Raw genomic sequence first — 144179 nt, 5'->3', positions numbered from 1 at the left:
ATTTCATGTATATCCTGCGCATTCAGGTTTCATGTACCCTATATTATCCAACCTGCACACGGCTTAAAGTAAACCTCCGAAGCTTTTGTTTATGCAAGTAACCGACCTGTTTGCAAGACACTGTAACCAAATGTAGCATGGCATTTTCCTACACAGGTGCATTTTAGCATGTTGCAATTTCGATCAGCAATTTAAGCGTTAGGCGTAAACTTTTTGTCGGATCTGTCAGTTAGCAAAAGTGTGGGAGGGAATGTATCAACAAAACTCAATCTTGCATTGACTAAACCAATTCAGGCGTATCTGTCATCTCTCTCCACTGCGTCAAATTTGTTTCCAGAGTGTGTTGTTTTAGCAGAACGAAACACTCCTCTCTCTATATGAGGGGCGGACAGGTTGCCACTAGCTAGCTTATAATTCACTGTTCATTGTTTGAACAGCCAAAAAAAAAACTTTCAATGACACGAATTCCTCCACTTAGCTGAGTCATAGCTCAGGGCTAAAACCAACTAACTTTTTAAGAAAATGAAAACACAAAAACAAAATTAATGCCTTCAACTTTGTGTACACCCTGTTCATATACAGCCCTTTTAAAATATATAAAAGATGTACCTACCAAAGCATTGCTAACAGCCCTTACAATCTGTAAAGGCCAAACACAGCAAGAATCTCCTCTACATTTATGACAGAAGGTGTTTGATTTCCTTTGCGCCAGAAAAGGTTTTATTCCTTTGCATGACTGAAAGACCTACATTTCATTGATTCCAGGTGTAAAATTTTACTGTTGCTATTCTGGGGGGACAGATTATTTTAAATCTAAGATCCTTGACCTGGAAATATTCAAAAGGCACTTTCAGAACTGAGCTGTATGTGATTTACTCAGAATAAGCTGACCACTATGATGAAACAGTGACAGGAGGATTAACCTTTTTCTGTCTGATTCATGAGTGCAGGTGGAACCATGCAACTCTACGTTTGCCAACGCAGATGAGTTTATGCAATTGTAATGATGTTGTAATGTTCACATTACAGAATTTTGTATAGCAAGGAGCTTTTAGATAAGTATGACATTTTCTGTATTATTTAAACATACAATTTAACCACAAAATGTCACAAAATGTTGATATTATATGCATTATCATTTATACGTTTCAAACTTAAAAACTTTAAATTGACATAATTTGCATGTATCTGAAATAGTGTATTCAGTCAGGTTAGTTTTTGAGCCTTTAAAACTATATTTATTACTTTTAATTTGAACATAATTTAAGAAGAGGAAGAATGCCATTATATGTCATATATAGATATACACAAGTACAGTACAATGAAATTATTTTTCTGTATATCCCAGCTTATTTGGAAGCTGGGGTCAGCGCACAGGGTCAGCCATTATCTGGGGCTTCTGGAGCAGACGGGGTTAAGGTCCTTGTTCAGGGGCCCAACAGTGGCTGCAAAGCAGAGCCTGGATTTCAAAGATAAAATAAGATTCCTTTACTGAGGGGATGGTGGTGGGGGGCTAACTGGTCAGTGTATTCTGCTATAAAGCTCTACCAACTAGGCTACTACTGTTCCAGTTTCCCAATTTTCCCAAAATAATTTTACTCCCACTACCACTGGCATCCAGGGTTTGAATGCCCTGTGATGGATTGACATCCTGTCCGGGGTGTGGAATTGTATTGTGCCTAGTAATTCTGGGGAAGCCGGACCCACAGCGACCGTAACCAGGATAAAGTGGTGGTAAATTATACATGAAAAATAATAAAAAATCATATTTGTACATTTCCCTCACACCTAGAAGGAAATTTTAAAATGTTTCAGGATGTACCAGAATAAACATAAATAAACCTGAAAAAACATACTAAACTCCATCATGGAGTAACTACATGTAAGGATCAAACCCAGATCCTTGTAGCTGTACAGCATCAATGTTAAATTCTGCACAAGTTTTTTTGGACAACAGACATTTTCTCACTCACTCTCAGCAAATTCAACTACTTTTCATGTTTTTTACAGCCCATCCAAACATTGGAGGAACATACAGTATAAACTTCTTACATATGGTTATCTACGGTAAAAATCAAACCCTCATGGTTTTAATTAAAATGTCTTTTCACAGCCTATTTGTTTGTTATTTCTGTTCAAAGCTCATTGAGTGCTTAATGAAGGATGCTCTTGTTATCTGCTAGCTGTTACAGGTAGTGTAAGTATTTACTCAGGCCTTAACCCAACACTGTTCCATCAATCTGATGCCTTTCTTATTAGCAACAAGTTGTCACAGGAATCAAACATGAAAAAACGTTACAAACACATCTGGGCTTGGGAGGGTGGGGGTGGGAAAATCCCCTTTTGAATCATTGCTTGCTGAAAAATGAAAACATGAAGGATTTGTTTCTCCAAGTGCCAGATAGAGAGAGAGTGTGGGTTGGCCTGTGATGCAGTGTGTGTACAGAGGAAATTAATTACAGCTTAAGTGAAATATATTTGTGCCCATGGCAGGGTAAAAAAATAAGGGGCTTACACGTACCAGAATGTGAAGGAATAAACCCTCCACTCATACTCTGTAATACAGAATCTGGAATCTTTAAAGATTAACCTTGCTTTGCTGATCACTTATTACAGGGATTAATGGGATGTTATGGCTAAAACAAAGTTAATGTGGGTCTTTGATTTGCATTGCAAGGGTTCAGCAAAACATGCATTTTTCTGTACTTCTCTTATTACAGGGATATACTTGTAGAACTGTAAACATTTTATAAGTTAAAATTGCATTAAAACTGAAACTCAAAAACAGGAATTCAAGATAAGAATTCTAGAGACGTATGATCATTTAAGCATTTGAGGATTTCACAAGACGTCCTGCAAAGACCACACCAAGAGCACACAATGCAAAGCAAAAGGCACTGAAAAATAAACAAGTGGAACTTGATTTAACAGTAATGTATTAACTAAAGTATTAACATTTATAAAACACCACCACAAATATGTCTTTAGTTTAAAACAAAAGCTGTTTTTGGTAAGTAAGCACAAAAACTTTATTTCAGTTGGCATGTTGGAGGGAGCATCATGATTTGGAACTGCTTTGCTGCCACGGTGTCCAGTCAACCACTAAGAATATGAAATGTTTCAGGTCATAATAAAACTATGGCCCATCACCCAAAGCGTAATTAAAGTTGAATGATGTAACAAGAAAATGATTTAAAAACAAGGGCGATCTGGTGGCACAGCATTAAACACACTAGCCCACCAGCGCTGAGATCTTGAGCTCTTGAGGTTGAATCAGGCAGGTGCTCACACAGACACATAATTAGCTATCTGTCTGTAGAGAGAGGAACACTGGCTGAAACAGGGTTCTTTGTCGTTGGGCAATTATGACCTCTGCAGGCATATTCACTGGGCTGGCTGACCACAGATGGCATTGCGAGGCTCTTTGCACGCAATACTGCATTACCCACCTCAGGTGAAAAGAAGTGATGGATGGCTGCACATCACAGGGGGCACATAATAACCTTGGTCCTCCCTGATCAGAGATAAAAATACTCCAATAAGCCATGACTGGATTGGGGGAAAAAGGGAAAAGACAAATAAAAAATAGAATTAATAATAATAATAATAATGATAATAATAATATGAATGCTTATTTTTAGATTGGCCTGATCAGAGTCCCAACCTGACCTTGTTTATGCAAGAAATACTGGAATGGTCCAAAAAGGATTTTACAAATCATTTAAAATATGTGCCAAACTAACCAGTTCATGAGAAGAAAAAAATTATTGGATACATATTTTCATGTTTTTCAGATTATTCACAAATACAGTAGGCATTTTTGTCCATTACTGTGGATGTAAAGGCTTGTTTACATCAAACAGCTAAAATTTCACATATATTAAACACTGCAAAAATATATATTTTACTTATTACAAATACCCAGACTGTGGCCCTGACCAGAATGAAGTGGCTAGTGACTATAAATGGAAATAATGAACTAAATAATTAACAAAGCTTAAAGAAAAGGTTCCTCCATTTATTCATTCACTGTTTATTTTTATCAACAACTTTATGATAATAAAATATGATAATTAAACTGGAACTATTAAAATATATATACAGCTGCAGTCCCAGTTCACTAATATTCTTGTGTCCTTGTCATTGTTGTAAGTTGCAATGATGCGCAAACTTTAGTTTCCTCACAGAAGGCGTGATATTTCCTTCTACCATTTTCTGAACTTGATTAAATCCATCTTACCCTTCACATGCTGCAGGTTTTCAGTGCCAAATTAAGCAAGACAGCCCCACCACATCACAAAGCCACTGCCACATATAAGCTACTTAAGTAGCTTACTTTTATGGTTTTAAACATATTGGAGCCAACTTTTTGTGCTTTTGGCTCAGTAGAGGTGTACGTCTTTAGCATTTGGTGTGCTGCACTTTACTGTGCAAATTGAAACCAGAGTGTCTGCTGCCATCAGATCGTGCAGGTCTTTTGCAGTCACTCGAGGATTCTAGACCACCTGCCTCCTCAGGAATTTGGTGGTAGGTGGTGATAGCTTCCTCCTTCTGCCACGTCCAGGTAGTGCAGCCAATGTTCCTTCAACTTAAAACCTGGTACAGTGGTGTATAAAGTATACAAGTACAAGTATCTTATCAGAGGGAGAATTTACTGTCAAAAGGTAAATGCAATCATGATTTGGCACAAATCATGTTCAGAGGGAAGGAAGAAAATTCCAATATATTTTGTTCTGTAAATTCTGTAAAATGATATTGTAAAGACCTGGTTTTTCCTGTAGGTGTAATGTAGGTTCCATTGTTAAGGTGGTTTACATGCTTAAAAGAACAATCTTGATATTTTTCAAATTCTGACCGCTTGCATTTACTTTTACTTTCAATACTTAAGTACATTTAATATCAGATAGTTCAAGACTTCAACTCAAGTAATATTCTAAGAGGTGACTTTAACTTCTATTGGAGTAAATTTCTGGTAAGATTTTTGTACTTTTATACTTTATACATCGCTATATAAAAGTAAATTTCTAGTAAGATACTTGTACTTTTATAATTTATACACTGCTGTATAAAAGTAAATTTCTAGTAAGATACTTGTACTTTTATAATTTATACACCACTGTATAAAAGTAAATTTCTAGTAAGATACTTGTACTTTTATACTTTATACACCGCTGTATAAAAGTAAATTTCTAGTAAGATACTTGTACTTTTATACTTTATACACCACTGACCTGGCAACTATGTTTCCGACTGTGTCTCTAAAAACACGCAGCGCCTTTGCTATATTTCTGTTTCCTATTCCTTGTTTGTGCAGGGCAATTATCTCTTTTTTAACTTTTACACTCTCTTGACTTATTTCTATTTCTAACATGCAATCAATCATCACAGTCAACAAACCACTTGCTAGTCCAGGTATTTGACGTGTTTTATCTCAAGCACAACAGATGCAACTAATGAAACTCTCGATTAGTTACATGAGTGTGCTTGATTCAACACCTGATTTGCAACACCTGATTTGCAAATGTGTGCTCTTGTGAGAGATTCTATTCAGGCACTTAAATAATTCTGAGACTGCATTTATCATAAAAAGTGGGATTTTGTGTTGAATTTGGAGAAATCACTTGTTATATTAGCTGTGTTGAGCTTTTTAATGGTTCTTGTTTTACTGGTTGAATCATTTTGATTGCAACTGTAGGTATGATATCTTGCCAAGATCAGGAAGAAGAGCTTTGTTTAGATGGTCAGATGTAAACAAAGTACCATGCCATGAATTAGAAGCTGCTAAAACATGGATGATACTGTCCACAGTCAAGTAATTGTTGAATCACCATGGGCTTGAAGATGACTGAAGCCCCTTTTTCAGTCAGTGACAGTGATTTCTTTCTTACTGACAGTTCCTAAGATCATTAAGATGTAAAACGTTTTTACTTTAATTGTATATAAATATATATAAACATAGATTTGGGACATGTCTATATTTCCATGTGTGTGTCTGAGAGTGTGTTTGAGAGATTGCTTCATCTGCTTCACACACAACGTGCACACACACACACACACACACACACACACACACACACACACACACAGGGAGTGAGGCAGTTAAAGACTGATGGTAGAAAGATAAAGTGGCCTTAACAGCTCCCAGATGCTGGTGGCTTCTTGCTGGTGGGCTGGTATTCTGCTGACATCACACCTCACGAAACGCAAGCATTCAGTGTGACAAGTCTGAAACACATTGTGCACCCGAAATGCCAAATGCATCTTGATTTGGGGGCAAAGATCAAAGTTAAAGCCTCCTCCTCTTTTGAAAAGCATTTGTTGGCACATCACTTAATTACAGCCGAGTGCCAAAGTCCCCACCAACACTATTGTTTTTGTCAGCAAAAAGCAAAACCAAAGTCAATTTTACTTTACAATGTATCTAGAATTTTATAAAATAAAACTTGTCAGTTCACTCTGCAACCAGATGAAAAATCAATTGATTGGAACAAATAAGATTCACCAGATATTAGGCCAGCTTTTTTTGCCCTGTGTTGCTTATGTTTATTTTTATTTTTTTTTACTAATAATAAATGCTTAAATAAATGGAAATGCCTTAAAATATTATCAGCAAAATATTAATAGTTCATCTTGTTAGTTATTATATATATATATTTATATATATATATACACACACCGATCAGGCATAACATTATGACCACGTTCCTGATATTGTGTTGGTCCCCCTTTTGCTGCCAAAACCGCCCTGACCTGTCGAGGCATGGACTCCACTAGACCCCTGAAGGTGTGCTGTGGTATCTGGCACCAAGATGTTAGCAGCAGATCCTTTAACTCCTGTAAGTTGCGAGGTGGGGATGGATCAAACTTGTTTTTCCAGCACATCCCACAAATGCTCGATTGGATTGAGATCTGGATGTGGATTTTGAGGCCAATTCAACACCTCAAACTAGTTGTTGTGCTCCTCAAATCATTCCAGAACCATTTTGCTTTGTGGCAGGGTGCATTATCCTGCTGAAAGAGGCCACAGCCATCAGGGAATACCATTTCCATGAAAGAGTGTACATGATCTGCAACAATGCCTAGGTAGGTGGTATGTGTGAGCTGCAGTTTTGGAGATCCTCTGACCCAGTCGTCTAGCCATCGCAATTTGGCTTTTGTCAAACTTGCGCAAACCCTTACGCATCCATCCATCCATCCATCCATCCATCCATCCATCCATCCATCCATCTATCTATCTCTACTATATATATATATACTACTATTTCTTATATTTACTTTGACATTTATTTGATTGCAGACAGGATGAATCTGAGATATTTCATGTTTTATCTCAACTTCATTTCATTTTTAATAAGCATTCATTGCTGCATTTCAGGCCTGCAACACCTTCCAAAAAAAGTTGGGACAGTAAAGCATTTACCACTTTGTAATGTTGCCATTCCTTTTCACCACATTTAAAATATGTTTTGGTACCATGTTTGGCAAAGTGTTTTGGCATAGTGTTTTAGCTTTTATTTTGTCCCATTCTTCCTGCAAACACATCTTAAGATGAGCAACAGTACGGGGTCGTCGTTGTCGCATTTTTCATTTCAAAAATCTCAGCGTCCATTTAAAAACAATACATGGCATGCTGATTCATTTGACCACAATACATGTTTCCATTGTGTGATGGTCCATCCTAGATGCATAAGGCTTCTTATATATATATATATATATATACAGGGGTTGGACAAAATAACTGAAACACCTGGTTTTAGACCACAATAATTTATTAGTATGGTGTAGGGCCTCCTTTTGCGGCCAATACAGCGTCAATTCGTCTTGGAAATGACATATACAAGTCCTGCACAGTGGTCAGAGGGATTTTAAGCCATTCTTCTTGCAGGATAGTGGCCAGGTCACTACGTGATGCTGGTGGAGGAAAACGTTTCCTGACTCGCTTCTCCAAAACACCCCAAAGTGGCTCAATAATATTTAGATCTGGTGACTGTGCAGGCCATGGGAGATGTTCAACTTCACTTTCATGTTCATCAAACCAATCTTTCACCAGTCTTGCTGTGTGTATTGGTGCATTGTCATCCTGATACACGGCACCGCCATTGGATGCACATGGTCCTCCAGAATGGTTCGGTAGTCCTTGGCAGTGACGCGCCCATCTAGCACAAGTATTGGGCCAAGGGAATGCCATGATATGGCAGCCCAAACCATCACTGATCCACCCCCATGCTTCACTCTGGGCATGCAACAGTCTGGGTGGTACGCTTCTTTGGGGCTTCTCCACACCGTAACTCTCCCGGATGTGGGGAAAACAGTAAAGGTGGACTCATCAGAGAACAATACATGTTTCACATTGTCCACAGCCCAAGATTTGCGCTCCTTGCACCATTGAAACCGACGTTTGGCATTGGCACGAGTGACCAAAGGTTTGGCTATAGCAGCCCGGCCGTGTATATTGACCCTGTGGAGCTCCCGACGGACAGTTCTGGTGGAAACAGGAGAGTTGAGGTGCACATTTAATTCTGCCGTGATTTGGGCAGCCGTGGTTTTATGTTTTTTGGATACAATCCGGGTTAGCACCCGAACATCCCTTTCAGACAGCTTCCTCTTGCGTCCACAGTTAATCCTGTTGGATGTGGTTTGTCCTTCTTGGTGGTATGCTGACATTACCCTGGATACCGTGGCTCTTGATACATCACAAAGACTTGCTGTCTTGGTCACAGATGCGCCAGCAAGACGTGCACCAACAATTTGTCCTCTTTTGAACTCTGGTATGTCACCCATAATGTTGTGTGAATTGCAATATTTTGAGCAAAACTGTGCTCTTACCCTGCTAATTGAACCTTCACACTCTGCTCTTACTGGTGCAATGTGCAATTAATGAAGATTGGCCACCAGACTGGTCCAATTTAGCCATGAAACCTCCCACACTAAAATGACAGGTGTTTCAGTTATTTTGTCCAACCCCTGTATATATATATACAGTGTATCACAAAAGTGAGTACACCCCTCACATTTCTGCAGATATTTAAGTATATCTTTTCATGGGACAACACTGACAAAATGACACTTTGACACAATGAAAAGTAGTCTGTGTGCAGCTTATATAACAGTGTAAATTTATTCTTCCCTCAAAATAACTCAATATACAGCCATTAATGTCTAAACCACCGGCAACAAAAGTGAGTACACCCCTAAGAGACTACACCCCTAAATGTCCAAATTGAGCACTGCTTGTCATTTTCCCTCCAAAATGTCATGTGATTTGTTAGTGTTACTAGGTCTCAGGTGTGCATAGGGAGCAGGTGTGTTCAATTTAGTAGTACAGCTCTCACACTCTCTCATACTGGTAACTGAAAGTTCCAACATGGCACCTCATTGCAAATAACTCTCTGAGGATCTTAAAAGACGAATTGTTGCGCTACATGAAGATGGCCAAGACTACAAGAAGATTGCCAACACCCTGAAACTGAGCTGCAGCACAGTGGCCAAGATCATCCAGCGTTTTAAAAGAGCAGGATCCACTCAGAACAGACCTCGCGTTGGTTGTCCAAAGAAGCTGAGTGCACGTGCTCAGCGTCACATCCAACTGCTGTCTTTGAAAGATAGGCGCAGGAGTGCTGTCAGCATTGCTGCAGAGATTGAAAAGGTGGGGGGTCAGCCTGTCAGTGCTCAGACCATACGCCGCACACTACATCAAATTGGTCTGCATGGCTGTCACCCCAGAAGGAAGCCTCTTCTGAAGTCTCTACACAAGAAAGCCCGCAAACAGTTTGCTGAAGACATGTCAACAAAGGACATGGATTACTGGAACCATGTCCTATGGTCTGATGAGACCAAGATTAATTTGTTTGGTTCAGATGGTCTCAAGCATGTGTGGCGGCAATCAGGTGAGGAGTACAAAGATAAGTGTGTCATGCCTACAGTCAAGCATGGTGGTGGGAATGCCATGGTCTGGGGCTGCATGAGTGCAGCAGGTGTTGGGGAGTTACATTTCATTGAGGGACACATGAACTTCAATATGTACTGTGAAATACTGAAGCAGAGCATGATCCCCTCCCTCCGGAAACTGGGTCGCAGGGCAGTGTTCCAGCATGATAATGACCCCAAACACACCTCTAAGACGACCACTGCTTTATTGAAGAGGCTGAGGGTAAAGGTGATGGACTGGCCAAGCATATCTCCAGACCTAAACCCAATAGAACATCTTTGGGGCATCCTCAAGCGGAAGGTGGAGGAGCGCAAAGTCTCGAATATCCGCCAGCTCCGTGATGTCGTCATGGAGGAGTGGAAAAGCATTCCAGTGGCAACCTGTGAAGCTCTGGTAAACTCCATGCCCAGGAGAGTTAAGGCAGTTCTGGGAAATAATGGTGGCCACACAAAATATTGACACTTCAGGAACTTTCAATAAGGGGTGTACTCACTTTTGTTACCAGTGGTTTAGACATTAATGGCTGTATATTGAGTTATTTTGAGGGAAGAATAAATTTACACTGTTATATAAGCTGCACACAGACTACTTTTCATTGTGTCAAAGTGTCATTTTGTCAGTGTTGTCCCATGAAAAGATATACTTAAATATCTGCAGAAATGTGAGGGGTGTACTCACTTCTGTGATACACTGTATATACAGTATATACTGCAGATAGATAGATAGATAGATAGATAGATAGATAGATAGATAGATAGATAGATAGATAGATAGATAGACAGAGAGAGAAATTAATATTTACACATACATACATACAAACATACATACACATATACATTTTATTAGAGGTTATCAAGGCAGATTGAAGAAAAGAAAAGAAATACTCGAAACCATTCCTAATTTGCCATTGTGTATGACACAATTATTAAATATCAAGATGAACTGTTAATCTTTTCCTGATAATTCTGTCATATTGTCTAATATATTAATAGATTTCATTTATTGAAAACATTATTAAGAAAAAAAAAATAATAATAATTAAAAAAAAAAAATATATATATATATATATATATACAGTATATATACTGTATATATATAATATAGGATGAACTGATAATGTTTTGTTTCATGACATGCTATTGTAGATATATTGTAAAGTAAAATTGAGTTATATATATATATATATATATATATATTGTAAAATAGACTTTATACACATATTATAAGTCTTGCTTTTCTTTAATCTCTCCATTGCTATATTTTCAATTTGAAACTAAGTTAACATACCTGGATAAGCTATGATTTTTACGGTGATTTTAACCAGTGTTAAAGACACAAAGAATCCTCCAGGACTCCATGACATTCTTTTGGCCAGCAGATGTCGAGCACGTTTGGTGGGATTGTTGAGTGGACAAGCAGAATACAGAGGGATAATAATGACTGGCAGAGCACCTGCAACAAAGCAACTACAAAGAACTCTTCACCGACGGTGCTTCCTTCCTCCCCCCACCCTTTCACCCCTGTCATGACCCTCGTGGAATTCTGAGCCATCTTGCAAAAAGATTTGCTCTCCAGCAGACATGTACCTTTAGACTCTGTTTAAAAACACATCCTTTAGCAAATTGGGCACCCGGAGTGGTAAAGTAATTGGGTCAGGCCATAGAGGGTGTCCTGCACCTGCCCATAAATCCATCCAGTTCCGCTTTCATGAGGATGACTTAAAGGGCTAAAATAAATTGTACGCACTAACTTAGAAAGGCAAAGATGAAAAGGGTGCGAGTGCAGTTGATTGGCCACGGGGGAATGTTTAGGAGACCTCTAAGCAAGGTGAACACTGGGAGGGATGCCAAAGTACACATTGACAAGTGACTTCTTGCCCTTGATTACTTCATTTCCCTAAAAGGAGACATACATTACTTGTTTAATGAGTTTATAAAATATATGAATTATTTACACCCCCTCCCCAAGACCCCACCAGCCACCTTTTCTTTTTAACAGCAACAAAAGCCCTGTTTGTGAGGTGAACTGTACGTTCTGCTAGGCTATTGAGTCGTGTAATCTAATTTACACATCACCTGTTATTTCAATATTTTATACAGGCCTGATATTTTTTTACCCATTGTTTTGCAATCCATCATCGATAATTAGAGGTAAAATGTCAGGTCCATTCGTACAAAGTTATTTTCCATTTCTGTGTGTGTCGACATCTTCATTTAAATGTGAAAGGGCTTATTAAGGTAAGCAATCCACCTGGCACACAACAGCAACCGCGCCAGTGGTGTAAAACAAACAAGGCCCTTTGACAGACGTCGCATGTAAAACTATATATAACGTGCCTTTTGTTGGCTCACACCTGGAATAGGCTGGCTATTAGTCAAAGTATGGAAGCCACGGGAATCTGTATTAAATAAAGCCATGGCCGCTGAGCAAACACACACCTTGTGAATTAGCACCAGCACTGTTGTTCCTGATGGGCTGTGCTGCATTTTTATTAAACTTGCACTAAAAGGCATGTGCAAGATTGTAGGGTTCATAAGCAGGTGCGGTCATACTCTAGTTTCATCAAAGTTTTGTTCTTACAGGAAAACAAGTGTAAAATAATAAAATTAGTTTTTCATTCCATCAGAGTGAGTGCAATGCATAATGTTGGGTTTATTTATGTATGAGAATGTAGAATGAAGTGGTGGTTGTTCTTCATGTATGTATGTTGTCTAGTTTGTACACCAGGAGTTCTTAACCTGAAGCATGTGGGCTATTTGAAGCCTGTAACACCTGTGTATGCTGCCTGCAATTCTGAACTTTATGCCTATTATTATTATTATTATTATTGTTAGCATCATAAAGTTCAGCAAAATAAGCCTTAGAGAATGTTGACAAAGCTATTATTAATTTTTATTAATGTCACTGATCGGCTCACGTTACTTTTTATCCAGATTTGAATTAAAGTCTGACAAAGTTAATCTTGTATGTGTCTGGTGAATAAAATAATGCTAATGGTGGTGCTTGGGTGGGGCAGTAGTAGATTATGCTAGCCCACTGTTGCTGCGATTCATGGTCTAAACCCCCAATGGTGCTATCAGCCAGCTGGGTGTCTACATACAAACATGACTGACTGTGTCTGAGAGCGGTGGCTGAGGCCCCCCGATGGATTGGCATTCTGTCTTACAGCATTGCGTCCACTGATTCCAGGGAAACCAGACCTATCGTAACCCAGGCCAGGGCAAAATGGTGGTAAAACATGAAATTCAATAAATAGTGCTAACAATCTGTTTCATTTTTTTGACTATGGTCTGTTATAAAATAGTACAGCCAAAATTACTTAATTAATTAATTAATTAATCACAATAACAAAATTGGCAGTTTTTATAAAATAAAATAAAAACTTGTTTTATTTTTATTGATCATGCACTGTTGCCAATGTAATAAATGTAACATTATTCAGCTGTAAATCTGGAAAGTATTTCATAATTTATCATATTTTATTTTTGAGATTTTTGACTTATTTTGTATATTAAAATTGCTTTTTAACATTTTTATAATTTATTTTTAAACATTTTAGAATTGTATTTATCATTTCTAATTATCCATTTATTAAATATGAATAAATAAATAATAAATGAATCTGTGTGAACTTAAATTGTATTAATATATCAGGCATATTAACTTTTTGGTAGCATTGTATAATAAATCTGAGAGGTTAAAACATTTAACATTGTATTTATTGTTGCCCCAAAACCTGAATTATTGCAAATAAATTATTTAACATTTTAGATTTTTCCATTATTTTCTTTTTCCTAGCAACAACTATTATTCTTATTAGCAGCACTGTATTATTCTTATTAGCAGCACTGTATTATTTTTGTTAGCAGCATTTCATTATTCTTATTAACAACAGTAATAGTAATATATTTAGTAGAAGTTGTATTAGCAGTAAAAATTGATGTATGTATTTTTAATAGTCACAAAGTCTCCAATACTCTCCACTGTAACACTGCTTCTCTTTACTCAATAAGTGATTATTTATACCAGTTGTTCTATTTGGTCTATTGTAACCACTCAGTATATTTGAAAGGTATCTGAATGTCAGAATTTAAATGGTTAGCATTAGTGGCTTTTCAAATCTACCTAATGTCCTTAATTAGGACGTGCGTGTGAGTGGTCTTGGAATAATTTCATGGTGGGAAGCCGGAGAGGCACTGGTTTTAAGGCAAACTTACTCTGCAACCACTGTCATTTTCCCTATCAAATGAACGTTAGAAAGGCCAGTGCATTCAAAGTGGTGGGGAGCAACCACTAAGGTTATTAAGGGGGTTTTATTTGGATGAATTTACATCAGGGTTCAGTGCACACATCCTTTCTAAAAATACTAAGAAAGGACAGGATTGTTAAGGAAAGGAAGCTCAGACAGCTCTGAAACCATGCACTTTGTTTATGTGCCAATAGGCTATTCAAATCCTATCAGTGTATTGAGTTTGCTTTGTGTAAAAGACAAGATACTTTCAGATGCTCATCTTTTTATATTTAACCTTCATCAAGGATGAGATTTAAAGCCATGTGTATTGTTCTGTGCTGTAAATGACCTTTGTGACCACTGTAATGTAATTCAGATGTAAAACCTTGTCATTTTAGTGTAGTATTAACATCTACATGGACTTATGGAAATATACCATAGCTTATTTATTTATGTATTATTATTTAATGAACTCACTTGAGTAAAAGCAATGCAAAATGCTTTTATTTTATTTAGTTATGTCCAGTTCATTATTTCTCAATGCATAATGCTTTATTATACAGGTATGATTTTACTCAGTTATTCTGACTTGTTGCTGTTGGATAAATTATACATTTATTTTTACATACATTATTATACATATTATACTGTACATTTATTGTTTTACAATAAAACTGACATTTTATTTAAAAACACGTGTAAATATCTGAAATGCTGAAAATAATCCGGAATCAATGCTAAAAAAATTATGCTAAATTTTCCAGGATGAAAATAGGACTATGTTAACAATCACAAAAAACAATACAGAATATTTATTTACTCACAAATCCCTACTGTAATCAAGATTTATTTAACACATATTCAGAATTGATTATGCAATTTTCCATGAAAAACTTGTGATGTTTGCATGTGTGTGTGTGTGTGTGTGTGTGTGTGTGTGTGTGTATGTGGGAGGGTGGGTGGTTGTGTAATAATTTATAATACATGATTCTTGTTTTATTTTAAAGGCATAGATTTTGTTGCTTTTCAGTGTTTGTTTATAGTTGTTTTTTTCATTTCCAAGAAAAGTCAGTTATGTTGTCCCTTCAATATACTGAATTCATACACAAATCTGTCCTGTAAAACAAGTGCTATTTTGTAAATCTTTTATTAAAAACGTCAATATTATTATCATTGTAAGTTAAATTTCTTTGAATTGTTTTGCTTTACATAGCAGCTTAACATTTTTATACTGCTGAAAACTAACAAAAAAGTCATATTCAGTGTTTTATTTGGTCACTTTTAATAAACAATTTAGGAAACACTTAGCTGTAAAGGTACTGGACTGGTCACAAACGTGGGGTCATACTCCCCTTCCCCCCTCCATACATATACACACACAAAGAAAATTGAGCGAGCTGAGAAAAAAAAAAAAAAAAAAAAAAAAAAAAAAATATATATATATATATATACAGTATATATATATATATATATATATATATATATAAATAATGGAAACCAATATAAAGACTAATGAGCGTCACAGATACGTAATACAGTAATACAGCATGTCAGTACAATATATATTAAGCAGATGAGAGCTGTTGTGTTCCAAATACCATCCTATATACTAAATAGTGTGCTAAATTCGATTTCGACTAATCGTGAGGCTACTATTTCCAGCACACTATATAGGATTTTGTGTGCAAATTGAGACACAGCTCTCCATCTCGCGGTGTAAGTAGTGTTCTATTTGCTCAGTGTGTATACCCAAATACAGTGAGTTTGGTGTATTATAACTAAATATTTCATATTGATTTATCGCATACATTCTGTAAAACTGTCCTCATTCTTTAAGATTTAGTATTAAACAGCCTATATTTTACTTTCTACATTTCTTAAACATGACTTTTTAATATTCACTATTTTGTATTATTTTTTTATCTTATTTTTATTATTAGCAAGTATTTTTGTATTTATTAATTAAATATAAGGACATGTTGAGGAAGCGTATTATTTAAACAGATTGGCCAAACGGTGGCATCCAGTTAAAATTTGTTTTTTCATTCGCAAGAAAAGTCAGTTATGTTGTCCCTCCAATATCCTGAATTAATACACAAATCTGTCCTGTAAAACAAGTGCCATTTTGTAGATCTTTTATTAAAAATATATCACTATTATCATTGTAAGTTCAATTTCTTTGAATTGTTTTGCTTTACATAGCAGCTTTAAATTTTTATACTGAAAACTAACAAAAAAGTAATATTCAGTGTTTTATTTGGTCACCTTTAATAAACAATTTAGAAAACACTGTGTGCCAGGAGTACAACCTGGACAGCTTAGCTGTGACAAAGGTTGCCAGATTTCTGACAGTATGTTGCATCCATAATCCACACAGTTCATTAAAATGACTTTAATCCAAAATATGTTGTTACAACTGTAATGGAAGTGCACCATAAAAAAATCTGCACAATGTAAATATAACATTTCAATTTGGAAGCTTAATCACAGGAAAGCATCAAAATGCAGGTAGGACATGAGATTACTGATAACACGTAGGGTTCCATTATTCAGCATCTGTAATAGCAGCTTGAACAAAATAATGTGTTCTTCCGGAACACCTATACCTAGATATACATGTATATATATTATATATTATATATATATTAATATAATATTTATATATATATATATATATATATATATATATATATATATATAATATTTATATATGTATTTGGTCATTTCGGTTAAAGCCTCCATTAACTTTTGTAAATGATCACTCACACTTACAGCTAGAAGAAATGTATACTAGTTCATCCACATTTGGCTTGTTTTGGAAGATGAAAATAAAGCAAAGTGTAAATCATTACACAATCTGTATTAAATATTGAACTGCCTCAGATTCAGTCCTGCTTCAGGCTTAAGCATTTGTCATGTAGGCTATCAAAATACCTTTGCAGTGTGACAAGAGTCATTTATTTAAACATGTGGCTTCAGCGGGTCTGCACAAAAAGAAACAAGCATGGGAGTCTAATCTATCATTCCAGCACTGGGCTTACATTTAACAACATGCCTATCTCATCTGATAGCATCAGCCTTAAGCCAGGTGTTCCTTACACACATACACACACACACACACACACACACACACAGAGAGAGAGAGAGAGAGAGAGAGAGAGAGAGAGAGAGAGAGAGAGACACACACACACACACACACACACACACACGCACACACACACAATCTGCAAGGCAAATGATGCTTTGGGAATGTGTATTGGTAAACAGAAAAGTATACTGGGGACAAATCCTGAGTCAGCAGGCAGGTGTGTTGTGGCTTATTAATAGAAAATACAGTAATGTGCAAGCAAAGGAAAAAAAACACAGACACACACACACACGAATTACAAAAACATTAGTATGACATCATGGACATGTTAACACACTTAGGCTTTTCTTTAGCACACATAATTTGTGATTTACTATATAGCATAATTAAAAAAGGTTTATTATTATGAGTGTATGTAAATCATCTGGTGACATGTTCACTGCAAGGTTATGAAATTCTAAAATTGATTTACTTATAACAAAAAAAGTAACAGCAGCAGGAGTATCCATTAAAAGCCCACAAAGGAAGATGCAAAACTTTTTAGACAGTTTATAGAGGTGAGGCTCAAACACTTAGATCTTTATGACCCATGTTGCTGTGTAGCACTCATTTTATCAGCTGTGGCATCATGGTGCACTGTTGTTATGTGATGATGCATATGAACTTTTACAATGGTTTAGATTTTATATTATTTCTGGCGGAAAGGCATCAGAGTAAACATGGCATATACACTGACCAAGCATAACATTATGACCACCGTCCTAATATTGTGTTGGTCTCCCTTTTGCTGCCAAAACAACCCTGACCCATTGAGGCATGGACTCCACTAGACCCCTGAAGGTTTGCTGTGGTATCTGACACCAAGATGTTAGCAGCAGATCCTTTAACTCCTGTAAGTTGTGAGGTGGAGCCTCCATGGATCAAACTTGTTTGTCCAGCACATCCCACAGATGCTCGATTGGATTGAGATCTGGGGAATTTGGAGGTCAAGTCAACACCTCAGACTCATTTTTGTGCTCCTCAAACCATTTCTGAAGCATTTTTGCTGTGTGGCAGGGCGCATTATAACGTGAAAACGTGATTCGTCATAAAGAAAACGTGATTCGTCAGACCAGGCCACCTTCTTCCAATGCTCCATGGTCCAGTTCCGATGCTCATGTGCCCATTGTTGGCTCTTTCGGCAGTGGACAGGTGTCACCATGGGCACCCTGACTGGTCTGCAGCTATGCAGCCCCATACACAACAAACTGTGATGCATTGTGTATTCTGACACCTTTCTATCAGAACCAGCATTAACTTCTTCAGCAGTTTGAGCTACAGTAGCTCGTCTGTTGGATCAGACCACACGGGCCAGCCTTCGCTCCCCACGTGCATCAGTGAGTCTTGGCCACCCATGACCCTGTTGCCGGTTTACCACTGTTCCTTTCTTGGACCACTTTTGATTGATACTGACCACTGCAGATCGGGAACACCCCACAAGAGCTGCAGTTTTGGAGATGCTCTGTCCCAGTCGTCTAGCCATCACAATTTAGCCCTTGTCAAACTCGCTCAAATCCTCACTCTTGCCTATTTTTCCTACCTCTAACACATCAACTTTGAGGATAAAATGTTCACTTGCTGCCTGATATATCCCACCCACTAACAGGTGCCGTGATGAAGAGATCAGTGTTATTCACTTCACCTGTCAGTGGTCATAATGTTACGCCTGGTTGGTGTATTATGCAATATAGCATGAGAAAATACAACCATGTAACAACTAAACAGCCGAAAAGCAATCAGTGTTCCCTGTGACAACCTCAGCTGTGAAGGTTCACATTATCTGCCATTAGCATACAACATTAATTAACATTTTATAAAGCTTAGTAAATATAGCCTCTTCTATACATATAGTTTATATATAGACATATAGACAATTTTAGTCTTATCTCTTTCTTCTTTTTGACCTGTATATAATTAACAAAAGTAAAAGGGAAGATTCAATTTTATTTCATTTTCATGTTTTACCACTGCTTTATCCTGGTCAGGGCTGTGGTGGGCCTGGTTTTCCAGAAATCACTACATGCAATGCAGTAACACGCCCTGGGCAACACAACAATCCATCATAGGGCCTCAGTCATCCCCAGGATATAGCCAATCATGTCTGTATGTAGTCCCCCAACAGCCCAATAGCACAACTGGATATCTGGACAACTCTGGATTCCAGCACAAGTGGGCTAGTGCAATTTACCACTGCATCACCCAGTTGCCTGAAAACACAGTATTTAATGTTTTAACAAATCAATCATAAATATACAAACTTTTAAAATTTAATGACTGTTGGCATGGGGTATATTACCACTGTGCTTCATTTTTTTCCCCCTTTTTAACAACATTCTGGAGTTGTTTGGGAACTGAAAACACCAATTATTGTAGCTGTGAAAGTGAAATTATTTCCCACTCTTGCTTGATTTTACACTTAAGCTGTTTATCAGTCCGGGTTCCCTGTTGTCATATATTGTGCTGAAATTTGCTCCAAAATGTACATGAACCCCTGTAGACTGTAAAATACCAGAATTTCCTTGCAGTCATGCATTGAGAAACATTGATTGTAAACTTTTTCACTATTTGCTCACACAGTTTTTTGCAAGGTGCCAGACCTCGAATGCTTCTGTATTAGTTTAATGTTTCAATGTAATGCCTGTAAGAGACAGTTTCCTATTTTTTTTGCATTTTACCTACTGTCCCAACGTTTTTGGAATTGTGATCATTTTTATGAGGCAAAAATATTGAAAGGAAAAGAGAATAATAAAAATTGTTTTCATTCTTTACATTAAAGTTAAATCAATATATTATAAATATGTATATAACTAAAGCTGAATAAAGTACATTGTTTGATCACATTGTCTTATAATAGATTTAAATAAACATTTAAATGATTAACACTTCAAAGTATTTTATAATTATGTTTAAAATACAATAAACAGAATGAAATCTACTCTGATGTCTGTCAAACACTTACCAGATGAGGAATACACGTTCAGTGTTTTGCAATTTGTATAGTCACCATTGCGATTGTTAAACACTGGCGCCACAGTGTGGTTACAATTTGTTACTGCACATTAAATTGCAATACGCTTACTAGTTTTAATCATCGTGTTTATCAGAAGGCTTGTGTTGGTACAATTTAAATGGTGCTCTTTTATATTCATTGGAAAACTCTTAATGTAAATCAGATCAAATCCCTGACAGCCAGTCAGCACTGAAACAACAATAAATTGTGGTTACATGTGTTGCTTTAGATTGTTAATGAAATATCAACGTTGAATCAATACTGGTTGCTGGTTAAAAGACACATGAGTTGTAAAAGTCAATATAAATGCTTATGTGACAAAAAAAAAGGTTCAGCTTTAAAACCTGCCTCTTATAAAAGCTTACAAAGATTTAAATCGTTTCAAACTAAACCACATGGTGGCTAAAACAACATGTTCCCAGTTGAATATAAGCATTAATAAGCTATTAATTAATAATTAACACGCGTTATGGTAGGTTGAGGTACCTATGGTAAGGAACTCAGAACACATACTTGTTAAATAAATTAATAAATCTATATAGTGCACTACATTTATTGTAAATAACAGACAGACACATCTAGTCATGATGAGTGTTTAATGTTAATATATACAGTGTTATTTACAATGGCCTGTTAACAATTACTTACAACCAATGGTGGCATTATAAGTATTATTAGTATTATTATTGTTGTTGTTATTACTATTAATATTATTGTTAACTATTAAAGTAAGTCTTTAGTTTTTTAGCATTGCTTAAAGCAGAAATCATTTGTAAATATTGAAGTGTTGTAATAAAAATTATGACATGACTTACTGAATTGTTTAATAGCTGTGTACTGGGCTACTGTTGGTAGCAAGCAAGTATTCGCAACAGTACACATAACAATCACCATTACCCAGGCCTGGCTACCTCACATACACAATAACCTCAGAAGCACTTCCCTTAAGCCTGTCAACAACTCCCCTAAATTACCCACAGAGCACCCAGCCACAACAGCCTAAGGGCACCAGTGATTGGCTGAAAGCAGGGTGATTGGTGGATGTCAGTTCCTGATTTGCTCTATATTAACTGTACATGGCGAATAAAAAAACACTACATTAGAAACAGAGTTAACTGTACAAAGGTCATTAGAGTATTTATTTAATTCTTTGTAAAAAAAATATTTTTTAGGTTGCTGTTTATTTAGTTTTGGGAAATATTTAAATTTGCAGGAAATGTGAGGCACCTCTTCAAATTATTACAGGTGTAATAAATCAGTTATATAAAGAAAATTATACGTTTCCAACTTTGCAACAACAATGTTTGCCCCTCTACACAAAGCAAGTTCTATAAACACCAAGAAAAGATGACTTAAGGCAACTCCAGTGGCCTGCACTGAGCCCTGACCTCAGCCCTATTTAACAGCTTTGAAATAAATTGGATCATCAATTGAGGATTTCTTGACCAACATCAATTCACAGCCATACAAATGCTCTTTTGACTGACACAGATTCCCACAGACATACATTAAAGTCTTGTGAGAAGCCTTTTCAGATCAGTAGCTGTTGTTATAGCTGAAAAATCACATAGAGGTCACCGTATTTTAATACCATCTGATTTTGAAATGGGATGTCCAACAAGGTCATGGTCAGGTGTCCAAATACTATAGTTTTTTAAGAAACACTGTACAAACAAACAGCACACTTAGTATAATAATACTAATAATAAAAATTGTTGTTATTATTATTATTATAATTTATTCCCTTGTTATTACAGAACTTATACAGGGTTGCAGAACCACTGGAGAAAAGTCCATGTTTACCAATTCACTCACTGTCACACAAGATGTGTGAGAAGAAGACCGAACAGAACCAGTTCAAGAACCAGAGGTACTTGGTCGAAAATGGGTACTAGAGAAAATCACCACGCCTTATTAACTCGTGGGAACAAGATAATTAAGTCGTGGCCACCACTTAATAAGGCGTGGGAACAAGATAATTAAGTCGTGGCCACCACTTAATAAGGCGTGGGAATGAGATAGTTAAGTTGTGGCCACCACTTAATAAGGTGTGGTAACAAGATCCTTTTATTTTCATAGCTTACACAAATCATACAGAATCGGATATATGGGGAATTCATGTACATGGCCATAGATGATCACACCATATTCAACTGTATAACCTTTTTAAGTCGTGGCCACGATCTCATTCCCACTCCTTACTAAGTCGTGGCCACGACTTAATTATCTCGTTCCCACGAGTTAATAAGGCATGGCCACGCATTTTTTTTTAATTTTTTTAGGGGATGTCACCTTAGGGGCTCCGTAGAATAAAGACCACAACCCACACTATTTAATCTCTGGACACAGGAGTTTTACACTTACCTCCCAAAATATACAGAAGATAAATTGAGGCTCTAAGTTGCCCCCCTTTGTGTGATTGGGTACATAAGAGCGCTTCTTGTGCATAGAAGGGACACAGGACCCACAGCGACTCTGAGCGGAGTAAGGCAGTAAGTGAAAAGGAAGAAATGAGAGGAAAGAATAAGAAAGGGTTACAACTGCTTCTACCGCAATGAATTCCAGCACTTTCTGTGTAGCAGAGTGAAAGTAAGCTCGAAAAGAAAAACGCGCCCCCAACCTCAGAAAGAATGAAATTGATGTTCTGCCGGACCAATCACAGACTTCTAAACCTGCCCCCCCCCCCGTCTCTCCTCTCGACCAATCAGAATTAAAAAACACTGCGTAAACTTGAACTTGTCAGCAGCACAAACAGAAGGGAGCAGTCCTATTTTGAGCCTAAAATAATGCGCTAGTTTCTGTTTTTGTTATTTTTTGACTCTTAAAAGGTAACACAGTTTTATTGTATTTGCTTTAAAAATGTAAAAGTGAAGCTGTGTCATATTGTTTTGCAGTTAGCTAGCCAGCTTGCATGCTACCATAACTGTACAGCTGGAGCTAAGCAGTTCGGGGCTTCGCGTTCTAGCTTTAGCTTGTTGCTACTCGCACTAACGGGGCTGTGTCCAAACCACATACTACTATACTAATTAGTATGTATGAAAATAGGACCGACACCACAGGTCAGGTACTAATTTGACATACTTCATAGTACGGTAGTATGCGTGTTGGTTCGCACACCGTATACTGGATATGTAGCAAGTAAGGTTAGTGCGTAGGTTATAACTTTGATATGAATTAGATTTTGGGCAAATAAATAAATAAATATACAGTAAATTAAAAACTGTTAACTGTTTAATACACATGATTGTTTTGGCGTGAGTTTGAAGTATCATGTATAATATATTACGAGCGTCGTCGTGTCGTAACACGGAAAGTTTCTTATTAGCCTGATTTTATTAGGAACTGTAATGGCGTAAGAGGGCAGAGTGCGGCGGGGCGGAGAAGCCATGATCCAGTCTGTCCCAAATACAGTACTACAACACTTCAGCTTCTATCTATATATCTATTTATCTATATATCTATTTACTATATATATATATATATATATATATATATATATATATATATATATATGCGCAGTATATAAAACAGTGTTTTGCTAAAGTCTAAGACCACCATTACATTTGTTTTAACAATGGTATGATGACCATATATAATTATTATATTAAATATTATAATTATATTAATATTATATTAAATTTTTTCTTTTTTATAATAATTTCTTTTTTTAAATTTGTTAAAAACAAAAAATCTGCTTCTACAGGCTAAAGTGGAAGGCATTACACTTAAACCTAAATAGAATGAAATTCTAATTAATGTCATAGATAACACAAGTATTTGTCCTGCTAGTGTCATATCTGGCATTTTATTCTTCTATTTTATAAAAACAGCAAACACACTGACAGCCTCCATAGATTCCAGACCTAAATATTAAAGAGGCAGTATAGGATCACCTGGACAGAGAAAGAAATAAAAGACAGCCCAAATCTAAAAGAACAACTCAGTGCTGTAAGAAGCCTGGTATAACACACCAGAGGATTCATTCAGAAAACTTCAGGACAGTCTTCCCAAAAGGTTACACTAAATACACTAATTTTTTTTTTTTTGTGAAAGTTTTCTGTATTTTCTGTTTTTATCATAATAAAGAGACAGAAAAATAAATATTGTCATTAAAATTTTGCTAAAACTACAAAGTTAGTGGTGGTCAAAGACTTTTGCACAGTACACACTTGCACACACATACACATATATACACACATACATAGTATATACTCATACATTTATACTATGTATACAGTATTTTATATTAACAGTAGTTAAAAGTATCTTGCCTTAAATTTTTGATGCCATTATTCACAGCGTATTTGGCACTCGTAAGCAAATAGAAGAATAAGCTAAATGATAATTTGTTAATAAGTTTTCCCTAATCAGCACTTCAGTCGTAACTTCAGGGGGTTAGTTACCTATTCAGTGGGGAAAACCCCTGAAAAACATTATTTATATTATATTTATATTATTGTGTTTGTAAATGCATTCAAATGATAAATTTCAGGTTTTTGCCACACTGCAAATTTTCTGTTTGTTTTTACTGTATATTTGCAGAAAAGATTCTATAACAGGTTAAATTCTATTCCTGAAGGGCAACAGAACTGTAGAGTTCTACGTTTCACCTCATTTAACATACTGATTCTTTTTTTTTTTTTTTTTTTTTTTTTTTTTTTTCAGCTAATAAGCAAGGCCTTGTTATGGACTTATTTTAGGGTGTTAGAAGAGGCGAAGAGAAATCTATGTTGTCCTTTTAGGAGATAAGTTTGACAACCCTGTTGTAAAGAATTTGGGGAGGGGATGGGGCACAGGCCAAAAAGAAATAAGAATGAGAGAAAAATGCATAAAACACTTTATGATTTTTTTTCAAACTAACTTTTATGTAATTTTTTAAAATGCATTTTCTCCCCATTTTCCTCCTGATTTAGCACACTCAGTTTTGTCTTCCACTGCTACCAGAGATACCAGATTGCATCCGAGGAGAGCGCGTCGCTGTACACGTCTCTTCCGACATGTGTACAGCCCTCCTCTTCTCGCCCCTGCATTCTGCACAGGCGTCTCTTCTGCCAATCAGGGTCCTTACACAGCGTATGAAAGACCCACCCACCCACACATAGTCCGGCCCCCACCCTGCAGATACGGTGGCCAATTAGTATCTTCTGCAGGCACTGCCAATTATGCCCGGAGGCAACACAGAGTTTCGAACCGGGGAGTTCAGAAGCTCGGTGCTGGTGTGCAAGCGGAATATCCCACTCCACCACCTGGGTGCCTCTTTTATGTAACTTTTATTGAAGTAACACAATATTTAATTTTGTCTTATAATTATACATCTACTGTAATTAATAATACAACTGTACTTTGTCCAGTCAATCCACCATATGTGACTAGCCTATATGAGATATTTATTATTTAGGCTGTTTAGTTTTTATATATATATATATATATATATGTGTGTGTGTGTATTGGTGTTTGTTCTAAAAGCTGCAGATTGCTCAAACAAGCTTTTAGATTATGTCTACATTGAAATGTTTAACATAGAGTCGAGTGATCAGCCTTTGGGTGTCTTTTAGGCATTTGGGCTTGAAGCAATTGTCTGATCTCTGTGTTGTTGCTTTTGTTTGCATAAAAGGTTTAACCTGTGATTTTACGTTATATAAGACTAGTTATTGTTTGCTCATCTGTTACAAATATGAGCGTAAGACGGTGTTTTTGGTCTGCTGTGTCATTAGTTAATCAAAAGAGCTGGAATCAAATGTCAGATCTTTTGCATTCTGATGCAAATACAGGCAAGCTTACTCCATTGATGAGCTACATTTAAAAGACGTTGAATAATCTAAGCACACCCAATGACCTGCTAAAATTTGAAAGTTATAATTAAAGAAAACAAGCAGCACTGTGGACCAGCTTAGAGTGTGGATGCTGCACGGTGACATGGGTAGGAACCTTGGTGCAGTTAGCATTTGTAGGTAGTTTCGCTGTCCCTGTGGGTTTACTGTATGGTGTCCTTAGATCTTCTAAAAACATTCAGTAGGTAAATTAGCTGTTTTGAATTGCTTCTGAGTTGTACGTATGTGTTGACTTGCAATGGATTGGCTCACTGCCTAGAGTGTAATTCCCATCTTGCACCCAATGTTTTTGGTGGCTCTATGGTTACTGAATATAAATAAATAAATGAATGCAAAAAAGAATCAATCAAACAAAGTAATTACTTGTACTTATTAGATTTCACATTTACACATTTGAATAGTTTAAAGCATTTTGGTTTATGTACTGTTAAGGTCAAAATTACCTCTTTAAAGATTTGTGTAAAATTATCTAAATTATTTGGCGTGAAACCTGCCCTTTTTTTTTTTTTATAAATACTTAACATTTTCATTCTCATGATTAGGTCAGTTTAATGTCAGAATCAACCAGGAGTAAGACTTTGTTTCTGCCATAAATATTGTTGACAGTGCCATTTACTGATTTATTATATATTAAAAAATACATGTACATTAAAAAATACTGATCAGCCATAACAATAAAACCACCTCCTTGTTTCTACACTCACTGTCCATTTCATCAGCTCCACTTACCATATACAAGCACTTTGTAGTTCTACAGTCACTGACTGTTTCTCTGCATGCTTTGTTAGCCCCCTTTCATGCCCTTTCATGCTTTAATTGTCAGGACCCCCACAAGACCACTACAAAGTACGTATTATTTGGGTGGTGGATCATTCTCAGCACTGCAGTGGCACTGTCATGGTGGTGGTGTGTTAATGTGTGTGGTATGAGTGGATCAGACACAGCAGCGCTGCTGGAGTTTTTAATTACCGTGTCCACTCACTGTCCACTCTATTAGACACTGCTACCTAGTTGGTCCACCCTGTAGATGTACAGTCAGAGACGATCACTAATCTATTGCTGCTGTTTGAGTTGGTCATCTTCATTAGACCTTCATCAGTGGTCACAGGACGCTGCCCTGGGGGTGCTGTTGGCTGGATATTTTTGGTTGGTGGACTATTCTCAATTCAACAGTGACAGTGAGGTATTTAAAAACTCCATCAGCACTGCTGTGTCTCATATCTCATATCAGCACAACACACACTAACACACCACCACCATGTCAGTGTCACTGCAGTGCTGAGAATGACCCACCACCTAAATAATACCTGCTCTGTGGTGGTCCTGTGGGGGTCCTGACCATTGAAGAACAGGGTGAAAGCAGGCTAAAAAAGTATGTAGAGAAACAGATGGACTACAGTCAGTAATTGTAGAACTACAAGTGCTTTTATAAGTAGAGCTGATAAAATGGACAGTGAGTGTAGAAACAAGGAGGTGGTTTTAATGTTATGGCTGATCGGTGTATATATATTTATACATTTATAATTATATATATTTATAGTTAGACTTGTTCTGACAGTCTGTATTGAGTAGTGAACAGGACCAAAATTCAATTAGGTTTTCTTAGCTAAATAGGTTTGACATAAATATGTCTGATTAATGTTTTTGTTTGTCCACAGCTGAAAGATGTCAACCCCAATTGATCCATCAGTTGGAATGTCTCATCCTGGTCTCTCCCCTGGTGCTGGCCTCTCTCCGGGGCCCATCTTAGGCCCTAGTCCTGGGCCTGGCCCTTCTCCTGGCCCAAGCCCAGGACCCCCCAGCGTGCCACATGGAATTCAGAGTCAGGGGTCAGGAGACTACCCTCAGGAGAGCATGCATCCTATGCATAAGGTTGGGAAAAGTAGCAGTTAGTTAACTTTTCACTCAAAATAAATACTTTACATGTCTACAGTAATTGTACTGTTTCTCTGTGTATGTACAGTAGATTCAGAAAGTATTTTGACATTTTGTGTTGTGAGTTTAATTAAAAAAATATATATATATAATTGTCATTTTAACCCAATGTATAAAAAAATTTTTTTTACAATCAAACCATCTGGTGTAATTTAAATTAATTGCACAGTGGATATAAAAAGTCTACACCACCCAGTTACAGTACCAGGTTTTGTGATGCAAAAAATGATTTCAAAATGAATCATTTCAGAACTGATGCAGGTTTTTGTAAAATTTTGTCTGGCTTGGTTGCCACCCTACCACACAGCCCAGACATACAAAAAGTTGTTGTCAAATGTGGTACACCACTATTACTTGTCAGCAAGGATATAAAATAATATTTAAGGCTTTAAATGTTCCCAAAACTTGTGTTGCCTAAATAATTTTAAATTGGAAGAAGCCTGGCACAAACTTGAACTACTTAAACTTAGTTGGCCGTCCAGCCAGATTGGGCAGCCAGGAACAAGGGCCTTGGTCAGTGAGGTAAAAAAGGAACCCAACAATCAATGTAAAAGAGAAACTGTTGAACAGGACTTCTATCTGAATGTGCTTGAGTGGCTCAACCAAAGCCCAGACTTAAACCCTATCTAACATCTGCTGAGAGTTCACCAACTCACACGATCTGACATGATGGTGCTTGAGAAGATCTGCCATTAAGAATAAGATCAATTTAGGAATTCCCTGGACAGGGTGCGAGTCTGCCTTTGCTTAAGACATAGCCAATCATGTCTATGTAGATGCCCGGTTGGCCGATAGCACCACAGGGATTCGATGTTGGATTTCAGCAGGGGTGGGCTAGCTTAATAGACCATTGCACCAATTGAGCACCTTAGTTAAAATTGTGGACTGTAATATTGAACAAAAGTTGTGTTCACTATCTGTTCTTGCTGATTTGTTTTAGCCTATGGAGGGAATGCATGAGAAAAGCATGGGAGAGGACATGCACTATGGCCAAATGAAATCTCTGGCTATGAGACCGCACAGTGGCATGGGTCCCCCGCAGAGTCCAATGGATCAGCACAGTCAAGGTTTGTTTTTGTTGAAGAGCTATATTCCATAATACGATTAGATAGATTAATACATAAACATTAAATAATTTGTCTTTTTATTTGAAATCATAGTCTTAGCAAAAGTAGGAATGTGAAGACTAATTTTTATCCCCTGAATGCGTCCTCTATACTGATTCAACCCTTCACCGCTGACTGAGGACTCCTCTCAACTGACATGCGCCCCCTCTGGTACGCACAGTCAGTACAGATTTTTCACCTGCACGAGTCGAGTTCATATACTTGACAGGCACTGTGCACGGAGGGCCACACCCCCGTCAGCATTATTCCTCAGCCCTGTGCAGGCGCCATCAGTCAGCCAGCAGGGGTCGCAGTCGCGCCAGTTATGAGGACCTATGGTCCGACTTTCTTACCCCTAAGAACAACAGCCAATCGTTGTTCATATTGCCGCCCAGCCTAGTCGGAAAGGCAGAGCTGAGGTTCAATACGATGTATTCGAAACCCCAACTCTGGTGAGCTAGCGTACTTTACCGCTGCGCCACCTGAGCGGCTTGTTTTTGTTATTGTTATTAAAACCCCAAATCAACAAAAGTTGGGACAGCATGACAAAAAAAAACTGCAGCGCTCTTACATTTACTTTGACTTTTATTTCATTGCAGACAGTTTGAACCCAAGATATTTAATGTTTTTTCTGGTCAACTTTATTTAATTTATTTATAAACATCCGTTCTATTTCAGGCCTAGAACACATTTCAAAAAAAGTTGGGAAAGTAAAGCATTTACCATTTTGTAATGTTTCTGTTACTTCTCACAACTCTTAAAAGACATTTTGGCACAGGGGACACCTAGTGATGAAGTGTTTCAGGTGTTATTTTGTCCCATTCTTCCTGCAAACACGTTTTATGTTTTACTGTGCAACAGTATGGGGTTGTCATTGTCACCTTTTTTATTTTAAAATTCTCCACACATTTGGGGCAGTCCAATACCTGTACCCTCTTCTTCTCCAGCATGCCTTTGTAGTGTGTGCAGCATTTGGTTTTGCATTGTCTTGCATTGTCCCAGTGTTCCTGAATTAGTAACATCTGGTAAGTGGTTACATCACAATCGGCTCTTATGTAAGGTGTGGACCCAGCTATGGTAAACGGAGCAACTTAAACGACTTTGACTGCGGACAGAGAGTTGGAGCCTGGAGATGTGGTGCCAGTGTTTCTGCAACAGCTGCACTTGTGGGCTGTTCCTGTACCACAGTATTACGGGTGTACCCTGCATTGACTAGGATACAACAGCCGTAGACCAACACACGTGTCGCCGTTAAACACCTGTCATCGCAACCAATGCCTCGAATGGCCAAAGAAAGGCGTCAGTAAACCCTGGACACATGGAAAGACAGTCGTCTGGAGTGAGAAGTTTCATTTCCTGTTAAGACATGCTGATAGACGGGTCAGTGTATAACATTTATTGAAGAAAGTCAAAAGCACAAATGTGTACATGGAGTTAAATACATGCTATTGCACCTATGCTAGTTCTACATGATGCTGTGGTAAAACACAAGTAGTGATTTTCTGTAACAAACATTCAAGGTGAAGTATGATTATTCAGAACAAAATTAAGCATGTTGGAGGAAATGTGATATTTTGGGGCTGCTGACTTTTCAGCAGAAAATCAAAGTATACATGACATCCTGGACTTTCAATAAGATGAGAGTCCACAGGAGAGGACCCAGAGGCCTAAAGGATATTTAGAGATTCTGTATTGAGGAGTGCTCAGGATACTCAAGTGGCGAAGTGATCTGTTGCACTAGCCAACCACAGCTGAGACTTGGAATCTCAGCAGTGCTACTGGCCAAAAGAACATCTACACAGGCTTGATTGGGAAGATAGAAGAAGCCCTGCGATGGACTGGCGCTCTGTACAGGGGGGGCCTGTGTTGTGCCCAGTGTTTTCCGCTGGAACCGGACCCACCACGATTCTGGACAATCCATCACAGTGCTTTAAAACCACTAAAATTGCTAAAATTAATCATTTTGAGATTTGTTTTTAAAAGTATTCTCTAATTAAACTTTATTTAAATGATAGATTTATTACATATTTTGTGTGAGACTATGCTAATGAAACAACCTTTTAAATGCATATTTACCCATTTATGGTTATTTTTAAATATTGCACATTTATTCCTTTATCCAAAAATCCCTGTCTGACAAATTTAAATCAAATCAGTTAGAAGTTGATTAACTAATCTAAACACACAAAAACAATGCTAATGCTAGACTAAACATACAAGAACAAAAGCAAACCTAAAACCTAAGCTTAATAAGAACAAACAGGAACTAACAAGAGCTAAACAGGACTGAACAGAGCTAAACAGGACTTAAAAAACTAAGTTTAAGGCAAATGGAACAAACAGGACAAACCTAAAGCTAACAGGCTAAAGAGGCTAACAGACAAAGAAAGCAAGGCGACCAGCCGAAGTATCGCATCACAAACCAAACCGACAGAGTTACATGCAAAATAGTTTCCAAAGACTGTTCCCCAGCTCCCCTCTTAAATACCCTCAGATGAGGGGCAGCTTGGGCTAATTAGCAGAGGGGACCAATCATAAAAGGGGCGTTGGCTCAGGACTGGAGGGCTGGATTCGTGACACAAATCATTTAGGTGGCAGTGCAAACACAGCACTAGTCATAATATTTTATTTAAAATGTTATATAAATGTCTTTACATCAATTTTAAATGTCAAGGATGCACATATTAAGTGGCTCTTCATTTTTTGTGTGTGGATTTTAGAGACCCACAGTCGCTTGTTTTACCGCATGACAGCTGACCATAATGTTTGATTTATGTTTGACTGATCTGCCCTGGAACTAGGTGACGTGGTCAAAATGCAAATTCTTACAAGTGCCTCATTTAAAGTGGTATACCTCATACCACACATACTACGACCAAAAACACCTGGGACATCTATTTATAAATCGGCACGCTGGTGATCTCTAAACCTTGTAACATTTCAAGTTTTTTGATTAATATGTATTCAATACTTGAATTTTAAACCATCCATATGGAGTTGTATAAATCTTTTTGCTATCTGGAAACTGCATCAGTTAGCATGGACTTGTCAGCCATTCATAATCTCAAATAAGCAATTTTGGTCATTTTGACACACATTTGAACTCACATTTGAGTTCACAGTATGGATAATAAGAAGGTTACCTTTTGGTGGGTTGGAGGCCAGAATATTATAGCTGTAACATGCCTTCCTGCCGTGAATATCAACAGGGGGCATGATTTACAGAATCTAGTTCATCTGTCATGGCAATTTTGGCTGGAACAGTGGGGTTGGAGGTGCAGATGATGTGACATGACAGTTTCTCTTAACTGGCAGTCACTTGTGCCTCGTTGAGCGTTAATTTGCTTCAGGTGAGGAGATATGTATTTAAATTACAGTGGGTGTGTTCGAAAACCTAGGGAGCTGCCTTGCTGTCTTACTTACAGAAGTTCATCAGTGGGCCTCTCCCAGCCCGAGGATCTAATATGTTTTCACGGCTACTCAACCTCAACACGTGGCTAAGCAGAACCTGCAGTCTGAAAGTTATGGATTATATTGACAATTTTAATTTATTCTGGGGGCACAGAGAATTTTTTTACCCAGATGGCACCCACCTAAGCAAGACTGGAGTGAAGGCACTAAAGGACAACCTCCATTTTGCTCTTCGCCACCCATCTGCTTCTTGGACTGACTCGACACAATACATGCATCCTCAACCTCCCTCACCTGCCTTCAACCATGAAGGACAATCAAACATACAATCCCCATCACTGGAGAACACAGCTCAGGCTGAGTTTCTGACTCTTGACGAAAGCTATTACGACCTTCATCATTAGGCAGTGACACAGCAGTCAGCAGCAGAGACATCACAGTCATCCTCCAACTTCTCTCTCTCAACAACATCACCTCCACATATGGATTTCACAGAGAAAATGGAGAAACTGGTGTGTGTTGGGACTAAATTCTCACACTCCATCTCAGCCAGTCCACAGGTTTCACTCAAAAAGCCCAGGGCACCCCTTCCCCCCCGTGCTCTGAGGCCACTTCAGCACCGTCAGCAGCAGCCTTGTACTTCATCTACTCTGGCTGTACAGAGTTCAGAATGTTCAGCGAGTGCTACTGATAGCGGCTGCAGAGTACAAAATAATGATAACACTTTGTGATGTGTTCAGGGTCCTTGCTATAGCAGATATGATACTGACAACAGTTTGGAGAGTAAGCTTGGACCCAGTATGTCTGAAATGTTTTCTATTCCTGTGTTGATTAGAAATAGAAAGAATAGAATGCATTCAGCATATCAAGTCAACCAGTCTAACCTCTTACCTGTACCACGACAACCTCGGGCTGCCCCAGGGGCTCCTGTGGTTCCTTTAAAGCTAGCTCTGCTTAATATTAGATCTCTAGCCAATAAATCATTTTTAGTGAATGACATAATTCTATCCTACAGTTTAGATTTTCTGTTTCTAACTGAAACATGGTTAGCAGAAGGCAGCAGTGCCACTGTTCTTAATGAAACAGCACCAGCAAACTTCAGTTTTATGAATGTGTGTCGAAGTGGTAGAAAAGGTGGAGGAGTAGCTGCCTTATTTAAAGATGTATTCCAGTGCAAAGAGACTGTACTTGGCAATTTTATGTCTTTTGAATACCTCCGTTTTATTTTGCAGGGTACTCCCAAAATTTTATTTTTAACCATTTATAAACCTCCAAGATACTCTGCACATTTTATAGATGAATTTGCTGAACTACTGTCAGTTATCTCCACTGAGTACAGCTTTTTCATCATAACTGGGGATTTTAACATCCACTTATGCCAAGTTCACACTACACGACTTTCCAAGTCGTCAGGTCGCTGTATATTTCACACTACACGACTGATCGGTGATAGGGGGTTTCACACTACACGATCCATCACCAACTGGAATCGCAGACGAGCTTCTCTGGTCTCCCTTTTTTTTTTTTTTTTTTTTTACAAAAACACATGTGAGAAGTGACGAGAAGTTTAATGATACCACGTCCAAAAAAATGAACGTCAACAAGTAGCGAGATATCAAAGGGTTTGTGCGCTGATGTGCAGCGTAATATCAAGGAGGAAAAATAAATGAATCTGAGTGGATTTGGCAACACGAACAGTATATGGCTTGTTTTGTAGTAAGTTTTGCAATGCAGCGTGGGTATTATGTTTTGTAGAGGACGATCAAATCAGAAATACTGTGTTTGTGTCGGTGTATCCTGATATATTAACTATATTAATTAAGCCCCTGTCCTCACGCTGTATCCTGTGTTCTCATTGGCTGTTCGACATGTCACTCATTCCCAGTTGTCCGTCTGAGATCAGATATCTGGCGTGCTAGAAAACTCAATCCAGTCGCCGAGCACTCGGCGAGCCGGTCGGGTCAAGTTGTTGGATAGTTCACACTTAGCGACTGAGAGCCGAGTTTCAATCGCCGAGCAAATGCTGAAGAACTTTTTGGTCTTTTTGACACGTTTGGTCTATTGCAACATGTGAAAGGGCCTACACATACTCGAGGGCACACTCTGGATCTAGTTATTACTAAAGGTCTTAATATTTCTTCTGTTATGGTCAAGGACTTGGCCCTCTCTGATCATTTTTGTGTCTTCTTTGAAATACTGATCACTCCAGATGCTCAAACTAGCTCTGTTTCTGTTAAGAAAAGGTACATAAATGAAAGCACTAGTTCTCAGTTTATGGAGGCCATAGCTATATCACCAACTTTAATTGCAGAGTCAGTTGATGAACTTCTGGATAACTTTAATGTGAAAATATTGACTGTCATGGATGTGGTTGCCCCGGTAAAAGTCATGAAAACGTTGAGCAAACAGAAAGCACCATGGCGTAACACAATGATGGTAATAGCTCTGAAAAGAGAATGCAGGAGAGCTGAACGTAAGTGGAGGAAAACTAAACTTCAAATCCACTATGATCTCTATAAGCAAAGCCTTTGTAGTTTTAACTCGGAGTTATGCAGGGCTAGACAGCTGCACTTCTCTAAGATCATTAACAGGAACATCAACAACACCCGCACTCTGTTCAAAGTGGTCGACAAGCTTACAAATCCTCCAAAACAGATCACCCCAGAACTTCTGTCCACAGAGAAATGTAATGAATTTGCTCATTTCTTCTGTGAAAAAATCAAAACTATTAGACTGACCATCAACGCCACTCAGTCAAACGATGAAACCATGCTGCCCCTACAGACACCTAAAAATAACATGACTATTATGTCACAATTTAATACAATAGACCAAAGCACTCTGGAGAAAACAGTTCAGCATCTTAAATCATCAACATGTTGTCTCGACATGCTGCCATCTGAATTTTTTAAAACTATTTTTAACTCTGTAAAAACTGATTTGCAACAAATAGTTAATGGCTCACTAGCATCAGGTGTTTTCCCAAAGTCATTAAGCCACTCCTAAAAAAGAGAACTCTGGATGCGTCTGTGTTAAACAACTACAGGCCGGTCTCAAATCTTCCTTTCATAGCCAAGATCATTGAGAAAGTTGTTTACAGTCAAGTCAGCAGTTTTTTGAATTCCAGTGGTTATTTTGACAAATTTCAGTCAGGCTTTCGAGCTCACCACAGCACTGAAACGGCTCTCATAAAAGTGTTAAATGATCTACGGCTGAATACTGACTCGGGTAAAATATCAGTTCTGGTTTTACTGGATCTTAGTGCTGCCTTTGACACTGTAGATCATAGAATATTGCTGGACAGGTTGGAAAACTGGGTTGGACTTTCCGGAACAGTCCTTAATTGGTTCAAGTCCTATTTAGAAGACCGGAGTTACTTCGTCACTATTGGCAGCTATGAATCTGACAGGGTGGCTATGACATGTGGAATCCCACAGGGATCAGTTTTCGGACCTCTTCTGTTTAATCTTTATATGCTGCCATTAGGCCAAATGCTACAGGCTAACAACATTGATTACCATAGTTATGCAGATGACACACAGATATATCTGGCTCTCTCACCAGATGATTACAGCCCAATAGATTCACTGTGTCAGTGTCTGGAGAACATCAATAACTGGATGAGCCAGAATTTTTTACAGTTAAATAAGGACAAAACAGAAATTGTTGTGTTTGGCAGCAAAGAAAAGAGGATTAGTGTCAGTGAACACCTCAGTTCCCGGGCTCTAAAAACCAAAGACCAAGTTCGAAATCTTGGCGTTCTAATAGACTCAGATCTTACATTCACCAGCCATATTAAAACCATCACCAAAACAGCCTTCTACCATCTTAGAAATATAGCCAAAATCAAGGGTCTAATGTGCCAACAAGACCTAGAGAAGCTGATCCATGCTTTTATCTCCAGTAGGGTGGACTATTGTAATGGTCTCTTAACTGGACTTCCCAAAAAGACCATTAAACAGTTACAGCTCATTCAGAACGCTGCTGCTAGAGTTTTAACTAAGACGAAGAGAACTGAGCACATCACTCCAGTTCTAAAATCTCTACACTGGCTTCCGGTTAGTTACAGAATAGAATTTAAAGTGCTGCTACTGGTCTATAAATCACTGAATGGGTTCGGCCCAGAATACATCTCAGAAATGTTTAGAGAATATAAACCTAGTAGATCTCTTAGATCCATGGACTCAGGTCAGCTAGTTGAGCCCAGAGTCCAAACTAAACATGGTGAAGCAGCATTTAGCTGTTGGGCTGCATATAACTGGAACAGACTGCCAGGAGATATTAGATGTTCCTTAAATGTAGAAACCTTTAAATCCAGGTTAAAAACTTTTCTTTTTTCTTGTGCCTATGATTGAGCTCAAAATTTTTCGCTATTACCCTCATTTTACCATATTTCTTTTAGTTTTTCATGCTCTTAATAATTCTTTTTATAGAGCAGTGTACATTCTAAATTGTAGGGTATATTTTACTATATTTTCTTTTAGTTTTCATGTTTTAATTGCTTATCTCTCTTGTTTTAATTTCTTACTTCCCAAATTGTAGGGTATATTTTACAATATTTTCTTCTAATTTTTCATGTTCTTAATTTTTTATCTCTCTTGTTTGAATTTCATGCTCTTAATTGTAACTAAATGTTTGCAAGAAGTCTTTCTGAGGTTCTAGATCTCAGGAATGTTTTAATGCTTTTAATTAATTTTTTTTCTTTATGTAAAGCACTTTGAATTGCCACTGTGTATGAAAGGTGCTATACAAATTAACTTGCCTTGCCTTGCCTTACTGCCTACATAGGCAGCTGCCTCAGTAGAGAGGATTTTAATATGCCAATGACTTATTCAAGGTTATTCAAATGCACTACTTAGACAGCGATTCCATCGGGTTTTGCTTACAAAGCTAACACACTTAGCATCTTGCCATTCATGGCAGCATGACGACCTTTTTGGAGAGGGCCCCACGTTTGGATCCAGCATCACCATTGATAGAGTGATGGTCCAGCTCTTTTATTTGCCATCCTCGGCTTGTTCTTGTTTTTCTCTCTTCATTCTTTTTCTGAGAACGGGATTGTGGCAGGCCTGTGGGTTCGAGCCTTATTGTGACACCCAGTTTTTTATTTTACACTTTCATTTTTTTATCCTATTTGTGGGCTGTGGATGTTTTGTGCTGTTCACTTGTTAGATGCCTGTTGGCAGGGCTCTAGACTAACCTTTTGCACTGGTTGCACTGGTGCGCCTAACTATTTTTCTTAGGTGCACCAGCACAAAAGTTAGGTGCACCCAAATTTTCGACCGCATCGCATTCAACACAGGTTCACTTTTTTTTTTTTTAATCGCTGTCCATATAGGCAATATTGACTTGTAAATGATTAACTAACAATCTGGTCAAAATGGCAAATCTGTTTGCTGCTGCCTGCCGCTGAAAGGCAGTGGGGAGAGGGGACACTCGGGCAGTGCATTTATCGTGGCATGTAATGTGTTTTATAGATGCATTGTGCTTTTTCAGCCTTTCAATTCGAAATGTATTAGAACCAGTCACAAATACACTATTGCAGGCCATGGTCTTCCCATGCTCTTTACAGTTAATTATAGTATTATAGTCTAATTATAGTACACTATTATAAAAATTCTAAAAATAATAATAGAGTAAATGTGTGTGTATATTTAAAATTATATGTATATATATTTGTGTGGGTTTGTGTGTATGTGTGTGTGTATGGGGCTCTAGTGTTAGAGTGTAATCTTAAATGCAGTGCATTATATTATCGGCTTTACTGTATCTTTTACACAGAAACGCTTGCGGTGCACTCACTGTGTATTTTGATTACCTGTATTATAATATTTCATGGTCTTTTAGTTATTTTTATATTTTACTTAACAAAAATATTGTCGTTATTGTTTTTACTTTCGCTATCGCGGCACTTTACCGTTAGCATTAGCCACTTGCTACTAGAGGGTCGGCTCACCTAGTCACTGTCCGGGATGTTACGGGTCTTTGGCTGCGTGTGGTGGTGGAGGTGTGGGAATAAAGGCACACGACAAGGAAGAGTCACTTTAACTGTTTAGTCAGAACTTCAGTGAGCGTTACAGCACTTTAGAGCACCCGAACTTCAGTTCTGGGGCCATCCGACGAGTCTCATATACAAAACTAACTGTGCAGAACGTCCAAACGCACATATAAACCTGGTGCTGCATTCTGATTGGCTGAGCTGAATGTCGCTCACATATCGCCGCTACAATATTGTCCCGCCCCTCACTATCTCTGATTGGTTTAGACCATGATATTGGCCTGATGTGTGTGTGTTGTTGAACCTGAGACTTTTCAGAGTCGCGGAGACAGATTTTTTTTAGTCACACCATTGAAAAATTAGGTCGCATGTGCGACCAAATTGGTCGCACTCTAGAGCCCTGGTTGGGCGTCTATACATAGACTTGATGCGCTATGTTTGGTGGGGTAGGGGAGGGTGTGCCACTGGTCTCACCAAAAAAATAATGTTCAGATTCTTGATATTATACCAACAACAAACCATTAATATTTATTTACTAGTGCACACAGTATTTTTATTGAGCCTCTACCAAACAGTTGAGATGATGGATAATTATTCAGCTTCTAGCTTTAGGTTGACATTTATTTTTCATAAAACCACAGTGTCATCTACCCTCATCAGGATAAAGCTGTTGCAGTACATGAAATGAAATTAGTTGATGCTTATAAATAAATACAAATACATATTTTATATTTAATAATTACAGAGAACACACCATTTGACAATGTAGCTCAGCAGTTTAGTTTTTTGACTAGTGACCAAAAGATTATTTTCTGTTATGTTAATAAAAAACTGACATGACCAAAATCCTTAGCAGACATGCTTGTTTTCTAGGTTACATGTCACCGCATCCTTCTCCAATGGGACCTGTTCCTGAACACGTTTCCAGCCCCATGTCAGGAAGTGGTCCAACCCCACCCCAGATGTCCCAGGCTCAGACAAGTCCCATGATGTCGATGGATCCTCAGGCGATGGGGCAACAGGGTCGTGGTCACTCTGCCTTTAGCCCAATCCAGCTACAGCAGCTCCGTGCTCAGATCCTTGCATACAAGATCCTGGGACGTGGACAGCCTCTTCCAGAGAACCTGCAGCTGGCTGTCCAGGGCAAGAGAAGCCTTCCTACGATGCAGCAGCAGCCTGTTAACACCGGCCCTTACAGCAGGCCTGCAGGTGTGTTCTGGGGTTTGAGGTATAGGATAAGGGGACAATGAAGTGCAGTAGAGAATAAAGCTGCTTGTTAAGACAAATATATTTTTAAGTGTTTATTGTTTTTGACATGACTATTTAAGTCTAATAAGCTGTAGCTAATTAACTGCTAGTGTGAATGTCGGTTCCAATCCCAATATCAGAATTCTCTAAATATACTCTATATATATATATATATATATATATATATATATATATATATATATATATATATATATATATATATATATATATATATATATATATATAGTCCAATACTAATCTTATACTAACATTCCCAGAGTAACAAGTAAACTCCAAACAAATTATACACAACGTCATTTAACCATTACAGATGATTTGTGTCTTGTGTTCGTGTCTTTTTTTGTTTTGTCAGTCAACAGCATAACAGCAAGTCCGATCTGTTGATTGGATCATAAAATTTGATCATTAATGCATGAAGCTTGTGTTTGTGTCATTGACCACTGCACCACCCTTGATTACCTAATATTCGTAACCCCACAGTAAAAAATCTAACAATTAATTATGGCTTAATTACTGTGCTGCCTACAGGATTTTCAGTGCCTTATATTTCTGTGTGCATTTTTTCTTTGATTTGTCATCTACACTAGCATGTTTGTTTGTTTTTACAGGTATGTCGATGCCCCATGGAAGTCCTACAGCTGGCCCATGTCCCACACCCACCATGCAGATACACGCTCCAAGCTCAGCGCCGAAACCATGGGCAGAGGGTAGGTCAGGAGTTCAACCTCAGTAGCTGTTGAATTGAACTAAGCTATGTGTATTTTTCTTTACATTACAATTCTTTCACTGTATTTTAGAAGGCTCTCAACCCAATATTCTAAGCACACAAATACATGCTTAGAAATACAGAATACCAGGCTAGGAATATAGTCCTTCTCCTTAAAAAGATCATGGAAATTTCTACCCCGGATATATAACACAGTATTTTAGACTATCGGTAGACATACAGAAATTGCAAATTAGCTTGACTTTAAAGTAACAGAATTACAATTATAAACACTGTTGCATGGGTAAGCTCTATCTGTTTGCTTGTTTTGGTTGGCTTACAAGAACCTCTAACAAATTAGTGCTTTATTATTGGAAATATTATTTAAAAAGCCAATACACAAAGATCTATATGTGTTGGACACCTGAACAATATAAAAAAGAAATACAGTGTAATGAGTCATTTGTAGTCATTTGCCTGTATTTGTAACCGTTTTTGTCTGTTACAAGGTGTTGAGTATAGTAAGGAATACATATAGGTACAAATAACTGTAGAAAAATTATGTGCAGATTTTCTCCTACGTTCTTTTGGAGCATGTTCAACTGAAGTCAGCTACATTTTTTTGCTTTCTCAATATCCAGACTTAATCGGCATTAAACTTAACGGAATGTTCTGAAATGCAGACTGTTTAGTAGATCTGTAACATCTTTATCTCTGAAGACACTGGATTTATTTGTGGACTTTTTTACCAGACATTTACCAGACTGTCTCTTTAACATCGTCTCTAACTCTGATTGCAGGTCAAGGTGGTGAGGTTCCCAGCGGTACCCAGAAGCTCCCTGTACCAGCCCCTAGTGGCAGGCCTTCCCCTGCTCCTGTTCAGGCTCCCACTGCAGCCCAGGCCATCCCAAGTACCTCTCTAACATTGCAGTCATTGCCTCAACCCCAACAGTCTCAGCAACAGCAGGGCCCCGGGCAGCCTTCACTTATTTTTCAGATGCAGCAAAAACAAAACCGCATAACACCGATCCAGAAACCGCAAGGTCTGGACCCAGTGGAGCTTCTACAGGAACGAGAGTACAGGTACAGAGTAGAAACACTTGCTTCAGTTTGAATGGATTTATAAGTGTATATCGGTTTCACATAATCACATCTTTTTGTGAGCTTGGTTTACCTATTTTGGCAATCGTTACCATTAAAGTAGCCATTAAAGTATTGCATTATACAGACTGGACTATTGGGGGCTAGTGGGTGGCAGTTGGTGTAACAGCAGCTAACTCTTGTTGGTTTACTGCCAGCCACTAGAGTAAAAAAGGGAAACAATGGTGTGTATATAATTAAATACTTTTTAAAAGACCTAAGCCTAAGAAGATGCACACTACCACTCCATAATACTTTGTGTGCCTTAGACAACCTTATTGTAACACATGGTTTATGTGAAAAAAGTGTTTGGCTATTTACTTTAACCTTTACAGTTCATTGCCTGATCCCAGCTTGGACATGAGATTTGGAGGAAAAGCTTTGGAGCTGATGTACACTATAGTCTGGCGTGACAGCAGAACACCACACAGCAGCTTGTGACAGACAAAACAGCAGCTGGTGCAAACAGAATTGCTATAAATATCAGCAGTAAATAAGCCGTCTTTCTGTTCAGATGTTTAAAGTACTTTGATATTTCAACTTTTCCAGTCTATTCAAGCATAGAACTTTTTCTATGGTATCTGGGTGACATTTTTTAAACATGCATAAAAAGTTGGAAAGAAAATAATACACCAGGATGTAGTGTGTGGAATTATTTTGTATGTATATTAAATGTCATCATATTTCTGTTTGTTTTTCAAAAGGTTGCAAGCCAGGGTCGCTCATAGAATTCAAGAGCTGGAGAATTTGCCTGGTTCTTTACCTCATGATCTAAGAACCAAAGCAACAGTGGAACTGAAAGCTTTGAGATTACTTAACTTTCAGCGCCAGGTAAAGATTGTTTACAGAGTGATGTACAGTACAATGTTGTTTTCTGTTCTTTTTTCAAATCACAATTGTGAATCCACTACTGCGTGCATAACCCTCAATCTGATCAAGGAGAGCCCTCTTCAACATGTGTTCAAGGAGAACCACACTAAGCTCTATGTGAAGCCCGCCGCCCTCGCCCCATCCCTTTGCACAGGCACACTGACCAGTCCTAGCGATTGCATATCACATTATGAGTGGCAAGAGATCCCATCTAACCCTCTTTGTGTGCATGCCCGGCCAGGTTGGTGGCTCTGCTGAGATAGGAATTTATGCGTTTAAACACTGCGAAGTAGTGTGGTAGCGTGTAAGACTGCTGTGCCACTCTCCGATAGTTTGACCAGATTGTGTTACTGATGTAGAGAGAGCCTACAACATCATGCTAGAGTTAGGCTGCATTCACATGATACATGGCAAAACCACTATCTGCTGGCTGTGCCATTGTTTCCTCAGGAGTGTCAATACTATCAGTCAGTATTGTGTATCTTTTTTAAGCTTGCTGCTCAGTGGTAATCTTGCTGGAAGCAGCAGGAAGGGATTTTAACTATGTTTCTCTGAAATGTGTAAACACTGCTGTAAGCAGCAATATGTTCCCTACCTCGTGGTGAATGAAGCGCTAAATGCTTATTATGTGAAAGCTGCTTTAGGTCTGCTTTTATATTGTTGCAGAATAAAACAATCATGTCAGGAACTTTACTTTGTTAATTTATTATGTTTTAAACGACAATAAATGCTAAACTAAACATAGTAAGATAAGAGAAGACTTTATTGATCTCCTTAGGGAAATTAACTTGTTACAGCAGTATGAAGACAGGAAAAAATATCTAAGAAATAATATATACATTAGAAATATGCAAAATATATTAGGTTATTGCACTAAATAATTTACATATTGCACTTGTTATTACACCATGAACATGTAAGATTAGGTATGAGTAAGATTATTATATATTATTTATTGTTGTAAGCCCTGATGGCTGCTGGAATGAAGGACCTGCGGTAGCGCTCCTTCTTACACAGGGGGTGGAGGAGTCTAGTACTGAAGGAGCTTGTTAGGTCTCCTACAGACTCATGTAGTGGATGTGTGGTGATGTCCAGGATGGATGACAGCTTGGCTATCATCCTCCTTTCTCCCACCTCCTCTACAGGTTCGAGAGGACAGTTCAAGACAGAGCTTGCTTTCTTGATAAGCTTGTTCAGTCTTTTTCTGTCTCTCTCCGATATTGCACCACCCCAGCACACCACTCCATAAAAGATGGCTGATGCTACCACAGTGTCATAGAAGGATCTTAGCAGTGGTCGGCACACTCCAAAAGACCTCAGTCTCCTCAGTAGGTGGAGGCGACTTTGGCCCTTTTTATACAGGGCATCCGAGTTGCTAGACCAGTCTAGTTTGTTATTGAGGTGAACACCCAGGTATGTGTACTCTTTCACCATCTCACCAGTTCTTTAGTTTTACTGTTGTTAATGTGAAGCACATTCAGTTCACGCCAGGAAACAAAGTCCTTGATGATACTCCTGTATTCCGGTTCGTTCCCGTCAGATAAACATCCAACAATGGCTGTGTCATCCGAAAACTTTTGCAGGAAACAGTCTTGTGTGTTATCTCTAAAGTCTGAGGTGTATACTGAAAAGAGAAATGGAAAGAGGAGAGTCCCTTGTGGTGCCCCTGTACTGCTAACCACTACGTTGGACACACAGTCCTGAAGCCTCACGTACTGTGGTCTGTTGGAGAGGTAGTCAATCCAAAAAAAAAAAAAAAAAGGTAGTAATTAGATCACTCATTAATGTTTATTATAAAATATATAAAAGCCAAATTGTATGTCAAATATGTTCTTAATATGTTCTTCTAATTGCAATGAGGACTTGTTAGTAGGTTTTGAAGTTGCACTAGGTTGTGTAATGTATACAACATTGTAATGTGCAGGAAGGTCATTAAAACATTATGCTTTTATATGAACTTTCATATGATCTCCACTGGGAGTACTTTCGCATTTCCCCTAACCACAAAATCATAGAGCTCCACTTACTGTGACTAAATAAAGTTTGAAACTGTGGAATAACTGTCAAAAGAAGTCTGAATGTAAAATTATTACAGACCTGCTACTGAAAATCTGAAAGAACTCGAAACATTGATGCACAGCACTATCTCTGTGTGTATTTTAGTTACGCCAGGATGTGGTAGCATGTATGCGCAGAGACACCAGTTTGGAGACTGCGCTGAACTCCAAGGCCTATAAGCGCAGTAAGAGGCAGACACTGAGAGAGGCTCGCATGACTGAGAAACTGGAGAAACAGCAGAAGATCGAGCAGGAGAGAAAGCGCAGACAGAAACATCAGGTAACCTGAAACTTTTTTTTAAATTAAAAACCTTTATAAAAATACATGGGGCTATTATTGTTGTTTTATTTATATTTTTTGTTTCAGATTTTCATTTTATTTTATCAACCACTTTATCTTGGTCAGGGTTGCAGTGGGTCCATTGCAGGATCAGCCCCCCAAAACCCAGACATGTCTTAATCATGTCTGTATAGATGTCTCGCTAGCAGATATCACCACTAACAGGCATACCGCTGGGATCCGGGGTTCAAATACAATAATGCAATTTAACCCCAATTGCAAATTAAACTTTCAGATGTTTGCAATAGACCAATCCAACAAGAATCCAACAAAAATCCATTTCAGTAGCATAACACATCTTATATAAAGAAAGAGGTTTCTCCAAATTCAACACAAAATGGCACTTTAAATGATGACTGCAGTATCAGACCCACTGAATAGAATTCCTCTTAAGGACAAATCAGGTGTTGCCTCAAGCAAATCTGATGCAACTAATCAGGGGATTTATTCATTTCATCAGGTGCGTCTGAGATAAAACGCATCAAATACCCGGGCTGATTAGGGGTTTGCTGACTGTGACATTTGATTGCATGTTAGAAATAAGAGAGTTATTCAATAAGAGTTAATTGCACAATCAAGGAAAAGGATCCAAAAATATCAAAAGCACTGAATGTTTCTAGAGATACAATTGAAATAATAGAATAGTCAGGTGGTCAAAAAGCCTCAAGTGTCTGCAAAAGACCTGCAGCAAGATCTGATGGTAATAGGCACTGTGGTTTCAGTTTGCACAGTAAGGCGCCTTATAAATGATAAAGATGTACACCTCTACAGACCCAAAAGCAGAAGAAAAGTCAGCACCAGTATGCTTAAACCCATATACAGTGCCTTGCAAAAGTATTCAGCCCCCTTGAACTTTTCAACCTTTTGCCACATTTCAGGCTTCAAACATAACGATATGAAATTGTAATTTTTTGTGAAGAATCAACAACAAGTGGGACACAATCGTGAAGTGGAACGAAATTTATTGGATATTTTAAACTTTTTTTAGACATAAAAAACTAAAAAGTGGGGCGTGCAATATTATTCAGCCCCTTTACTTTCAGTGCAGCAAACTCACTCCAGAAGTTCAGTGAGGATCTCTGAATGATCCAATGTTGACCTAAATGACTGATGGTGATAAATAGAATCCACCTGTGTGTAATCAAGTGTCCGTATAAATGCACCTGCTCTGTGACAGTCTCAGAGTTCTGTTTAAAGCGCAGAGAGCATCATGAAGACCAAGAAACACCCCAGGCAGGTCCGAGATACTGTTGTGGAGAAGTTTAAAGCCGGATTTGGATACAAAAAGATTTCCCAAGCTTTAAACATCTCAAGGAGCACTGTGCAAGCGATCATATTGAAATGGAAGGAGTATCAGACCACTGCAAATCTACCAAGACCCGGCCGTCCCTCTAAACTTTCAGCTCAAACAAGGAGAAGACTGATCAGAGATGCAGCCAAGAGGCCCATGATCACTCTGAATGAACTGCAGAGATCTACAGCTGAGGTGGGAGACTCTGTCCATAGGACACAATCAGTCGTACACTGCACAAATCTGGCCTTTATGGAAGAGTGGCAAGAAGAAAGCCATTTCTCAAAGATATCTATAAAAAGTCACCTGGGAGACACACCAAACATGTGGAAGAAGGTGCTCTGGTCAGATGAAACCAAAATCGAACTTTTTGGCCACAATGCAAAACGTTATGTTTGGCGTAAAAGCAACACAGCTCATCACCCTGAACACACCATCCCCACTGTCAAACATGGTGGTGGCAGCATCATGGTTTGGGCCTGCTTTTCTTCAGCAGGGACAGGGAAGATGGTTAAAATTGATGGGAAGATGGATGGAGCCAAATACAGGACCATTCTGGAAGAAAACCTGTTGCAGTCTGCAAAAGACCTGAGACTGGGACGGAGATTTATCTTCCAACAAGACAATGATCCAAAACATAAAGCAAAATCTACAATGGAATGGTTCACAAATAAACGTATCCAGGTGTTAGAATGGCCAAGTCAAAGTCCAGACCTGAATCCCATCGAGAATCTGTGGAAAGAGCTGAAAACTGCTGTTCACAAACGCTCTCCATCCAACCTCACTGAGCTCGAGCTGTTTTGCAAGGAAGAATGGGCAAAAATTTCAGTATCTCGATGTGCAAAACTAATAGAGACATACCCCAAGCGACTTGCAGCTGTAATCGCAGCAAAAGGTGGCGCTACAAAGTATTAACGCAAGGGGGCTGAATAATATTGCACGCCCCACTTTTCAGTTTTTTATTTCTAAAAAAAGTTTAAAATATCCAATAAATTTCGTTCCACTTCACGATTGTGTCCCACTTGTTGTTGATTCTTCACAAAAAATTACAATTTCATATCGTTATGTTTGAAGCCTGAAATGTGGCAAAAGGTTGAAAAGTTCAAGGGGGCTGAATACTTTTGCAAGGCACTGTACATAAGCCACAGAAGTTTTGGTATTCTGTTCTGTGGCGCAATTAAACAAAATTGGAACTTTTTAGGCCTGTGGATCAGGCCTAAACTTATGTTTTAAAGGAGGAAGAATGAAGCATACGCTGAAAAACGCACACTACCCACAGTAAAGCATGGTGGTAGCTCAGTGATGCTCTGGGGCTGCAAACTCAAGAGTATTTGTGAAGTGGAGGCCATAGCCCATGAGGAATGGGCTAAGATTCCTCAGAAACGCTGCTAGAAGCAGGTATCTGCAGCAGGTTCTAGGGGGTTGGCCGAGGCCTTGTAATGAATTGGCATCCTCTCTGGGATGTTTTACTGCATTGATTCAGTAAAGAAATACATGTTTTCTACAGACAATATGTGTAATTTATTTAAAATTCTCACAAACCCCATTATTAGGACCACTTATTAGGACCATATATATCATTTATTTTTGTTAACCAACCGGTCAACTTAGCATAACAGACTTGAAAACAAAATAAGTGGTATGTTTTTGCCATAGCAAAACAAAAGACAAGTTCTTTAGATGACCTCTAGGTGGTAGTAGTGTACCAAAATAGGGCATGTGTCGGGTTTCTTTTTTGTTTCTGTTTATTGTTTGTGCTTTTGCAAATGGGTCACACATCTGACACGCTGGTGCAAGCCATTTGCCTGAGGGTAAAGAGGTAAAGAACTCAGTTAATAAGTAATAAAAATATAGTTTAATGCAAAGCTCTGGACAACCGTGGTAGCTGGTTAGGGCACTGGGTTATCTGTCTGAAACTTGTGGGTTCATATCCAGGTTCTGCCAAGCAGCCATTGTTGGGCCCTTAATAAATGTTATAAATGTGTGTGTGTCGTATAAATGCACAGTCCGCATGCCTGCACTGCCGCCATCCAGTCCCATTTTTCTGCTGCTGTTAATTTTAATTTACAGTGACTTCGGATTAGTGTACTAGCAATAAGTGCCCAGTTTTTCTTTGTGTAAATGCATGGTGGACAACCACGGTTAATCAAAATGAGCATTAGCATGCAAATTTTTGGGGCACAGCTTAATGAACTACCACTCACAGTGGCCTGCTTGGCACACAGTTGCGTGAGTAATATGTCTGCTCAGCAGCAGCTGGTGCAGTGGAGCAGTTCTGACTCATAACACAATGAATTGATTGCTCTGAAATTAAATTCTAAAAACAAAAGTTGCAGTGGTTAAAGTGAAGAGTATTATAGGCTGTTTAAAGTTTAGATATGGCATCGTTTTGCATGTGTGAAATGCTGTTTTTAGCCGAATAAGCAGTTTTAAATTGAATTGACAGTAAAAAATCTCAGTTTTCTTTAGCAAAACACTACAGAGTACCGGGTACCAAGTCAATCAATTAAGCTGATGTCGAAGATGGCACGCATGCAGCTTTGCAGAGCCTCAGCATATCTGGAGGTTGCCAGAAATATAAACAGCTGTACAGTTTGGCAGACCTGATCTATAACACTAATAAGCAGAATGCTGTCCTAAAGACTATGACTGATTATTTGAGAAGAAATGTTAATTAAGATTAAATGTCCCAACTTTTCCAGATATGGGGTTTGTAAAATAGAAAAGTGAAATCAAATTTAAAAATTGCATGTTAAGTAAAACCTGTTCATCCTAATTATAGTCACTGACAGTCAGTGATTGGGTATTGTGGTAGTATAAGATTGTTCAAGGATAAGCAAATCATTCTAAAGTGAAAAACTTGGTGTGAGTCTGAGCTGAAGAGCTGAAGGCTTTGCTGACTGTTAAGCTAAACACCATCCACTGTTTTCTCAAAAAAAATGCTTGTCATTGTTCTTTTACCCAGGAATACCTTAACAGCATTCTCCAACATGCTAAGGACTTCAAGGAATACCACAGATCTATCTCTGGAAAGATTCAGAAACTGTCCAAGGCAGTGGCCACCTGGCATACCAACACGGAGAGGGAGCAGAAGAAGGAAACTGAGAGAATTGAGAAAGAGAGAATGAGGAGACTGATGGTTTGTTGGTTTAAAACATTCACACAGAACTAAAAATTAAAGATAAATTAAAGAACATTTGAATTCTCACTAGACATGTGTGTCTGCTTTAGGCTGAGGATGAGGAGGGCTACAGAAAGCTGATTGACCAGAAGAAGGATAAGCGTCTAGCCTACCTGCTTCAGCAGACTGATGAGTATGTGGCCAACCTCACTACCTTAGTGTACGAGCACAAGGCTGCCCAGGCAGCCAAAGAGAAAAAGAAAAAGAGAAAGAAGAAAAAGGTGAGTGCCCAAAGTATTTAAGTATAGAGATGTTTTGGTAAGAGGGAGAGTAGAAGGGCGGCATGAAGCATTCCCTAAATTAAGGGGAATAGGATTTTGCTTTGCTATAGACTCACAGCTGTGATACCTCGATTTATTTCAGAAAAATCTATTAGCCTTTTTTTTATCGTGAGCAGATCCGCTTCCGCAATTTCACAGATAGGATCAGCCAACCAACTCCTTTTGTTATCACCTTTTTTTATTAGTTAGGGTCGAGGGAAAAACATAGGGTGGGTGGTTGAGACCGGTTAACAGTTTATACAGTATGTCAAGGGCCTTACAGGTGTTTGTGCAGGCTGCCTAAGAGTGATTTGTGTGACAGCCATCGTCCTTCTCAAACACATCGTAACTTTATACTAATACACTTGAACGCTGACGCTCTTGGTAGTCGACTGCCTGCTCATCCTGTCATTGTGGTTTCTTCATCACAGTTTAATCCGTGTGTGTAGAAGCTACTGCTTTTGTTGTTGGATTAAATAACTCCCTTTCTGTGGAAACTCTTAGAAGGAGGATGGAGAAAATGAGGGGATTGCTGCAATTGGACCTGATGGCGAGGTAAGTTGCTAAAAAAAGAGTACAGATATGGTACTGACGGCATGCAAAACAAGACCACCCAACAACAGCTTTTTTTCAGCAGCATAATAAGTATTGCGTTTGTTATTGTTTGTATTATTTCATGCAGCCTATCGATGAAAGCAGTCAGATGAGTGAACTTCCAGTCAAAGTCATTCAGACAGAGACCGGGAAAGTGCTACAGGGCACAGATGCCCCCAAGTCCAGCCAGCTGGAGGCCTGGCTTGAAATGAACCCTGGGTGAGATTCTTTTTTCCTCACTATGTGGTTTATATTATTTTCTTTTATTTATTTATGGTTTTATTTATTTTTCTGTGCATGTTGCATCTGAGACTAAGTAACCGCAAAGTACCCCAACATCAAAATTCGTAAAAAGGTCAAGAAAGCGTTTTTTATGTTTGCTGTATTTACTACACTCACTCCGACCAGAAGGGGTATGGTGAGGGGGTTAGGAGCAGCATACTAGCATGAGCCTTCCCTGAGTTGCATCGGTTGGCCTTTTTTTTATTCCAGACAGGGGTGGATTTCAGAAAGCTTTAATAAACAAAGAGGAATGTGCTATGCTTTTTGTATTTTTCTGTATTCCTGCTGCATGTGCCAGCTTCTTCACCAATACAGTCGGTACAGTGGGACAGTACCTGCCAGTTGCTGCAGCAGACATGACTTGCAGTCTAATCTTTTTGTTCTCAGACATGGCTAATTGTGTCCATAAAACACCTGACCAGGCCACTGGGACCATTGAGACTAAAACACTGGTGTGTTTTGTAATGTGCTAGCTTAGTAGTTGGTTGTCATGGTGATGGTGGACGCTGGCGCATTTGGCTGCCGCTGCCGTTGCCGTATTTTGTCGTATTTTATTGTTTTATTATCGTTTTTCGTTTTCATCTTTTTACACACCCTGTGGCTCTATTTCTTTTTATGTCACTTTTGATACTTTCATTTGTTCTTTGATACTTTTGTTCTTTCTGCTGTGCATTGCGTGACGTCTGCGGCTGGTGGTGAACGGTGGATGAGTTTGTTCCTTGGATCGGCACAATGTTGAACTATTCCGTTGACCAGCTGATGAAGTTCAACAATTGCACTACTCCATCGTGCGTTCTGGTCATCAAACAGCTTGGACTCTTTCGCCGGCCTCGTTATATTCACAGGGGCTCACGGAGAAAGCTTGTTTATTTTCGAAACGGTAACGCTATTCCGTCCTTCTGGTCAGCCGTGCGCACTGTCGCTCAGCAAACACGTCATCAGAGCACTGCTGCCTTGCACACTAGTAGCGGCGGCGTCTCCATGACAACGCTGTCCACGGAGTGGGATGGGAAACGCGGAGTGAATTCTGCACATGATCTTGTCCGCAATTACTCATTGAATTTCAGACCTATTCATCTCAGGTGTGTTCAGCCTGACACATCGGCGCTCAGCTGGCCTGTCCGGGTACGCCCACTTCGCCGTAGAAGAGAGGGAGCGGTACAGTCAGACTCACTTCAATGCATCCCTTCAGTGAAGCCTGCTTTCAGAGCCAGAGGTGTGATAGGCAGTAATTTGCAGAAAATATACTGTGCGTCTCCGTCGGAACTGGAGTATCGCTCTATTGTACAGATGGCACTTATAAATGCCCGTTCAATTTCAAACAAAACTTTTATGCTGAATGATTTTATTTCTTCTAAGGATCTTGATTTTATGTTTATAGTAGAGACGTGGATGAAGCCTGGTGAGAGCTGTCAACTCTCCGAACTGTGCCCACCAGATTATAGATGCTTTAATTGCCCAAGATTAACTGGGCGTGGGGGTGGACTTGCTGCTGTTTTTAAAAACAGTTTAAATTGTTCTCCTGTGTCTTTGGGGGTATTTGAAAGTTTTGAACTGCTGGCTTTTAAAGTTTTAAGTGATAACCCAGTGCTTTGTGTTGTAATTTATCGGCCACCTAAGACAAATGCATATTTTCTTTTAGAATTCTCGGAATTGTTGTCATCCATTGTACTTGACTTTGATAAGATTTTATTGTTAGGGGATTTTAACATGCATGTAAATGACAGTGCAAGTGGATGGTCCAAAGAATTCTTAGATACTGCTGAATCTTTTAATTTTGTGCAACATGTGTCAGGCCCAACCCATGTTCGTGGACATACTTTGGATTTGGTTTTTACTTTAGGGCTTAGTCTAAATTCTCTGTGGTCGGAAGATTTGGGAATTTCTGACCACAAATGCATTTGTTTTGAGTCTATCTTTCAGTCTAAAGCTGCAAATTCCAAACACATTAGATGCTCTCGGCTTTTTAATGAAGACACAGTGGCAAAATTTTCAGCTATATTTAATGATTTATCTGCACCATTATTGCAGTCTGCAGATCTTACTGTTATGGCTGATTCTTTTAATGATTTATGTTTAACAGTTTTAGATGAGGTAGCTCCATTTAAGACCAGATCTAAATTAACAACTCTATCTCCTTGGTTAAACAGTGAAATTCTGGATCTCAAAAGGAAACGTAGACAGGCGGAGCGTAAATGGAAACAGTCCCAGCTTCAGGTGCACTACCTGTATATGAGGGATTTGATGGTGGTGTACAACAGTAAAGTTAAGGATGCAAGAGCTGCATATTTTAATAACTTAATTACTGTTAATAGGCATAGGCCAAGGTTCCTGTTTTCTACCATTGATTCTCTCATTAATGGTGTTGAGTTGAACAGGCAAGATTCAGACATTGGATGTGAACAGTTTTTAGAGTACTTTTTAAACAGAATCACTGAAATTAGAGCCAATATTTTTCCTCCTTCGGATTGTGTGGAAATTTGTCCTGTCAGCTATAACAGTGATATTTTAAATTGTTTTACCCCTATTTCTATGGATGAGCTAATGGGAATCGTGCAGTACCTGCAACCATCTTCTAGTTCATTTGATGTGATTCCTCCTAACTTTCTTAAAAAAGTTTTGAAATCAGTGGGTCCTCTTTTGCTAGCCATTGTGAACCTTTCTCTTAGTTCGGGCATTGTACCAACCTGTTTTAAAGTGGCAAGTGTACAGCCTCTTTTGAAGAAGCCAGGCCTTGACCCAAATGATTGTGCTAGCTTTAGACCCATTTCAAAACTTCCTTTTCTATCAAAAATCTTGGAGAAGGTTGTGTCTGATCAACTTCTGCACGCACTGGAAGAAAATAATGTCTTTGAAAAATTTCAGTCTGGTTTTCGAAAAAAGCACAGCACAGAAACTGCACTGGTGAGAATCTTAAATGATATTTTAATGCACTCAGATTCAGGGGAAATAACAGTGTTGGTTTTACTTGATCTTAGTGCAGCCTTTGATACAGTAGATCATGATATCCTAATAAACAGGCTCAGTGAATGGATTGGCATATCAGGATCAGCACTGGATTGGTTTCGGTCATTTTTATCCAATAGGAAATTTTCTGTTTCCATTGGAGATAAGATGTCCTTGAAGGCTGATTTTACCTGTGGGGTACCTCAGGGTTCTATTCTTGGCCCTGTTTTATTCTTATTATATATGCTCCCCCTGGGTAATTTAATTAGACGTTTTAATATTTCTTTTCATTTTTATGCAGACGATATGCAACTGTACCTCTCTGTTAAACGAAATGAATTCAGTGGATTAGGCAATCTAACTGAGTGCATTGCAGCTATCAAGAATTGGATGAATTATAATTTTCTTAAATTAAATGAGGACAAAACCGAAGTTCTAGTTGTTGGTCTAGACAACATACCCAGAGATTTGGAGATGGCCCTTGGTTCTCTCGTTTCAAGAATTAACACTTTCCCAAGAAATTTGGGTGTTGTGTTTGATTCTCACTTGCAATTTTCTGGCCATATAAATAAGCTTGTTCAGTCTTGCTTCCTTCAGCTAAGAAATATTGCAAAGCTTAGACAGGTTTTGTCTTTTCAAGACTTGGAGAAAATCATCCATGCTTTTATTTCATCTCGACTGGATTACTGCAATGCTTTGTATACTTGCCTCAGTCAAGGAGCTGTGTCAAGACTCCAGATGGTTCAGAATGCAGCTGCTCGGCTTTTAACAAAAACTAGACGTAGAGACCACATCAGTCCAGTGCTGGCCTCACTTCATTGGTTGCCAGTAAAATTTAGGATAGATTTTAAAATTTTAGTTCTTACCTTTAAGGCTCTACATGGGGAAGCACCTGATTATATTTGTGAATTGCTGGTTCCTCACAAAAGTTGTAGGTCTTTGAGGTCATCTAATAAAGAGCTTCTGGTTGTGCCCCGTACCAAACAGAGGCGGAAAGGGGACTGTGCTTTTTCTGTCCAGGCTCCTAAATTATGGAATAGTCTCCCACTCGATATCAGACTCTCTGAGTCTACATTAACCTTCAAGAAATGTCTTAAGACACATTTTTATTCATTAGCATTTCAGAGTAGTGATCTTAAGCAATGGGGCTGACGTTCTTTGGTAAAGTGTTTGTGTATGTATATGTGTGTATATATATGTATGTATGTGTAGTTAAAGTGCATTTAAAAATTTTATTTGTGCTATTGTATTAATGTTTTTATGTCACTGTGTAGCTTTTATGATTATTAATTTTTGTGTTTTTATTGTATTATACTTGACCGCATTGTAAAGCACTTTGTGGCTTGGTCCTAGAAAAGCGCTATATAAATAAACTTTACTTACTTACTTACTTACTTATTAGATTGCTGTGCCACCTGAAACAAAGAGAAATAGCTATTTTTTTTGTTGGATGTACATAAAAAAAAGTACAAATATTAAGCTTACATTTGTCATGTATGTCCATCTTAACACAGTTATGAAGTGGCCCCAAGATCAGACAGTGAAGAAAGTGGTTCAGATTTTGAAGAAGAGGTAAGTGTTCAGATTATTAGTCAATTTAATTAACATTTAACATCTAATGGCTAACTGCTATGCAGGTATTAGTCAACAACAATCCTGGGTGCATAGTGCATAAACCAATTATTTGTGTTTGTTGAACAGGAGAGAAAGCAGCAGCAATGCTTAAAAGTGGTCCAAATTAGCACTGCATACACTATATGCCAAAAGTATATGGACACCTGATCATAACCTTGTTGGACATTCCATTTTAAAAACAAATGAGTGACCTCTGTGTGATTTTTACAGCTATAACAACAGCCACTTTTCTGAGAAGTCTTCTCATGGGACTTTAAAGGATATCTGTGGGAATTTGTGCCGATTTAGTCAAAAGAGCATTTGTATGACTGGACACTGCCAAACCCAGTGATCCCAGATGAAAATGGACCCTCCGCAACTCTGACCAGGATAAAGCAGAAACTGTACAAACTTGCTTTAACCTGCTAATATATGTAGTGAACCGATAGTTGTACTGCTTCCTTTGTTGACCTTTACTCTAATCTGAAGCATTAAAATAAGAGGTCAAAGTAAGCTTGACTTGGACAGGTTGGCTAGCAAGATGGACAAATAAAACATTTTTTTATGAAGCAGTCAACACCAGAATTCCCAGACTGCAAGTTAGCCATAGCTAAAATGCCAGGTTGAACCCATAATTTTGCCTTTTTTCTTGCTAGTCAGTTAATAATTGAGCCAACGGGACAAACCTCAATTTTATTCATGTTTTTGACTTCTCAGGATGAAGATGAGGGCACCCGGGCTGAATCAGAGGAAAAGAAAATTACAGATCCCAACAGTGATGAAGTGTGTGAAAAAGCCGCCAAACACATCATAGAGTATGTAGCATGCTATGGGAATTATGGGAGCGGGAAAGTGTTAATTACCTGTTTATTATCAGGCTGTTTTGATTATATGTTTAATAGTATTGTATTGTATTTAATTTGATTATATATTTAACAGCTCATATTGTAAAACCTCAATGTCTGTAGGTCTGCCAAACAGGATGTGGATGATGAGTACAGCGTTCCGACAGGAGAGACCAGTTCACAGTCCTACTATGGTGTAGCGCATGCAGTCATTGAGAGAGTAGAAAAGCAGTCACCTTTGCTGGTGAACGGCTTACTAAAACATTACCAGGTACTTTATTTACTTTATGTACACAATACCAAATCAGTCCAATCTGAACCAAATGGTCAAAAACTGATTTGTTCATATTTAGGGGCTTTACAACAAGTTAAATAAATGATAACAAGCTAGGCCACCCAACCCTGTTTTGAAATTATAAAATATTTACAAGATTAAAAATGAAATAATTAACAGTACATTGCTGCTTATAAAATATTCACTAAACTGAAGAAACTTACAATAAATATAGAAAATCTTCGTAGCCCTTTGAGATCATTTTTTGTTTTGTTTTACAGCCTGACAAAAAAAAAAAACTCGCACAAAGATCTTTCTCCGGCTTTACTTAATCATTTGTTTGTTTGTACAACTGAGCCACATTTTGCTTTAATTACAGCCATTTTTCATGATTGTTGACACATTCACAGACCAACCAATCTTAGCCATACAGACCTGTAAGTCTTTCAAATTTGCCAATGGAATTTCGCTAGCTTCCCTGATCTGTATTCTCCTGACTACTATCATTCAGTCTGGAGGGACGGCCTGATCTTGACAAGGTGTTGGTGGTGCCATACATTTCCCAATTCTTGATGATACTTTGAACGGTACTTAGGGGGATAGTTAATGCTGCTGAAATCTTTTTGTATCCTTCTCTTTACTTCTACCTTTTTACAACTTTATCAAAATGCTCTTTTAAAAGCACCTTTCCAACATGGTAAATTTTTGTGTTACAATAAGCATGACTATTAGTGGAATCCTGAAGAAACAGCTGGTTTTCTCTACAGTTGATGTCAGGTGTGGGCCAGTTTGTGATATTGTAGTTTATAATGATAACTCAATTACTTACCCAAACAGATTTTTTTTACTAATAAAATTATAATAATTTATCCGATTATTTAAATGTTTAATTGTTACGTTGATAATGAGGGTTCATTTGTTCATGCAGCTGTAAAAAGTTATACAGTGGTACCTTGTAACTTAACGTTCCCTAAACTTCATCGAGAAATTTATACCCTTAAACTCAACGTGTGTACGACTGCTGCTTTGCTCAGCACTCAGCTTGAGCGGTGTGGTAAACCGTCATGCGAACATCGTCATGCGAATCTGCATTTGTGTGTAATAACCGTCAAATTTACTCTGAAAGCTCCTCATGTATCTGTGTTTTTCTGGATTTTTCTTCTGTTTCACTTTTAAACTTGTGTTATAGCTCGGGGTTCTGAGAAATTGTAAGAATCAGCTTTTTCGATAGTCACTTATCTTAAGAAAAAATAATTTTACTTAATGTATTAAAAGAACAACATAGAAAGACTAAACCTCTTAATTATTACTGCTTATTTGTTCTTTCCACTAATTAAGAAGCATAAGAAAACAATAAAAAAGTAAAGGTAAAGAGCATTTTTGATTGTTTTTTAACTGTTTGTTAATTGTATTTCAGTGTTGTTATATTACAGTTGTGTTATTGTCAGTGTATAAGTGTTAAAAACAACCCCATTATTTTACATTAGCCTAAAATATATGCAGTTCCACGGGACAATGGAACGCATTAACAGGTTTCCCATACATCCTTATGGGAAAAAATACCTTAAAACTCAACGCCACTCTTAGAACCAATTGACGTTGAATTTCAAGGTACCACTGTACTATATTTATAATTCATATGCTTCTTTGAAAGTTTAATGTGACAAAAAACAAGGATTTTCACAGGTTATGATGATTTTCTCTAGACACTGTGCTTTATTTTTTCTGATTAGATCCAGGGACTGGAATGGATGGTATCCCTGTACAACAACAACCTTAATGGCATCCTAGCGGACGAGATGGGGCTAGGGAAGACCATCCAGACCATCGCCCTCATCACATATCTCATGGAAAACAAAAGGCTTAATGGTCCATATCTGATTATTGTGCCACTGTCGTAAGTTCCATGCTTACAGTCACATCACACTGGGCTAACAAGCAGCCACACATCTTTTCTGGTTTTTACACTTGGCTTAAATGTTATGGTTCATACCAAGGGTTGATTCTGAATATGAGTGTAATTAGTGCAGGACTGTGTTTACAGGACAGGCACAATCTTTCCAAACCCTGGCAACTTTATGCCTGATGTGCAGGGAGTTTTTGCCAAATGGTAGATAAAATGTAAATATTTTATTATTGTTCATCACAAATCAACTTATGATGCAACGTTGCTCTTATTCAAACAGATCAAGTTTATTTTGCGTTTTATACGTTGTATTTACTTATTTAATTTCTGTTTAGTTTTATATGTATGATAAGAGATGTATGATATTGTTTTATAAGAGACTGCATATATGGTCTCTGTGTTTATATTCTTTTATTATAAGGTTCTGTTACTCACTAGTGCAAAACCTGAAACAAAAAATGTGTTCGTTTTCAACTGATCACATTCTTTATTTCTGACTTCAAACCAGGATGCTTTCACAAATTGTGTGTTCTATACCCTATCTTGCTGAAGGTGAACTCCAGACCCTCATTTTCAAGTCAAGTCAACTTTATTTTTATATAGCGCTTTTTCAGGTGGACCTAAGATCGGTACCCTGGAGTCCACCTGTTTTCAATCATGCCCAATGTATTCAATGCATTTTATTTTAAATGCATTTTCTACACATTTACCCTCCATAACTTTTCATACATCTGCTGTATATCTGCTGTATCTGCTTCTTGGCCCTCACAACTGTGACACAGTCTGACATCGGCCCTTAACCTTAGCTACTGACGGATTAGCCTCCAGTCCAGGGTATTACTGCCTTGTGCCCAATGTTTTCTAGTGGAGCTGAACCTGCTGTGATCATCAACAGGATAAAGCAAATGAGGCCAGAGGACATTAGAAAATTTGTTTAAAAAGAAATAAAGAAATCTGTAAAGCACACAGTTACAAAAACAATGGGATGGTTTCGTATTTGTCTTCAAAAAAGTTTCGTAAAAATACCACACAGGCTACATTAACATGTTATACATTTTTTATTTCTGATCCTCACGAAAACATGTCTTTGTGACATTTCCCAAAATAAATTACCTTTGCAAATATCAGTCATGATGTTATGGCTCAGATAAATCAGACTGTTGAGAATGAGGATGTTCATGCAGACACAGACAGCACTAATTAGTGTCAGTACGTGGAAGAAAAATTAGTACATGGCCACTTAATCGGGTCACTAGTTTGTTATTTACTCAATAAAAAAATATGAGACTACAGTGTTAAACAGATTTAGCCATGCTACTACAATAATAAGTGCACACTACACTTACAGCCTAAGATAGATTGTCCTACAGTTCATCCTGGTGCTGTCTTGTCCGTAAATAAATGATGCACCCGTGCCTGGCTGTCCACACAATCCTGCAGAAAACTGGATTACTCAGGCTAGTTGATGTTCTTACATTGCTCCAGAGTCCTGTGACCTTTCTAGGTGCTTTTGATGGACAGGGGTAAGGAAAGTTAGAATGAATACTTTAATTTCCCTGTGGCTACACATCCCCATACACAAAAGGGTTTGATGCACTGTGATGCACATTCACCTCATCAGCAGTATTAAAATGATCTGCAATTTGAGCTACAGTACCTCTTCTGGTGATCCGTACCAGATGCCATAGCCTTAATATTCTCTGACATCAGTGAGTGATGTCAGCTCATTGTAGCCTGTACCTCCTTAGAACACTCTCACTGAGTATTGACCACACCACCTGTGAGCACCGCTTTCTGTTTAAAGAGATACTTTGATCCAGTCATCTGCCTGTATTGATATGGACTTATCAAAGTTACTCAGGTCTTTATGCTTTATCTGCTGCATTCAACACATGTACTACCAGTAATATCCCTGACCATGGCATGCACAATTGGTAAAATATAAGTATTACATAGAACATTTTAAAGGTGTTGCTTTAAGATTTTGGTTTGATAGGTCATGGTACATGGTTTAAAATGTGAAAACCATTGATTTAAGTGAAAAAAGAGGAGCTGGGAGTAAATATTTTTGAGACACTGTATGTCTTCTCCCAAATCAATTGTAACCTTGCTGCTGTAATCCCATGTGCGTAGGATAATCCTAACAGAAAAAAAATCTACTTTCTGTTTTACAGAACATTGTCCAACTGGGTCTATGAACTTGACAAGTGGGCTCCATCTATTGTGAAAATTTCTTACAAGGTCAGCTCTGATTTACTTATTTATGAATTACAAAAAAAGTCTGATGAGGATAAGTAACCAGTGACTGTTTTTGTTATAGGGCACACCCTCTTTGCGGAGGTCACTGGTGCCACAGCTTCGCAGTGGAAAATTCAACGTGCTCATCACCACATACGAGTACATCATCAAGGACAAGCACATTCTAGCCAAGGTAAGAGCACACCAGCAGGTTACAGCTTCTCTTTTAGTAGTGAAACATACGTTTTTTAAAGAACCTTTGTGTTACTGTGTTTGCTTCTATAATTATTTTGCTCTTCACACTTAGATTCGTTGGAAGTACATGATTGTGGATGAAGGCCATCGCATGAAGAACCACCACTGCAAGCTCACCCAGGTGTTAAACACACATTATGTGGCCCCACGCAGGCTTCTTCTCACCGGAACACCTTTACAAAACAAACTGCCCGAGCTCTGGGCTCTGCTCAACTTTCTCCTGCCCACTATCTTCAAGAGCTGCAGCACCTTTGAGCAGTGGTTTAACGCTCCATTCGCCATGACTGGAGAAAGGGTGAGACGTCTATCTTGCATATTCTATCTATACGTTTCCAGTCAGGTAGAAATTAAAGCCGGTACAGGACATGAGACAATTACACATTGTTTTCTTAAAATTTCAATTTAAAGTGATTAAATCCTGATATGCCTTCTATATTTTAAAAGCATAAAGTAGTAGCTACTTTGGGCAAATGAAAGCTGTCATGTCTGGATGAGGGCAGTAAGTGGCCTTCTTCCACGTTGTTGCAACCTAAAGACTAAAGACATAGTACATGTGCTGTACTGGCTTTTCGTATCTCATTTTTGTTTCACTTTGCTGATGTGTTGCCAAGTAACAAGTGATGCACTTCCAGTTAATAACAAGCTTTATGCTCACAAACCTATTTAGTGTCTGCTGTTTATTAACACGAAAACTGTTAGGTCGACTGCACACTAGAACTGGCAACAAATTATTTTTTAGTTTTTTGTCCTTTATTCCTTTCAACTTGGCTTATTTGCACTTTGTATTTTAAACTAATGTTACTTGGTTTTGTAAATAAACCAGATGCCTTTTGTATCCTACTGTGTGAAGGCAAGTCAGGGAATTGTTAGCATTACATAGCAGCAATTCATTTGTTGTGGAACTTTTTAGCAGAAGGTATTGTCAGTACTAAAGTACTTCTTTAATTTACTTAGTTTCTTTATTTTGTTAAACTGTTGTATAAATGAGTTTATCAAAGCTGTAATTATCCACTACAATAAGACACTCCTGTTGCTTAATTACATAGCGGTAGTTACAGATTCATTATCTTTGGGACTGTGCATATGCACATTTTTTAAAAATTAAATCATTTGCTAAATTAGATGTAATCAACACAGGTAGCTAGGGTATACAAAGCGTGACACCATCAATTACATCAATTTCCACAGGCATAGAACATTTGAATTGGAATCAATTAGCATCGCTCCTTATGGAGAGAAATTAAAACCAAATTAAAATGCCATCAGTGGAAAAATGGAAAAGGCAATACACACGTCATTGCTTTTCCATAGCAACATGCAGAATATGTGCAAAACCTCTGTTATTTTCTTTTGTACATCACTTGACAATAAACAAAATGCACTGTTCAATTCCATTCCCAGATTTGAGGCCGTGGTTAATGGGGCTGTACAGACAAAATCGTTCCTAATCAATCACAGATTACGTAAACACATGGTGTCAGTAAAGTTCATTTGCAGTAAGGTGCCATTCTTTAGCTATTTTATCATACAGAATAGCGAGAGAAATGTCAAACGAAGACTGGCAGATTTATTGCGAGAGACGCTTAATAGCCTTGAAGAAACAGTAGAAACAACATCGGCGACAAAGTTACAGCTGTGAGCAACTTACTTCTGTGTTGTTTCCCAGACACACCCCAAACCCTATTTACTTTTCATTTTGCACAAATATAGCACTACTTGGACTAAAATACAACAAATATACTGTGTTTTCTATTGGCACAATCAAAGCACCACACAGTTAAATGAAGTACAGCTGTGAGCTGATTGCATTTCAAGCTGATTTGTATTCACAAGATTTTAGCATTTTATATGCAAATCCTCAGGTATTACTTTTTCAGTAAAGAGGTCAATGTGAAAATGAGGTGTATATTGCAATTAACATTTTTCTTTTGCAGTAATTATTTTTTTATTAGTAATCTCTTCCTGATCAAAATATAAAAATCAGCCATAGATTTTCCTGCTGTTTAACAGGTGGATCTGAACGAAGAGGAAACCATTCTGATCATCCGCAGACTTCACAAAGTGCTCCGCCCTTTCTTGCTGCGTAGACTGAAAAAGGAAGTGGAGTCTCAGTTGCCAGAGAAGGTGATTGCATTATTTAATTTCCAGACTGATTTTCCATTGCATTAGACTTTCATACATTTAATGTGATTGCAGTAATGGTTGCTTGGGATTTTCATTGAATTATGAACATAATAGGCTGAGGACATTTTTTTTCATTTCATCTTTATCGACCGCTCTATCCTGGTCAGGGTTGCGCCAGGTCTAGATTTCCCGGAAAACACTGGTTACAAGGCAGAAATACCTTAGAAAGGACGCCAATTCATCACAGGGCTCGGGCCAGACATAGCCAATAATATGTGTGTAGACACCCTACCCGGTTTGAATCTAAGAGGTGATGGTCTAGCGCAGTGTTTCTCAACCTTTTTTCAGTCACGGCACCCTTTAAAAGTATGCAAAATCTCAAGTCACCCCAGTCTAAAACGTATTAAAAAACTTACACTCTGCATCCCTCAGACTGCTAACACACACGCACACACACCATAAGGTGTCATTTAGGGAGGGAGGGAGGGGTAAACGTGACTTACTTTTAATGGGAAACCTGAGCCTGGGATGATGCACACAATCGCCCTATTCTGACAGGGATGGATGAGAGGCAGACACGGAGCTCCTGGTCCAGAGCCCTCAGTCGTTCCCTGTACTTGTTCTTGATGTAAGTTAGGCTCGAAAAGCTCAGTTCGCTCCATGAACGAATCAGATTTAACATAATTAAATTAGTTTATAGTTTATTTCTCAATTATTTGTCATTATACTAAGAGCACTGCTTCTTTTCTGCATGTTCTCTCTGTAGCTCGGTTACGGCTCTCTCAACTCAAACTCAAAAGAAGCTTTATGGCATGACAAATAAAGACATTTGTATTGCCAAAGCAAGTTAGAGAGAAATAATAAAAAATTACAGTAAGAAAGAACAAATATATACAAAACAGTTACAAAATAGAATAAAATATTAATAAAAACAGTGCAAAATAACAACAATAAAAATTATAATATTTACAGTAATGAGGTAGTTATAATGATCAGTTTGTGTGTGTGTGTGTCTCTCGCGCTCTCTCTCGCTCTCTGTGTGTGTGTGTGTGTGTGTGTGTGTGTGTGTGTGTGTGTGTGTGTTGCTTGCTCTCCGTTCTCCATTTTCGGATTTGAATTTCGATAATAAACAGCTCTCATTATGACTGATTGATTCCCTCTACTGATGCGAAGCGGAATGGGTGGATTACAGTCGATAAGAACTGCGCAGAAATAAAAATATATATAGCCGCTCCCAGAGGTGCGACTCGGTTCCTTTTGTTTATTTTAAAGAGCCGTTCAATAGAATCAGATCATTCACGAATGACCCATAATTATCAGAATATTTTTGACGGCACCCCTGACGAAGCCAGACGGCACCCCGGTTGAGAAAGGCTGGTCTAACATAATAGACTGCTGTGCCACTCGAGAGCCTCTGAATTAACAGGGCTCTAGAGTGCGACCAATTTGGTCGCACATGCGACCTAATTTCTCAATGGTGCGACTAAAAAAAATCTCAGGTCGCACCGGTGCGACCAGGCGTCCGAGGGAAAAAAAAAACAACAGACACACATTAGGCCAATATCATGGTCTAAACCAATCAGAGATAGTGAAGGGCGGGACAATATTGTAGCGGTGATATGTGAGCGACATTCAGCTCAGCCAATCAGAATGCAGCACCAGGTTTATACACGTGCGTTTGGACGTTCTGCCGTAAGTTTAGTTTTGTATATGAGACTCGCCGGATGTCCCTAGAATGGAAGTTCGGGTTCTGGAGCTCGGCGGTGTAAAGTGTTGTAACGCTCACTTAAGTCCTGACTAAACAGTTAAAGTGACTCGACCCTGTCGTGTGCCTTTATTCCCACACCTCCACCACCGCACAGCAAAAGACCCGCAGCATCCCCACCGGACAGCGGCTAGGTGAGCCGAGCCTCTACAGTAGCAAGGGGCTAATGCTAGCGGTAAAGTGCCGCGATAGTGAAAGTAAAAACACGACAATATTTTCGTTAAGTAAAATATAAAAATAACTAAAAGACCAAAATATATTACAATACATGTAGTCAAAATACGCAGTGAGTGCACCGCAAGCGATTTTGGGAATCTGTGTAAAAGATTCAGTAAAGCCGATAATATAATGCACTGCATTTAAGATTACACTCTAACACACACACAAACATATACATATAATTTTAAATATACACACACATATAAATAGATATACACACATACATACACATTTACTCTATTATTTTTATAAGTGTGCTATAATTAGTCTGTAATACTATAATTAACTGTAAAGAAGACAGTGGCCGGCAATAGTATATTTGTGACTGGTTCTAATACATTTCGAATTGAAAGGCTGAAAAAGCCCAATGCATCTATAAAACACATTACATGCCGCGATAAATGCACTGCCCAAGTGTCCCCTCTCCCCACTGCCCTTCATAGTCAGGCAGCAGCAAACAGATCATCAGACGAAACCATGTTGACCAAATTGTTAGTTATTTCCAAGTCAATATTGCCTCTGTATGGACAGTGATTTAAAAAAAAAAAAAAAAAAGTGAACCTGTAAAACTGCGGTGTTAAATGCGATGCGGTCGAAAATTTGGGTGCACCTAACTTTTGTGCTGGTGCACCTAAGAAAAAAAGTTAGGTGCACCAGTGCAACCAGTGCAAACCGTTAGTCTAGAGCCCTGATTAAGAATGTTGGTTTTTTTTCTTGTTTAACCACCACTTTATTCTGTTCAGAAATGTGTTGTGCCCAGTTTCCCTGGAATCACTGTTGCGCAGTGCAGCAACACACCCTGGACAGGACGCCAAACGACTTCTAATCAACACAGCACCAAATAACACTGGAGCACTTTGATTTGCATTTTTTCAGCTTTAATGTGAACTGTGCCTCCATAATTTTAGGAAGAGTCAGATCAGGGCATAATCTGATGATCTTATCTAATAATAAAAATAATTTTTAGATGCTAGTGTGTTGGGGTGATGCAGCAGTAAACTGCACTAGTCCACTACTGCTGGGATCCAGGGCTTGTATCCACAGTGGTGCTATCAGCCGATTGGGTGTCCGCATACAGACATGATTAGCTAGGTCTAAGGGTGGCATCCTGTCTGGGGTGTGTTATTGCGTTGCATTTAGTAATTCTGGGGAAACTGGACCTGCCGTGTCCCTGAGCTAGATAAACCGGTGGAAAAACAGCAAAACAAAATTTAAAAATGTAGATGTCCTTACATATACAAGCTCTATAGAATGTTGAGATGGCAAACTGGTACAGCGGGCAGTGTGTATGCCACAGACCTGGGTTTAAATCTCATCTCTTGTTTCTCTTAGTGAGGAGTTTGGCAAGTTGTTTTAGGGTTTATGTACGTTTCCTTTGGGCACTCTGGTGCCTTGTACCCAATGTTTCCAGGCAGCACCAGACCCATTGCATCCCTGACCCTAATGCAGTGTTACCCTCCTATTTAAGTTCAGGTGTTTCAATTATTGCTAACAAATGTCTAAAATCAAATGGAACATATAAATCCAATGCTTTCTTTCAAATTTGTGACTTTTTGGGGAGACTTTGGGGACGATTTTTCCTGTTCCAGCATGACTGTGCCCTTGGATCGATTAAAGAAAACACAAATCTATTATACAGTACATCTGTGGGATGAATTCGAACACTGATTGCAAGCCAGGCCATCTTGTCCAGCATCAGTGCCTGATCTCACAGATGCTATTATAGCCACAAAGGGGCAACAACTTCCCTGTTAACTCTGGTTTTAATTGGTTGTCCATCAAGCTCATGGTCAGGGGTCCACATACCTTTGGCCATAAAATTTTATAAACCTAACACATACATTTTTAAATTTGCACCCAACCAAGTCATCTCCAATTCCTTCTTGTTAAAAACAATGATGTACAGTAAGCCCCGCCCCCTGCATGTTTTCACCTGCCCGCAGTGAGGTTCTGAGTGTCACGCTAAGCTCTCCCCATCGTCCACTGCTAAACCAGGAGACTCAACGAGACAGCAAACGGTTCAACTGTACAGCAGCAATAAATGTTCAACCTTTTCCTCCCACACAGGCACAGCCATTCAAGCCTGCGTGTAACCGCCCGGTAATAGACCGCTGCGCCACCTGAGCGCTTGACCTTAGCGCACACATGCTAGACTGTTCCAGGTAAATTAGACTAAACTGTTGAAGCATTTGTTTAATTGTCACATACTTTGCAGGTGGAGTACGTGATCAAATGTGACATGTCTGCCATCCAGAAAGTTCTCTACAGGCACATGCAAGCCAAAGGAATCCTGCTTACCGATGGCTCAGAGAAAGACAAGAAGGTAAGAAGAGAAAAGCCAAATAACGTGGTTTAGCTCTGTTTGTTATTTTGTTTGTAAGCTTAATGTGTTTGACAATTCTACAGGGTAAAGGAGGAGCGAAGACCCTGATGAACACCATCATGCAGCTGAAGAAGATTTGCAACCACCCTTACATGTTTCAGCACATTGAGGTACGTGGCCAGCTAATTAACAATAGTTCCTTTTTGTGGTTTAAATGTGTGCTGAAGTGTGTTTGCATGCACGAAAATAAAGTATTGGCAATAATTTAATTGTCAGTTATCACTACACAGTCCACCAGTGTTTGAATTTGTCAGTGTAACAAATCAGCGAAGCTGAATTGCTACTGTTTTAAATTAAGTTACATTTACTTATAATAATAATAAAAAAGTTTAATGATCTTATTAATTCCAGACAACTTTGTTTAAAAAAAATTTACACTTGTGAGCGTGAACAAATTACAGCTGACATAACAGACACATTACCTGGCAACTGTATTGTCAGAGCAGTTGAAAAGAATTTCAGGTTATGAAATCTGTGCACACAGAGTCAAGACCGTGTAAAGACTTAAGACGCAAATCCAAACATTGACTGATTTCTAGCTTTACTTTTTAGCAATATCAAGTGCTTTCACCTATGAAAGTGATCTGTTGATTAATTGTTACAGATAATTAACCACTCAGACTCCAGGTTATAATGTCAACATTGCTGTCAGTCTGCATAACATATACATGCAGGCATGATTGGCTATGTCTGAGGGGTGGCCGAGGCTCTGTGGCTGTGATATAGCGCTGGGCCCAGTGATTCTGCAAAAGCTGGACTCACCGCCACCCTGACCAGGATAAAGCGGTGGTAAAACATGACGATTAAATTATTACTACTACTACTACTACTACTACTACTACTACTAATAACCTCTTACTAATGGTACCATGCCATCCTTCCCTATTTTTTAAATTCTGTTTGTGCATTGTACCCTTTGTCTTCCAATCTAGTCAATTCAATTGCCCAGTTGAACCCCAGCCTGCCTGAGGAGGGTTCACACAGGCATCAGTACTGCATACAGTCATGCACTGCTTTCTATTATCCCCCGTCTCTGTGCAGGCGCCATCGACCAGCCAACAGAGGCCACAGATACAGCAGAGTGATAAATCCATTTGGCCCTTTCTCTCTCCAAATATAGCCAATCATGTCTGTGTAGGCACCCGGCCAGCAGATAGATGACACCCCTGCTTAAATGACAAGAGCATCATTTGTGTCTCTCTCTTTTAGAAGCCTTTGTTGACTACCAATTTTATTTTCTATTTCTTATGTTAGGAATCTTTTGCTGAGCATTTAGGCTACCCAAATGGCATCATCACCGGGTAAGCAGCTTTTTTATTAAATTCATTCTTTCCAGACTTCAGTGACAATTAATATTAATAAATTCGAGGTTTAAGTGATTTACAGAAGGGTGTAAGTTCTGCTGTATGTAAATATTTGTGAGATGTGTTGTTTTTTTTTGCCAGCCATGAGCTGTATCGAGCTTCAGGAAAATTTGAGCTGTTGGATAGGATCCTGCCTAAGCTTCAGGCCACCAGTCATCGTGTTCTGCTTTTCTGTCAGATGACATCTTTAATGACTATCATGGAAGATTACTTCTCCTACCGGAACTTCCTGTACCTACGGCTAGATGGTAATCTTTTGTTTTTAATGTTGTGTTCTGCAGAGGCATTTTGATTTCTTAAGAGCAAGCTGAAAGCTTTCAAATAGCATTAGGAATAAATGTCTGTAAACAAGCATCAGGGAATTTGTTTCTACTGTGGTTCGTTAGTAGGTGTTTGAGTTGACCTTTTATCAGAAGCTAATGCAACCTTTTGTTTTTGAGCTGATTTATTCAGCCGCTTCGTGTTTTGCAGGGACAACAAAGGCTGATGACCGTGCCACTCTGCTGAAGAAGTTTAATGAGGAAGGCTCGCAGTATTTCATCTTCCTGCTGAGCACCAGAGCAGGGGGCCTGGGTCTCAATCTGCAAGCTGCCGACACTGTTGTTATTTTCGACAGCGACTGGAATCCCCATCAGGTCTGCAACTGACTGAATGCAAAACTGATGTGCTGATGTTAAATGCCATGTTTAGAAAAGGCCTGAAGAGGGAGATAAAATCACATATTTAAATGCTGTAGGCAGAATAAGTTTCAGTACTCAAAGGCCTCTTTTATTTAGTTTTGCAAATCAGTTTTGGTATTTTGGGGCCTTTAAGCATTCAGACTCAGCCAGTCCATGACAGAGCTATAATTAAAATGTTCTGGTTCTGAAGATTTTACATGCATAGGTGGGAAATGTAATTAAATGAATATGAGAATCCGTTTGGCTCCTGCTTGGGCTCCCCACAGTGGATCATTTGTACCCATATTTGATTTGGCACATTTTTGACACTAAGTGCTCCTTCTGACACACCTGTCCTATTTAATAATAACAATAGAATTACTATACTCATTATAAAAGTACTGGGACATAATGTTATTTGTTTTAAATAGATTAAAAATGTTTACATAAATCTAGCACAGATTCAGAATGTAGGACTTAAACATTTTAAAAGTATTACTTACTGAATATGAGGCCAGTAGTTGCTTTTAAGCTCTGGTTTGTTTTTGCTGTTTAGGATTTACAGGCTCAGGATCGTGCTCACCGAATCGGACAGCAGAACGAGGTGCGTGTTCTGCGTCTCTGCACCGTCAATAGTGTGGAGGAGAAGATCCTTGCTGCTGCCAAATACAAACTTAATGTTGATCAGAAGGTCATCCAGGCAGGAATGTTTGACCAGAAGTCTTCTGGCCATGAGCGCCGGGTTTTTCTGCAGGCCATCCTGGAACATGAGGAGCAGAATGAGGTAAGACCACAGCAACTAGGAAATAGTTTTCACTTTATTTTCATTAGCAGATTGCAGTGGGCAGTAATGTACATCCCGTTCAAACTAATTAGGACTGAGACATTTTAAACGCCACACTGTCAAGACAACTTAAAAACTTTTGATGTGCTTCTAATTCACAACGGGTTAGTTTAGGTTACAGATTATTTAACATATCTAACCCTTCTTAGGGGTTTCTCTTGATGTCGCTAATGCCAAGTTCACACTACACGACTTTCTGATTTGCCGGGTCGCTGTACAGTTCACACTACACGACTGAATCTTTTGCACTCGGGAGTCTTTCAGTCGGTGTGTATTTCACACTACACGACTGATCGGTGATAGGGGGTCTCACACTACACCATCTATCACCAACTGGAATTGCAGGCGAGCTTCTCTGCTCTCACAAATATCGTTTTGTTACGAAAACACACGTGAGATGTGACGAAAGGTTTAATGATACCACGTCCTAAAATGCACAAGTAGCGAGCGATCAAAGTTTGTGCACGTAAAAACAAAGAGAAAAAATAAATGAATCTTAGTGGATTTGGCTTGAGTTGTTGTGTAGTGAGTTGGAGGTTAATAAATATTTTTGCAATGCAACGTTGGTGTTTTGTAAAGAACGATAAGGTCAGAAATACTGTAAAACTTTATTATGATATTATGATATAAACTATATTAAGCCCCTGTACAGCCTTTTACACTCCTCCCCTGCATTTCTTCTCACGTTGTATCTTGCGTTCTCATTGGCTGTTCGACATAGCACTCATTGCCAGTCGGGAAACACCCATTCAGATATCTGACATGCTAGGTCGGATCAAGTTGTCAAGTTGCGATTAAGAGCCGAGTTTTGATCGCCGAGCGAACGCCGAGTTGCTCCTGAGCCAGCAAATCTAGCGCCGACCAGTCACCGAGCGAAAATCAGGGCAAAAATCGTCTAGTGTGAACTAGGCATTAGGGAAATTATTTAAAATTCTTTAATTACATTTTATGAAATGGTTGAATGTCCACAAACCTTTGGCTTTATAGTACATTATTAAATATCCTGGTGTGTTTATATGTCAAACACTAAGCTCATCAGTCTGTTTAAGGCTGCTCTGTACTAATACAGCTAGGATGACATCACAGAACTTGTGACGCATCACAGCCTCCCATCAACTGAAACCTCACGTTCATCCTCCTCATCTACACTAAACACACGCAGCATTCAGACGATTCTCTAGTCTCTGTTCACATTGTATTTAAAACAAACTTACAAATTACTATCCAGATGTCCTCCATTGGACCTTTTGCATTTTGCCAGATGCCAGTTGACCAAAACATCACTGTGCTAATTTCTGGATTTTTTAATCTGGCACTTAATGAAAATGAAGTCGAGCCAATGAAGGTCATCGAGCAGGGTGAGGAGATTGAACCCATGGAGGTCGATGCTCCACAGGTATCCCGGCCATCCTGTTTGCTCCGGTATGAACCCATGGAGGTCGATGCTCCACAGGTATCCCGGGCATCTTGTTCACTCCGGTAAGCTCTCCAGGAAAGACAGCTTCTTATTAGTAAGCTGATGGGATCGTACCAAGCAAAAAAAAAAAAAAACTAAGAGGTGCTTCTGCTCCAGACCAACATAAAAATCTTAGTGGTGAAGAAGCAACACTGGTCTTCTTTGATTTTTGTATTAGAATTTTCAATCTCAATGAAAATTACATTTTCATCAAATGACTTTCTGCAAATCTAAAAAAAAGCCAGTGTGGCCAGAAGCTTCCTTTCAGATGATCTCTGGAACTGATCTCGATTTACAGCTCTGCTCAGGCTTCAGATTACTCCGCTTGGTGTTCAATAAAGAGAGTCAAGCCTCTGGAAGGCAGTGAACAAGACAAGGCAGTTCAGCCCAAGGGGAGAGACGCACCAGCCATCTTAGAAATTTTGCAGAGCCCACAGAGATCAATAATCTGGGTGAGAGAGCCGAACCCATGGAGATCAATGTTCCAGCGTCATCCTCAGTTATCTGTCTGGTAGTGTGATTCCCGAGAGATCATCTGATCAGAGCCCATGGTATGAGAGTTCGACATACCAGAGTTGTCCCTGACATTCTGGCAATTCTGCATAGCTGTTCAGGAGTGGGATCTTGAACTTTAATTTAACATATATTGTGAGGAATCCGTTTAGTCATGCAGTTTACACAATACTAAACTGGTTGCTATAAGCCATCTGGGGTGGCCATATGAAGGTAGAAGCACAGTACTCTTGGACCAGATTGGGAGGAAAGTGGGAAAATGCAAAATCTGAATAAAAAGCCTTTGGCCATATAGTGCACTAATTTATTAAAGAAATACAATGTTGACAGCGCTGTTCATAGCACATAAAAATAATCAGTCCTTTGTTGCAAAACTTAAACCACCTCTGGAAGCAACCTCAGCACAAGAACCTGTTCACCATGAGGTTAATTGATAGGATTAGGTACAGCTTCTTGCCCATGGAAACCCTAAGCTCACCATCTGCAAGGAAAGCCTGTTCTAAAGCTTACCACCATTTGACCCTGGAGCATTTGAAAGGTGGTAAAAAATGAACCATATGTGGCATTTAGACTTGCTGAACATAGATCTTCCACCCAAAATGGCTTTGTTGAGCCCACAAGGTTGGTTCAGGTGGTTAAACACAACATACCCAATTGAGCTAAAGCTAGTTGGCAACAGTGCTTTGTTCATGAACATGCTTGTATATAAAATATTACTGACACTTAAAACATCCAGTAAGTAGCAATTCCTGGGTGGGAAAACTCCTTGTGAATAGAGTTCAGATCAGTTCAAGCTGATAAATCATCATTTTTTCTGCAAGAGCATAAATCCATGGACCTAACCGCTGCTGGTGGTGATGTTATAGTGTAGGAATCGTTTTATGGGCACACACAGGGCCTGCTTATACCAATTGAACATTGTTAAAATGCCACAGCCTAGCTGATTTGTGAGGTAGTAGAACCCTATTAAATCCCAGTTGTAGAATCGTATTTATACAACAGTTAGTTATGACCTTACAATCTGATTGGTTGAGAAGCGTTCTCACGAATATCAGCACGGCCTTTTCACACCACAACTGTATTACTCCGCTGACGCGTTGCCAGTAACGACAAGCTTCATGCACACAAACGCGCACGCAGGCGACACAGACTTTTTTCCCGTTCGCGTTTAAAATCCGTTATCTGATATACAATCTAGCGCACTGTGTAGGGAACATAAATCAATTGTCTAATATACTGTCTAGTGCACTATGTAGGGAACATAAATTCATGATCTGATACACAATCTAGTGCACTATGTAGGGAACATTAATGTGTTTGTAACGCTCCTAAAAGTTCTGTTATCACCCATAATCCTTTGGTGTGTGCAAAAGGTTTTTTATTTCTTTTTTTTTCCCTTCGGAGGTTCTTGCCTTCTTCTTCTTGTTCTTCTTACCTTCCTGAAATGAGTTTTTGCAACTTGGGATGTCTGCTTTGTAGTGTTAAACTTTATATTCGTTGTGGAACTACTTTTTGGTGGAAGGTATTGTCAATATTAAAGCATATTTATTATGAAATTCAGTGCTTCTTTGATTTATTTTCTTTCTTAATTTTGTAAAAACTGTTGTTTAAAAGCAATAGAACACTTGAGGTTGTGTGTTTTCGCGAATCACTGTGACCGAATCACAGCCGTGATGTTATTCACGATAACACACTCCCTCTCGTGTTCTATTGCTTAAATGACAAATGTGCAGAAGTCTGTAGACTTTTCTTTGATAGAGACTCGATTTTGTTGTAAAACACAGCATTGCTTAGGCAATGTCTGACACATGTTTGACAGCCACCTTTTAATCCATTTTTTGATGACTTCACTTTCCTTTCTGGTAATCTATAGTCGTAGCCAAAAAAATGCAACCCCTGCACTTCTTTGTAATTCCCACACGTTCTTTTTTTTGAACACAGTCATTTTTCATAGGCAGTTTTCAGATACACATTGCAGTTCCTATAGAATGGACTGAGCTGACTTTGCCCTTTTATCAAACCTTTCAGTGCAAATTCTCCTAGAGCAGGACAGGGTTAGAAGGTTGAACAGCTGAGCAGGCTGTTTTATTCCAGGCAGCACTGCATATTTCCTCTCTGATTATTTCTGGCACAGCTGCGTGGATGTGTAGCTCTCATAAAAAGCAGATGAGAGTCACATTATTAGCAAGTAATTACATAAATTACTGTCTACTCCCACCAGACCTTTGGCAGTGTATCTTCATCACATTTACATTTACTCCATTTAGCTGACGCTCTCATCCAGTTGACCTACAAACGGGCTGTCTCTCAGCTAATAAATATTTTCCTCACTCTTGTACACACGGGCATCAGCCTAAGGCTGCATTCACATGATAAGAGGCAAAACTGCCCTGCGGTGGCTGTGCTCACCTTGCCGCTGCGCTACTTAGAGCGTTATGCATATTTATCAATTGGATGCTCAGTTTTTACCACTTGTCGCTGCGCTCAATCTGATTGAACTTTGACACAGTTTGCCGCTGGCCTTCTCAAAACACCGCCAGTTGTTTACTTATTGACTAATTGTTTATATTATGTAGTCAGAAGGACGACATGGTGGACCCTGAAGTGTTTAAAACCGAGATATTGAGAAAAAAAAACACAGCTTAGAGACTAGTGAGCCGTGAAACGGTGAGACCGAATTTGCATTTTAGGTAGCATGTTTCTCTCATAGATAGCACGTTTCCCTCATAACTCTTCAATATGATTTCGTTCTCCTTTATGTTGACGAAATAATAAAGTTTTATGAATTTAATTTATCCTTTTTGCTGAGAATTTTATCTTCTCATGTCTCCAAGTGACAATCACTGCAAAAGCTTTCTTGTTTGTTTCATTTCATTTTCATCAACTGCTTCATTCTGGTCAGTATCTTAAAGGAAAACACTAAACACAAGACAGGAATACTTTATAAGGGGCTTAGGCCATCCCCTCCCTCAGACATAGCCAATCATTTCTGTGTAGATGCCCGGCTGTCTGATGGTGCCGCTGAGATTCGAACCCTGGATTTCAGAGGTGGTGGGCTAGTGTAATAGGCCGCTGCACCACTTAAGCATCGAGCTTCTTTGTTTTAAACTACTGCATATGAATAAAGTGACAATACTACGACGGCGTATTAGGGCCACAAAGAAAAACATTTTTTTTCAAGTTTCAATTTTTAAGAATAAAGCCGAAATGATTTCGAGATTAAAGTCGAAATATTATGGCCATAGCAACCTCCACAAATAAAGAAATCCCCAATCTCCTGGCTTATCAGCACCAGTTTGTTATTAGCGTTAGGACACTGAAACGGCTTTGCAATAAACTGTTTATTTAGAAGGACTAAAGCCATATAGCATCGCTATAAATGGTTACATTGACGGGTTTAGTAGTCGTGTCATGTGGATGGAGGCGCACAATACAAACAACGACCCCAAAAAAACTAATCAGGGGTTATTGGATAACCACAGTACCGTGCATTGGAGGCTGCCCTCAGCGCTTGCATGCCGATCCAGGTACTGAGACCCGTGCTTCTCTGAACTGACAAGCCTACAACTGCTGCACACTCTTTGGCCATAATATTTAGACTTTTATTTGACTTTAATCTCGAAATTATTTTGACTTTATTCTCGAAATAATTTTGACTTTATTCTCGAAATCGAAACTTAAATTTTTTTACAGTGGCCCTAATACGCCGTTGTGCAATACTGTCAGTCAATACTGTGTATCATTTTCAAGCCTGCCACTCAGTGGCCTGGCAATATGTGCCAGTGAACGAAGTGCTTATCGTGTAAAAACTGCTTGAATAGAGAATTTCGCTGAACCCAATTAAGACAATATAAGTAAAGAATAGAAAAAGCACACTAAAGGTTTTTGTCTAATCAGTAACTGTAGGGTAAGTGTTCATTTAGGTATTTATAAAAAGGGTCTTCAGTTGTTGTTTAAAAACTGCTTCTCAGACTGCTGGGGAAAGTTCATTTCACCACAAGCAATCTAGCAGAGAGAAGAACCTTGATGCGTGTTTTCCTTGAGTCCTAAAAGGTGACTTAAGCTGAGCCCAACTTTTGGCTCGAAGGGTACAAATTGAAATCTAACCCACAAAGTTGAATCAGTTCATCTGGACACAAGTTTGTTGTTTCTCTACAACAAACTTGTGTCCAGATGAACTGATTCAACTTTGTGGATTTGTGTACCTGGATTATTGAGCATGCATCAACAGAAATCTGATTCTGATGCTGTTTTGTAGGTTTTGCAGCTTTAAGAGGGCAGTTCATACATGGATTGAAAATGTTTAATCTATGAATAAAAAAAATTATACACTATATTGCCACAAGTATTCGCTCGCCTGCCTTCACACGCATATGAACTTGAGTTCATCCTGAAAAACTTACCATATAAAAGCACTTTGTAGTTCTCTGGTATGAGAGGATCAGACACAGCAGCGCTGCTGCAGTTTTTAAACACCTCCCTGTCACTGCTGGACTGAGAATCGTCCACCAACCAAAAACATCCAGCCAACAGCGCCCCATGGACAGCATCCTGTGACCGCTGATGAAGGTCTAGAAGATGACCGACTCAAACAGCAGCAATAGACGAGCGATCGTCTCTGACTTTACATCTACAAGGTGGACCAACTAGCTAGGAGTGTCTAATAGAGTGGACAGTGAGTGGACACAGTATTTAAAAACTCCAGCAGCACTGCTGTGTCTTATCCACTCATACCAGCACAACACACACTAACACACCACCACAATGTCAGTGTCACTGCAGTGCTGAGAATCATCCACCACCTAAATAATACCTGCTCTGTGGTGGTCCTGTGGGGGTCCTGACCATTGAAGAACAGCATGAAAGTGGGCTAAAAAAGTATGTAGAGAAACAGATGGACTACAGTCAGTAATTGTAGAACTACAAAGTGGTTCTATATGGTAAGTTTTTTGCGTGTGAAGGCAGGCGAGCAAATACTTTTGGCAATATAGTGTAGACAAAGCTTGCTAGCATATTTTTTAGGTTCCTAAGCTTCTTTTCTAGATAAAATAACAGCATTCTGTGTGGTTTGATTGTTTTTTGTATGTTTGTTTTTTCCATAAAATTTAATTAGTGAGTTTGCCTCTAATTCTAATAATGTAAAATATATGGCTTTTCTGCAAACGTATGTGGACACCATGATCATGAGGCCTTAAAATGTAGCCCCTTTTTTGCCATCATAACAGCCTCCACTCTTGGAGGGCTTTCCACAAATGTAAAGCCTTCACAAATGTCTATGGGATTTTGTGCCTATTCAGTCTGAAGCGAATTTGTGAATTCAGGCATTGATTTTGGACGAGAAGTCCTGGCATACAATCGATGTTCTACTTCATCAATGTGGGGGGGTCATTAAGGTCAGGGTTCCTCCATACCGAAATCTTCTAACAGTGTCTGAAGGTTCAGAATGAATAAAGCATTCATACATCTATTCAGTGGCCATGCCTAAACATGAAAAAATTTACCCCAAACTTATGCAACATATGTGTTTAAGGTAATGCTACCTTTAAGGTTGCATTTTTTCCTTGTCTTCTGATATATTTAAAGCTTGTGATCTGGCTACTCATAGGCTTAAAGGCATTAAATGTAGTCACAATCAGGGTCATCAGATGACAAATTTGGTGCAGCAAGACCACAAAATAGCTACTACAGGTCAGAGAGACATTGTAAGACAGCTGTGGCCTAGACATCAATAACATGATTATAAAAAACTAAATTGCTGTAAATAAAGTCCAAGTTACTGCTGGCCAATGTAGCGGACCTATATTGTAATTTATACTGATTATTTTGTAATTGTTTGTTTTTCTTCTTTTATTGTCTATTGCAATATCAGGAGGAAGATGAAGTTCCAGACGATGAAACGCTAAATCAAATGATTGCCCGCCAGGAGGAGGAATTTGAACTTTTCATGGTGAGGATGAAGGATGATTTTCCTTTATGAAGTTAGTAAGCCTAGTATACAAAGCCTTTAATATAAATGGAGGATGAAAATGCTGTTTATCCTTCCAGCGCATGGACTTGGATAGGCGTAGAGAGGACGCACGAAACCCCAAACGCAAACCTCGTCTGCTGGAGGAGGATGAGCTGCCATCCTGGATCATTAAAGATGATGCCGAAGTGGAGCGGCTCACTTGTGAGGACGAGAAGGAGAAGATGTTTCCACGTGGGTCACGCCTCCGCAGAGATGTCGATTACAGCGACGCCTTGACAGAAAAACAATGGCTGCGAGTAAGACCACTAATCGTTTTTGTGTTCTGTTTTAGCCAGAAAATAAAAATGAATACAATCCAAATTCAATACAGAACAAGCTCTCAGCAGGTCTGGCCAAGTTTTCAGCTGAGAAAGCAGGCAAATACTCAAAAACTGTAAGGCGTATGTGAGTGTATGTATGTACTGTATGTATGTATGTGTGTGGGTGGGTGTTTGACGATGTTATGGGTTTGAAATTATTAGTATTTAATTTTCTCTTGCATCATTGCAAGTGATTTGCCTTTATTTAAGGTGGTCTGCACTACTTAATAAACCGCTGAGATCCTGGGTTCTGGGGTTCTAATGTCAGTGGTGCTTATAGTAGGTCTGGTGTCTCCACTGACACGATTGGCTAATGTCTCATGGCAACCCTGTCCAGGGCATTTTTGCCCTGCGCCCAGTGTTTCTAGGGGAAACCGGACCTGCTGAGACCCTGACCAGGATGAAGCAGTTGATGAAAAAATTAAAGACAATGAAGCCATATTTATACATCACATCTAAATTTCCAGAATCCAAACTATAAGAGCACAGATATTAAGAATCAGTAACAGCGCCGCTCAGGTGGCGCAGCGGTAAAAACACACGCTGGAACCAGAGCTGGGATCTCGAACACATCGTATCGAATCTCATCTCTGCCACATGAACAGCGATTGGCCTGTTGTTCAGATATGGGCGGGATTAAGCCGGATAGGGTCTCTCTCTCATACCTAATGCAATTAGGACCTCTGCTGGCTGATTGATGGCGCCTGCACAGAGATGAGAAAAGAGTGCTGTCAGGGTGTGTCTCTCCATACACAGTGCTGAGCTGCACTGCACTCGTCAAAGTGTAGGTGACGATGCATACGGCATGCTGCCCACGTGTCGGAGGGGGTTAGCTTCGTTCACCTCAATCAGAGCAGGAATTGGCATTGGTGGAGAGGAAGCATGACGCAATCGGGCAATTGGACGCGCTAAAAAGGGAGAAAAAGGGGGGGAAATTAATTAAATTAAGAATCAGTCATGGCATTTGTGAGTATTCATGCTCGTTTCTAGTTTGTGATGCTGCAATTTCATGTGTGATGCTGGTGCGTTTGTGAGTGGAACACATCACCTACATCACTAGCAAGTTAAGGTGCATTTCGGTCACCCCAGTAGGTTCTTCTGAAGTGGAATTCAGACATTTTAAGTAGGGCTGCACGATATTGGAAAAAACTGACATTGCGATTTTTTTTTTTCTGCGATATATATTGCGATATTAAAAAAATGCAGGAATTTTCACCACATTATTAATAATATTAATAATGTATGTATCTTACTCTAAATAAGGGGCTCATCTGTAAAAAAGGGTGGTGCCTACAAGAGATACAAAAGATTATGACAAGCTACATCTTTGTACTCAGTTGAAACTGAGCATTAAACTAAGAAAGCTTCAATATCACATGAGGGAATTAACAGGATTGACAAAATGGGTCATTTAATATTTTATTTCACAATCAAAACCTCTTCAAGTAGTAAACATTATTTAAAAAAACTATACAAACAAAAGAGCAGCTATACACCTTACTAAGCTCACTACTGAGGCATCTTAATATTTCAACGTTATTTTGACTCAAGAACGAGTGAGAATCGGAAGCATCCTTAGTGATGAAGCAGGGCTCTAGAGTGCGACCAATTTGGTCGCACATGCGACCTAATTTTTCAATGGTGCGACTAAAAAAAATCTGTCTCCGCGACTCTGAAAAGTCTCAGGTTCAACAACACACACACATCAGGCCAATATCATGGTCTAAACCAATCAGAGATAGTGAGGGGCGGGACAATATTGTAGCGGCGATATGTGAGCGACATTCAGCTCAGCCAATCAGAATGCAGCACCAGGTTTATACATGTGCGTTTGGACGTTCTGCACAGGTAGTTTTGTATATGAGACTCGTCGGATGGCCCCAGAACTGAAGTTCGGGTGCTGGAGCTAGGCAGTCTAAAGTGCTGTAACGCTCACTGAAGTTCTGACTAAACAGTTAAAGTGACTCTTCCTTGTCGTGTGCCTTTATTCCCACACCTCCACCACCACACGCAGCAAAAGACCCGTAACATCCCGGACAGTGACTAGGTGAGCCGACCCTCTAGTAGCAAGTGGCTAATGCTAACGGTAAAGTGCCGCGATAGCGAAAGTAAAAACAATAACGACAATATTTTTGTTAAGTAAAATATAAAAATAACTAAAAGACCATGAAATATTATAATACAGGTAATCAAAATACACAGTGAGTGCACCGCAAGCGTTTCTGTGTAAAAGATACAGTAAAGCCGATAATATAATGCACTGCATTTAAGATTACACTCTAACACTAGAGCCCCATACACACACACATACACACAAACCCACACAAATATATATACATATAATTTTAAATATACACACACATTTACTCTATTATTATTTTTAGAATTTTTATAATAGTGTACTATAATTAGACTATAATACTATAATTAACTGTAAAGAGCATGGGAAGACCATGGCCTGCAATAGTGTATTTGTGACTGGTTCTAATACATTTCGAATTGAAAGGCTGAAAAAGCACAATGCATCTATAAAACACATTACATGCCACGATAAATGCACTGCCCGAGTGTCCCCTCTCCCCACTGCCTTTCAGCGGCAGGCAGCAGCAAACAGATTTGCCATTTTGACCAGATTGTTAGTTAATCATTTACAAGTCAATATTGCCTATATGGACAGCGATTTAAAAAAAAAAGTGAACCTGTGTTGAATGCGATGCGGTCGAAAATTTGGGTGCACCTAACTTTTGTGCTGGTGCACCTAAGAAAAATAGTTAGGCGCACCAGTGCAACCAGTGCAAAAGGTTAGTCTAGAGCCCTGTGAAGGCAATACCAGAATTCATTGCGGCATCTCTTCTCTCACAGAAAAATAAACATGACTGACTGTGCGGACAAAGTTATTTTCAAATGTAAATCTGTTTTAACGAGTGTTTTTATTTGCAAGTTTGGGCTTGTCAGCAAATGTAACCGTTTTCTGTACACGAATCGAGATGTTATATTGACATGTTAGCGCTGTCCCACCTCATTTTATTGGTTTTAATGGCAAGATGCTAAACGCGAAACCCGATGGAATCGCTGTCTAAGTAGCGCGTTCGAATAACCTGCCTTATAAAAGTTAATGACTTATTAGAATCCTCTCTACTGAGGCAGCTGCCTATGTAGGTAGTAAGACAGCGAGGCGGCTCACTAGGTTTTCGAACACACTGGTAGATACGTCATGAAAAATGAGAACGCTGTGAATTTTCGTTTTGTGTCATGCAGCAAAAAAGTTGTAGAATGAAGTATTTGATTTAATTTGCATTAAGTGACATCGCACGTCCTGCGATGTGACTATTGTGCATGCACACATCGCGATGACTATGCTGAAACGATAAATCGTGCAGCCTTAATTTTAAGTGAGATTTCAAACCAGAGGGAGTGAAAGTCATTCAGTACGAAGGAAACTTTAAACTCTGTATGTAGCAGTAACACTTTATCACTACGCAGGAAGTTGACAGTCAAGTTTACCCATTAATCATCGTCCGTCTAGTGGTTAACACAGCTGGCGCGTTATCTGGTAGCAACAAGTGGTACAAGCAGGATCATGTCACAGTTTCTGTCTGTGAGTGCTATTAAACTAATCTGTCATTTATCTTTGCTGAAAACTATGAATGATGTGAAAGTAACCCCACCAGAAAATGAATTTAGCTCATAAACGTTTACATAGTTAATAACGAGCAGTTCGGCACAATGTAAACATGACACAGACCTGTTGCATGTCTATAAAATTAAATTTTTTCTGAATTACATACACAGTTTGTAACGTGGCTCTGGGTTTTTAGTTTGCTAGTTACTTTAGAAAGCAATGGAACAGTCAAAGATTGCTGTCAATGTACATGATTCGGAATAAAGGGATTTCACCAACTAAAGTTATTTTAGTTAATATCACATGGATGGTGTATAGGAAATAAGAGGGCCTGCTTAGAGACCCTGTGGAATGGAATCCAACTCTTGTCTCTTAAACCACTTACTACATACTAAATACACTGTCGAGTTGCATTATTATGACCAGCTAATATCCAGAGTAACCGCCGTGTGCAGCATGGACAGCAGCTAGACGTGCTGGGAGTGACTCAATAAGGTCCTGGTAGGTTGTCACAGGTATCTGGAGCTATGCTGACTGCAGTGCATCCCACAGCTGCTGGAGGGTGCGTAGGAAAGGATAAATAAAGATAACACGAAGATCGAGGTGGTCCCACAGATGCTTAATTGGGTTTAAGTCTGGGGAATAATGGGGCCAGGGTAGTACTTGGAAGTCTTGGTAATGCTCCTCCAACCAGTGTCGGACATTTCTAGCCGTGACATGTCGCATTGTCTTGATGGAAGATCCCATCTGCCTCAGGGAAGACAATCAGCATGTTTGGGTGTACGTGTTCTGCAAGGATGGATTCATACCCAAATCGATTAAGAGTACCTTCCAGATAGATTTATGGGCCCAGAGAATGCCACTAAAACATTCCTCAGACCATAACACTAACACCAGCTTGTGTTCCTCCAGCAATCGTTGCAGGGTGTTTGTTCTCTGATGTTTCTTGCCTGACATGCCAACGTCTATCCGTTTGATAAAGCAGAAAACATGACTCATCGGAGAAGACAACACTTTGCCAATCATCTGAGGTCCAATTCCAAAACTGCTGTAAAAATCGAAGCCTTTTCTGAGGTGCAGTGACCATCCGTCTGCTTCGAAGCCCCATACTTAGTAAGGGTCACTGAACTGTTGTTTTAGACACACGCCTGGTTCATTTTGGAGGTGAGCTGCTTCACTGTAGCGTGTCGGTTCGCCCTCGCACAGCTTTGTAGCTGATGTCCACCTCTCAGTTTCCACGTCGCTTATTTGTAATGGTGCCATTTGTCCACTCACAACACATTTTCACCTTTAGCAGCACGCGAAGAATTCACAAACTGCACCGTTTCAGAAATAATGCTACACTTAGCCCAAAAGACAATAATCATCTCTTTTTCAACTCTAGTGTGTGCAGACAGCCTATCACACACCTAATATACCCACCAAGCCAGCTCACAAATTGTGACTTCCTGTATGAGGTACGTGCTGTCGTGATCGAAAATATGAAGTGGTCATAATAATGTGACTCGGCAGTGTAGTATTTAATACAATACCCGTACTAATGGTTGCATACTAATTTGTCATGTATTTAGTACAATATGACATGAATTGAGCCGCAGATGCTTGTTAACTAACTTTCCGTTCAAATAAAAAGGTAAAAAAAGAGTCAAATTTAAAAGAACAGCTTGATGGAAAAAAAGAAAGAAAAAAAAAGAATGAATGAATAAATGAACTCTGTAAATCAGCATGTCATTGACGCCCCAAGATTTTAAACTAGTGATGCTGATTTAGGAAGCCTGTATTTGAGTTATGATAGGGTATTTAACCCCATCCCCAAAATACCCCTGTATTCTCACAGACAATCTGTAAAACCGTCTCCCTGTAAGAAGACAACTGATTCGGTATTGGAGGAAACTGCTAGGTCTAAAACCCTACACTTGCTTTAGAAAATGCTGATCTAAAATGTATTTTCACTGTTTAAAAGGCATGAAAACAATAAATAAACTTAATGAATAAAAAGTCAGAAACCAATTAAAAACTTAATTAAAAAATGAGAACACAAGTCATGAATTAACTCAGAAATTAATTACAATTAAAGACTCCATGCTGATTTAGAAAAATGTGTTTTCAGCTGCGTTTAAATCTGTGTAATGACTAAATGACTTGCAGCTCATTGGGAAGAGAATTCCAGAGCTTTGGGCCTAAATGCAGAAGTTAATGAGCTAAATAGATTTTTTGGTGGATTTTGCAGCTTTTCTGGATGTTCACTGGTTACTTTCACATCATTAGTTTTTTACAGACAGAAGTGAACTCTGACGTAATCTCACACGTACCGTTTTATGCTCTCAGATACGTGCCAGCTGTGTTAAACCACAAGACATGCGATGATTGATGGGTATACTCTACTGTGAACCTCTGCGTAGTGATGAACCCTTACTCATTACTCCTTACGCAGTTCCTTTTGAACTGAACGCTTCACTCCCTGGGGTTTGGAATCTCACAAATTCCCTGTGTAGTCGACTAAAGAAGGAGCTAGTGGGGTGATTGAAATGTACTGTACTATTTACAACATTTAGCGCCAGTTTTTACCCAAAGTGACCAAATACAATCCAAGCAACACTTCTTAATAAAACAAAGAGCCTCTTTTGTATTTCCTTCACTAATCTGAGCTACTGAGATATAATTACATTGTATTGTTGAGCTTTTTTCAACTCATGTCAGAGCCTCAAAATACTCTATCTGTCTATGTGTTGTATTTGATTATATTCACACAGGTAATGTAGTTTTATTAATATTGTTAATTACCAAAATGTTGCGCTTAATGGCATTTCTACTTCATTCTAGAATTGTGTTAGTACAAAGAATCCTTAAATTTTTCTTGGTGCTGACCTTTTAAATGTTGGCATTTTGGAAATGCTAGCTCAGACAGTACCAAATATTAAAACAAAAAAATCTCAAGCCGCTCTAACGATCTTTATTACCAAGTGCAAGATTAAAAACAAATGAGTGCACACTATATAATTGCTATTTTTACCTTCTTGCTCCTTTTATTTATTTATTTTTTTCTTATATGGCTAATGTGCTTACACATCTCATAAAGCTATAAAGAAACATCTCATGTAATCTTAATATAACAGAAAGAAGAAATCAACACCTGTGTAAATTCAGTTCTGCAACATCTCATTTATATTTTTCACAGATGTCAAAATATAATCTAGTTGAAAACATCAAACTAGCCAGCCAACCAGAGATAAGGAAGGAATTAAGAGTGTGGGTTTTATATGGGAAGGAACCACTGTTCCCCTAATGCACTGTAAATTGTGCTAGTAAATCACTCTTGCATTATAAAGGAAACTTCAGAGAATAAAACATATTAAACAGGAATGGAATGGATGGAATGGTTACATAAGTCTGAATTTCAGGTTGAAAAGTCAGTTATCGTGCCAGTAGGCTATGATTACTAATAGAAACAAACATAACGTCACAGTTAGCGTGGCAGCACCCTTAATGAACAGTATCATTCTCTATTTGCATTCATTTTTACTGGTTTAAATCTATATTTATTATGACAGTGAATTTTTCTACAGTTCACCTGAAAACTTAACACCTGGAACTTAATTCTAATGATTAATACTTATAATAACTTAAAAGTATGTACAGAATGGATGTATGTGTAGAATGGATTCAGAAAGTTTTCAGACTTGTTGTTCACAGTTGTTTTATGGATTAAATTTTAAATAAAATAACTGCCAATGAATTCTCTTTAGTTAACACTTAATCACTCATAATGACAAAGTAAACTGTTTTACTAGAGAATTATTTGAAAATCAAAACCAAAAAATCAACTTAGAAAAGTCAGACCCTTTGTTGTGACACTCCAGATTGTAGTCAGGCGCATCTTGTTTGTTTTAATTATCTTTGAAATGTGTCCACAACTGAATTGGAGTCCATCTTGATTTGACTTGATCTGTTGCAATTTGAATTGATTGGACATAGTTTGGAAAGGCACACACCTGGGTCTGTAAGAGCCCACAATTACTTCATTGTCAGGACAACAAGGCATGAATTCCAAGGGACTGTGTGTGGCTCTCTGCAATTGAATTGTGGTAAGCCAAGATCAGGGCAGGGATATGAAACAATATCTAATGCTTTGAGCTTTCCCAGGACTGGAGTGACCTCAGTAACTTTTTAGGCTTGGCACAACCTTGAATCTTTTTTTTTTTACCATCTGGGCCAGAGGGACCTTGGTCAGAAAAGTAGAAAATAACCCAGTGGTCACTCTAAAGTAGCTCTAGAAGTGCTGTGCAGTAATGGCAGAACCTGTTGGGTGGACAACCATCCTTGCAGCACTTCATAAATCAGGCTGTTATGGCCATATGAAATCTACTGTTGAGTAATAAACACATTACAGCTTGTGAAAGACTTTGGCCAGAACATCTGCAAAAAACTGGCACTGCATATCATCTGGCTAATACCGTTCATCCAGTGAAGCATAGTGGTGCCAGCATCATGCAATGGGGCTGCTTTTAGCAGTGTAAGAAGTCTCAAAAGACAACATTCTGTAATAAGCTGTCATGATACTGTGACATGATACTGCAACCCCTTTCGGTTGCATCTGTATTAGGGGTCATCACAGCAGATCATTCTGGTCCGCATACTTGATCTGTAACAGTGCCCTTCCTGATGCAATGCTCCTTATGTAATCAGGCCACTATACTCCCTCGGACATAACTAATTTGGTGCTGTCGGGTGGTCAGGCGTCTACACAGACAAATGAGATTTGAACCCTGGATTAAATATCAATTAAATAATTTAATATTTGAACCATTCAAAGAAAAAAAATGCTTTTTAATGCTTTTTAAATTCTGCCCTAGAGTCGACAGTGAAGTTGTAGCACTTGCTAAACCAAAAGATTTGTCTTCAGTGACACTCTGCTTTAGGTTTGCTGCTTTAGTTTTTTTGGTGGCAGTTTGCATCTCTAGATGGTTTTTAGGAGCTGGAGACTTCTCTGGTTTGGTGTAGGATCATATTTCGGACGTGAGAAAAGTGAATTCTAATCACTAGAGGACGAGGTGTGTCACCAACTTTAGGTTTTGTTTAGTAATGGCACCTCATCAAGGCCTAGAAGATCCTTTAACAGCAGTGCAACAGAGTTAGTTGGACAATGGCCTAACAAGCCTTCGGGTAATTCAACTAGATGGATGTTATTTCTCCTAGATCTTCCTTCCAAGTCTTCACAGTTGTCCGTTAATACACTTATTTGGGATTAATTTGGGACTTATCGGTCGATTTCGGTCAGTCCTTCCTCAAAGACTCAATCCTTCCACAAATGTCATGTTTTAATGCCTCCAGCATATCCTAAAGTTGACCCAGGTTTGGAATGTCCGTAACATTAGCTGCGTTATCCGCCGTCACCGCCCATGAAGCAGCTTCAGTGGATTGCAAAACTTTGTTGCGGCCTACCCGAGTCACGTCTCCTTTCTGTTTAGAACTAGAGGTTGACCCAAACTGGCAAAACAGCCCCACAATGTGCAACATATGTCTCCTTAATAATATCCACCGAATAAAAGAAAATAAAACTGCATTAATGAATAGAATTTTATTAATACTACATGGGGTGACCGGAAAAAGCGTCCTACATCCTCTGTATGTCCACCCACCCCCCTACTCTATGTCACTCACTGATATAGCCCAGCTTACCATAGTTTGAGAAATCTGGAAAAATGATTTGATTGAAATGATAGACGAAAAGGTGAGCACTACCTTAGTCCTGTGTCATGCCAACAGTGAAGTATCCTGAGACCATTCATGTGTGGGGTTGCTTTTCATCCAAGGGACTGGGCTCACTCACACTTTTGTCTAAGAACACTGGCACTAATAAAGAATGGTATTAAAACATCCTCCAAAAGCAACTTCTCCCAATGATCCAGGAGCAATTTGGTAATGAACAATGCTTTTCCAGCATGATGGAGCATCATGTCATAAGACAAAAGTGATGACTCATTGTCTCATTGAACAAAACATTGAAATTTTGGGTTCATGCCTGGGAAACTCTCCAGATCTCAATCCTGTTGAAAACCTGTAGTCAATCCTTAAAAAGCGGGTGGACAAGCAAAAACACAGAAATTGTAAACTCCAAGCACTGATTAGACAAGAATGAGTTGCTATCAGTCAGGATTTGGCACAGAAGCTGATTTCCAGCATTCCAGGGTCAATTGCAGAAGTTTCAAAAAAGAAGGGTCAACACTGAAAATATTGAGTCTTTGCATAAGCTTGATGTTTTCGTCAATAAAATAAAAAAACTTATGAAATGTTTATAATTGTACTTCATTATATCATAGAAACATCTGACAAAAAATCTAAAAACATTGAAGCAGCAGACTTTGTGAAAACCAAAATTTGTGTCAGTCTCAAACTTTTAGCCACAGTTATATAATTCAAATAGGTTCTTGAGATTAAATGCTCTTGCCACATACTATCTGCAATCCAGCCTTAAAATTGGAAGTCTGCTTGCATTGTTCTACTGATTTACTTTGGATTATCTGTCTCATCTAAACACCTGGCCTGAGGTTTTAGCAGGTGTGATAAAGAATACTGAGGATCAAGATTTGATTGTCATGATGGAAGAGGAATTCTAGTGCACACATAAAGATTAAAGTTGATTGATTGATAAAGGATCTGTAGGTGCCTGTGTGCATTTCAATGGGCTGCCTTAGCTTCCACGTTTTGTGTTCAGCTGTTGCTTAGCTAGAGACGGGATTATATGTTTTTTGAGATTTTGAACATATGCTCTGGAAGTTTGACTAAAGAAATGGAAGATTTACTTGACTTCACTTCAGCGTCGACGTCTTACACATCTTACAGATCAGCTCAAAGTCACAAAATCCCCAAAAGGTCTTAGGACAGCATTCCAGTTTGCATATACCTTCTGTCTAAGCTAAGGTCACAGCAATATATAAGAGACTACACAAAATAGGAAATAATTAATGCTTGCAAGGAGGAAGGCACTGCTAACCAAGTAAAATATCAATGCCCTAACAACAATCTGGATTTTGATTTTGTCCATATGTTATGTAGATAGAAAAATCTAATCTCATCCCCTGTAGAAAAAAACAGCAACGGCTTACTGGGGAATGTAGGTCGTTTTGTAAATTTAAATAAAAATGTTTTTACTGTCTGTTTATTATAAACGTTAATTGTATTTTGTATATAAGCACATCTAGAATTTGATGCCTGCAACACACTTAACTTAGCAAAGCGGTTTGTTTACCACTGTTACACCACACAGTTTTTCAAGTAGAATTTTTGCCCATTCTTGCTTGAAATCTCATCTCGAGATTGGGCCCAGAGAAATTGGTAGCTGTCCTGCATAGAATTGATGTATTACTTTCACTTTGCATTATAGAGTTTCAGGTAGTATTTATTGATGCAGCGGTGGTCTGTGTTAAGTGATGACAGTTTGCCTGAGGCATGCAATGCTTATTAAGGGCTCGAAAGCCACACCTATGGACTGAGATCTCTCTGGATTTCCTGAATCCTTTTGAACTATTATGTACGGTAGATGGTAAAAGCCCTCATTCTTTGCTATCTTTTGTTAAGAAATGTTCCAACCCTGTTCGTTTTAAATGTGTTCCAGGCATTAAATTAAAAAAAATATATATAAAGTATAATAAAGTTGGTCAGCCAAAACATTAAAGCATAGTTCTTTTTTTGTGAATTAAAAACAATGAAAACTAAACATTTTGCATTTTACAAAATGTCCCCATTTTTTTGGAACTGTGTATATTTACATATTTATAACTGCCAATAGAATCCTTAACATATATGAAAAAGGTTTTTTCCTAGATTTTGGAAGTGACTGGGGTGACTTGATTTTATTAAACCACAAGGCCATTAGCCTAGGCTACCACTAATTTGAGGGTTGGCTCACAGTTTGCATTCTAATTTGCCCTAAAGGTGTTAGGTGGGGTTGAGGTCAGGGCTCTTTGCAGGTCAGACAAATTTAGCTCCTTTTAATTTCCGTTTTTGCTTAGGAGCCACACTGCATTTTTCTTTTTTTCTTTTGACTGATTTAAACAGCCTGTCTGGTTGCTGACATATTTTCCTGAAACCCATTACCTTTAAAGAATTGTTAAAAAGAACTGCATTAAACAAATCAACAGTGATGGATAGCCTTATGGTTTTTCTGACCCACACAGCTTAGAATACAGATTTTTTTTTGCCTGCATTACCATCCAACACTGCTGAGCTCTTCTTCACATCAATGTTAATGCAACTCACTGCTTGCTGGTTCCCCTTCCTATTACATATCTCCTCTACAGACCATTGAAAACACTGCTGCTCATCTGGTTCCCAGCCTATATACACCGATGAGGCGTAACATTATGACCACCTTCCTAGTATTGTGTTGGGCCCCCTTTTACTGCCAAAGCATCCCTGCAACTGCGATACTTTGTGTATTCTGACAGCAATTTGAGCTACAGTAGCTCGTCTGTTGGATCGCTTCCCACGTGCATCAATGAGCCTTGGTCACCCATGACCCTGTCGCCGGTTTACCGCTGTTCTTTTCTTGGACCACTTTTGATAGATACTAACCACTGCAGACCAGGAACACCCCACAGGAGCTGCAGTTTTGGAGATGCTCTGACCCAGTCGTCTAGCCATCACAAATTGGCCCTTGTCAAACTCACTCAAATCCTTACGCTCGCCCATATGTCCTGCTTCTAACACATCAACTTTGAGGATAAAATGTTCACTTGCTGCCTAATATATCCCACCCACTAACAGGTGCTGTGATGACGTCACCTCTCAGTGGTCATAATGTTATGCCTCGTGAGTGTTTGTTCTTTTAAGTAACTACTTTCAAAGTGCACTTTAATGTCTTCCAGTTGCAGGTAGAATGAAATTTTAAACTCTTGTCCTGTTTTTTAGGCCTAAAAATTTCCACTGTAATTGATCTTTCATATTTTTTTATAACTAGACATCATATTGATCCGGCTAGGCTAACATTTACCTTAGTGTCTGTGTTATTAAAAAAATCTTCAAATTCTTAGATTAGATTTTTTTTATTCCGCAGGCTGTTGAAGATGGCAACCTGGAGGAGATTGAAGAAGAAATACGATTGAAAAAACGCAAGCGAAGGAGACACACAGACAAAAGTCGACACGACGATGGGGATAAGGCCAAGAAGAAAAGAGGACGTCCTCCAGCTGAGAAGCTCTCTCCTAATCCTCCCAAACTCACCAAACAGATGAACGCTATAATTGATACAGTCATTAATTACAAAGACGGGTAAGAGCACATATCTGTCCTGCCTGTGACTGGTTAGCATGTGATTAGGTTTCTTGTTTTGAATATCACACCACATTTTTGCAATTCCACCACAGACTGAAAACTACCACATATGGCAATAGTGATTTTATTAGATGTGACGCAATATTCCGGCAACTATTTATCATACCAGTGATGTTTTTGACCTCCTGTCGAAAGCTTGGATGTTAGTGATTCTGTACTGAATGTACCATGCTTACTTCACTCACAGTCTTTTCATAGCTCCTCCAGCCAGATGTTTTATTTCCAGTAATACACTGGTTGCTTTCCACTGTCACATTAATTTGCTTTTTGACTCTTGACTCTTTGTGTAGCATGCTAATTAAGGCAGAGACCTAGCACAGCATTTGACTTGTTTAACAAGATATTCACTTTGAGGATTCTGTTAACTTCAGAGAGGGTTTGCTTTAGTACAGTCACATGCTATAAACACTGAGATGTTTAAATAGAGCTTGGCATGCCCTGATTAAACATTTTAAAAATATTCTGGTAAATCAGGACATTTTTCTCTGTATTAGCACCACAGGTGAGGGCTGGTTATAAGCCTTCATTATAGACACATTATGCCAGAGATGTTCACAAAATATGAGTCCGAGTCAAGTCACGAGTGCTTAGGCTAGAGTCCGAGTCAGGTCACAGGTCTTTAGGCTAGAGTCTGAGTCAAGTCACGAGTCAATATAATATACACAAAACATATATTGGAAATGTAGCGTAGAAACAAATAATATGTAAGTTCAGATAAAAAACAACAACAGATTAGCAACTGTATTTTGCCGTTTTACTTAGTGCCTTTACTTTCCTAGTCATTGTGCAAATAAATGTATTTTCCGTAACAAGAAGGTACCAGTTAAAAGCTTAAACTGATACGTTTTGTTTTCATTGCAAAATAAAAGAGTGCAATAAATCACGGCACAGCGGCCAAAATCCAAAACACAGCAAAAAAAATCATAACCACTGCTTACCTTAGCTTATGTTCTTCCAGATGCTATTAAATTTATAACTGTGTGTTGTCCCATTAGGAATATAATCCGTTATTTTGCAAATGTGTGCTTATAATTAAAAACCTCCAAACTTTTCCCGGTTGTGAAGTAAAACACGAACTCGTTAGAAAGCCAATCAAGCGTTTCATTGACATATCATCTGTGTGACGCAAACTGAATAAATGCAGATAACAGCATTTCTTACTAAGAATTAAAATCAGAAGGTCTGATTGGTTCAGAAAGCGGTCTTTCAACCATTAGCGCCAATTCTGTAGGAGCGTTCCATTCACCCCAGTTGTCCTTGAAGTGCACCTCGTAGGGTATTCCACCATTTTAAGTGAGATTCCAATTCAAAGGTAACGGAAATGTTCAAATGAAGTGAGCTTCAAACTGTGTAGGGAGTAGGGAGGGACGCTTCATCACTACGCCGGAAGCTGGCTGTAACATTTACCCATTGCGTGCGTTGCGGGTTAAGACTGCCGAAGCGTTATTAGAGAGCAGAATGTTTATAATAATAATAATTATATATATATATCTATATATATATATATATATATACAGTGTATCACAAAAGTGAGTACACCCCTCACATTTCTGCAAATATTTCATTATATCTTTTCATTGGACAATACTTTAGACATGAAACTTGGATATAACTTAGAGTAGTCAGTGTACAGCTTGTATAGCAGTGTAGATTTACTGTCTTCTGAAAATAACTCAACACACAGCCATTAATGTCTAAATGGCTGGCAACATAAGTGAGTACACCCCACAGTGAACATGTCCAAATTGTGCCCAAAGTGTCAATATTTTGTGTGACCACCATTATTATCCAGCACTGCCTTAACCCTCCTGGGCATGGAATTCACCAGTTTTCGAAGGGAGGGGATCATGCTCTGTTTCAGAATGTCACAGTACATGTTGGAATTCATGTTTCCCTCAATGAACTGCAGCTCCCCAGTGCCAGCAACACTCATGCAGCCCAAGACCATGATGCTACCACCACCATGCTTGACTGTAGGCAAGATACAGTTGTCTTGGTACTTCTCACCAGGGTGCCGCCACACATGCTGGACACCATCTGAGCCAAACAAGTTTATCTTGGTCTCGTCAGACCACAGGGCATTCCAGTAATCCATGTTCTTGGACTGCTTGTCTTCAGCAAACTGTTTGCGGGCTTTCTTGTGCGTCAGCTTCCTTCTGGGATGACGACCATGCAGACTGAGTTGATGCAGTGTGCGGCGTATGGTCTGAGCACTGACAGGCTGACCTCCCACGTCTTCAACCTCTGCAGCAATGCTGGCAGCACTCATGTGTCTATTTTTTAAAGCCAACCTCTGGATATGACGCCGAACACGTGGACTCAACTTCTTTGGTCGACCCTGGCGAAGCCTGTTCCGAGTGGAAAACCGCTGTATGACCTTGGCCACCATGCTGTAGCTCAGTTTCAGTGTGTCAGCAATCTTCTTATAGCCCAGGCCATCTTTGTGGAGAGCAACAATTCTATTTCTCACATCCTCAGAGAGTTCTTTGCCATGAGGTGCCATGTTGAATATCCAGTGGCCAGTATGAGAGAATTGTACCCAAAACACCAAATTTAACAGCCCTGCTCCCCATTTACACCTGGGACCTTGACACATGACACCAGGGAGGGACAACGACACATTTGGGCACAGTTGGACATGTTCACTGTGGGGTGTACTCACTTATGTTGCCAGCTATTTAGACATTAATGGCTATTTGTTGAGTTATTTTCAGAAGACAGTAAATCTACACTGCTATACAAGCTGTACACTGACTACTCTAAGTTATATCCAAGTTTCATGTCTATAGTGTTGTCCAATGAAAAGATATAATGAAATATTTGCAGAAATGTGAGGGGTGTACTCACTTTTGTGATACACTGTATATACAGTATATAGATATATATATATATAATTGTCACATGTAACTGATGTTAACACATGCTGACACTAGCGACTCTTGTTGCTCACTAGTCATTTTTTGCGAGTCATGAGTCATTTGAAATGCGTGCGACTCAAGTCCCCATCTCTGCATTATGCCAAAACTAAAAAGCACAAACAATTGTACCTTTTTGTGTTTTACACCCGCATTTTGATTAATTATTTAAAATCCTGGCAAAAAAAATGTCAGCCGTTAAGATTACAACACAACAAAGTCGGCCTATAATAGTTTTATCTAAAAGCTGAAAAAGACTGCAAATGCACTTAAGTGTTAGGTGCTCGCTGCTCGGGTGATTTAACACCTAGCACTGCAAAGTGTGTTGTCTTTTATTATGATGAAGAACAATAATACGCTAGCCCCTCTGATCTGGGGTTTAAATCTCAGCAATGCTGTCAGGCATCTACACAGGCATGATTGGCTATATCTGAGCTAGTCATCAGGAGGTACACTTATCAGTGCCTGTCCCAACCCCAGATAAAGAGTTAAGCATAAAGGAAAAGCATAAAAACCAGGTATGCATAACAGAATGATCCACTGCAGTGACAGAAACAGCGGATGGATAAAAAAGGGGGGTGAAGTTCCCTTATGTAGACAACAGAGTGTTAATTTCCTCACTTGTGTTTCAGTGACGTCATCCATGTTTTGAATAGATAATTCTGCAATGTGTTGAAAGCTCAATGTTTAATTTTAATTAAACCACGCACACCTGTTTGCATTCCAAAAAGATAACAACATCCTATAATGAGCTCCTTGTTGGTACTAATTACAAACAAGACAGAATAACACATTTTAGGCACTTCCCCCAATAGAATTTGAGCATAATCTTCATGCATTGTTTATTAAAATTAAAGGAAGGTTAATGGTAATTGTTTAGTCTACAAAACCGAGTTTTTCTGTGGTGTAAAGGATAATGTTGTGCAGAGATACACTACATGCTGAGTTTCATGCAGATTAAAACCATATAAACTGTTGTGATGGTGATGATTGACTGGTCTTGGGGCGGTGCTGGTTATATAGCCTGACAGCAGAAGGAAGAAAGGAGCTGCGGTATCTCTCCTACGAGCAACGCAGGTGGAGAAGCCTGTCGCTGAGGGAGCTGCCCAGTGCTGCCACTGTCTGATACAGTGGGTGAGAGGTGTTTTCCATTAAGGATGAAAACTTGGCCATCATCCTTCTTTCCCCCACTGCCTCCACTGAGTCCAGGGTGCAGCCCAGGACAGAACTCACCTTCCTGATCCAGTTTCGTTCTATCTGCTATTGTAATGCTGCTACCCCAGCAGCCACCACAGTCATAAAAAGAGCTCAAAAGGGCCCTCTGTATTCCAAAAGACCAGAGTTTCCTCAACAGATGGAGTCTGCTCTGGCCTTTCTTGAACAGTGCCTGTGTATTATCAGACCAGTCCAGTTTATTGTTTAGGTAAACTAGGGACACATACAGACCAGTACTTAATGTTTGACTCCCATCATCCATTGGAGCACAAACTAGGAGTCATCAGGACGCTGCACCACCGGGCGAACAGACACTATGGCCAAGGATAGAGAGAAATCTCATGTCAAGAAGGCCCTGTGTAAATGTGGTTATCCCATCTGGGCATTCGTAAAAGCTGGAAAAATTCCCAAACAAGGCTCCAGTGGATCGAAGGGAGGAGAAAGACAACCACTGTCTAAGCGCAAACCAGTGGTGATTCCGTGTGTGGCGGGAGTATTGGAACAATTGAGACGGATATTCTCCAAACAGCGTGTTTCAGTTGCTTTCAAACCCCAAAACACGCTACGCCAGAAATTAGTTCACCCTAAGGACCGGGTTCCTCGACAAACAGAGTATGCTGTTTGCTGTATGCTGTTAGGTGCCGGGAGGATTGCCGGGAACTGTACATCGGGGAAACTAAACAGCCACTGGCGAAACGGATGGAACATAGAAGATCAACCTCTTCTGGCCAGGACTCTGCGGTTTACACTCACCTACAAGCCAGCGACCACTCATTTAATGATGACGATGTGCAGATCCTTGACAAGGAGGAACGCTGGTTTGAATGGGGAGTCAAAGAGGCTGTCTATGTGAAGAGGGAACGACCATCCCTGAACCGGGGAGGGGGGCTGAGAGTACATCTCTCACCATCTTACAACGCTGTGATAGGAGCTATACCCCAGTCATATGTGAAAGGCACACATGGCCATTGTAATTAATGGTCATTTGCATATGGACATGATCACCGGTTTCATTGTTATGCAATGGGCGGTGATCGGTCATTATGCAAATCGTCGGCATGTAAGGTTGGGGTATTCACCACCAGCTCAGACTGAAGAAGTCACTTGGATAAGTGACGAAACTTGTGTCCAGAGGAACTGATTCAACTTTGTGGATTTGTGTACCTGGATTATTGAGCATGCATCAAGATGATGATCTCAGCATTCCATCCCTGGATTTTCACCGGTTTCAGTGGCTGTAACACAAAAAAGCTTCAGATTAGATTATACTATTTAGGCTTTTAGATGATTGATTCATTTATTGAGCTGTTTCAGCAAACAAAGTTTTCAAGGGTGTATTGTTTGTTTTATTTATTCATTTAGCTTACCCAGAATTACTGGCCCCAATGCTGTAACATCGGACAGAACGATGGATTGGCGTTCTGTCCGATGTTACAGCATTGGGGCCAGTAATTCTGGGTAAGCTAAATGAATAAATAAAACAAACAATACATCCGATGCCTTCATCATATCCTCTAACCATCAGATATAAGCACAATTTACCACTACGCCACCTAAGTGCCTGGATCATTTCAAATATCACTATCTATATTAAATTGTTATTTTATTATCTTGACATGTTTCCTGTCAAATCCTGAAATGAAAGAAACCCCCTTATGCCTGGGCATGTCCAAAGTCACGATTTAGACTGTATATAAGATTCCAGGAGCAGAAATTAGCTGGATCCTTAACAACACATTGGTCTTTTTGTTTACCAAAGAAACTATTAGAGATTGGTGATTAATATTGAGGAACCAGTGTACTCAAATTCAATGTTTATCCTGTCCAGAGGCCTCTGCATAATCCCAGCTTTCTGCATTTAATTACAGATCAGGTCGCCAACTGAGCGAGGTGTTTGTACAGCTGCCCTCCAGAAAAGAACTGCCAGAGTACTATGAACTGATAAGGAAACCAGTGGATTTCAAGAAAATCAAGGTAATGCAGCCTAGGCAAGCTCTAAATTCCTTCCACAGAAATAAGATGTAAACTTAATGTCCTGAGTAGCACTTTTATTACTTCGGAAAGCTAATAACTTAATAAAGAACGTTCTGTTTCAAAGAATTTAATTTTTACTGCTGACACGGTTCTGCTAGGGTGGGATGACCGGTCTATATGGGTGTGGTCTTCAAACACTGTAAGGACCCTGATTGGCAGATAGAGATGCGCCTGTGCATAGGTGAAAAGGTTTCCGCTAAGGGCTGCGTGCGGGTCGGATGAGGCGTGAGCAGCAATATACCCACTGCAATCAGGGATCCCCCAGCAGCAGAAGTCAAACTGAGTAGGCTAAATTGGGGAGAAAATGCATAAATAAAATAGGGGGGAAAAAAATGGTCCAAGGAAGGAACAGTGGTAAACCGGCGACAGGGTCATGGGCAGCCAAGGCTCACTGATGCACTCGGGGAGCGAAGGCTGGCCCGTGTGGTCCGATCCAACAGACGATCCACTGTAGCTAAAATTGCTGAAGAAGTTAATGTTGATTCTGATAGAAAGGTGTCAGAATACACAGTGCATCACAGTTTGTTGTGTATGGGGCAGCAAAAGGGGGCCCAACACAATATTAGGAAGGTGGTCATAATGTTATGCCTGATCGGTGTATTTGACATGTGTTAATGTGTTTGCTTATAGGAAAGAGTGCGCAACCATAAATACAGGAGCCTGGGTGATTTAGAAAAAGACGTAATGCTCCTTTGTTACAATGCTCAAACCTTCAACCTGGAGGGATCACAGGTTAGTAAACATGTACAACAGCGACTGTCATAGTAATAGTAAAAATACCATTAAAGAAGTGACAGACCTGCACAGACCAACACTGCTGATATCTCGGTTCGAAACAGGGTTTGAATAGGTGTTATCATTTTCGCTAAAATGATTGGCTATGTGTGATGGGATTGGCGCACTGTCCAGTGTATTCCTGCCTCGCGCCCAGTGTTTCCTCCTGGAGGAACCAGATTCACCGCGACCCTGACCAGAATAAAGTGGTTGATGAAAAAGAAATAAAATGAAGTGATTTTTATGTAATATGCAATAAAACAAGAACCTGTAACTTTTTAATCATCTTACACCTTTTTTTAACTTACAAAAGTAGAAAGACAACACTGTCAATGTTTTGGCCAACCAAAGCTTGATTGTGTTTTGTAAATACAAGGAAATTTGGAATTTTGTGTCAGCAGCAGACTCAAAAAAGTTGGGACGGGGCAAAATAAGTAAAAAAGTTTAAAGAATAGTTAAGTTATACTGTGGAGAAACATTCCACAATAAGCAGATGAAATGGAGAATCCACTAAAGTCTCAGTGTATGCAAGCAAAAATTGGTTGTAACCCATTGCTTAGTGGCAAACTTTGTGAGAGCTCAAAAAGAACATTTTTCAGTGCAAGATTGCAAATAATTTTGGTCGTTCACCGTTCATAATATTGTAATATAAAATGGAATGGGAATATGGCAAAACCCTTGTTTTAAGTGTAGGGCAAATTGGTATATTTAACCAATGCTACTATGACAAATTCCACATTGGCTTGGGAGTACTTTGAAAAAACTGTTGTCACTCAACAATTCGCCACTAGGCCGCTCAGGTGGTGCAGCGGTAAAAACACACGCTGGAACTAGAGCTGGGATCTCGAATACATCTTATCGCGTCTCAGCTCTGCCTGCCGGCTGGGCTGAGAAGCCACATGATAAACGATTGGTCTGTTGTTCAGATAGGGGTGGGATATTAAAAAGGGACTCTCTCATAACTAATGCAATTACGACCTCTGCTGGCTGATTGATGGTGCCTGCACAGAGATGGGAAAAGTGCTGTCAGGGTGTGTCTCTCCGTACACAGTGCTGATCCGCATTGCACTCGTTAAAGTGTAGGTGAAAAGATCCATACAGCATGCTGCCCACGCGTCGGTGGGGGCGTGGGTTAGCTTCATTCTCCTCAATCAGAGCGGGGACCGGCATTCGTGGAGAGAGCGCATGATGCAATCGGGCAACTGGACACGCTAAAAAAGGGAGAAAAATGCAAAAACATGTATAAAAAAAAAAAACTATTTGCCACTGTATCAAGTAGGGTTGGGCGGTATTGACGATTTTCATACCGTCATACCGTCTTCAGAAACAACCGAGGTATACGGTATTACCCCCGGGGGGGGGGGGGCATTGCGGACGTCTCTCTGTTAGCAATGGGTCGTTCGCGAGCGATCCGATTCTATTGAACGGCTCTTTCAAATGAACCGAGTCGTTCTTATCGGCTGTAATACACCCATTCTGCTTCACATCAGTACGGGGAATTAATAAAATCATATAATGAAAGCTGTTTATTGTCGGAATTCAAATCCGAAACACTTTTAGTATCGTGAAGAGTGAGCGTGACACACACACACACACACACACACACACATAATATTATATTGTATAAACTTGCACAAGTGTGTTTTATTTGCAAGTTCGCGCTTGTCAGTGAATGTAACCGTATTCGGTACACAGAGATGTTATATTGACATGCTAGCACGTTGTGCCACCCCATCCCATGGTTTTGAATGGCAAGATGCTAACTGTTAGCTTAGCAAGCAAAACCCGATGTAATCGCTGTCTAAGTAGCGCGTTCCAATAACCTGCCCAATAATAAGTCATTGACTTATTAGAATCCTCTCTACTGAGGCAGCTGCCTATGTAGGCAGTAAGACAGCAAGGCAGCTCACTAGGTGTTTTATCACCTCAAAAAGTGAGCACCTTCACAGCCAATCAGTGAGCTCCAACCGCCTACCACTCCCAAGCCCTCCCTTACTGTGGATGCGCGAAGGTCTTAAAGTCTCCGTTTTCAAGGTAAACCTGAAGCAGAAATTTGGCGTTTCACATTTTTAAAATACAGTCACCATTTTTAAATACGTCAACATTTTTAAATACCGCAATACCGTTATACCGCCCAACCCTAATATCAAGAAATGCAACCTGAAACTCTTATGCAAAGAGAAAGCCATTCATCCATTTATTTGCAAAAATGCTACTGATTCTTCTGGACTTGAGCTCATCTTAGATAGACTGAGAGACAGTAGAAATGTGTTTTGTGGTAGATGACTCCATGTTTCAGCTATTTTTAGAACAGAAGTCGGCTGGAAATGTCCATCCAGACTTTTATCAGTGGAAGGTTAAAGCCAGCATCTGCCCGGGTATGGGGGTGCATCTGTGCCCACGACATGGGTGATGCATATATGTGTAAAGGTACCACTGATGAAAGTGTATATTGGGATTTTAGAGAGACCTATGCAGCCACCAAGTAAAGTTTTTTTCCTGGGGGAAAAGTTCAAGTCCATGGTTATTTTAGCAAAACAATGCTCATTTTCTCTGGCACTATAACAATCTGGCTTCATAGACACAGAATGTGTTTGTCTAATTGGCTTGCCTTTAATCTGTGTTGTATTGAAAATGTACAGTTCTCTTACTGTTCTGATTGTTTTACTAATTTAAAGCAAACCTGCAGTGACCACATACTGCTATCTAAAGCTGTTGACCTGAACCTAACAGATTTAATGTAATTTGTTGAGGGCAGGGTGCTCAAGTGGCGCAGCGGTAAATTATGTTAGCTCACTCCCTCTGGGATCCAGGGTTTGAATTCAGAGTGGTGTTATCGACCAATTGGGCGTCCACATACATACATACATGATTGGCTGTGTCTGAAGGGGTGTCCGAGGCTCTACGGTGGATTGGCATCATGTCCGGGCTGTGTTGCTGCATTACACCCAGTGATTAGTTACATGAATTAGTAAGGGTACAGGGGGTTCCTAATTAAGTGGCTGTTGAGTGTATGTTTTTGAAATAAATCTTGTTTACAAGTGTAATATATATTATTTTATAATCAATAAATATGAAATATATTTAAATTATTGCCACTCTTAGTGTTGTTAAGTGCCATCAAGTCTGTTCCGACCCTTGGCGACTGTTTAGATAATTAGGATTCAGACACAGGAGCAGGAGGTTGTTTGGAGTTGTGTTAGGTTGTCAGACTTTGACCGTTGCTATTTATATTTTCTGCACCAGCACTTACTGCAAGTGTTGTTTCTGTCCTGACCTTTAATTCATATCGAATCCACTCTGTCTGATTTGTCATTGTCAATATTTTGAAAAATAAAATTGAACATATTTTTCCACAGAATGTTTTTTGCTTTGCCAAGCTGAGTGAGATTTATAGACCAAAATTCTTTACTACATAACTGATTCCATATTTGTTGGAAAATGCTCACATGTGCAGAGTGGAATTATATTGCAAAACAACTTTGCTCATATTTTCTTAGAACTCGACAATCATAAAAGTTTTTCACATTGTATAAAAGGTTGTATCATCTGTGCAGAACCCAGCTTTAATGAAATCCCAAGCTGTAAACATGAAATCATTTGTGTGTAAATTTACATTTTTTACATAACAGAAGCAGATTTGATTATTTTTAGTGTTTAAGGGTATTGTTTTCTTTTAACTCTGACACATTGTTCTTTTTTGTTTTGTTTTAAGATCTATGAGGACTCTATTGTACTGCAGTCTGTGTTTAGGAGTGCCAGGCAGAAAATTGCCAAAGAGGAGAGTGAGGACGAGAGCAATGATGATGACGATGATGATGAGGAGTCAGAGCCTGAGTGTAAGAACTATCAAAATGTCCTATTTATGTTTTACTGTTATTAAGTGTACGTGTATCTTTTGTTCAGGGCAAGTCAAAGTCACTGTTGTTGTAGCTTTATGTTTGAGCTTTCATATTTTATTTATCTGATTCAATTTTCATCTAATGTATCTTGGTACATCTATGCAGTCATGTTTCTTAATATGCTGTGTCATGCACCAGTACTGTTTGTAGAGAATCAGACCCATATTTTAATGCTTCCACTTCAGTAGTTCACTGTAGGTACAGTGTTCTTCAAATCATACATTTATTTTTTCTTTAATCATAAGCTAAATTATTGGCAACAAGTTCTCTATTTGTTTTGACTGACTAAATTACATAGTTTTAACAAAACAGTGCAGTAACTGCTTAATAGTTACTGTTTAACTGTTGTTCCTGCTGCCTTCCAACAGCAATGTCACTGCTCAAGAGTGGCATGCTTTACACCACTCCTCTACCACTTTGCGGATATTTACCCTGATCAGGCATAACATTAAAACCACCTCCTTGTTTCTACACTCACTGTCCATTTTATCAGCTCCACTTACCATATAGTAGCACTTTGTAGTTCTACAATTACTGACTGCAGTCCATTTCTCTACATACCTTCTTCAATGGCAGGGCTCTAGACTAACGTTTTGCACTGGTTGCACTGGTGCACCTAACTTTTTTTTTTAGGTGCACCAGCACAAAAGTTAGGTGCACCCAAATTTTCGACCGCATCGCATTTAACACCGCAGTTTTACAGGTTCACTTATTTATTTTTTATTTTTTTTTAAATCACTGTCCATACAGGCAATATTGACTTGGAAATAACTAACAATCTGGTCAACATGGCCTCGTCTGATGATCTGTTTGCTGCTGCCTGACAATGAAGGGCAGTGGGGAGAGGGGACACTTGGGCAGTGCATTTATCGCGGCATGTAATGTGTTTTATAGATGCATTGGGCTTTTTCAGCCTTTCAATTCGAAATGTATTAGAACCAGTCACAAATATACTATTGCCGGCCACTGTCTTCTTTACAGTTAATTATAGTATTACAGACTAATTATAGCACACTTATAAAAATTATAAAAATAATAGAGTAAATGTGTATGTATGTGTGTATATCTATTTATATGTGTGTGTATATTTAAAATTATATGTATATGTTTGTGTGTGTGTTAGTGTAATCTTAAATGCAGTGCATTATATTATCGGCTTTACTGAATCTTTTACACAGATTCCCAAAATCGCTTGCGGTGCACTCACTGCGTATTTTGACTACATGTATTGTAATATATTTTGGTCTTTTAGTTATTTTTATATTTTACTTAACGAAAATATTGTCGTGTTTTTACTTTCACTATCGTCGCACTTTACCGCTAGCATTAGCCCCTTGCTACTGTAGAGGGTCGGCTCACCTAGCCGCTGTCCGGTGGGGATGCTGCGGGTCTTTTGCTGTGCGGTGGTGGAGGTGTGGGAATAAAGGCACACGACAGGGTCGAGTCACTTTAACTGTTTAGTCAGGACTTCAGTGAGCGTTACAACACTTTACACCGCCGAGCTCCAGAACCCGAACTTCCATTCTGGGGACATCCGGCGAGTCTCATATACAAAACTAAACTTACTGCAGAACATCCGAACGCACGTGTATAAACCTGGTGCTGCATTCTGATTGGCTGAGCTGAATGTCGCTCACATATCACCGCTACAATATTGTCCCGCCCTTCACTATCTCTGATTGGTTTAGACCATGATATTGGCCTAATGTGTGTCTGTTGTTTTTTTTTTCCCTCGGACGCCTGGTCGCACCGGTGCGACCTGAGATTTTTTTTTGTCGCACCATTGAGAAATTAGGTCGCATGTGCGACCAAATTGGTCGCACTCTAGAGCCCTGAATGGTCAGGACCACCACAGAGCAGGTATTATTTAGGTGGTGGATCATTCTCAGCACTGCGGTGACAATGACATGGTGGTGGTGTGTTAGTGAGTTCGTCATCTTCTAGACCTTCATCAGTGGTCACAGGACGCTGCACACGGGGCGCTGTTGGCTGGATATTTTTTTGGTTGGTGGACTATTCTCAGTCCAGCAGTGACAGTGAGGTGTTTAAAAACTCCATCAGCGCTGTTGTGTCTGATCCACTCATAACAGCACAACACACTAACACACCACCACCATGTCAGTGTCACTGCAGTGCTGAGAATGATCCACCACCCAAATAATACCTACTTTGTGGTGGTCCTGGGAGAGTCCTGACCATTGAAAGGGGGCTAACAAAGCATGCAGAGAAACAGATGGACTACAGTCAGTAATTGTTGAACTACAAAGTGCTTTTATATGGTAAGTGAAGCTGATAAAATGGACAGTGAGTGTAAAAACAAGGGGGTGGTTTTAATGTTATGGCTGATTGGTGTATATTTGTCTCATTGGTCTTACGGAAACCCATTTTTCGAAAGCTCCCAACACGCCCTTGTGCTCAAGTTGCTTTTGCTTCCAAGCAGTTTTAACGTTTCAGCACTCGGCTTTGTGAGTTTGCAGTGTCTTCCGCTTCATGGCTGATCTGGCAGGGCAGCCACTGTTTGATCTGACTTGTAGTAAATGTGGCATCCTATAAAAGGGCTACTTTTAGAGTCACAGAGCTTTTTAGTATGTTAAGTTCTACTGCTCATGTTGTATGGAGATCATACCTGCAAACCTGCAGTGACCGCATACTGCTATCTAAAGCTGTTGACCTGATCCTAACAGATTTAATGTAATATGTTGAGGGCAGGGCGCTCAAGTGGCGCAGCGGTAAATTATGCTAGCCCACTCTTGCTGGGATCCAGGGTTTGAATCCAGAGCAGTGTTATAAAAGAGCTACTTTTAGAGTCACAGAGCTTTTTAGTATGTTAAGTTCTACTGCTCATGTTGTATGAAGATTGTGTCATTCTGTGCTTGATTCTTTACATCTGACAGCCATAAGTGTAACCAGATCATACAGGGTGTCCACATACTTGGACATATAGTGGACATTTAAAAAAAGTGGCCCATACGATTTACAATATTATGGTTTTTTTTATTTATTTGTTTATGCTTATTAATAAATGTGTCATATTAATATAAGGAAGATGTGTGTACATTTAAAGTGAATTTTTGCTATGAAACTATATCTAATAACACAACAGTGTCTTTACTGTATTTGCTTCTGACTGTTGGTTACTAAATAAATAAGCTCAGGCAGAGCTTTAATAAATCTATTATTGATGTTTCATATGATTACACCAGCTCTGCAGTTAGGCACTTCCTAATCTCATTCACAGTTGGAAGTTTTTTTTTTCCCTCACCAAACTAAAAGGCTTTCATGTTAGCTCAACTTCGACTCATTAGAGCTATACAGGCTGTTATGATGCTTATTTTCATAATATTTTGAATTATACAAATATTACTAACTGGAAACAGAGTTGCGTTACCTTTTTTTTCTTTCTTTCCTCAGCAAAGTCAGTGAAAGTAAAGATTAAGCTGGGTAAACATGATGAACGTGGCCAAGACAGAAACAGAAAGCGCCCCATCCGGGCCAAAGCCAAGCCTGTAGTCAGTGACGACGACAGCGATGAGGAGCAGGAGGAGAACGTAGGTTAACCCCACACCATCTTATCCTATTCAAAACATGACATTTTTATTATTCCCTCTCAACTGACCTTCTCATGTATGTTAATCGTACAGTTCATGGTAAACTTCTGAACACTTCTGGTCAAATGACATTTACTGAGCTTTATGCTTGATTCAGAAAACTTTAGGTCGATATGTAGGGTTGTGTCATAATGATGCAAATCGAGTGCACAGCAGATGTATCAGCAGCATGGGAACATCACTAGCATGTTTCACTAAAGCCAGATCCAGTAACCAGTTTTTATAAAACATCCACATCTTAAAGGTGCGTAAATAGTCAGACAGAACATCAGAAATAAATGAGATTCCATAAGGGAGCAGTGGGTTTATATAATGGCTGAAAATACAGCATTTCCTTTATTAGGCGGCATATGAGCAGATGATGTCCTGCTGGCTAGTAATCACAGCCGAATATAATACAGATACCCAGTCAGCTCCAGCTTTATTGGCACACTTGGGTTAAACAGGTCGTGAAAAACATCTTTGATGAATTAGTTTAATCTCCCACAGAAATATTAAAGAAATATTTCCTTTTTTAAAAAAGCAAAACAAAAAAAACATAAATCCTTATAAAAGCAAATAAAATAAAGCCACGTGTCACAATTACTAGCACCTGTAATATATATTTTTTTAAATTCACAATAGGCTGCATTCACATGGTACGTGCCAAAACCACTGAGCTGGCTGTGCATTGTTTCCCATGTAGCGAGGCGGCGCTGCTTACCTTGCTGTGGCGCTGTCTTGCTTGTCACCTACCGTTCAGTTTTTGCCTCTTGTTGCTGAACTTAAAGTTCAATCTGATTGAACTTTGACCCAGTTTGCCTCTGACTTTTGAAGCGCCGCCAGTGAGATGTCATAGTCAGAAGGGTAGCACAGACATGGCAGAAATAAATTGATTCCCACTAAATCATGACGTGTTGGATTCCACTTTTGACATTGTGAAGAGGAAAATACAGTATTGTGACTAGTAAATTCTGAAATGGTGAGACTGGATTAGAATTTTCTCATCCTGGTATCACTTGTCATGGCTTCATAGCTCTTCAATATGGTTTTATTTTTCTTTAAATTAATGTAATAATACAGTTAGAGTCAGAGCTTCCTTGTTTTAAAATTTTAAAATACATTTCATACAAAACATCATGTGCATAAACTGTCAGTCAATACTGTCAGTCATTATTATAGATTGTTTTAAGCTTGCCGCTCAGTGATACAGCCAGCAGGAAGGGATTTTGCCACATATCATGTCAAAGGCTTAAACGCTCCGGTAAGCGTGAACATGCGCCCTGCCTCGCTGTGAACCTAGCGCAAAAGGCTTATCATGTGAAAGCCGCTTTAGTGTTTTAAAACTAATAACAGGCAGTAATTCATGACTTCCTGTTTCCCCAGGTAGAAATAAGATGACACAGAGGTTGAGTTCTCTTAGTCATCCAGCAACATTGGGAAGATTAGAGAGTACATATATATAAATTGAGCCAATAAATCAGGCTGTGGCTATAAAAATGGTTTGTCAGATCCACTTTAGGTCAATAAAACAACCAGATCTTCTTAAAGAATGAAACAGCTGTGGTCCTCCCTGGACCCAGCTGTTATTAGTTGAATGCTTAGAGAGGCGGGATCACAGCTAGACATTTTAGGAATGGAAAATGTAATGCTATAATCCATGCCAGCAATCTATTTAAATAGTGAAAAGTCTTTTAGAATGTTGAACACAAATACCTAGAGTTTGGTACACCCTACTAAAATGTTTCTTGAACTAAGTTCTATAATTGGGTAAGACAAAAATAGAGGTATTCAGCAACCAACGCTCAAGATGAGTTTAGTTTTAAATGATGGTTACAATGAAGGATGGTTACACAGAACACTTTCATTCCCACTGTTCTGTAATCTTTTAGGTCAGTTTGTTTTATAAAGGCCCATGGGTACAGGGAAGGCATCATGGATAGGGCTGAAACGATTCCTCGAGTAAATCGATTACTAAAAATCATCGATTCAAATTTTTTGCATCAAGGAATCATTTAATCCGCACAACCATATACAGCTCACGGTGTTTTACACGGACGACTTTCACTTTTGCGCAGCGTGTTTAACGCTGTGTGCAGGTGACGTGAAGAATCTAGGGCTGCGTCCCAAATATCTTAAACATAAACAGAACTTAACAGGACTTAATCCGGGTTCTTTTTGCGGACAGTTTAATGAACACTACGTATCTGGACACGTTCGAACGTATCAGTTTAGGACGCAGCCGAGATTTGATAGCGCGGACTGCAAAATATAGAGAGAAAATAGCGAACAGGAGGAGACTGGACAGAGAAAACCACAGAAAGTTTGAGATCATTTTAAGCTGATAAAACTAAAACTCAGTATAACATCCACACCATCAGAGCGTCGTGTTTACTTTACCTATGTTTACTGACTTTACTTCGTTTCAACCACCACAGGCTTTTATGAAGATTTAGGCAAACACACACATACATACACACACACACACACACACCAGATCTACCTCATCTAGAGACACAATCCTGAAAGATTTTTATCCCCCTACAAACACCACAAAACCTCCCAACAAAATATTAAAGCTTTATGTTCTGCGTGAGCTGTAGCTGAAACTTTGAGTTTTGTAAGTTGCACAAATTACAGGCTTATGTTCATGTATTTTTGTTTATTATTATTTATGACCTGATGTTTCAGGTTGCCTGTTTACATTTTAAAAGTAAATTGATTTATTTTTGATTTATTTATTTTTGCATTTAAAAAATGTTAAACTGTCCTGTATGCAAGGAATACAAATGTACAGTTTGGTTTAAGAAACATGTCTTATTTAATCTAATATGTATTTGTTTTTGCTCTTTGTTAAAGCAAAAGTATTTCTTATCCGATTACTCGATTAATCGCTGGAATAATCGATAGAATACTCGATTACAAAAATAATCGATAGTTGCAGCCCTAATCATGGACTCCACAATGTACAAGGATATTTGTATTGAAATTCAGTCTGACTTTTAGAAGCAGCTAAGAGTTGGATCCAGGTTTGTTTTTGATGTTGTAATTTATGTCTATACCCACCTAAAGTGGTTCGAAGACACACCCTAGTTAGATGACCTGAACCCTATTAAAGATTTGTGGGGTTAGCTAAAGCGAAGAGTCCTCAAACATTATTTGCTTAGTGCAGTTTTGTTGGAAGCTAGTTCAAAATGCTAAAGGCAGAAGTGCCAATGTTAAGAATTATTGTTTTGGGAAAAAAATCTTAATCAGAGCCACAATGGGTCTGGCATCTGTCCAAGGCAGGAATACACCTAGAACAGGGCGCTAATCCATTTAGAGCATCACACACCCCCACCTAAGAGCAACCACCTTCTGCATGTTTGAGGAGATGGAAACCAGAGTGCCTGAGGAAAACTGCAGACACAGGGAGTCCATGCAAAAGTCCTTACCCTGACTAAAGGTGAGGTTTGTACCCAGGGCCTTGGTGCTGTGCAGCACCTATGCATCCTTCATCCAGTTAGAACTCACTGTTTGACTGCATAGGGCTCAGATTCTTCTAGAACATCTGTGTCAGCCTGTCTCATGCTACACTGTTGATACTGTAGGTCCGACAGAGCTTAAGTTCACCCACTCTTTAAGCCAGCTGTCACTACTGAGCAAGGGATTGTGGGAAATTAGCCATTTTGTGAGACCAGCCTGTATCCTCTATATTCGCCCCATTACACCCATTCTCGTGCTGTTGTGATTCACAGGGGCAGTCCGAGGGCAGCCACACTGATGACGAGTGATCAAGGGCTGATCTCTTCTGGAGGTTTTTTTCATCCTTTGCCAGCATTTCTTCCCTTCCCACCTGATGAGGCGAGTTGTCTTCAGTGGGTGAAGAAAAAGTTTTTCATCATGGCTTCTTCTCGGACCATTTGGCTAATGCAGAAGATACACACATTTTTGTGCAGATAGCTGTTTCATTCATCTGTCAGCGTGGCTTCACTACACACAGCGTGTTGACTGAACCAGTGATGCGTGCTTGTAGGCATTTACCATTATGCAATATTTTACATTATTCATCGGCACAGAAGTCCACATTTTATCATAGGCAACAATGTATGCTTGGGTTAAGAGAAGAAAAATTATGCTCAAGCTCGTTATTCATGAATACAGGATGAAATATTTTTACTTTTCGTAACACAGATGAACAAAACATTAGATCTATATTGATATACTCCCCACTTAATCCCCTGAGGAGAGACAAATAATGTGAAATGCAAAAAAAAACAGTATTCATTCCCTCTAAACGGTATTTGTCTCTGATTAGACACATCCAAACTTGACATTTTCAGACCAGTTTAAAAAAATGGGAGAACGTCGAGCGAGTTAATCAAACTCACTAACTCATTTTCTAATTTTCTTGACAAATCCCATTATTATGGTAGTGACTGTCCACAAATCAGAATAAAGTCCCAAGAGTTGATAAAACTAGTCAAGTGTCTAATCATAGTGAAGCACAGATGGAAAGAAAAATACAACTGGGCAGCAGGATAACCACTAAGCCACCACTACCAACATGAGTGAGCATATTGAAAGACAGATTAACTCATGAGTTAATGAGTCAAAACATGAGTTATTTCCAGGCCAGGGTGTTTGCAGTGAAGAATAAAATTTGCTAAATGTTTGCTAAACTCCAATAAATGTTGCTATGCATTGTGTTAATAAATACAGTTCATACTGTAAAATGTGGTCGTAGCATCATGCTATTATGTATGGTCAGGATTGATTGGAAAATACACTGATCAGCCATAACATTAAAACCACCTCCTTGTTTCTACACTCACTGTCCATTTTATCAGCTTCACTTACCATATAGAAGCACTTTGTAGTTCTTCACATACTATTTTAGCCTGCTCTCACCTTGTTCTTCAGTGGTCAGGACCACCACAGAGCAGGTATTATTTAGGTGGTGGGTCATTCTCAGCACTGCAGTGACATTGACATGGTGGTGGTGTGTTAGTGTGTGTTGTGCTGATATGAGTGGATCAGACACAACAGTGCTGCTGGAGTTTTTAAATACACTGCTGGAGTTTTTAAATACCGTGTCCACTCTCTGTCCACTCTATTAAACACTCCTACCTAGTTGGTCCACCTTGTAGATGTAAAGTCAGAGACGATCTCTCATCTATTGCTGCTGTTTGAGCTGGTCATCTTCTAGACCTTCATCAGTGGTCACAGGACGCTGCCCACAGGGCACTGTTGGCTGGATGTTTCTGGTTGGTGGACTATTCACAGTCCAGCAGTGACAGTGAGGTGTTTAAAAACTCCATCAGCGCTCATACCAGCACAACACACACTAACACACCACCACCATGTCACTGCAGTGCTGAGAATGACCCACCACCCAAATAATACCTGCTCTGTAGTGGTCCTGGGAGAGTCCTGACCCTTGAAGAACAGCATGAAAGGGGGCTAACAAAGCATGCAGAGAAACAGATGGACTACAGTCAGTAATTGTAGAACTACAAAGTGCTTCTATATGGTAAGTGGAGCTGATAAAATGGACAGTGAGTGTAGAGATGGTTTAAATGTTATTGCTGATCGGTGTAAATAATGTGCCAAATTTAATGAATTTAGCAAAGAGGAAAGTGCTGAATTATTTTTGATGAATTCAGAAGATTGGAGTAGCTACCAAAGCTGGTGTGACCAAGTTCTTAACAAAGGAATGAATACTTCCCAATTAACTGTTAACATTTATTTTTTATCATTTCATCTTTACTTAGAAAAGAGGGTCAAACAAATGAAGGACATTTTTGGTAGATTTCATTTTTTTAACACACTGTACTTTAAACAGGACAATCAGGAGAATTTTTAAACATGAATAGAATATGATATCAATTAGGCCCACTGATGCACTAAATGGTCAAACGTATGTGGACATCTCTTCTTATAGAGGAGAATTAAAATCCCTTCACTTTTGTGGTAACAGTCTGGAGTTGGTCTTTTCATCTTTCAGCATGGCTGTGCCCCATTACACAAAGTGAGGTCCATAAAGACTTGATTTGATGAGTTTGGTCTTTAGTTCCAGTGGAGCTCTTCTGAGCCCTGACCTCCATCCTATGAAACACATTTGGTATGAATTGAAACATTGATACCAAGACAGACCTTTTTGTCCAGCATCAGTGCCTGACCGCACTCACATGGTGTTGACAGAATCTCACAACACTGCAAGATTTTGTGAAAAGCCAGGTATCCACATACATTTGGCCACATAGTGTAGATTACTAGGTCATGTAAAGTTCTTATGAGGGTGTCTGGTACAGCTTGCCTTTAATATTAACCCCCACAGTAAAGAATAAATATATATATATATATTATTCCCTACTCACCTTCCGTACTTGTGCTTTTGTATAGTGGCACATATTGAATGCTTTGATTTTTACTCTTTTTTTGCTTGCTTGCTCGTAAGCTGACGTTAATCAGTATTAGTGTGTGTTTCCTCTCTTCAGGTTTGTCCACTTATTCCAGTTTAACTTTAAAATCTCTTTTTTAAATGTTTGCTCTGTGCTTGTCACTTTTCCTGACACGTTTTAATCATTGCTTTCTTTGCACAATACCTTTGTGGTTGTATCTTATAGCCCAAAGCAAATAAATGTCAACATTTTAAAAGTTCTCTCTTTCATTCTTTAATTAATTCCGTTTAACAACTTTATCCTGCGCCCAGGTGGTGCAGTGGGATATAGATTCTGAACTCCTCGGTTTGAAACTTGGTGTTGCCACCTGGCGGGCATAATTGACAGTGCCTGCAGGGAGGGATGACCGGAATATGTGGGCGGTGTCACCGGAATATGTGGGCGGTGTCTTCAAACGCTGTGTAAGGTCCCTGATTGGTGGATAGAGGAGCCTGTGCAGAGTGCATGGGTGGAAAAGGGCTGTGAGCAGGTCGGAGGAGGCTTGAGCAGCAATACACCCTCCTCGACTGCAAAAAAATCAGGGATCCCCAGCAGCGGAGGACAAATTGACCACGCTAAATTGGGAGAAAATGAGAGGAAAAAAAACAACTTGATCCTAAATTGCTTAAAATATGCTAGAGAAACTTTCTGTCCATTATTGAATATTACATTTAACAAAGATACACATGCCTTATACACTAAATGACAATATACTATATGACCAAGTTCTTTGTTGACAAGTAGCATCCTGTCGTAACATCACAGACATCCTAAACCCCTCAGTGGCTATAACAACTTCTATCTGTGAAAGTTTTTGCTAATTTAGTCAAAAGAGCATTACTGAAGCCCTGATTTTGGACCTGAAGACCTGGCTCACAATCAACGTTTTAATTTAGTCCAAAGGTGTTTAATGAAGAAGAAGAAGGGGCAGTGATAGCTCAGTGGTTAAGGTAGAAGGGGCAGTGATAGCTCAGTGGTTAAGGTAGAAGGGCCAGTGATAGCTCAGTGGTTAAGGTACTGGACTAGTAAACAGAAGGTTGCCGGTTCAAGCCCCGCCACCACCAAGTTGCCACTGTTGGGTCCCTGAGCAAGGCCCTTAACCCTCAATTGCTCATTGTGTAAGTCGCTTTGGATAAAGGTGTCTGCTAAATGCTGAAAATGTAAATGTAAGAAGAAGAATGCCTTTATTTGTCATATATACAACAACAGCTGTACATTACAATGCAATTCTTTTTCTGCATATTCCAGCTTGTTTGGAAGCCGGGGTCAGAGCACAGGGGTCAGCCATTGTACGAGCAGACAGGGTTAATGACCTTGCTCAAGTACCCGACAGTGGCTCTACTTAGGGTCGTGGGGGGGTGCTGGAGCCTATCCCAGCTGTTCAATGGGCGCAAGGCGCACAGTAACACCCTGGACGGGGCGTCAGTCCATCGCAGGGCAGACACACATACACACACATAAACACACCCAATTACCTATAGGGCAATTCTGTGTCTCCAATTAACCTGACTGCATGTTTTTGGACTGTGGGAGGAAACCGGAGATCCCGGAGGAAACCCACACAGACACAAGGAGAACATGCAAACTCCGCCAAAAAAGGACCCGGACCGGCCCGCCTGGGAACCAAACCCAGGACCTTCTTGCTGTGAGGCGACAGTGCCACCCACCGAGCCACCGTGCCGCTCGAACCGACAATCAATATTTAAAATTTCAAAATCAACTTCAAAACCGACAATGAGGTTGAGCTCAGGGCTTTATGCAGGCTACTGAAGTTCCTCCACACCAAACTCGGACCTTGCTCAGTACAGAAACACCTGAGTTTACTAATTAGTATTAGTGTCCACATACTTTTGGTCATATAGTGTAGTATTACACAAATACAAGTCAAGTACAAACAACATATTTTGTAATTAACTATCATGAACAACTTCATCCTGCTCCAGGTGTCCATCACAAGGCAACACACATTAAGACACTCACTAGCCTAGGAGCATATTAAAGAAGCCAATGCACCATCAGCAGATTTTCTGAAGATACATGAAAACCGGGCGGCACGGTGGCTCAGTGGGTAGCACTGTTGCCTCACAGCAAGAAGGTCCATGGTTCGAACCCCAGGTGGGCAGTCCAGGTCTTTTCTGTATGTAGTTTGCATGTTCTCCCCGTGTCTACATGGGTTTCCTCCAGGAGCTCTGGTTTCCTCCCACAGTCCAAAGACATGCAAGTGAGGTGAAATGAAGATACAAAATTGTCCATTACTTTTTGACATTAAACTTGAACTGATGAATCTTGTGTAACCAGTAACTACCGTTTCTGTCAAAGAGTGTAAAACATGATGTTACAATCCTAATAAATAAATAACATGAAGACAAACATGAGACTCAGACCCACGTTGCTTTTTTGGCGCCCACTGTACTAGCTGTGATGCTCTATAACATATTCATCCTACCTTTATATCACCTTTAATATTTAATTAGCAAGCCAATGTAGCTAATTAAACAACCAGCTCAGCCAGCCCTATAGAATAAACAGTAGTCAAGCTGACATCTTAAATCTTTATAGAAACACTATGCCATTATGTAAGGAAATTCCAAAAGCTGACAAAAATTTTTAAATATATCTGGAGGAAAATCAAAAAACAGGAGTGTCTGGCTCGCAACTTGTTCAGAATGTTATTTTAGAAAAGCTTTTATAAAAGGTCAGTGTTTTTAGACCATGTTTGGTGAAAACAATGCTAACCCACAGAAACATCAGTGCTTGCAAAAAAAAAGGCTGGAACTTTGGACATGGGTTCATTCTGTCTGGTCTCTGCATGCATTGTGCTTATTTTTCCCCCAGAGACAGAAAAGTTTGTAGTCTGCAGTACTTGTTATTCCTTCTCAGGCCTTTGTAAAGCCTTCAGATGGAGAAAAGACGATGTCGTGTATTTACAACATAAAAACCAGGTGTGCTCTATAATTAAAAGCACTGACCCAAATCGTATCCTTGTACTGCTTCTTGATTTGGTTGCCCTTAAAGGAGCCAAATATTCATCACTTGAAAAGATGCTGAAGGAAATATGTTTTCCCATTGAGTCTACATACATAGCGGGGATTTAAAAAAGCTTTTCATGTCATACGCTGTGTTACAGCTGTCACCAAAATTTGCTGCTGACAGCAAGTAAAAGAGCCCCCGTTGATTTCTATGAATTTGTAAGCCGCCTTCACACGAATGGCAGAGCCCATGGTTTACACAAAAGGCCAGGATCATAACGGCAATCTTCTGCTACATGAAAAAATACAATCTATTAAAATAGACAATTGCAAACTGGTAGGGTGGTTCATCTGCAATGTTGGTCCCTTACAGGTCCAAATTCTATTTTTGAAAGTAAGAATTTTTGTCATTGAAGCAAATACACAAAAAATATACAATTCAATGTTTTCCCAGCATATTTTAGCTTGTTTAGATGCTGGGGTCAGAGCGCAGGGTCAGGCTTTGTTTGACGCCCTTAGAGACAGGGTTAGAAGCCTTGCTCAGGGGTCCAATGCTGGCTGCATGGCAGAGCTAGGATTTGAACCCACAGTCTTCCGATTGATAGGCCACCCATTAGGAGAACACAGTCCACAGAATTCATGAGTTTCTTTCTGATGCTGCCATTATTTTCACCTTCCAAAAACATGCCAGTGTAAAGATGACCAACTATTAATTGTCCATTGTTGCAACTATGTCTGCCACTAGGTGACTGCCTGTAATAGCCTGGCATCCTGTACATGGTGTGCTTACACCTTAGGCCAAAGGTTCTTGGGACAACTCCCAAGTTGTTAAATACAACCCCAAATCAGAAAAAGTTGGGACAGTATGGAAAATGCAAATAAAATAAAAACAGTGTTGCTTACATTTACTTTGACTTTTATTTGATTGCAGACAGTTTGAACCCAAAATATCCATTCCTGCATTTCAGGCCTGCAACACATTCCAAAACAAGTTGGGACAGGGGCAATTTAGGGCAAGTAATAAGGTGAAAAAACTAAATAATGATGTGATTCCAAACAGGTGATGTCAACAGGTGATTGTAATCATGGTTTGGTACAAAAGCAGCATCCAGGAAAGGCTGAGTCTTTGATGAGCAAAGATGATCAGAGGATCTCCAGTTTGTCAACAAATGTGTGAGAAAATGATTGAAATGTTTAAAAACAATGTACCTCAAAGAAAGATTGGAAGGGATTTGCATATTTCTCCCTCTACAGTGCATAATATCATTAAACCATTCAAGGAATCGGGAGGAATTTCAGTACGTAAAGGCCAAGGGCACAAGCTTAAGCTGAACGCCTGTGATCTTCGATCTCTCAGACGGCACTGCATCAAGGACCGCCACTAACAATAGCTGATATAACCACATGGTCTGTCATGGTATGGGGTGTGTCAGTGCCCTTGGCAAAGGTAACTTACACTTCTGTGATGGCAGCATTAATGCAGAAAATTACACTGAGATCTTTTCCAGGGACGTCCATGTATTTTTCAACAAGACAATGCAAAACCACATGCTGCACACATTACAAAGTCATGGCTGTGGAAGAAGAGGGTATGGGTATTGGACTGGCCTGCCAGCAGCCCTGACCTGTCCCCAATAGAGAATGTGTGGAGAATTTTGAAATGAAAAATGCACCTGAAAAATGCGTACTGTTGCACATCTTAAGACGTGTTTGCAGGAAGAACGGGACAAAATAAAAGCTGAAACATTAAATCACTTGGTATCCTCGGTGCCAAAACGTCTTTTAAGTGTGGTGAAAAGGAACGGCAACATTAAGTGGTAAATGCTTTAGTGTCCCAACTTTTTTTGGAATGTGTTGCAGGCCTGAAATGCAGGAATGGATGTTTATTAATAAATGAAATGAAGTTAAGTAGACAAAACATGAAATATCTCAGGTTCATCCTGTCTGACATCAAATAAAAGTCAAAGTAAATGTAAGAAACTCTGTGTTTTTGTTATTTGCATTTTCCATGCTGTCCCAACTTTTTCTGATTTGGGGTTGTAGAAGGTAGAGGGCAGTTACTGGAGGAGCAGTCATTCCAGTCCTCACAGGTTTCAGTGATTGTTGACAAAACAAACTTACCTTGTCCCTCCCGTCCTCAAGCACTCATGCATCAGCTCATGTTTTAGCATCTGTGGCAGAAATCTCAGCTCATTGCCAGAAGCACAACCACAGCTGAACTGAAATCTTTTTTTGGAAAGTGCATGCCAGTACAACCTGAGCATACAAGAAAATCTCTGGTCATGGTGCTAATCTGGAGAAGAGGATTAAATACCTTCCATGTCCACCATCAAAAAACAGCCCTTCATTTGTATAAAACCTAAGGAAAATAAGCAGTGGCGTAACTAGTAGCTCATGGGCCCCAGTGCAAAAAAAAATCTTTGGGCCCCCACAACAAATTTCATATATATATTTATATATTGGCCTAGTAACATTAAGCAGGTTACACAGATTCCCAAAATTCCTTGCTGTGCACTCACTGTATATTTTGATTACATGTATTCTGATATTTCATTGTCTTTTAGTTATTTGAATACTTTACTTAACAAAAATATTTTCGTGTTTTTACTTTCGTTATCGCCACACTTTACCGCTAGCATTAGTTACTTGCTACTGCAGAGGGTCGGTTTACCTAGCCGCTGCGAGTGCTGCTCGTCCGGCAGGGATACTGTGGGTCTTTTGCTGCGTGTGGTGGGGGAGGTGTGGGAATAAAGGCACACGACAAGGTAGAGTCACTTTAACTGTTTAGTCAGAACTTCAATGAGCGTTACAGCACTTTAGACTGCCTAGCTCCAGCACCCGAACTACCTATTGGGTTCAATGCTGGGGCCATACGGCAAGTCTCATATACAAAACTAACTAACTAACTGCAGAACATCCGAATGCACATGTATAAACCGGGTGCTGCATTTTGATTGGCTGAGCTAAATGTCTCTCACATATCGCCGCTACAATTTTGTAATATACTGTACACTGCCTGGCCAAAAAAAGGTCACCATCTGGATTTAACTAAGCAAATAGGTAAGAGCCTCCCATTGGATAATTACTGCATGGGTGGTTATGTTTCAGCTGGCAACAAGTTATTTAACCCTAACTGATGCAGGGAGTAGCTTCTCATTTGTTAAACAACCATGTCGAAAGACACATCCTGTGGTCATGGAAAAGATCATCTGTTTCAGAAGGGTCAAATTATTGGCATGCATCAAGCAGAGAAAACATCTAAGGAGAAGCTGAAACTACTAAAATCGGGTTAAGAACTGGCCAACGCATTATTAAAAAGTGGAAGGACAGTGGGGAATGTGGAAGGAATGTGGTCGGAAAAAAATCTTGAATGATCGTGATCGGCGATCACTTAAACGTTTAGTGAAATCAAATGGTAGAAAAACTACAGTAGAACTCAGGGAGATGTTTACAGTTTTTAACAACTGTTTACACACATTTTCAAAATTCTGTGTCTATTTTTCAAAACTCTACACACAAAACCCACAATTGCTCATGCAAAATGCCTCAAATCTCAAGCAAAATGACACACAACATTCAAAATGTCATAAACACATCTCAAAAGCAAGCATTGACCTCACATTGCAAACACTTTTGTCATAATATGACATTTTGGATACATCATGTACGCACTGATGTTTAAAACCTAAAGCTCTTCTGTCTTTCATGGGATTCTACGTTTATTTCCATACAAACGTGCAGAGAGAAGGTGGAATATACTCACAACACACAGAAGCAGTATTGAAACCAAAAATATTTATACAATGTTTGTACAGCACATAAGAAGAAAAAAATCCAACCACCACATGTAGTTGGACAGAAACCAAACACATCTATGAAAAAGCTAATTTCAAACAAATAATTTTATTTTTTTACCAAAAAATTAATTGTGTGTGTGTGTGTGTGTGTTGGTTGGGGGGAGGGTAGGGGTTGGGTCTGTGTCTAGGCTTCATCTCTCCTCCGGGCTGGGTCTGGCCACAGTACTTCATCCATGTCGCATGCTATGTCCTCTCTTGCTAAACACAGAGGAAAGAACCTTCTTGCATGGCGCATCCATCCTTGAATAGAGGCAGCGTCAATGTCACCACATGCTTCCTCTATTGCCTGGAGAAGTGGAATGCGGGCACAGGGACGACGATCATATCGCCAGCGCCATGTGGAGAAAAATTCCTCAATCGCTCTCTTTGCTTCCCTTCTTTGCCCTCGTCTTCTTCCCTGTCACTCTTGTCCTCTTCCTCCTCTTCCTCCCCTTCCTCTCCTTCCAACTCGTGAACTCGAGTTCATTTCGTGGAGGGCCCCCCTCCGCCATGGGCCCCAGCGCACCTGATATTTTTCATATCACCCTACAGCACTTTTAATTACATGAACTATTACAGATAAAATGCATATATTTATTATCAATTGCTGGTAAGTTTTACAGTATTTAATTGATGCTCAGTTGCCCCAAACCGAAATGTAAAATTACATACATACATAATGCAGTGTGTTTATATTATACAACCCCAAATCAGAAAAAGTTGGGACAGCAGAGAAAATGCAAATAATAAAAAACACAGAGTTTCTTACATTTACTCTGACTTTTATTTGATTGCAGACAGGATGAACCTGAGATATTTCATGTTTTATCTGCTCAACTTCCTTTCATTTATTAATAAACATCCATTCCTGCATTTCAGGCCTGCAACACATTCCAAAAAAAAGTTGGGACAGTAAAACATTTACCACTTTGTAATGTTGGCATTTCTTTTCACCACACTTAAGACGTTTTGGCACCGAGGATACCAAGTGATTTAGTGTTTCAGCTTTTATTTTGTCCCATTCTTCCTGCAAACACGTCTTAAGATGTGCAACAGTACGGGGTCGTCGTTGTCACATTTTTTGTTTCAAAATTCTCCACACATTCTCTATTGGGGACAGGTCAGGACTGCAGGCAGACCAGTCCAGTACCCGTACCCTCTTCTTCTGCAGCCATGCCTTTGTAATGTGTGCAGCATGTGGTTTTGCATTGTCTTGTTGAAAAATGCATGGACGTCCCTAGAAAAGATGACGTCTTGAAAGCAGCATATGTTGCTCTAAGATTTCAACGTACTTTTCTGAAGTGTAAATGACCTTTGCCAAGGGCACTGACACAGCCCCAAACCATGACAGACCCTGACTTTTGGACTTGTTGCTGATAACAGTCTGGATGGTCCTTTTGTCTTTGGTCCGCAGCACACGGCGTCCATTGTTTCCAAAAAAGACCTGGAATGCTGACCACAATACACGTTTCCACTGTGTGATGGTCCACCCTAGATGCCTCAGAGCCCAGAGAAGTTGATGCCGCTTCTGGACATGGTTAAGATAAGGCTTCTTTTTTGCACAGTAAAGTTTTAAGTGGCGTTTGTGCATGTAACTCTGTATTGTAGTGCTTGACAAAGGTTTGCCAAAGTAATCCCTCACTCATGTGGTTATATCAGCTATTGTTGAGTGGCGGTTCTTGATGCAGTGCCGTCTGAGGGATCGAAGATCACAGATCACAGCTTAAGCTTGCGCCCTGAGCCTTTACGCACTGAAATTCCTCCTGATTCCTTGGTTTAATGGTTTAATGATATTATGCACTATAGAGGGAGAAATATGCAAATCCCTTCCAATCTTTCTTTGAGGTACATTGTTTTTAAACATTTTAATAATTTTCTCACACATCTGGAGATCCTCTGATCATCTTTGCTCATCTAAGACTAAACCTTTCCTGGATGCTGCTTTTGTACCAAACCATGATTACAATCACCTGTTGACGTCACCTGTTTGGAATCACATCATTATTTATTTTTTTCACCTCATTACTAGCCCTAAATTGCCCCCATCCAAACTTTTTTTGAAATGTGTTGCAGGCCTGAAATGCAGGAATGGATGTTTTTTTAACAAATGAAATGAAGTTGAGCAGATAAAACATGAAATATCTCAGGTTCATCCTGTCTGCAATTAAATAAAAGTCAAAGTGAATGTAAGGAACACTGCATTTTTATTTTATTTGCATTTTTCATACTGTCCCAACTTTTTCTGATTTGGGGTTGTAATTGGGAAATGATTATATGCTTGAAAATATGCTTGTTACTAAAAATGAATGCATATTAGGAGATTTTTATGAAAATGATGAATTTGCTTTAAAATGAAAAGACAGCTGTTTAAGTTACGCTTCTGTAGTAACGCCCCAACACTTTACATTACTAGTAAGTTAATTAAGAAACAGATCTCCTCATTATAATTACATTTTATAGTTTATAGTAAGAAAATAATTGTGTGAGTACAAGACGGGGTTACGCTTGATCATCTCTATCTCTCTTCACTGCAGGCTGTTCTTCCATTTTCACTTTTTCAACACTGTGAACTCATTATGACACGGTGCCATATCTGAGTGATGCTGCTTTCAACAGAACACAAATACATATAAAAAGTAGAAAGAACAAGTCTGTATGTCTCTACACACCCAATTTTGTACTTCGCAAACCTGACACTGGAGAACAGTCGGAAGTTTGTGAAATCCAGCTGTGGGTGAGCCAGTGTTTCTAATAGTGTCCTCTGAGTGTGAGTGGGGATTCACCTGACATTTTCCATCTAACTGCACCACAAACTGTTCACTTATTTTTACTTTCTTAATTTGTTATGCTCATTATGATGAAGTCTCGTATCAAAGTGATGCTGGTTTTAATAAATAATGTAAATAAACAGAACAGCATGTGCTTTGCAATTCTAACAACTGAGGGCAGGGGGAAGTTTAAGAGTCGGGCAGCTTTTGATGTCAGCATGGTGGAAAACCCTACTGTGGCATCACAAATTCATTTGAATCTCTTCAAATCTGAAATGTCGTGATAATGAAATTGTATTTAATTAATATAGAGAAAACAAACTTCATCCAGTTGAGTCATGGGGTGAAAAACGTCCTGACACATACAGTTTTATTTCAAAGTTTACATACACTTGTGATTTCTTTGCATCTTTTAATACTAATGTATTGGTGTAGAATGTGTTGCATGGCCTCCTAAGTTCTTGTTAGTATTTTATTATAATTATAATTGTAAATAGAATAAGAACATACACTGATCAGTCATAACATTAAAACCTCCTTGTTTCTACACTCACTGTCCATGTTATTAGCTTCACTTACCATATACTGTAGAAGCACATTGTAGTTCTACAATTACTGACTGTAGTCCATCTGATTCTCTGCATGCTTTGTTAGCCCCCATTCATGCTGTTCTTCAATGGTCAAGACTCTTCCAGGACCAATACAGAGCAGGTATTATTTGGGTGGTAGATCATTCTCAGCACTGCAGTGACACTGACATGGTGGTGGTGTGTTAGTGTGTGTTGTGCTGGTATGAGCGGATAAGACACAGCAGCGCTGTTGGAGTTTTTAAACACCTCACTGTCACTGTTGGACTGAGAATAGTCCACCAACCAAAAATATCCAGCAGCGTCCTGTGACCACTGATGAAGGTCTAGAAGATGACCAACTCGAACAGCAGCAATAGATAAGCAACTGTCTCTGACTTTACATCTACAAGGTGGACCAGCTAGGTGGGAGTGTCTAATAGAGTGGACAGTTAGTGGACACGGTATTTAAAAACTCCAGTAGTGCTGCGTTGTCTGATCCACTCATACCAGCACAACACACACTAACACACCACCACCATGTCAGTGTCACTGCAGTGCTGAGAATGATCCACCACCCAAATAATACCTGATCTGTGGTGGTCCTGTGGGGGTCCTGACCATTGAGGAACAGGGTGAAAAGGTATGTAGAGAAACAGATGGACTACAGTCAGTAATTGTAGAGCTACAAAGTGCTCCTATATGGTAAGTGGAGCTGATAAAATGGACAGTGAGTGTAGAAACAAAGAGGTGGTTTTAATGTTATGGCTGATCGGTGTACATAATATAACAAATACTTTTTAATAATAAGAATTGCAACACTCCAGTCTGTCCTCTCATGCTCACATATTCTTTAAGTACTTAGTTCGATTCCCTTACCTCTACCTGTGACAGTTCTTAAACAGTGTAAGTCAGGTACTCATGCAGCAGCTATGTTCTGCCACTCACATTTACACCCTTAGATTCATTAGTTTTATTAAGTTTAACATGTCTAGGGGAGAAGGCTGTGTTTGAGGTGTGATTGTAAGTCTTGATTTCTGTGGTTAGGCAAATGAGACAAGGCAGTTTCGAGCATTTGCATGCAGAGCTACTCAACAACTGAATGACTAACTCTGTTTGACAAACTGCCAAGTCAACGCAAAATGCAAAGGGTTTCATCACTAGTGGCAGAGCTCACAATAACTAGGTGTTTCAGAGCACTAACCTGACTATAGATGAATCTTTTTTAGTGTTAGAGCTTTGAAAAAGGACAAGGATAAACCCTTAAAATCCCAGGATTTAGGCATCATCTACTTGTGAAATGTGGCCTGCCTTTAATCCAAGTAATAACAGTAGACATAAACACTGCCTAAAAGCACACTCTTGTATTTTCATCTTTTTAATCAGATGTAGAAATGTATATAAAGCTACAGTATATACAACCCCAAATCAGAAAAAGTTGAGACAGCATGGAAAATGCAAATAACACAGTTTCTTACATTTACTTTGAGATATTTCATGTTTTTGTCTGGTCAACTTCATTTCATTTATTAATAATCATCCATTCCTACATTTCAGACCTGCAACACGTTCCAAAAAAAATGGGACAGTGAAGCATTTACCACTTTGTAATGTTGCCATTCCTTTTCACCACACTTAAAAGACGTTTTGGCACCGAGGATACCAAGTGATTTAATGTTTCAGCTTTTATTTTGTCCCATTCTTCCTACAAACACGTCTTAAGATGTGCAACAGTATGGGGTCGTTGTTGTCACATTTTTCGTTTTAAAATTCTTCACACATTTTTTATTGGGAACAGGTCAGGACTGCAGGCAGGCCAGTGTAGTACTCGTACCCTCTTCTTCTGCAGCCATGCCTTTGTAATGTGTGCAGCATGTGGTTTTGCACTGTCTTGTTGAACAATGCATGGACGTCTATGGAAAAGATGACGTCTTAAAGGCAGCACATGTTGCTCTATGATCTCAGTGTACTTTTCTGCATTAATGCTACCATCACAGAAGTGTAAATGACCTTTGCCAAGGGCACTGACACAGCCCAATACCATAACAGACCCTGGCTTTTGAACTTGTTGCTGATCTGGATGGTCCTTTTTGTCTTTGGTCCGGTGCACACGGCGTCCATTTTTTCCAAAAAAGACCTGAAATGCTGATTCTTCTGACCACAGTACACGTTTCCACTGTGCGATGGTCCATTATAGATACCTCGGAGCCCAGAGAAGTCGACACTGCTTCTGGACATGGTTAACCTAAGGCTTCGTTTTTGCACAGTAAAGTTTTAAGTGGCATTCGTGCATGTAACTCCATATTGTAGTGCTTGCCAAAGTAATCCCTCACCCATGTGGTTATATCAGCTATTGTTGAGTGGCGGTTCTTGATGCAGTGCCGTCTGAGGGATGGAAGATTACAGGCGTTCAGCTTAAGCTTGCACCCTGAAATTCACTGAAATTCCTCCCGATTACTTGAATCGTGTAATGATATAATGCACTGTAGAGGGAGAAATATGCAAATCCCTTCCAATCTTTCTTTGAGGTACATTGTTTTTAAACATTTAAATCATTTTCTCACACATTTGTTGACAAACTGGAGATCTTTTGATCATCTTTGCTCATTAAAGATTCAGCCTTTCCTGGATGCTGCTTTTGTACCAAACCATGACTAACCTGTTGACATCACCTGTTTGGAATCACATCATTATTTAGTTTTTTCACCTCATTACTAGCCCTAAATTGCCCCCATCCCAACTTTTTTTTGGAATGTGTCTATCTATATATTATCTATATTTTATGTTTTTCACAGGTATTTAATTAAAACTTAATTAAAATTTAATTGCCACAAACTTTGCCCTGCTAACTTTTAAACTTTTACTTTATAAACTATTGATTTGGTTTACTATGCACTGCAATTACTTTTTAATGACTTTAACTTATTCCAAAAAAAGTTAGGCAGTGGGCAGTGTAAGACAGAACTTTTTTAAATCATCAAAAACACCAGTGTTGGACTTTTCCACAGGTAAAAAGAAGGTGATGCTATCCTTATTAGGTACAAAACCTTTACCATCTAGTCCATAACTTTAATAAAATATTTAGAGAAAACTGAGAATATTTGTGTGTGAAGGGCAAGGCAGAAAACCAATATTAAGTGTCCACGACCTCAATTGCTAAGATGGCAATGCATTAAAACCCAGTGTGCTGCTGTAATGAAAACCATGTGAGCTTATGAATACTTTGGAAATCACTCGTCAGTAAACACAGTTCAGTGCTGCATCTACAGTACATTTGCAGGTTAAGACTATACTACTACCTGGCTTTTCTGGACCTAAGCACATCTGAAATGGATGAATGCACAGTGAAAAAGTGCTGTGGTCTGACGTGTCCGCCTTACAATTTATTAGGTAGGTTGGATATAGATAGATAGTGTAGATGGGTAGGTAGGTAAGTAGTATAAGTGGGTAGGTATGTAGCGTAGGTAGGTAGTGTAGGAAGGTAGGTAGGTAGGTAAGTAGTGTAGATAGGTAGGTAGTATAGGTAGATAGTGGAGGCAGTGTAGACTGGTAGGTAGGTAGGTAGGTAGGTAGGTAGGTAGTGTAGATAGGCAGGTAGTGTAGGTAGGTAGTGTAGATAGGAAGGTAGTGTAGAAAGGTAGGTAGAGTAGGTAGGTAGAGTATGTAGGTGGTGTAGAAAGCTAGGTAGGTAGTGTAGATAGATATGTAGTGTAGGAAAGTAGGTAGAGTAGGTAGGTAGTGTAGGTAGGTGGTGTAGAAAGCTAGGTAGTGTAGGTAGGTAGTGTAGATAGATAAGTAGTGTAGATAGATAGGTAATGTAGGTAGGTAGTGTAGATAGATAAGTAGTGTAGATAGATATGTAGTGTAGATAGATAGGTATTGTAGGAAAGTAGGTAGTGTAGATAGGTAGGTAGTGTAGATAGGTAGGTAGTGTAGGTATGTTTTGTTTGTTTGTTTATTAGGATTTTATTAGGATTTTAACATCATGTTTCACACTTTGGTTACATTCATTACAGGAACGGTAGTTACTCATTACACAAGGTTCATCAGTTCACATGAGGTTATATCAAACACAGTGATGGACAATTTCACCTCCAATCTCCAATTCACCTCACTTAAATGTCTTTGGACTGTGGGAGGAAACCAGAGCTCCCGGAGTAAACCCACACAGACACGGGGAGAACATGCAAACTCCACACAGAAAGGACCCGGACCACCCCGCTTGGGGATTAAACCCAAGACCTTCTTGCTGTAAGGCGACAGTGCTACCCACTTAGCCACCGTGTCGCTAGTGTAGGTATGTAGTGTAGATAGGTAGGTAGTGTAGGTAGGTAGGTAGTGTAGAAAAATAGGTAGTGTAGGTAGGTAGTGTAGAAAGATAGGTAGTGTAGGTAGTTTAGAAAGGCAGGTAGTGTAGGTAGGTAGTGTAAATAGGTAGATAGTGTAGGTAGGTAGTGTAAATAGGTAGGTAGTGTAGGTGGGTAGGTAGTGTAGAAAGGTAGACGAGTCAGACATTTTCTGGAATACAAGACACATTGTGTGATGTAGAATCATGGTAGCATACCCTAATTCCCAGTCTATACAGAAACCCTGAGATGAAGTGGCTGAATGTGTTTATAATTTTCTTTTTGCTGCATATAACTTAAAACAAGGTGCTCAGGTGGCACAGTGGTCTATTACACTAGCCCACCAGGTTCGAATCCCAGCAGCGCTATTGGCCAGCTGGGCGTCTACACAGGCAAAAGTGACTAAATTTAAGTAGTGGGGTGGCTAAAGCCCTGCGATGCACCAATTTCCTACAAATGAGTTTTCAGAAAAGTTGGGACGTTTAGTAAAATGCAGTAAAAAGGGGAATCTATGAATGATTAATTGTACTGAATCTTTATTTAACTGATAAAAGTAGAAAGTAGTTTACGCTAATGAACTTTTTTGTATTTTGTAAATAAAAGCACATTTAGAATTTGAAACCTGCAACACACTCAGAAAAAGTTGGGACAGAAGCATGTTTAGCACTGTTCCATCACCTTTCCTAATAACTTTTTAATGAAATGGGAACTGAGAACGCAACCATGAACTTCCTGGGATAAGGCATTGCCTTGATGACAGCATGTCTCTCGCTCTAAAATCCTAAAATACGCCTTTGTGTCAGTGGTACCTTATGCACATATGCTCACTCATGCTGTGGGCACTGATGCACTGATGCAGTTAACAATCTGGATGGTTCTTTTTTCATTTTGGTGCAGAGAACTTCATGTCTGTTTTTCCCAAAAACAAGCTAAAACTTGTACTCATCTGACCACAGCACATATTATTACTGTTCTTGGTCCATCTAAGATGAGCTAGGGCCCAAAGAACTAATTTTATTGCTATTTCTGTTATTTCTGTAAATAATGTTTGGCTTTCTCTATGTGTAATAGAGTTTCACTGTAGTGGACTGTGTTCAGTAATTATGGTTTTCTGAAGTAATACTGGGCCTATGTGGCTATATTTATAACAGTAGCATGGTGATGTTTTTTTATGCAATGCTGTCTGAGAGCTTGAAGGTCCCCAGCATTTAAACATAATTTTAGGCAGTGTCCTACACATATTGCAAAATCTTTGAATTCTGTGAATCCTTTCACAATATTATGTACAGTAGATGGTAAATACCTAAATTATATGCAATCTTGCATTGAGAAATGTTTTTTTGAACTTATTGTCTATTCTCTGGTTGAGCCAAGACCCATCATTGCTTGTACAAACTGAGCCTTTGGTGGATCCTTTTATACTCAATCATGATTCCCTCTCCTGTTACCAAATCACCTGCTTATTGTGAAATGTTTCAAATCACTGTAATTCCAATATTATATTACAGTGGTACCTTGAAACTCAACGTCAATTGATTCTGGAAGTAGAGTTGAGTTTAAAATGTGAGTTTCAAGGTATTTTTTCCCATAGGATGTATGGAAAACCTGTTAATGCGTTCCATGGTCCAGTGGAACTGCATTTATTTCATTATATGAATATTGTATATATAAATAATAATATTAAAATATTATATTCCATTACCAACAAATGTTGTTTACAATCACCATACCAAATTTCTAGCTTTTAACTAATTCTGATCTGCAGTTATTGAAGTTGGAATAAAAAGAGAGAGTCCAGGTTGGTCTCCAAAGCTTTCCAACACAAAAAAAACCGACTCTTTTCAAATGACTCATTCATTAGAATCAAATCAGGGAGCTGTGCTCTTATCTGTGGTCAAGATTCATTTGTTTTGCTCACTCTTTCATTGCGGTGCATAAATAACTCCTTGGATCAGTGCGCATTTGATTCAGAGATTCAGTCGTGGTTCAGTCGTGGTTGAGTAAAAACAAGTCAGAAACGACTCTTTTCAAATGACTCATTCATTAGAATCGAATCAGGGAGCTGTGCTCTTTTCTGTGGTCAAGATTCATTCGTTTTGCTCACTCTTTCATTACGGTGTCATGCATAAATAACTCCCTGGATCAGTGCGCATTTGATTCAGAGATTCAGTCGTGGTTCAGGCCTTGAAAAACAGCTGTATAAACCAATCAGAGCTTCCAAATTCAGATTTTGGGTGGAATTTCAATTGTTCCTCTAATCCAAAGCAATGTATGCTATTTTTTGCTATTTGCGTATTTGCATCATTTAGGTGAGTTTGGCAATGAAAAACTCTATCTTCATTGGCTGTAGAGGTATAAGTGACAGATATGTTAATAAATTACCGGTTTCAGCTTTTTACCACGAAAGCCAAGAGAATAAATTAGTTGGAAATGGATTTATATATTCTGGAAATACTCTGGAAACATACAAGAAAAACAACCGCCAAGAAGAACAAGAAGTGGATTATAGCCTTAACTGAACAACACACAAATATAGATTTGGTGAAGAGAAGCTCAGGTAAGCGGCGGTTATGTTTTTATGCTGCTGTGTGGTTGATCTGGGTCGCGGTGCTGCTGTTTACCATGTGCTTTCATTTTGCAATGATAGCAAAGCATTATCAAATATTGAACTTTTTTGGAATTTTTTATGCCCATTTATTTAAAATAAAACTAGTTTGTTTGATATAAATATTAATTCATATGAATATAATTATTAATAAATAATGAATACTTTAATGCCGAGAGCTGAACAAAGCGACAGTTGCACCCATGTCGAGTTTGAGGGAAACGTCGAGTTTAAAGGTACAATTTTTTGGACGAAGGGCGTAAAGGTTCAAAGAGTTTGAGTTTTGGGGACATTGAGTTACAGGGTACCACTGCATTTCTTCACTCTTATTTTGCTTCAGTCCCAACTTTTTGAAATGTGTTGCAAGCTACAAATTCTAAATGTGTTTATATTTACAAAAACAAAGAAACATGGAATTATAAATCTTTTTTGGACTTTTGTCCATTAAATAAAAATTCAAGAGAATTACCAAATCAAAGATTTAACTTCTAACTGCATTTTTAAGTGTCCCAACTTTTTTGGGAACAGGGTTTGTACACCGATCAGCCATAACATTAAAACCACCTCCTTGTTTCTACACATATTGTCCATTTTATCAGCATCACTTACCATATAGAAGCACTTTGTAGTTCTACAATTACTGACTGTAGTCCATCTGTTTCTCTGCATACTTTGTTAGCCCCCTTTCATGCTGTTCTTCAATGGTCAGGACCCCCACAGGACCACCACAGAGCAGGTATTATTTAGGTGGTGGATCATTCTCAGCACTGCAGTGACACTGACATGGTGGTGGTGTGTTAGTGTGTGTTGTGCTGGTATGAGAGGATTTTTAAACACCTCACTGTCACTGCTTGACTAAGAATAGTCCACCAACCAAAAATATCCAGCCAACAGCGCCCCATGGGCAGCATCCTGTGACCACTGATGAAGGTCTAGAAGATGACCAACTCAAACAGCAGCAATAGATGAGCGATCGTCTCTGACTTTTCATCTACAAGGTGGACCAACTAGGTAGGAGTGTCTAATAGAGTGGACAGTGAGTGGACATTAAAAACCTAAATAATACCTGCTCTGTGGTGGTCCTGTTGGGGTCCTGACCATTGAATAACAGGGTGAAAGCAGGTTAAAAAAGAATGTAGAGAAACCAGATGGACTACAGTCAGTAATTGTAGAACTACAAAGTGCTTCTATATGGTAAGTGGAGCTGATAAAATGGACAGTGTGTGTAGAAACAAGGAGGTGGCTTGTAGTCTACCATTTCTGAAGTGTTCAGAAATGTTAATAATTCAATTTACAAATTGTAAAATATTTATTCCTAATAGAGATTTAATATGAATAATCAAGAACAATGAATATTTAAAGACAGAATTTAACTTAGTCATGAGACTCTTCTTTAAAGACTAATGCAGTTCATGGTCTGTTTATGAATTATTTATAGAAATGGATGAAGGATGCCCTTTCGTTTGGCTTGGGTTCTGTATTTAAACTCAGTGGAGGAAAATTGCAGTTGAGTTCTGATGCAAGTGCATGAATGCTCTCGAGACTTCTGTCCCTGCATTCTCAAATACAACAAATCTGCAGGTGTCCGTATTGTCGTGAAGCAAAGCTGACGGCTCAGTGCTCTTGGTCTTTCTGATACACATCTCTTCTCTGTGTGTTTGTATCCTAAAAGGAATTCTTTTTACTTCCTTTTTACTGGAAGGCCTTGGCTGCATCCACATAACTCTAACTCACACACACTCACACACACACACACACACACACATACAAACAAACAAACATCACTTGTTTAAACTCATTCACCGATACCTCTGTTTTCCAGCCTATTCGCCAAAAATGCCTTAGCAAAATAATTAGAGCTTTTTAAAACAACATTGCTGAACAAATGATTGCAAGGATTTCAGATATTTCACCCTCTACAGTGCATCATATCAAATGTAAAAAAGAGAAATATCTGCATGTAAAGGGAAGGCAGAAACCACTAATAAATGCCTATGACCTTTGATCCTTAGGTGCTAATCCCTATGACCCCTTAGACCGGCATGCTTCTGTACTGAATATCACAAAAAAATATGCCATTATATGATCAATTTAATATGACACCAATCCACATTCTGCATACTAGACTGGCATGTGACAGAAAATGCAGTGCAATACGTCCCCATATGAGTATGCAGTTGAACTTGCGTAAAAGAATGGTGAAGTATGTATGTATCAGTATGTATGTATGTGCCATGCAATACATCAAAGTCATTTAACACAAATTGTTAGCAGGTACACTACTACTGGGGCACCCCTTCTAATTATTGCATTTTTTCAGCCATAACAATTGCTAACAGATGTAATACAACTATTATATTAAGGAAATGATATGCTTCCCATGTTGCAACAACAGTTTAGGGAAGGTTCTTCTCCTGTGCACAAAACAAAGTCTATAAAGACATCGAAGATGAAGAAAAGCTTGGTTTAAGAGCCTCAGTCGCACTGAACAGCTTTGGAATGAACCGAAAGAACAACTGAGGCCAACATCAGTGCCCAGCCATACAAATGCTCTTTTGACTGAAGACACAAATTTCCACAGACATGCTCACAGTCTTGTAAGAAGTCTTCTCAGAAGAGAGGCTGTTATTATAGCTGAAAATATCACAAGTAGGTCACTTTATTTTTATACTATTTGTTTTTAGTATGGCATCTCCAACAAGCTCATGGTCAGGTGTCCAAATACCTTTGGCCATATGGTGTTTTATCCATCAGTGAAGGGCATTCCATGTTTTAGCAATACAACAAGCTATTTTGTAACTTGCATATAACTTTTGACATGACTTAAGTTTTGTACCTTGAAATTGTTTTGATTGATTCTGTTAGCATTGTCCTTAAATAAGCTTTGATGTTTACATTTTACATTTACATTTTCAGCATTTAGCAGACGCTTTTATCCAAAGCACTTACACAATGAGCTGAACACAATGAGCAATTGAGGGTTAAGGGTCTTGCTCAGGAACCCAACAGTGGCAACTTGGTGGTGGTGGGGCTTGAACCGGCAACCTTCTGCTTACTAGTCCAGTACCTTAACCACTGAGCTATCACTGATGTTTTGTCTAATAATGGTGGTGCAACTTCAAGGTCTGACAAACAATACTTTCACAGCACACAGCGCACCCAGGTCTTTTTGTTCAATAAATCCATACAAATCTGTCCATTTCTGTAGAAATAAATGCATGTCCACTTTAGCACATTTTCTGCCATGTCATGCTAAGTGTACATGAAGTTGAAGCTGACTCATTCCTGACACCTCCATTAGCTTACTTAACTAGCGTAAATTACTTCACCTTAACTTAACTGGTCACTCTAAGGATCCAGCAAACAAGGCACAGCTAGTTGTAGCAGGTGCCATAGGTTGCCGACTTTTGTTCTAGACAAACTACATTTCCCAGAGGGCTCTCGTGCTTATTAGCACTAATGCTTTGAAGCTAAATGTTAATGCTATTTACAGCGCCTCTGAGTTTAGAGTCTTTGCTTCGTGGCTTACTAGGCAGTGTTGCGTTTGGCTTATTTATTTCAGATAGTTCCAAAATTGTCAAGTAAAGAGAAGTGAAATTTTAAACATACCAGTGACCTGCTTCATCTTGTTCTATTCAAAACTTAGGGTTAGAGGGAGAAGCATTGGTCTAAAATAGTGTCACAGCACATTGGTGGATCAAGTAGCTGGTGTGTTGTGTTCATTTGCTGTTCCACTCCAGTGCTTTTTTAAGATTCTGTTGAGCCACTACCTACATCTCCAAGTAACAACATCTATCTCTAACACCAGGAAATTAACAACCCTATGCTTTGCAATATGTCATTTATATTATCATAGCATATTTAATTGTTTCTTTGTTTTTTTTAAAATGCTTAGAAATGCAATACAGTAGACCCTTGACTTACGAATCATTTACCATACAAACATTTTGGGTTACAAGTGATCTTTTTCAACTTAAAGTACGAACAAATTTCGGATTACGAACCAAAATTCGCACGCGAATGAAACACGTGCAAGTTGACTCCGACCGTCTCTCTCTCTATATATATATTTATACAGTGAGCGAACATTCGGACAGCAGACAGTGTTTTTCCGGTGTTTTCTTTATTTTTTTTAAAATTCAACATCAAAATGGCCCCAAAGAAGGAGCAGAGAAAGCGCAGTGGTGAGAAAATGAAAAAATCTGTTACTATTGAAAAAAAGAAGAAAATGTATTATGGTGTATGGTACAGCACACGTACTGTACTGAAATGTGATGTGTGTTTTATGTACAGTACTACTGTGTATTGTTGTTTATTATTGTTTGTTACAGGAATGTCTATTCTATAATTTAAGATTTAAGGGAAAATATAACAAAACAAAACAAAAAAGACCATTTAAGACATTAGAAAGGTTAGGTAAGGGGGTGGTTTGGGAGGTCTGGCACGGACTAATTTTGTTCCAATTATTTCTTATGGCAAAATAGGTTTAATTTTCGAAATAAAGTTTAACTTACGTTTTGACTTACAAACAGCCCTTCGGAACCAATTAAATTCGTAAGTCAAGGTGTCTACCGTATATGTCTTGTTTGTTGGCATTGTGGTTTATATATATATACAGTGTATCACAAAAGTGAGTACACCCCTCACATTTCTGCAAATATTTCATTATATCTTTTAATGGGACAACACTATAGACATGAAACTTGGATATAACTTAGAGTAGTCAGTGTACAGCTTGTATAGAAGTGTGGATTTACTGTCTTCTGAAAATAACTCAACACACAGCCATTAATGTCTAAATAGCTGGCAACATAAGTGAGTACACCCCACAGTGAACATGTCCAAATTGTGCCCAAATGTGTCGTTGTCCCTCCCTGGTGTCATGTGTCAAGGTCCCAGGGGTAAATAAGGAGCAGGGCTGTTAAATTTGGTGTTTTGGGTACAATTCTCTCATACTGGCCACTGGATATTCAACATGGCAACTCATGGCAAAGAACTCTCTGAGGATGTGAGAAATAGAATTGTTGCTCTCCACAAAGATGGCCTGGGCTATAAGAAGATTGCTAACACCCTGAAACTGAGCTACAGCATGGTGGCCAAGGTCATACAGCGGTTTTCCAGGACAGGTTCCACTCGAAACAGGCTTTGCCAGGGTCGACCAAAGAAGTTGAGTCCACGTGTTCGGCGTCATATCCAGAGGTTGGCTTTAAAAAATAGACACGAGTGCTGCCAGCATTGCTGCAGAGGTTGAAGACGTGGGAGGTCAGCCTGTCAGTGCTCAGACCATACGCCGCACACTGCATCAACTCGGTCTGCATGGTCGTCATCCCAGAAGGAAGCTGACGCACAAGAAAGCCCGCAAACAGTTTGCTGAGGACAATCAGTCCAAGAACATGGATTACTGGAATGCCCTGTGGTCTGACGAGACCAAGATAAACTTGTTTGGCTCAGATGGTGTCCAGCATGTGTGGCGGCGCCCTGGTGAGAAGTACCAAGACAACTGTATCTTGCCTACAGTCAAGCATGGTGGTGGTAGCATCATGGTCTTGGGCTGCATGAGTGTTGCTGGCACTGGGGAGCTGCAGTTCATTGAGGGAAACATGAATTCCAACATGTACTGTGACATTCTGAAACAGAGCATGATCCCCTCCCTTCGAAAACTGGGCCTCATGGCAGTTTTCCAACAGGATAACGACCCCAAACACAACCTCCAAGATGACAACTGCCTTGCTGAGGAAGCTGAAGGTAAAGGTGATGGACTAAACCCAATTGAGCACCTGTGGCACATCCTCAAGTGGAAGGTGGAGGAGTTCAAGGTGTCTAACATCCACCAGCTCCGTGATGTCATCATGGAGGAGTGGAAGAGGATTCCAGTAGCAACCTGTGCAGCTCTGGTGAATTCCATGCCCAGGAGGGTTAAGGCAGTGCTGGATAATAATGGTGGTCACACAAAATATTGACACTTTGGGCACAATTTGGACATGTTCACTGTGGGGTGTACTCACTTATGTTGCCAGCCATTTAGACATTAATGGCTGTGTGTTGAGTTATTTTCAGAAGACAGTAAATCTACACTGCTATACAAGTTGTACACTGACTACTGTAAGTTATATCCAAGTTTTATTTCTATAGTGTTGTCCCATGAAAAGATATAATAAAATATTTGCAGAAATGTGAGGGGTGTACTCACTTTTGTGATACACTGTATATATATATATATATATATATATATATATATATATATATATATATATATACACACATACATATATTTTTCCCCCGACATAAGTGTTTGTTTACCATTTATCCTCATTTAGCTAACTGTACAATTCTTCAATTCTTCTCTTATTTGTCTTCATTCATTATTTCCACCCTTATTTGTTCCAGCATGTATTTTACTCTGCTCATCTCTTGATATCTTGTATGCTTTACTTGTGTGAAATTCTGTATTGTCAAAAAAGAGTTTAAGAAACTTCAAAGAATTGCTGGTTCAAGCTCCACCACTGCCAAGTTGCCACTATTGGGCCCCTTAGTGTAGGGCTCTGTAACCCTCAGCTGCTCAAGTTGTATTCAGTCATAACTCGATACAAAGTCACTTTGGACAAAAGCATCTACTAAATGCAGCAAATGTAAATGTTTTAAATTTCCTTCAGATATTAGGCTTACTTACTATTTCATATTTACTCGTTTTTATTGTAGTAAAGATAAATTGATAGAGAGAGAGAGAGAGAGAGAGAGAGAGAGAGAGAGAGAGAGAGAGAGAGAGAGAGAGAGATTGTATTCATCAAGAGGGAATTTTGGTCTCCAGTAGCTAAACAAAAAGCTACTAATACAAATACACAACATAAGTAAAACAAATATATGTGCAATGTGCATATAAACAATATACAGTATATTAAAAAAGTAGTGTAGGTAATGGGGTAGGTGAAACAGGAAAAAATAGAATATATAGATAAGATGTACATGTACATGGCAATATGGCATGGACTAAAACTAAAGCTTAAAATAAAAACAGAACTCATAACATATAGATAAATATGAACAGTTTATACATATATACACAGTCACATTATTATGACCACTACCTACTTTCAATGGTGGCAGCGTGTACTTTATGAAGAAAGTCACAATTTGTGAGCTGGCTTTGTGGGTATATAAGGTGTGTGATAGGCTGTCTGCACACATATCCCTTGTTGCTGTCATGGGTAAAAGAAGCGATTTATCAGAATTGAAAAAGAGACGATAACTGGCTTTCAGGCTAAGTGTAGCAGTATTTCTGAATTTGCGAACTTTTCGCGTGCTGCTGTGGGGAAAGTGTATCGTGAGTGGACGAATGGCACCATTACGAATAAGCGACGTCGAAACTGTGCAGCATCATGTGCCATTGATGTGAGAGGTGGACATCGGCTACGAAGGTGCATGAGGGTGGACTGACACCCTACAGTGGAGCAACTCACCACCAAAATGAACCAGGGGGGCTAACAGACGTGTGTCTAAAACAACAGGTCAGTGAACCCTGCTGTGTATGGGACTCCGAAGCAGATGGATGGTCACCAAGTGTTACTACAAGTTGGGTTCAGTCATTAGCATCCACAACACATCCATAACAAAGCCATAATTTGTGAAGTAGGCAGAGTCTCTGTGTTTAAGATTAAGCGTTGTACTTAAATTAGTTAGCCTGTTAAACATTTAATTGCTTTCTTTGAAGTTGATCCTCAGTCCTGGTGCTTCTACATATGGGATCAGCATTTTTATTTGGTCTAGAATTCCCACATAGTAACCAAACATTAAGATAAATGATCACACTCAGGACGTGCTGCAGCAGCATTAGTGCTAATTTATCTGGCCCTAATCTCTGTATTTGTTCTGCAGAGCAGTGGTAAAGCCTACGCTATGGCCATACATTCTCGTCATTGATTTCAGGAAGAAAAGGTTTGTTACTGATATTGGATTAGTGATTTTATTGCATTACAGTGAAAACACTAACAATTTTCTCCAGAATAGCCAGACGTGCTAGCAGAACAATGCATTAAATAATACTCTGGGATAGTTGGAAAATAAAGTGCTCTGGAAATCGACTGTAATGAAATAACAAGAAGCATTACTTACAACAGAGAAAACAGAAGTGTTTGAAAGACAAATAATAAATCCTTTAATTCAGGGCTGTGATCCACAAAGGCTGTTGGTAGAATAACAAGCGTGATTGTAAAGCATGAAGCATGTGAACGAATGATCAACACGTTCAGCTCTCTTAACAGTAAGTATTTATGCATAACGTGTCTAGAAGGGAAGAATTACCCCTAAATGTGGCATATTTTACAACCCCAAATCAGACTTTTATTTTATTGCAGACAGGATGAACCTGAGATATGTCATGTTTTGTCTGCTCAACTTCATTTCATTTATTAATAAACATCCATTCCTGCATTTCAGGTCTGCAACACATTCCAAAAAAAAGATATGTTGCTATTCCTTTTCACCACACTTAAAATACGTTTTGGCACCAAGGATACCAAGTGATTAAGTGTTTCAATTTTTTTTTGTCCCATTATTCCTGCAAACACGTCTTAAGATGTGCAACAGTACGAGGTCGTTGATGTCACATTTTCCCTTTTCAAAATTCTCCACACATTATTTATTGGGGACAGGTCAGGACTGTAGGCAGGCCAGTCCAGTCCAGTACCCGTACCCTCTTCTTCTGCAGCCATGCCTTTGTAATGTGTGCAGCATGTGGTTTTGCACTGTCTTGTTGAAAAATGCATGGACGTCCCTGGAAAAGATGACGTCTTGAAGGCAGCATATGTTGCTCTAAGATCTCAATGGAGATCTGGAATGCTGATTCATCTGACCACAATACACGTTTCCACTGTGTGATGGTCCATCCTAGATGCCTCCGAGCCCAGAGAAGTCGACGCCGCTTCTGGACATGGTTAACATAAGTTTTTTTTAAAGTGGCATTTGTGCATTTAACTCTGTATTGTAGTGCTTGACAAAGGTTTGCCAAAGTAATCCCTTGCCCATGTGGTTATATAAGCTATTGTTTTTTTTTTAAAAATGCCCGATTGCGTCATGTTTCCTCTCCACTTATGCCGGCCTCAGCTCCGATTGAGGAGAACAAAGTTAAATTTAATAGCATCTGGAACAAGGTAAGGTAAGCAGTATTATGGATTTTTTGCTGTGTTTGGGATTTTGGCCACTGTGCTGTAATTTGCAATGAAAACAAAACGTCAGTTTAAGCTTTTAACTGGTATCTAGGAAAGTAAGGCACGAAGTAAAATGGCAAAATACAGTCGCTAATCTGTTGTTTTTTATCTGAACTTACATATTATTTGTTTATTTCTACTCTACACTTGCAATATATGTTTTGTGTATATTATATTGACTCGTGACTTGACTCGGACTCTAGCCTAAAGACTCGTGACTTGACTCGGACTCTAGCCTAAAGACTCGTGACTTGACTCATATTTTGTGACTTGTGAACATCTCTGCTATATCTCAGCTTTTTAGAACCTTTATTTGTCATATTTTGTCACTAGGCTATCACTATCCCTCTGTGCCAGTGTCCATAACACTGTTATGTCATTTAGAAAAGAATATATGGATACAGTTCAAGTTGATTTTAAGCCTTACAATGACTTGCTGTTGGATTTGGCTAGTTGAAAGCTGTGTCTAAAGTTTGGTGAAAATTTGGTGGGAAGGTTACTGAAATAAACATACTGGTAGAACAAGGAAGGTGTCGAACTGTCAGAATAAGAAAGCAATATACCTTCATAATAGAAAATGTGCAACAAAACCAATGAAAAACAAATAGGCAGAAACAGGAGCCAGAACTGTGACAGTGTGACAGAACTGTAAAAAATAGACTGAATAAAATTGGAATCACAAAAAGAAAAGCTATAAAAAACAGTACTAACACCTAAACAGAAAGAAAACAAGAAAGGCTGTAGTCAGCTACAGAGAAGCAATAATGGAATGTGGATGATCAGATGTAGGTGGATGAAATGCCCAAATCTGCATTGGCAGGGAAATGATGCTGAAACTTGTGGGGTGCTGTTCTTATAAAACATATTACAACAATTGTAGACACCCCCCCCCAAAAAAAAACAAAAAAAAACAAAACAAAAACAGGACCCTTTCTGAAAACCCATTTGCATACAACTAGTAACAGCCAACAGCGTTCAACTGGTTCAACAGTATTCCAGCATGGCGTCACCACTACAATATAAAGCTTACAGCCTTTTTTAATGCACGTTCTCCCCTTTTTTCTCCCAATTTTTAGCACATCCAATTTTTACCCAATCGCGTTATGTCTCCTCTCTACTGGTGCTGACCTCCACCCCTGATTGAAGAGAGTGAGCTGACAAGCATTTCATATTTTCCTTCTTCTAATTAACTCAACTTCTTAATGTTGAGTGGGTGAATCATTTACACCAAGTACCACACATGCATACGTGTTCATTTGTCTTTTTCTGCCAACATCACCCATTAGCCACATTTCAAAAGCTTCATCTCAAAAAGCCTGCTGTGGTCTTTCATGCTTGTGGAGCTGTCAGAAATACCCATTTTCATCTAAAGAAGAGATGCTCTCCAAGGCTGCATCAGTGCCTGAAACAATCATTAAGCACATTATAGATTATCATGCTTTACAGTATGCAGCCTGTTTTTTACATTTAATGTTAAAAAAGACATCTAGCTGAACATCCTATTTTATATCAAGAATTACTGCCTGTGACAAGTATGACCTGTTGTTAAAAATTAACCATGTGAATATTGTAGACGTTCTTACCATGACAGCTCTTGTCCTAACAGATACGTGAATTATTATGATTGTAGTAAAATTCTTTTTATACGAAATATTAATGCAATTTTTATGCTATTTCTGACCAGGTACCTATGATAGTGAGCAGCACTGTGTGGTATATTTAGAACATGGAAGTAAGCTCTGAATAGGTATACACCGATAAGGCATAACATTATGACCACCTCCTTGTTTCTACACTCACTGTCCATTTTATCAGCTCCACTTACCATATAGGAGCACTTTGTAGTTCTACAATTACTGACTGTAGTCCATCTGTTTCTCTACATACCTTTTTAGACTGCTTTCACCCTGTTCTTCAATGGTCAGGACCCCCACAGGATCACCACAGAGCAGGTATTATTTAGGTGGTGGATCATTCTCAGCAATACAATGACATGGTGGTGGTGTGTTAGTGTGTGTTGTGCTGATATGAGTGGATCAGACACAGCAGCGCTGCTGGAGTTTTTAAATACCGTGTCCACTCACTGTCCACTCTATTAAGACACTTCTACCTAGTTGGTCCACCTTGTAGATGTAAATTCAGAGGCGATCGCTCATCTATTGCTGCTGTTTGAGTTGGTCATCTTCTAGACCTTCATCAGTGGTCACAGGACGCTGCCCACAGGGCGCTGTTGGCTGGATGTTTTTGGTTGGTGGACTATTCTCAGTCCAGCAGTGACAGTGAGGTGTTTAAAAACTCCAGCAGCGCTGCTGTGTCTTATCCACTCATACCAGCACAACACACACTAACACACCACCACCATGTCAGTGTCACTGCAGTGCTGAGAAATGATCCAACACCCCAGTAATACCTGCTCTGAGGTGGTTCTGTGGGGGTCCTGACCATTGAAGAACAGGGTGAAAGCAGGCTAAAAAAGTATGTCAAGTCAAGTCAAGTGTATTTGTCACATACATGGTCATACACACAGTACAACTAGCAGTGAAATGCTTTTGAGACTGCGCCGCCACAGTAGTTCGGAGCAGTCTGACGGCAGCCACCTCACCGGCGCCATCTTTCGAAGAAACAAGAAAAAAATTAACACATTGGGAAAGAAGGGGATAAAAAAAACAGCAACCAGATTGTGCTCCCTTTAGGAGCACATTTTGGTAACACGAAAAAAACAGCCCCATACAGCACACAAACACATGTAAAAACATCACACAACTAGCCACGGGTTAGGGATGGGATGGGGGGATCGGAAAAGTAACCAACTACTGTATTGGTGGAATTAAGCTAAGAAGCAGAGAGTGGAGACGTTTGGTGAGGGGGTTGGGAAAGAGTTCTGTCCTTCATTCCTGCAGCAAGAAAAAGTCTGTACAAAGTTCGCGATAACATGGCAGTATACAGCGCTTACTGCCCAGAATGAAAAACAGTCAGTGGATGCGGGGTAGGTACGTAGCAGCAAATCCTCCGGAGGAATTTCCTTATCAGCTAGGCCGTTGCTGATAACAGGGGAGCCAAGAGAAGAAATGACTATTGTTTTGTCTGAGCACTGTAAAATTTTAACACAGACTCTCTGAATTAATCCGTCTCTGATTCGACTCATTTCGCATATCCGTTAGTTTCTCCATGATCGATTCCATAGTGCGATTAATATGCGCAGTCTGAGTTCCAACGGCTCTGCCCACCATATCAATCAAATTGGGCAGTTTCTGGGGACCTTTGACAACTGACCCAACTCTTTTAATTTCCCGATACAGCAGGATAACGCCTAATCCAATCAGCGGAAACCCCACAATCAAAGTTCCGAATATGTAGACATCCTCTGCGTCCTCCAACGAAAGAGGTGCCAGGCACACGACTCCCCACTTCCCCCACGAGTCCATCGCGTATCCTGCCAACTGCGTTCCGTCGGGGCATGTGGGTTCCCCCGAACCCGAACTTCTCGATGAGAAGATGGTGTCAATAGCATTCAGAGACCATTTAACCAATTCCATAATTTGTTCTTTGAGGAGCAGTGCTAGAAAAATCTCTGTAGAGCAGAGTAGACGAGACAAGACGATACAGGAAAAGCCAAGCAGGGAAGATAAGGCAAGAGGAGGGAAAAAGCGCGTCCGTCTTCCACGAGGGCGAGAGAGAAGAGTGTAGAGAAACATATGGACTACAGTCAGTAATTGTAGAACTACAAAGTGCTTCTATATGGTAAGTGGAGCTGATAAAATGGACAGTGAGTGTAGAAACAAGGAGGTGGTTTTAATGTTAGAAGAAAACTGTATATAAAAAAATGAATTAAGGTCTGCTAAGGTCTGTTAAGGTCTACTAAGGTATCACCATAATGCCTTTTAAGTAAAAATATACAACCCCAAATCAGAAAAAGTTGGGACAGCATGGAAAATACAAAAAAAACACACACAGTTTTTTACATTTACTTTGACTTTTATTTGATTGCAGACAGGATGAACCTGAGATATTTCATGTTTTATCTGCTCAACTTCATTTAATTTATTAATAAACATCCATTCCTGCATTTCAGGCCTGCAACACATTCCAAAAAAAAGTTGGGACAGTAAAGCATTTACCACTTTGTAATGTTGCCATTCCTTTTCACCACACTTAAAAAAAATTTTGGCACCGAGGAGACCAAGTGATTTAGTGTTTCAGCTTTTATTTTATCCCATTCTTCCTGCAAACACGTCAAACTACGGTGGCCCGCTGAGTCAAAACACAATAACATTTACAAAACAAACAAAAGCTGACAACACAACAACATTAAGGAAAAACGTGAATACAAAAAGGACAACACAACAACATTAAGGAAAAACGCGAATACAAAAAGGACAACACAACAACATTAAGGAAAAACGCGAATACAAAAAGGACAACACAACAACATTAAGAAAACACGAATACAAAAAGGACAACACAACAACATTAAGGAAACACGAATACAAAAAGGACAACACAACAACATTAAGGAAACACGAATACAAAAAGGACAACACAACAACATTAAGGAAACACGAATACAAAAAGGACAACACAACAACATTAAGGAAACACAAATACAAAAAAGACAACACAACAACATTAAGGAAACACGAATACAAAAATGACAACACAACAACATTAAGGAAACACAAATACATTTCCACAACGGAAGTGCTCCCGGTCACTAGAGGGCATCTCTATAATTTTTTATCTGTATGAACACTGCAGCAAAAGAAGCAAGAAGCAGAGCAGCATAGTGCAGAGCATCTGGCTTCGGTTTTACTTTAACATTCAGTGATATAATTCTAAATACAATCGAACTTTTGATACATTTATGTCAAACCATTTTTATACAAACACATCAATGTTTTTCACCTATGTAACACCTCCTGCGGAATTTAAAGATACCACTGATGATCAGAATGCACAGAACTGCATTTCCCAGGAGTCAGTGAGTGAACAGGTGACTCAATCGGCCAATTGGACAGCGCCGAGGGAATCTACGTCACCTGTGTATTGATTAGCACCTGAAGCTAATTTAGTAAAGACTATATAAGTGTTTGCAGAACTGTGAAACTTTGCGAGGTATTGCCGTGTTTCTCCTGCATACTGAGCGTTTTTGTATATTGATTGCAATTTTGTGTATGACCCATTTCGCCTGCTTCTGACTACGACTTCGGTTTTCCCTGTTCAACTGTTATTGTTGATGATTTACGTACCGAACTTCTGCCTGTTTTTAACTCTGCTTTGGATCGTCCCTCTGTACTTTAAACTGATTATTAAAAAGTCTCTGAGTATCTGCAAGCGTCTGCCGGTTTTGTTCACATTCGTGACAACCTACTACAAACTATTCTATATTAATTTTAAATAAAGATCAATAAATCTGATCATTTTATATTGGAGATGAATTAATCTAATTTCATTTATTAGTATAAACATCAATGTTTCCCATTTACTACAAACTTTTTTAGTTACCTTTTAGTTGCGTTTTATTTAAATGTATAGTTAAGATAAAAATGAATGATCATTGTACTGTACATCTGTATATGTATATATGACAAATAACGGATATATTACCTTATTTCATATAGGATTATTGTAAATTATAGAATTAATTGATATGATTAGATTTATTAATGTAAACTATTTTATATTTACACATACAGTACATATCCCTCACCTACAAACTTCTTTATATTATTAAATCAACTATTTAAATTTCTAGTTAGGATCAATAATTGTATAATAATTATACT

General features: G+C 39.2%; 1 protein-coding gene across 2 annotated transcripts; it reads left to right on the top strand.

The window, feature by feature from the left end:
• The first annotated feature begins 23043 nt into the window (after window positions 1–23043).
• Window positions 23044–112320, top strand: smarca2 (SWI/SNF related, matrix associated, actin dependent regulator of chromatin, subfamily a, member 2). Of its 2 annotated transcripts, none has more exons than XM_063018183.1 (34): window positions 23044–23124; window positions 27786–27999; window positions 29003–29129; window positions 39451–39786; window positions 40455–40553; window positions 41353–41635; window positions 42397–42523; window positions 44726–44899; window positions 49216–49389; window positions 49482–49652; window positions 50196–50246; window positions 50374–50504; window positions 55028–55085; window positions 55845–55942; window positions 56096–56243; window positions 57980–58143; window positions 60327–60393; window positions 60473–60583; window positions 60698–60940; window positions 62656–62769; window positions 66969–67076; window positions 67160–67246; window positions 68391–68437; window positions 68582–68748; window positions 68972–69135; window positions 69716–69943; window positions 77842–77919; window positions 78018–78236; window positions 90977–91191; window positions 97253–97358; window positions 98049–98150; window positions 101908–102031; window positions 105506–105642; window positions 109419–112320. In XM_063018183.1, exons 2-34 carry the CDS (start codon window positions 27793–27795, stop codon window positions 109452–109454), a joined length of 4701 nt encoding a protein of 1566 aa, XP_062874253.1. In that variant the 5' UTR covers window positions 23044–23124; window positions 27786–27792; the 3' UTR covers window positions 109455–112320. The 2 variants fall into 2 exon arrangements, with proteins under 2 accessions (XP_062874253.1, XP_062874254.1); XM_063018184.1 differs by lacking the exon at window positions 109419–112320 and adding an exon at window positions 107072–107153 and having other exon boundaries at window positions 105506–105646.
• The last annotated feature ends 31859 nt before the right edge of the window (window positions 112321–144179 follow it).

The sequence above is a fragment of the Trichomycterus rosablanca genome, chromosome 21, assembly GCF_030014385.1.
Source record: "Trichomycterus rosablanca isolate fTriRos1 chromosome 21, fTriRos1.hap1, whole genome shotgun sequence".
In the NCBI taxonomy this organism is placed as follows: domain Eukaryota; kingdom Metazoa; phylum Chordata; class Actinopteri; order Siluriformes; family Trichomycteridae; genus Trichomycterus; species Trichomycterus rosablanca.
This window is presented reverse-complemented; position numbering and strand designations above follow the sequence as displayed.

Bases quoted from the DNA above. Each gene is read 5' to 3' on its own strand.
- smarca2 (XM_063018183.1), top strand. From the start codon at position 27,793: ATGTCAACCCCAATTGATCCATCAGTTGGAATGTCTCATCCTGGTCTC. The intron at 41,636-42,396 runs GTACAGAGTAGA...GTTTTTCAAAAG, and splicing joins CTACAGGAACGAGAGTACAG to GTTGCAAGCCAGGGTCGCTC. The intron at 55,086-55,844 runs GTAAGTGTTCAG...TTGACTTCTCAG, and splicing joins GTTCAGATTTTGAAGAAGAG to GATGAAGATGAGGGCACCCG.